At 35.2% G+C, this 144,179-nt stretch overlaps 1 protein-coding gene across 1 annotated transcript; it reads left to right on the forward strand.

Annotated features, from left to right (window-relative positions):
- Window positions 1-3,391: 3,391 nt before the first annotated feature.
- ADGRL4 (adhesion G protein-coupled receptor L4) lies at window positions 3,392-119,865 on the forward strand. The gene is made up of 15 exons (XM_003817342.5): window positions 3,392-3,697; window positions 5,111-5,260; window positions 64,060-64,212; window positions 71,252-71,322; window positions 72,230-72,409; window positions 72,519-72,702; window positions 74,098-74,214; window positions 83,098-83,303; window positions 88,731-88,904; window positions 90,130-90,333; window positions 92,460-92,680; window positions 92,810-92,876; window positions 117,287-117,378; window positions 118,774-118,942; window positions 119,250-119,865. The coding sequence occupies exons 1-15, from the start codon at window positions 3,676-3,678 to the stop codon at window positions 119,310-119,312; spliced, it is 2,073 nt and encodes a 690-aa protein (XP_003817390.4). The 5' UTR covers window positions 3,392-3,675; the 3' UTR covers window positions 119,313-119,865.
- The last annotated feature ends 24,314 nt before the right edge of the window (window positions 119,866-144,179 follow it).

Here is a 144,179-nt window from a genome sequence, read left to right on the forward strand (position 1 = left end):
CTGGGACTACAGGCACCCACCACCACGCCCGGCTAATTTTTTTGTTTTTTGTTTTTTTTTTTAGTAGAGATGGGGTTTCACCGTGTTAGCCAGGATGGCCTCGATCTCCTGACCTTGTACAAGATCCGCCCGCCTCAGCCTTCCAAAGCGCTGGGATTACAGGCGTGAGCCACTGTGCCCGACCAAAACTTCTAAATGTTTTTTTGTAAGTAATACAAGACAATGAATCCAAAATTATACATTGATCATCTGTATTTTCCTTTACAAATACGGACTTCTTCAAGCAATACATTTTTAAATGATTTTATTTTTACAAAGAGCAATATTAAAACTATAAGTGTCGGCAGGGCGCGGTGGCAGACGCCTGTAATCCCAGCACTTTGGGAGGCTGAGGTGGGTGGATCACGAGGTCAGGAGATTGAGACCATCCTAGCTAACACGGTGAAACCCCGTCTCTACTAAAAATACAAAAAAAAAAAAAATCATGGTGGCGGGCGCCTGCAGTCCCAGCTACTTGGGAGGCTTAGGCAGGAGAATGGCAAGAACCCAGGGGGTGGAGCTTGCAGTGAGCCGAGGTCGTACCACTGCCCTCCAGCCTGGGCGACAGAGCGTCTCAAAAAAAAAAAAAAACCCTATAAGCATCATTAAACACCTTATGCTCCCCTATACACTATCATTTTCTTGATGAGAACAATGAATACACTTTTGCCTTTTAATAAAAACACACATGTAAAAGAAAAAAATGGAAAACTTTTTTTTTAGATTTAAGTGTTAATTCACTTTTGCTAATTTTAAAGCAATGTCTAGGAAAAAGTGATATTTTTAAAGATTGGGCTGTATTTTATTACATTTAGGATAAAATTAAAGATGAAGCAAGTGTGGCAGATATAAGGAGTAAATTATTTTAAAAATAAGTGCTGTGTTTCAGTTTATAGCTCATCTCAGAAAATAATGTGTTTCTATATTTATGCCTTCTAAAGTTTGTTTCTATGTATGTACATTGAAGCTCAACTTCTTATAACTGGAGAAACTGGTTTCACATAAATAAATTCAGATCATTGACATACTTCCAATTTTGTATTACCAAACTGGGCTTATTCATTTTTTCTTTCAGAATTACTCCTCATCCTATCTTTTGTATCTTTGTGAATGGTTCCCACCTTCTCCCATTCATACAACTGGAAAACCTCCACATTCTCTTTGTTTCAGCCTTATATCTCAATTTTACTAAGTCAAGCAGACATCAATTTGTCTTTATCTAATGCTTTCTGCAATCTGTCCCTATCTCTCCATCACAAATATGCCTACCCTTGTTCAGGCATTCATAATCTATTTCCTAAACTCTTCATAGTTTATTTTTGCTTCCTTGCCTTTGGTATGCCCTTAAAATCCATCATTTGGGTTCTTGCCAGTGATTGACTGAATTGCTTTTCAGTTTAAAACAAAAACAAAAACAAAAATCTTTAGAAAAAAAGTTATCAATAAAGTCTAGAACTTCTTTTTTATGGCATTTAGGACTTTTAAATCACTTTTTCAAACTCCCCGAATAACAATACCTGATGACTCCTCATTCTTGCAACAGCCTCCTGAGTGCGATGTCTGTTAATGGTTCTTAATCTCCTAGAACTCGAAGGTCAGGAACAGAGTTCTGTTTTTTGGCTTTTTGTTTTGTTTTGTTTTGTTTTGCTCCATGACATTTCATTCAGTGCCTGAGTGTGATAGATATAGAATTTGAAAATGTGCTGATTGATTGGATAAATTAAGAGTTTCTAGAATAGTGCATAATGAAATTTGTCAAAAATGCCCATTTGTGGCCAGGAGCGGTGGCTCAAGCCTGTAAGCCCACCACTTTGGGGGACCAAGGTGGGCGGATCATGAGGTCAAGAGATCGAGACCATCCTGGACAACATGGTGAAACCCCGTTTCTACTAAAAATACAAAAATTAGCTGGCTATGGTACATGTGCCTGTAGTCCCAGCTACTCGGGAGGCTGACGCAGGAGAATCGCTTGAACCTGGGAGGCGGAGGTTGCGGTGAACAGAGATTGTGCCACTGCACTCCAGCCTGGCAACAGAGTGAGATTCAGTCTCAAAAAAAGCCACTCAAAAAAAGCGTCTCAAAAAAAGTCCAATATAGAGAACATGGACTGTGAGCTTATAGTCCGGGTTCCAATCAAGGCCAGTCACTTAGACCAGCTGTCTAAGAGCTGCTGTGGACTCTGAGCAAGTCACGCAACACCTTTGTTCCTCATTTGCCTCACCTATTATGGTGCCACTCTCAGGAACTTTTGCCCACATTCACCTAGAAGGAGTCTGGGAAAATGCTATGGAGAGCCAGATAAACGTGTCAATACATAAGCACTTGTGACTGCTGTTAATACATAAGTCACTTTGTGGTGTGTGATTGTGACTAGTTTTAGTTGTTTTCCCAGTAGTTCATAATCCCCCTGGAGTCCGGGGGCTGTGGCTGTTCATCTTTCTGAGGCTGCTCTTTATATAAAGTAAATTTGCACTAGTCACTTTTTAAACAGAATAGAAATGGTATGTGACAAAGGTGATCTGACTATTGAAAGGTAAAATGGCTTGTGTTGATGGCAAAAATATTAGTCATTTCCTTTCTTTAAATCAACTTTATTTAAACTTACATATAATACAATTCATCTAACTTATATACAATAAAATGCACCAGTTTTAAGAATACAGTTGGATAAGTTATGACAAATGCATGCACTCATGCAACCATCACCTCAATCAAAATATAGAATATTATCATCACCTCAATTTCTCCTTGTGCCTTTCTGCAGTCAGTCCCTCTTCTGCATCCCAACCCCGGGCAACCATTGATCTATTTTCTGTCATGATACATTAGTTTTGTCTGCCAGTTATTTTTAATTTTTTAAGCTAGAATTGTTTCCATGTTCCAATGTGAACGATCTCTTTCCACGTAATCGACTTGTATATTAACATGCAAAGGATATGATGCACCAATTTTTCTGCAGATGTAAGGAAGGGCTACAGGTGAATTTTACCTGAAATTGAGTTGATAATGGAAAACACAATCTAACCTAGACACAATAAACTATATCCTTATTTTACACGATGCAACCCTGAGTCCCAGCTAGGTGGGGCCTGAGCACTGGCATGCCCCTTTGCATGGATTCAGGTCTCCTGACTACTTCTTGACCCATTGTTCTTTAGGAAAATTTATTGGCGAGTATATTTAAAAAAAGGCTATGTCTTGAAATTTAGGTGTCAGAGAGAACCCCTGAAACCTACTGAGTTTTGGATGCTCCCTCTGGAGGGGCTCTCCGTGGATCTCAGAGACCTTTGCTTTTTAAGTACTCACTTTTAGGGTGTCACTCTGGGAGCTGCGCCTGGGGATGAACTGATTCCTCAGTGGGGCTGTAACATTGCTCAGGGTCAGTGGTCACTAGGCAGGGAATGGAGCCCAGGAGGCGTGGGGAAAGGGGATGGAGGCCGGACGTGGCCAGCGGACTCAGGGCTTGACTCACACACTCACACAAAAGAGGCCGGAAAGTGTCCGGAGGAAGCCGGCGCGTCACGGAGGACGGATCCGGGACCCTGCCGCGCCCGCCCAGCGGCGCCCTGTCCCGGGTCCACAGCCGCACTCACCCCGCCGCGCTCTCCGCCACCGCCACCACCGCGGCCACCGCCAATGAAACGCCTCCCGCTCCTAGGTGAGTGCTCAGCGCCCCTGGTCGCCGAGGTCGTCGGAGGGACCAATTCCTTGTAGGGGACTGGATTTTTTAAGAGGTGGAGCTCACATGGCAAGTGTATTTGGCAAAATCTCCGAGGAGAATTGATTTAGTACTTCTCAGGATGTTTTTCTCCTTGACCTTTCAACTCTAAAGTTGAATATTCCAAGGTCCAGGGAATGTTACCTTTTTATTCCTCTTGAGGAAGTGTCCAGCATCCCCTTTCACCTTTCTTCTGTTCTGCCCCGAAGAAATTTGGGAAATCCAGACCATTAACACCCATGAGAGGTTTCCTGGCATTTTAAGGGGATTGCCGGGCCAGATTTGAGCTTCATTTTGACCATACTGTGCAGAAAGATAGTAAATGACATCTCCGAGGGTGAACTAATTCCGGCTTAGTATACGTAGTTATTTGCCACTGGGATTTACAACAGAATACTTAAGAATCTCTTGGTACCTGATAAGGACAACTAATGTTAGATGACTGTTTTCAGAACAATGACCTCATGCTTCATAGCTGTTGGTCCTCAAGACTCTTGAGTAGGCCTGGTAAAACAATAAAAAAGGAACCGTCTGTACTTTTCCTTATTTTTTCCTATCAGTCCACAACATATAATTTCCAAATGTATTTCAATAACTCTGATGTATAGTCTTGTTCCTTGTTTTGTTTCATTTTTTTTTTGTTGTTCACATTTGTGTGCTGTTCCATTTCTGGAAGATCAATCTTTGACTATCATCTTGAGTTTGTTTTTTTGTTTTTGTTTTGTTTTTAAATTTCCCCTAATGGAAAATAAAAACAGTGAAATAAATTTTATTATGAACAATTGAATTGAAACCAATTGAAATTGAAATTGAAAACAATTGAAATTGAAAACAATCATTAGAACACAGAAAAAAAACAGCAAGTGCATCTGTTCTCCTAGATAAGATGTCATCTTAAAATAACACAGATTTGAATTTGCAAAAACCCAAATACTCAATTTACCTTCATTTCTACACAGGATTACTCCCAGAGGAGGGAAATTGCTTTACAATCAGGCAGTTCCCTTTCAAAGTATCTCACCTCAAAATGAAGGGTAACACTTAATCAACATGCTATACTGATCTGGGAACACAGTTTTTATTATAAAGCTGAGTTGTTTATTACATTTTAGTTTCATTGAGATTTACTTGATAAAGGTTGAAATTGGGAAAAAAAAGCCTTCATCTTAAAAGTAAGTTTTACTTACTTGCTTTTGTGCTGTTACTTAGCTAAGTGCTCTCTTGGGAAAAATTTATAATCCATTTATCTAAATAGAAAGAGAGGATAATTTATGTTTGTTATACTCTAATTCAACAATGGGGAGAGATGTTTGTTTTACTTTTTAAAAAGGTGTATTTCTCTATTTTATTTAGTGGTTTTTTCCACTTTGTTGAATTGTTCCTATACTCAAAATTGCACCAAGACACCTTGTCTCCCAAATGCAAAATGTGAAATACGCAATGGAATTGAAGCCTGCTATTGCAACATGGGATTTTCAGGAAATGGTGTCACAATTTGTGAAGGTAAATGAGCTTTATTACTTCTTTTGGATTATACTGTAAGATTAAATTCTGATGTGACTGCTTTTCTGTCCTCCAGAAACTAACTTGTTTTGTGTTATACTGTTTAATTTCATACTATTTAAAAAACGCGTAAGTAGCTAAACAGTAAGTTTGACTTACCATGTCAAAATTTATACTTGTTACTGATTTTAAAAGACTTCATGCATATCTTATTTTTTGGTGCAAATATTAAAGATTTCCTTTTAGCTCATGCTGGAGATCCAGGTGTAGAGGGCATAGTCAACAGCTTTGGGAACAAAAGAGTTCACGAAATGTATACTGCTATGTATCGCCTTCATATACCCTCTTTACATGATACCAAGTATATAAGTATTTGTATACCTATATGGTATATGATACTACATATACAGGTACTTGACCGCCTATATTTGGAGATGATATTAAGAGATTCATGGTTTTCTCATGCATACCCTGAGCATAGGAAATGACAAGAGAAAGAGAGAATTTTGAAAAGACATCATCTTTTGAAAAAGTAGATTATAATCATAGAACTTTATGCTACTGTCCAGAGACAGAATGCCAGAAAGCATCCTTGTAGGGTGCAGTTTAGCCCATTGATTTGATCAGCAGAACACCATCTGATAATCAAATTTACGTAATTTTGTGTCTGTAGTTGTCACCTCTACCCCAATCTTCCACTCCCCCTAACACACTCAATCTTTTTAAATTCATTTTCAGTAAAATGTAGTTTTAACTGGATCCATAGACCAACGTCCTGTGTAGAAGAGAGAGAGAGAGAGAGAAAAAAGTACTAGGTCATACAAATTAGTTTTAAAATATAATTAAATAGCAAGTTAAAATTATAGCTGTGGGGTGTTATGCACCTAAATGTATTTAGGATAACTTGAACTTTTTCTAATTAAGCCAGGATATTGTATATTGTTAATATTGCATGTGTTTGCTTACAACAAAAACAAGTTGTATCTTGTGATTGAATTATATGGGCTCTTTAAAAAGATTAAATATGCCGTGTTTAGTAAGACCAAACTTCATCATAATTAGGTTGAATATTTAAAAAATGTACAGCAAAGCTGCAGTTCACTTAATGGTGCATTAAATTGGGCGCTTCTGCTTGTATAAACAGCCAGAATTTGTAATATACTATTTTACAAGAATTACAAAATTCTTTTCATAAATAATCTTAGAAATGTATTGTGTATTTAACTGAATGGCATTATAGCAAGTGTAAAGTTGAGTGACCTTCAAAATACTGCATCTCACAAATTAGTGTGCTTTTCCACTAATCATTACAAATTGTACCATAGTACTTCATAACCAGCATTGCCTTTTTGTTATTTAGATACTTTTCAATTGTCATGCTTAGCATAAGTAACATAAAAATTTTTTCACATTTTGGACCTTAGCAGCCAACCAGCTTATAATCACGTTTCTAATGATTTCTTTTAAAAACGCATCTTCCATTATCTAATGCAGTTGTTTTCCCCTGCTGCCTAAGTCAATAACTAGCTAATAAACAGAAAATATTTTCCATTGGAAAAAAAAATTCTTTAAGACCTTTTGGCCTGCAATTTCTTTTCACACAGAACATAATTTGTAATGGGAATTTGTTTCTTTCTTAGGTTCATGTTAAACTTAAATTCCCTTTCTGTTTTAAAAAAACTCCATATACACTTGTTTTGATATTTATTATCTGAGATTCGTAGTGTCTTCTTAAAACTGTTCAAACAGTGGTTTTCATCTTTTTCACCTTTTATTAATTCACTGACAGGTTTTTAACCTTTTTTTAGTCAGGATAGTTAATATGCTCTTTAGAATTAAAACACTGTATTCCCAACTGCTGAATAGTCTAGGTTATATTTTGAGTTTTAAGATTCTTGTTGACATTTTCATCTCTAAAGAGATTCCTCACCTTTCCTATCTTTCTGTAAGATTGGTAGTATGTCAAGATGAAATGACTGGATAGGAGATTAGCTACAGAGGATGCCTATTTCTTGAGGAATAGAATTTGTTTTCTTTTTTCTGTCCTCAATATCGCCATTATCATAAAATTTGTCTCTCTCAGAGGTACCAAAGAAATGTTATAGTAATAACCCAACCTCACTAAACATATTAAAAGGGCAAGTTTTGAACAAGTAATTTATAATTTGTTTTGCATGGTCCTACAAAATAAGCTTTAATCATAGTGAATTTATTTAATTTAATCATTTTTTAATTTCAACAGATGTTTATTAAGCACTTTGATCATCATTATCATAATCACATCAACATTAGAATAGCTAATATCTACTCTCTTCTGAGTCCAGAAAATTAATTAACAGAGGCCTTATAGTCAAACATATTGATTAAGAGTACAGGCTGTGGAATCAAACAGACTTGGATTCAAGTATTAGCTCTACCACTTGTTTGGTTGTTTGACCCTTCCTAATTCATGTTTATTCTACCTAACAGAGTCATTTCCTAATAGACATAATTTATCATGTAACTCAGCTACTTAATACCTGCCAATGGCTCTTCTTTGTCAACAGAATAAAGTCTAGGCCCTTAACATCCTGACTTAATTCCCATTGCCTTCTCAACAACTATGCCCTCTGATATATATCTGGCATGAATTTCTTGGAACTCCTTTAAAAATATCATACATGTTCAACTTCTAGGTTTCAGCCTATGAGTAAAGGGAATAATTAATGGCCAAAATGATTTTTCAAAACGTTGTATGGTTATAAACTAATATATGGGGGACATTTTTTCATGAGTAGCATGGAGTAAAGACAATTTGAAAACTTTTGAGATGTTTTGAGCAATAGCAAGCTGACTGTAATAAATTCATTGACTTTCAAGTTGTTACTTCTCATTTGGATGTATATGTTCCATTATTTGTTGAAATATAAATGAATAATTTTCATGCATTTATCTTATAAACATTATAAGTGGAATTAACGTTAAGAGGAATTCTTCAGAATTCCACTTCCAAAGGAAATTGCTAAAGTCTCTAACCCTAAAGTAACAAAGATAAACCTAATATGTTACTGAAACAAATCCTAGAGGTAAACCAGCTTATTTAGAAAATACATTCATAATGCAATTATTAATGCAAACATTTTTTTTAAATAACCATTACAAAGCAGAAAAACAATAATTAAAAGATATCAGTGCATTTTGAAGAAGAGACCAAGCATTTTCCTCTATGATAAAATACCATAACTACCTTGAAAAAATGAGAAAAAGGCAAAATCATTTACTTATTTTAGCAATTACAATATTTATTGTATCCCCTTCATACTAGACATTTTCACAAAATGGTACCCCTAAGCAATTAGCATAACAACAGTATAATTTGCTTACCTAAAAAGATGGTCTGTCAGCTTATTTTTATCATATCCTAGTGGATTAAATAGTCTGCTCACCAAAGTTAGTCTATTTATTCACTGAGATAGTGTGTTATACAAATAAGCAAAGTTGAAGTTCACAAATTGCCTTAAAATTGTATAAATATGTATCTTATGTGAGGGCACATACCCAGAATATAGAGTTTATCAAAACTATCTGCTTCAGGTCCCTCTGGAGAAGCTATTTTTCATAGTAGCTTCTAAATATTTTGTTTTTCTTTCTTTCTTTTTTTTTGTCTTAAGCATTTTAAAAATATTTGTTTTCAGTTTTCATCAGACATTATCAGCCTCTGGTAGTTCATCTGAAACTTTTCTTGTCCTTTTATTTTTAAGTATTGAAATTTAGGAGTAGTCAATTGAGTTGAGTAGTACCCGGACCAGCATTCATAATTAATTCATACCTTCCTTCCTTCCTCCCTCCCTCCCTCCCTCTCTCCCTTCCTTCCTTCCTTCTGTCTTCCTTCCTCCTTCCCTTCCTTGCTTCTTTTCCTTCGTTCTCTCTTTCTTGTTTTTTAAATTACAATCCTCAAAAGGAGGTGGCTCCTGATTTTCAGATAATATTTAAGGATTATTTCAAAAATTACAAGTATATATCTCACAAATATTATATGTATGTTTTGCTTCATGTACAAGATATGTTACTAAAAATCTTAGGGAATTTTTATGTATCTCAGAGGAACTTCTTAAATGAATACTACAGCAAACTTGAAAAAGTATAAACTCAGATGTGCTACTGGAGAGTCATGTATCAAATTTGTTTAAAGAGAGGTTTATATTTCCTTGGGGTTTCTGTATTAAATGGGAAATGTAACCTCTTTAAGAGATTATAGTCTAAATTAACCCAGGGTTTACCTTCCAGGATCATGATTTCTGTAAACTTCATTCAAATAAATATGATATCTTGCCAATTTCAGAAATTCTTTTCTTTGTACTAGAAACATGACCTCTTTTCTCTCTTCACAAGAAAGGTTCTACAGTAGAGATAGCTACCACAATAATTAGGTGGAACTTCCTCAAAAGTATCCATTCAACAATATTACACATTCCATCAGTATATAGAAAGAGGAAAATAAACCAATAAACCATTGTAAAAACTTTCTTTAGGTTAATATTTACTTTGAAAAGAGAAGGAAAGGGGCCTGTGTGATTTGAGTTTTGCTGACTAGTTCCACAGTTTTAAAACCAAAGACTTCGCTGACCTGGTTTATTAAGGTCAGCTTTACAGACTAAGTTTTAGGAATCATTTTTCCAAATCATCTTGTTTCATGTTTATCTAACAGGATAATTACCAAGAATTAATCATATACAACTAAGAAATTTCTTGAAATCTTAAAGTAGGGTTTAATATGAACATATGATTTTGGATTTTCCCAAGTAACCGATAATGAAACCTAATTAAAATTTTTGTTCAAGTAGAAGCCTCATTTATTTTTAATCAGTATTATCTACATGGATTCATTGAATATTTAGAACCAGAAAAGTAATATCCAGTAACTAATAGGATGAAGAATGAAACTGAAATAATAAAAATGAACACACAGCTTCTGGGTTCTAATTTTAAGAATAAAAATGTTATGCAAAATTTTATACTAAATCAATCTTAAAGAAGACTTTGCACAATGTATTTTCTACTTATGCACAAAAAAATGCCTTCTGGGTTGACATTATTTCAATGCTGATTTTTTTCCCAAATTAAGAATACCATTTTCTGTTTATACTTCAGGCTCTACCATCAGTTTATAAAGTTGATAGGTAGGTAAGTAGATAGATAGATAGATAGATAGATAGATAGATAGATAGATAGATAGATAGATATAACTGTAGGTGTGTATCATATAATATGCATTAGTGATAAGGGATCAATGACAATAAAAATTGAATATGGTTTTCCTAGAGCTTGTGTTCATTTTGTATGCAAAGTGAACACGGTGACTGTACCATCTTACATTTCCTGTTCTGCCATATATTTTGAAGCTGCTAGGAATGTAAAACTAAATAAAAATTGTATTCTATTTATTTATTTAAGACGGAGTCTCGCTCTGTCGCCCAAGCTAGAGTGCAGTGGTGCGATCTCAGCTCACTGCCAGCTCCGCCTCCTGGGTTCACGCCATTCTGCCGCCTCAGCCTCCCTAGTAGCTAGGACTACAGGCGCCTGCCACCACGCCGGGCTAATTGTTTGTAAAAAATTGTATTCTAAATGTGGATTATCATACATTTTAATTCCTGCTGCTTTTCCATGAAAATTCTGGTAGAAAGGTGACTAAAGAAATAGCAGAGATAGCACTTCCAATATTTCCCCCAAAATCACTGAGTCCAAATTTTGCGCTTTGTTTATTATAGTTCTACTCTTTTGTCAATATTTTAAGGTTGCAAACCTTATTTTGCAAAATTGATGACATTTCTGTTATTCTGGAAATGTCAGTTGTCTATAGTCCCAATTTTTAGGGCATCAGCACACTTCTTAGTAAACTCCTGGTTATTTTAAAAGTAAATTATCCAGTCTTGTACTTATCTGTGTTCCCATTATTTCTCTTCTTCCTTATTTACTCTCTTTAATTATTAAGTAAGTTTCAGGTTTGCAGCTTAATAAAAAAATTATATATTGATGTTGATTTTAGTGACTTCTGTGAGCTAGACACTATTCTAAGCACTTCACATGAATTTTTAAATTTAATTCTCACAATACTTCTCTGAAGTAAGGGCTGGTATTATCCCCAATTTATAGATTAAGTAATTTGCCAGAGAAAGTATATACCAACAATTGCCTCATATAACCCTCAAACTACTCTGTGGTGTAGGTTTGCAAATAAAGAAAGTGAATCTCATTGAGATAAAATGAATTATTTTGGTTCTACCCTACACCCAGCTGCCTTTTCCCTGCTACATTATCAAAACAATCATATATATATATATGAAGATATTTTAAGAATCTGGCTGGGTGCGGTGGCTGACGCCTGTAATCCCAGCACTTTGCGAAGCCGAGGCAGGTGGATCAAGAGATCCACATGTCAAGAGATAGCGACCATCCTGGCAAACATGGTTAAACCCCGTCTCTACTAAAAATACAAAAATTAGCTGGACATGGTGGCACATGCCTGTAGTCCCAGCTACTCGGGAGACTGAGGCAGGAGAATCGCTTGAACCCAGGAGGCAGAGGTTGCAGTGAGCCGAGATCGTGCCACTGCACTCCAGCCTGGCAACAGAGCAAGACTCTGTCTCAAAAAAAAAAAAAAAAAAAAAAAGAATCAGTGGAAGTTTTAATATCTTGATAAAATGTGTAGGTCAAGTACAAGAGTTTAACTCCTGTTCATCAATCTCCATCAAGATAAGTGAATTGAAAAAAAAAAAAAAAAAAGCAATGAAATCAGAGGGAGGCCATGAGAAGTCCACAGATTAGAGTGAAATTCTCAAAGCAGCGTCAAATGCCACAAAAGGGGGCAGTTCAATGCACATAAAGAACCCTGCAGCAAAGAGTCTGGCTTTCCCCTGTGGTGGCGGGATCCTGTCCTCTTCCCAGAAGTGGAGAGAAATCTAGGTGATTGTTTGAGGCATTGTTTTCCAAAGGCTACACAGATTGGACGTTCTATTCCTCATTGTTTGTCTCCAGATAAAGTCAAGAAAATACTCTCAAAGAAAACTTGGTCATCTGCCTGGAAGCAACTCTTGAGACTGAAAATTGATGCCACCTTTCTGTCTTCTCCTTACTGATGTTACCTAGAATAATGCCTCAAAATTACTGTACCCACCTGCGTTTACAGAAAACTCTGAAATCTCTTTTACTTCAGAGATGGTAATGGCTAGCTGGCAAAATCTGGAACAAGTTACCTGTGATAATCACATTTTTTTTTAATTATAAATATGAGAGTCATTTAAAGATAGTCCAGTCATTGAGGAAAAGTGAACAATATAAACACCTAGATGAATAAATAGAAAAATTTGCCAGAAAAGCCATACTTTTAGGTTGAAGAAAACACTCTGATTTATATGCTCAAAGACATTCTGGAAAATTTTGCATCCAAACAATTACAAAAATTTAGAAGAGGCTTCTATGTACAAAAGAACTATCACACAACAACAACAACAAAAGACTTATTACTTTGATATAACCTCAAAATTTTGCATGGCTCAACCTCTTCCACACTCTTTCTCTAATTCTTCTCCTTTCGTAGGAAGAGGTATCAAGATACAAAGCTGCTAAAATTGTCAGTAACAAGCCAGTGCCTAAAAACCACCATAAGATTGAGGTTAAAGTTTCCCATTCCTGGGTTTTCTGTCTTGCAAGGGTGGTTGCGGGATAGAACAGGGAAGCTGCAAATATTCAATTTATTTATGTATCTGTGGAAGATACACCAGGACAGCATTGGTCAAGATATTCTTGAGTGTATCACCTCAGTACCATTCCCCTTTTTATATCCCGATTTCACTTCTTTTAATCTTTTTTTAAAATCTAGGTCCAGAACTTTTTTTATATTCCTCCTGTGCTTTATCTCAAAGGTTAAACAAGGTGATCATCAATGTGTTTTCTCACCCTAACTGCATGGTTTGTCTGTGGTTTTTACATTGAAATGTCATTAATGCAGTAATGGAGTCCATACCTGCTAATCATTGTTGCAGAACCTCTGCTTCATTTGATTGAACTCAAACTCATTTTGTGACTCACTTGTAACTTTTGTTGTTGCAATAGTGTAATCATCTCTTCCCTGTGTTGTGTGTTTACCCCAAATGATTTCCTGAATTCATTGGCTAATTTGATTTTTCCTGTGAAACAAACCTAAAGTATTTTTTCACCTGCTATAAAATATATTTATCTTCTGATAATTGATGAGATAATGTACAACAATGGGCTGAAAAATAATCATCCCAAATTGTAGAGCTAAAAAGCGAAGATGGAATATAAGAGAGCAAAATGGAAAATAAGAGAACAAAACTGAGAAACAGAGGACCAACCATGGAAGGCCTAATATTCATCTAATAGAAGTCTTACTGAAGAAGGATTCAGGCAAAATTTAGCAGAGGATAAAATAAAAGACATAAATTAATTTCCCAAAGCTTAAGAAAGTCATGAGCCTTCAATTAAAAGAAACCACAGAAGACCACTTATCTTCTATGGAATGTGCCTGTGCCTTCACTTCTCAGTTTACGTTTAAGGAATACCCATTGATATCCTGCTATGAAAGAAGAGTATAGTTTACTTCACAACCTGTCAATTTTATTTATACATTTAAGTTTTTTATAATCTTTATGTCCTTAAGTAGTAATGGAATATATTAGCTGACTTAACATCAGGCAGCTCCATATCTAGAGCCTAGGCTAAAAACCTACTCAAATCGTGAGAAGACAGAAAGTACTTTTCAAAAGGACATTTGGGTGACTGTTATCAGGAGGATGAATAGATGCCATGCAGCCAGAAAGGCAAGTGACCACTGCAAGAAAGTTTCTGTCAATCCCTTCAGTTCCCATTTCTACATCCATCTACTTTCATTTAACCACTACTTTATCTTTTTCCTGAGACAAATTCTAGTCTAAAGTAAAGGGAAATTTATTAGAAATCTTGTGGTATATCATATTAATAATAAAATAATTTCTAGATTAATCTATTATCCTCCACGTTTTAATTATCGGACTCCTATTTTATATCTTATGCTCCAACAACCAAAACCCATCCTTACAAATTGAAATCCCCCTGGTATCCTATGCTCCAGTGACTAGATTCTCTAATAATAAATTTTAATGTTTCTTGGCTAAAGTCTCCAAATTTGCTATGTATATTTTATCCCTGTCCTACTAAGATTCCCATCGTAAGTCACAAAGAGCATCCAAGCCTTAGTTTCCCTAAAATGAGCAGATTGGACTAATATATTTATTGATGTCCCTACAAGATTTAAAGTTATTTGATTCTACTATTGTAATACATGTATTTGAACGGTAGTCATTTTCCAGTTCAACCAATTCTTGGACAAATAGCCTTGATTTTGGACTCAATTTGAAAGATGAAAATGAAACAGATGGATTTTGATCTCTTGCCTGTAAGCTCAGTGCCCTTTCCACTTTATTACACAGTTATGTTAAACTCTGATCTCTGGAGCTGGCATGACCAATGCAGGAGATGCTTTATCTACTCTTTGTACTCATCTCGTCTCCACTTATGACCTGGCACACCATGATACTCTTTCCTGATGAGCCAGGATGTGACTTGAAAGTTCTTCTGCCAATATTACCAGGCCGGTGCTACAAATCAGTAGAAGTTGGCACATAAATGAAGAGTTTTTTCCATATTTTCTGTGGTGGTTTCCTCCCTCAGAAGGAATTTCTGGATCAATTTTCTGAGACCTCTCCTGCATTACAGTGCTGAAAAGTAAGACATTAAATGTCATATGATCAGTGAGAGAAGTGCTATACCGGGGTCACTTGAACCATTAAACGTAAGTAGAAGGCTGTTACATCCATGATTTTTATATTTGCTCTCCTATTGGGAAGGTTTAGTCACTGTGATGTGTGATTGAGAGTACTCCTTTGAATAAGACGGTGCACAAATCCATTTAAGGGACAGGAGGGTTGTAATTCATGTGATTTTATAATTACCATGTAACTAACAACTAAAACAAAATGGTATATAGTGAAACTGATCTTTGTGTTGCAATTCCAAAAGATCTTTGCTTAACGAGTGTTTATGTTCAGGAATGGTAAAAGTAGAATTGATCAGAGAGGCAGTAGTCTCAGCTAGGAAGTAAATCCAAAAGCTACATTTATTCATTCTGAGGGTAATATATATTGCCAGGTATCAAAATAATTTTGCACCAGGCTCAACTAATGAGGCAGGATGATCAAATATATGTGTGCTCAGAGGACAAATTAGACACTTTCAATATAATAATAGTTATATTATAAACTGGTTACTGTCCAAGACCAGATTCACATGCCACTTTCTTTGCAAGGCTTTAAAAAAATTTTATCTGTCAGTAATAATTGTTTGTTTTTAATCATGCTCTCTAAAGTAATTAATCCTAGTAACGAAAAAATAATTTCATTTTATTTTTAAACTGACGATGGACTCTGCCTGCTTTTCATTAGTGACTGGGAAATCCCAGCAATGACTACCCTTTTGAGGAGAATGGCTAGTTCTTATTTTTTATTGTAACCTTGGAAACTACAAAAATTCAGTCTACAAAATGCGACAATTCTGGTTTGTTGATGCCCCATTTTTATTGTTCTTTACCTATGCTGAATTTATTGAAAGACCGTGAATGGTATTTCTGTTTGCAAGAATCAAGCACTTAGATCTGATTGAATGTCATATGTTGTATAAGGCTGAAATGGGATTACTTTAGATGTAATCCCATCTCAAATATTTTGCTGTAAATACAGAGCATCCATCATAGCCAAATGAAAAATTTGCATAAATGATCAAACTCAGTATCATAAACTTTACATTGGTTTGCTCTGTAATATCTTTGTTTTCCTACTTCATTTTAAGGGATGAACTATGCAAGTCTGAATTTTCATTGACTTATTTATTGCTTTTGTGAACATTTTCAGGAATAAGGAAGTAACATTTCCTAAGACAGAGTTAGCTGAAATATTGGCACTAATGCCTTGTAATGGTCTGCTTTTGAGGCAGCCTTCAGAGTCCCAAGAATCGCTTTGCTACTTTCTTTTGGATCTTATGTATTAAATATGATTTTGATTTTTTCACAAAAATTCTGGGAAGTGTAAAATCACTGGCACTTAAAAAAATGAAAGTTTTGGCCGGGTGCGGTGTCTCATGCCTGTAATCCCAGCACTTTGGGAGGCCAAGGCGGACGGATCACGAGGTCAGGAAATCGAGACCATCCTAGCTAACACAGTGAAACGCCGTCTCTACTAAAAAAATACAAAAAAAATTAGCCGAGCATGGTGGTGGGCACCTGTAGTCCCAGCTACTTGGGAGGCTGAGACAGAAGAATGGCATGAACCCAGGAGGTGGAGCTTTCAGTGAGCGGAGATCCTGCCACTGCACTCCAGCCTGGGTGAGAGAGCGAGACTCCATCTCAAAAAAAAAAAAAAAAAAAAGGAATTTTTGCTTAGAATCATATTAGTACTTTAAGTTCTTTTTAATTACAAAAATGATTTTACTCCTTTTACTCCATGTGTTATTCATAATGCTTGTCTCACATTTATCATTCACTTCCAATGAACCAAACTTCATAAACACAACTTTATGTAGAGCGAAATTTATTCTTCAGTAAACTATTTAAGATGGGGTTTTATAGGTTTAATCATTTTTTATTTTAGGTGTAAAGGTGAAAGACTTTATGCTGTTACAATTTCACATTTTACAAAATTTATTTTGTTTATTATCATGCCCTAAATTTGATTAAAATGGAATGCATGATCACATAAACCAACTGGGAAGAAATAAAGTATTCCTTCTCTCTACAACTTTAAGTCATTTTATGAGAACTTTTGTATTCCCAATATATAAAGATTATAAATAAAATATTGTGTACATCCTCGAAAAATGCTTGGTTTAAATTAAAAAAACGTATTTTAACCCTCCTTAAGTGTTACTTTCTTCTTCTAGAAAAGATTATTTTTCTACTTTTTAGCAGTGTTACTATCAACTAAAATTTACATGTTTAGGAGAATGTAGAAAAAAATAACTTAAGAAATTCTAAATGTATTATCCAGGATAATTTTCTACTTCCTTTCTGCCCAAGATATAATTTAATATCATCTGTTGTATCAACCATCAAACATCAATTGGTCTGAAGTTACATAGATTTGTATAGTTTGTTAGTCAACTGTATGACAGAACACCACTGTACAGTATATATTATATAGCTTTTGTATAAAAGTATCAATCATTTGGATTGATAAAAAAATGGAACAAATCAAATTTGTCTGGCATAAAAATTGTGATTTTTCTGCATATTAAAATATTGAGGCAAGATTATTGAAATATTCTTTTATCCTTAACTATTTGGTCCATTGCCATTGAGCATAGATGAAAAGCACCAACCTTAAATTATTATCCTTTTATGTGTAGTTGTGAGTAGGATAAGAATGAGAGTATTAGGAGGAAAAAAAAGTTTTCACGGCTGTTGGACTATAGGGAACAAACTCTAACACTTGAATCTAATAGACAATATTTTATGTTCAAGTCAAAGAGTTTTCATTAAAAATGTGATTATGTTGAGTGTTATTTGTCAGACAAGCTCAATTCCTGAAAAGTCCTTTTGCATGGGATTTATTGCAAGGTAATGCTGTTTTCCATATTAACACGATTTTTCTGCAATCTTACATTCAGATACATAATTTATATTACCAAGAAATCCGGATTAGTGTACAGTTTCACAAATTCTCTTTATAATTGTTTAAAAGTTCCCAAATAAATTGCCAAAAGACAGAATGTTAAAACTGTTCAAACTTTGTACTTATTTTAAGGAGGAAATTAACACTTCGGTCCTTTATTTGCCATGAAAAGAGATAATGACTTTCTCTAGGAAGATTAGAATCTAACCAAACATTGTAGTCTAAATATAGCGTACAAAGTCTTGTGCCATTTGTGAAAATGCTATCAGGGAGAAAACCCAGTGACTGACTGACTGCACTGTATTTTTTAGGTACACAGATTTAATTTAGAGATTATGGTTTGAGAATAAAATTTACTGTATGGGTGTTTTTGGCTGATAAGAAATGGATTTTGTGACCTTGGTACACATTAATTGAAATATCTGGCAATGTGTATTGACTAGGTTAAAGGAACCATACATACTTGGAACCATATTATTCCTTCACACCGTACTAGCAAGTTAATCCCTTTTTGCCATTAGAAGGATGTAAACTACTTTTTGCTACTATGGGAGCAGAAATAATCTCCTTCTATTGAATAGCAAGTAGGTTTTGTGTAATTAACATTATACTTAGTTGGTTGACTATATTGAAGGTGAAGTCTTTCAATTTATTTAGGAGTTATATTACTCACATATTAAATATAGTATATTATATTTTCACATATTTCAAAGGTTATATTTATTAAATCTTAAATATGAAAATATGTGCTGATGAGTATATCGAGACTTAAAGGTTGTTATTTCAGTTATTCACTAAATTTTGGAATGTAATTTTAAAGAAGTTAGAATACAGTGAAAGTACTAAATTGTCAGCATTCTCCATACCTTAAGTGTTAGTTTATTTAACCGATATTGATTCTAATTGTATTTACACAGGAGAAATGAATTGCAGAAGATACTTAAAGCAAATTGTGAAATTTGTAAATTCTGCACAAAGAACGCCAAAATATATACTTCCCATGAGGTTTTTGGGGCTTGATTAACCAGATTAGTTATCTATACAATAATTACCCAGACACATGGACTGCACATCTTCACTTATTCCTCTTTTGTGTATATAACATCAGAACAAAATGTAGGTCATGCTTATCTAGCACTTCCTGCTTTTGGCTCTCTGAAGGACAAGAACACATCGTAAGTCTTAAAGAATTTACTATTAAAAATATAATTGAAGTTGTATGTAACATGTACAACTAGCATGGGGAAGGAATGTGCTGCTGTCTTTTATGCATTTTTGATAATTAAAGTTGACATGTACCGGCAACTAAATCAGTTTTCATGAGATTGAACAGAAGCTGAGGTGTTTCTAACACTTGCTTGATAGTTTTGCCTTTGTGGCAAATTATTGATATTTTGAAATAAGAGAGTTGTATATCCTTTGTGTCAGAAAGGTTCTTATGCCAGATTTCCTGGTGCCATATGGAGGATAACTTCTGAAGATTATTTCTGGACCTTTATAAACACAGAAACCTATTGAGAATATTTTTTTAAAGTACAACAAATCTCTGTTGTATACACAATGCAGAAAGGCAAGCAGATGCTTGATTATATTGTTATGCTTCTTCAACTAATGTTATGTTCGCTGCAGCAGTTTCCAATGGAATATCATGTGGAGAAGAATGGTCTTTTAAATGTGTTTTGGTCTTTGAATTTCAGTTTATTTGTAGACAAATATATAAAAAAATTTTCAGTAAAAGCATTAATTGTTGTTTTATAGTCAACAATCCCTTTATACTTCTCCTTTGAAAAAAATCAAATGGTTTCTTTAAGAATAAATAAGTATAGCATTAATCTGAATTTAAGCAAGTATTCAGATTGTAATCCATAGGAAAAATTGCATTATTGTGTTAAGAAAGTAAAACCTAAGTCTTATCAATTATTGGTGATTGCTTTTTAATAGAAGATTCCAGTGATTCCTAAATTGTGAACAGGGGACTTATTACTAGTAATGCCTTAATAATTCCATATCAATTTCTTAACTAATGAAAAAAATTTTTCTTCCAACAGTGTTTAAAATTGATAGAAATATGACACACTTAGAGAGTACAATTAAAAATAAAATTCTGAAGTATGACAAGTGTTCAAAATTAGATATCGAGTACAGATAATAAACATAGAAGGGAAAAATGGCTTGCTTATTTCAAAATAGTTTTGAGGATGAAGCACTATGATGGAGATCCACTGAGGTAAAAAGGATCCTCAGCTTTTTTGAGTCAGAAATGAAATATTGATGATTTCAATCAAGATTGATCACAACCTGATGAAAATATCCTGATAATCAATGGGAAGTAGAATTACAGCTTATTGTGAGAGTCAGGGCCTTGGAGGAAGCAGACTTTCTAAAGAAGGCATCCCTGGAATCGAACCCTGGTCCTGGCATCTGCCAGTTTCTACATCTGTGGATTGTAAATAGTTTTATCAGCAACAAAATCATGTTTGAAGACTAAAGACGAAAATACAATTAAAGCACTTAGTTATAACCCCAGCCATATAGAAAGGCTTTAATAAGTGATAACTGTTACATTGTAAATCTGTCAATCACTTTTTGACAAAATTGTTTTTGATGGGTTCAGTCTCTTTCTACTTTCCCAAACCATTCAGGACACCTGATCAAGATCATCTAGGCTGCAAGATTCTGATGCTAGTGTTACATAGATAACAAGATGCTCTTTTGCTTTTCCCAAACTCCACGAACTACAACACATAACGGGCACTTCGGGACATACCTAGAAGAAGAACATATTACTCCCCATTCTTTACCAGTTTACTAATCTTTAACTTATATTTTTAGCTCACTGTGTCCAAAGGAAAAAAAAAACAAAATAAAAATTTATTTAATTATTAAAGTAAGAAAGTAAGCTTTCTTTAAAGAATAAGTTTCTTTAATTTCCTTTGTACCAATCACCTGGTCAGTATGGTGGATGACTGTATTTAAAGTAGAAGCATGTTTACAAAGACAATCTGTGAACTAACTTTTCCTAAATCGTATGTATATCAATACATTCAATTATCTAAAAAAGATGGTTAGCATTGAAAGCATGCTATGATATAAAGTACAGTAAGAAACAGATTTTAAAAGTATAAATTCTTGAAATAGTTTAATGTGAATATTTATCAAAATTTGGAAACAAGTATATTAATATCTGTCACAGTTTTCATTTCTTGGAAATAATGAAATTTACACAGAAATTGAACAAGCGTCTATATTATAAAATTTTAAATATTTTTGTTTGGCTTAACAAATCTTTTACTGAAATTAGTTACTTAAAATATACGAAATAAGTGATAGATGACAGATTTTACTATATATGAAGTTTCTTTTAATTATTATTATGAAATTTATAAAAAGACTTGCAGAATACTCGGCATAAAGCTTATTAGAATAGAGAAGTACATATATATTTTTAATTCTGGGAAAAATGGAAGAAAAATCATTTTGCAGGGTGGAAGCATTGAATAATTAGCACAACTTTGTTTGTTTTAAAGATGAATTTGGTGTCCTGCCTCTCAAGTGATTCATGTAATCTCCAGGTAGATTCTTAAACTTTGAGAAAAATCATGGATCTGTAGACTCACCTTGTGAGACATCACTTAGGATTTTCAATGCCTAGGAGAAGTGATGTGTGTTCATTGACAGAAACTGGTTGAGAGGGATGATTGGAATTACTCTGTCAGGGTTCTGCTCTTCCATGGCTGTTGAGGCATTCATCAGTGTAATATTTTATCTTGAACAAAGATAGATTTGTATGGAAATGTATCAAGACACCTTCATTCAGTTCAGCAACGTTTCTGAGTTACAGTTTAATTTATGTTAACTGTAGATGATCTAATATTTGCTCATTGTATTTGAACCCTCTGTAGTTTTTGGAAACTTTTCCAATAAATGAAAAGTAGAGAGCTAAATATGAATTCTATAAAGGAATCCTTTTGCAACTAAATTTCAACAGTATGTTTTCATAAAGTCAGAATAGATGTCTTAACTCTTGGCCAGAGGGAGAAACTCCTGCCTGGCTCTCCTAATTCTAAACTTATTCCTAATTTTTTTCAAACTCTCATTTCAAATTAATTGTCAAAAAGCTGATCATCAACTTAAGTTTTCTAAAATGCCCTGAAATAAACTGTTTAAATTCTTGATATAATAACATTTGTTTTTCATTACTTTCATCTTGTAATTTGCCAAGAAAACAGTAGGTTATACCTTAAATTGCTTTTCTTTTAAGTATGTTATTTTAAATTCTAATACATTTTGCAACTTTCCTACTAGTTGGTCAATATTCCTAAATTACAGAAACAAAAAAAATGCAGTGACTATTTTAAAAATTTAAATAATGATGTAATAAATATTACCTTACTATAAATCTAAAAATTATGGTATGATTAGTATGTATTAAAAAAAGACAATAGAGCAGTAAGATTGAATGTTCCTTTGGATAATTTCCCTTTCACTAATTTATGTCTCATACTATTTCTAAAGCTTCAGGGGTAAGGACAAAAGGGCAAATAAATGTGGCCTGTCTTGGAAAATGATAAGAGTCATGCAATATTGAAAAGGAAAAGATAGCAGCAAAGAAACTCTCCATATAAATTAATCAAGAATATTTGCCAGTGCCTAGAGTAGAATGCTGTATAGCAAGGTTCGAACCTAACTATTAGTGTTCCAATAACATACTTTGTTCTTCTACCAGCTAGATAACCATCATGGTATCCCTTATCAGCACTGACTAGACATTGCCTTAAAATTTTTCTCAGTACAGTGGATTGAGTAATAACTTCCAAATTTTTAGTTGTATTGGGAATCAATCTTATTTTAATTAATGGTGATAATTTTTTTATCCTGATTCATGAAAATTGTTTACACTGTACATCCAATGTATATACATTTATTTATTTTATATTTACCCCACTCTACATTACGAAACACCCCAAACCAGAAATGTATAAGATATAAATAAATGAAGAAATGTTACCATTTTTACCTATATGTCAATAGATGGCTTTGCACACACTTTGGGGTGCATTTCCCCATTGGAATTGGACAAAACTGCTATTGCTGAGTCATTCAATAAATAGTATATCACGATGACCTGTCATTTATATACTATGTAGCTATCTTAAATCATGTGTGGAAATTATAATTATTATGCTTTCAATTAGATAGTGGTTTAGATATTCAGATTTGCAGGTACTTTTAACTAATATTCTTGGTTAAAAAAAATTATCTGAGACTGAAAATTTACTACTTAAAATAGCACTGACATCTCCTTCCAAACTATCCTGTTTAAATGATACCATCATGTCATGATTTATCTACTTTGTTTCATGACATACCTCGTTAGTTTCATGACGTATATGCTTTCAAAGCATCTTATTGCTACAGAACACCTCCCTTGTGGTCAAATTAGTTTTTAGACTCTATCTAATCTTTTACCCAAGATACATTTTTACTATTTTTGATCGTTTTGAGGTTTTAACTTAGATTATTTATAGTTATTTCAAATAGGACCCCAGCTACTCTTAGTTATGATGAGTGAATAACTGGGAAAATATTTTAATTTTAGTGAAAGCACAGTTTGCATTCCAATTTGAATGTTATTTTATAAGTTGAAAATTTTTACTTTTACCCCAACTATTCAAAAAGTAATGTATATTGCTTTTTAATTTTTAAAATATTTATTTATTTATTGAGATAGAGTCTCATTCTGTCGTCCAGGCTGAAGTGCAGTGGCTCAACCATAGCTTACTTCAGCCTTGAACTCCTGAGTTCAGGTGATTCTTTCTTCTCAGCCTCCAGAGTAGCTGTGTCTATGTACCAACACACCCAGTTAATTTTCTTTTTTCTTTTTTCTTATTGTATTTCATAGAGACAGGGTCTGACTCTGTTGCCTAAACTGGTTTTGAGCTCTTGGCCTCAAACAGTCCTCCTGCCTTGACCTCCCAAATGCTAGGATTACAAAAACATCAACAACTTGGTTGTAGATTTCACTGCCAAAAGACAAAGTCAATTAGTCATAGTTCTGCTGTATAAGAACTTAAATATGAATCACATTTTTTTTCGAAAGGCAAAAATGTTATTTTATTTTGTTTTTTATGTGATTGTTATTATTATTGTTTTTAACCTTTAGTTTAGGTCCAAGGATTCATGTGCAGGTTTGTTATATATGTAAATTGTGTGTCACAGAGGTTTGATGTACAGATTATTTTGCCAACAGTAAATAAGCATAGTACCTGATAAGCAGTTTTTCGATCCTAACCCTCCTCCCTTCTTCCACCCCCTAGTAGACCCCAGTGTGTATTGTTCCCTTCTTTATATCCACATATACTCAATGTTTAGCTCCCACTTATAAGGGAGAACATGGCATTATTTGGTTTTCTGTTCCTGTGTTAGTTCACTTAGCATAATGGCCTTTAACTCTATGTTGGTGCAAAGAACATTATCTCATCCTTTTTAATGGCTGCATAGTATTCCATAGTGTATATATACCACATTTTCTTTATCCAGTCTACCACTGATGAGCATTTAGGTTAATTCCATGTCTTCGCTATTGTTGTGAATAGTGCTATGATAAACATACGCATGCATGTATGTCTTTCACGTCTTATATATTGCTTAAGCTTTCCTACCCCTATCTTTTGACATTTAAGAGGAAGTTGTTATATATAATTTTTGTCCCTGGTTTTCTGTCTTCATTTAGATGATAAATGAGAGATTATGCAATAGTTATTAACAAATCTCAAATTACCATTGGAGGAAATATATTATACCAATTGTGTAACAACAGTTAAAGGTCGAAATTAACATACTATTCTTAAATTGATCAAATAAGTAGTAAACTCTATGCTTTTGTTTCTAAATACCATTTCAGCATATTTTGTTTTGATAAAAGTAATATATACTTATTGCAAAAATTTTAAGCCACTGAAAAAGTCAAGGGAAAAAGCAAATCATCACTCAAATCCTTACCTTGTAAGCCTGCTTTTATGTATTTAGTTAATATAATTCAGAGTATCTTTCTATTCATGGACACCTATCAAAATAGATTACAGATCAATCAGAGAATAGATGAGAGAAAGGTTAGATAGATAGAATGATAAACTATTATAAATATTGGATTGTTGTTTACATGCTATTTCACTGAAAGTCCACTCCCATTTAATTATAATTTAACAGAAGAAAAAAGAGACTAAAATGAAATGGAAATAATTGTTGATTGCAGATTTATATTTATAACCACAAAACAAATAAATTTTAAATTAACTATATAAATATAAGCAAATATATATACATATAGGTGCTGAGATAATTTTTAACAACTCATTTAGATTTCAGACAGTACTAGTTGACCATTTGCCATACTAACACGTCTTCCTCCCTCTCTTTCCTTTTTATCTGCGTGTTATTGCTTTGTAAAGCGTTATAGCGTTGACATTCTGTTCTACCATGAGTCCCACGGTAATTTACTCTCCGTTTATGTTGAAAAGGTTTTAGCCCTATCCGGGGTTATTTTCACTATAGATTCTCCATTTCTAGGAGAAATTTCTAGGAATTTTTTTAAATGCAATTATTAATTAGCTAAATTTCTTTATTGAATATGTGTGTGTGTGTTTTTAAAGAAAGGTTTCTGACTACTCTGTTGTCTGCTTTCTTCTGTATTTGAAAATGTCTTACTGTTCCTCTTACACTTGGGAAACTTGTTTCGACACACTATTTTTAAGTCAAACTGTCATCATTAGAACTTGCATACACTACATTTTGTGCCTTTTGTCGCTGACTGCTGTCATGTCAAGATTGAGGCTAGTCTCACGTTTACCTCTCAGAGATGTCATGCCTTTTCTGCCTAGATGAATACATTCAAAATTAATCCAGACTGTTTCCTGGTGGACATTTACTTTTTCCATCTCTTTCCTTTTAGTTCTAATTTTGGTTTGTATAATTAATAAATCCAAAATAATCCATATTTTTACATACCTAAAAATATAATAACTTTAATATTTTAGCACCAATCTCCTACCTCAATATTAACTAGTTTTATAGTTCAGTATTTTAATTTGGTGTTTTTGCCCCTCAAATTAATCATTAATATTTTTAAATAGTAGTAATAGTAACAATAGCAATAAGAACCATCTTACTTTGTACCAGAAACTGTTCTAGTGTCTTCGCTTGTATTAAAACATGTTTGAATCAGTATACTCTACTGTCTCTTAATGTACTGCTTATGTAGTAATGTTGTTTTCGACTTACCTGGATATTTGTTTCTTCTCGTCATTCCTTCATGTTTACCTTTCTTTCCTTTTGAGTTCACTATTCTTTGTCCTGAAGTTCACCTGATAAATTTTGTGTTTGTTTATCTGAAGATGGCTATCTGAGTTTACAGATACTTTTTCCTAAGAATTTTGAAGGTATATGGTACATTATTTTCTAGTTGTTACTGTTTAAAGTGTCCTCATGTATCTTTTTCTTCATAGGCAATCTACCTTTTCTCCATAGCTGTTTATAAAATCATCTCTGCAATTTCACTGTAATGTTTCCATTTTTAGAGTTATTTTCATTAATCTTGCCTAAAGTTGTATTCCCCAAATTTGAACATTCTTATCTTCAATTCTGTAAAAGTTTTAATCTGTTAGCTCTTAAAATAATAACTTTCTCATTTACTGTCCTTGGAATTTCAATTGAATGTTCCTCTTTCTGTTATATGTTTCTTAAACATCAACATCTTCTATCTCTTTTTGCTTATGTGTCTTACGTGTTAGTATTTCAGATCTTTCACTTCATTTTTTCTATAGCTATATTTAATCTGTTGTTCAACCAGTTCACTACATTAATTGCTTTTTTTTTCTAATTCTAGAGCTTCTTCTACTTGGTTCTCTTAAACTCTCGAGTCTTTTTTAATAGAACCTTGTAGCTTTCACATATATTAAACTCCATTGCTTATCTCTTTAATGTTTTCAACATAGCTACCTTGTATTCTATATCCAATAAGTCTGTTTGTAAAGTACCCTAAATCTGCTATTTGTTCTTTCTGCTGATTCTCACTGATGATGTTTTGGGCATGTGTGTCTGTGTGTGTAGCTTAATTGCAAAATTTATTTTGGCACTCCTTATGTGTGGGAATCCTGTGGTGCCAGTGCACAGGATCTTTCTATACAGGAAGAATATTCGTTTGTTCTCTCAGCCACCCTACCTTCCTCACCACCACCTCAGGGTCACTTTCTGCTGTTTGTCAGCTTGGAGTTTCTATGATCATAGGCATGTCGTTAGACATTCTTAAATGACTCCCACTCTCCCTCTGCCCCCGTAGCCTAGGCCAAGACCGATAATTTTATTTTATTTTTCCTGATGAGGACCCTTTTAAGGGCCATCCTATCACTGAATATGTAGCACTTTGAAGTCCTGACTTTAGACAATTTTTTCAGTCTCAGCTCGACCTTGCACAGGTGCAGTCCTTACCTCTTTTTTCAGAGAAACCCTTAAAAACCAAAGCCCCCAGAAAGTATTTCTGAGGTTTTGTTTTACACCCCTAGTTTTTATCTTTCTATTTTTGTTTGTCCTCAAGGATTTCTCTTATTTTCCAGTATGCTGTTTTATCTTCTAAGAGTACATTTATTTTCTTTGTCATATTTTATCTAGCATTTCTAGATGTTTTGTTGGAGAAGGGTATTGAGATTATCTAGTCCTCATATTGTAAGAATAGATATTTAAAACTTATAAATAATCTTATGAGCATAAAGGAAGCTAGCCCAAGGAAAAAAGTTTCAGTTCTTTGGATTACAGAGCAGAAAGAGGAAATAACCTTGATGACATGGTTGTGCTACCAAATTAATCAACTCTGAAGCTAATCTACTGCTGTACTTTTTCTCTTTTGTGAGATAATTAATTGCCTTATGTCTTAAGCCACTTTGAAATGGGTTTCTTGTACTTACAGTAAAAAACATCTTACCTGATCTATTATCAGCTCATTTCCTTTGGTTTCCAACTCTCCCCATCTGTGCCTTGAATATACTACCATATTGGTGTAAGTGTTGTCCCACCTTTCATAGGAAAATGTTAAAGCATGAAATTGTGAACAAAATGGCTTATATTTTAGAATAGAGTGTTTGCAAATACAAGAAATATAGGTGAGATTTTCAAGTTAGAAAGTGTTTTAGTGAGTAAGATTAAACTTAAATTTGGAATTCTATAACAAATCAGCAAAATTCAAAAATAATATTAATATTTAAAGCATATGAATGCAAAATTTGTGTAAGGTTCAAAGAAGCGAACTACCAACATGTATTTTAGAAGATCTTAAAGGTTGAGCTCTAGTTGAAATTGAAAATATGAGGCAGATTACAAAGAAGACTAAAAGTAGAGGTAAAAAGTGAAGTTGAAAATGAATTACTATATATTGAACATAAAGTGAAAATAGTAAATTGTGCTGTAATTATATCAAGGACATTAAGAAACATAAAATATCTTAAATAATTAAATTTGTATTTAATCTTTGTTTTATTAATTAATATTTATACTTAATTCATAACACAAGACAGATATATTTTAATTATTCATAGCAGACAACTTTTATAAAACTGGGGTAAACCAAGACATAAAAATAGAACTTTATTTATTTCTGTAAGACCATATTTTTAGTCATTTCAGGACTTTTTTGAAATTAAAATCATACAATATGGTTAATATGTTTAAATAAGGTAAAATGATCATCAATGCTACTATAAACACTATGAATTATACCAACCAATATTTACTGAGTATCCACTGACTGCAATGGCTTTTTAAATTCCTATAATCTTCATCAACCCTATGAGGTAGACGCTCTTATTGTAAGCATTTTATGAGTGAAATAAAGAGTTGCAATGTAACTTTATATCTGAATCAGTCCTGGAATAAAATGGCACAAAATAATTTGAAATATTATGAAATGGGCATGATAAAGTCATGGTTTCCTAACAAACAATATTTTTCTATGTTGTTCCTCCTCTGCCTGAGTGAAACACTTCGCATTCATTCATCTATTTTACTTTAAAATATTAAATTTTTTATCATTTTGTGATCTATTGATTTCATCTCATTGATCAGTTGATATTTTTCTTCTGTCTCCTTTGGAGTTTGCATAACAATATGACTGCTTTGGGGGAAAGGGATTGTTGAGGGGCCAGAGTGGTAATTAGAAGGCTGTTCTATAGAGAGGCTGATGTCTTTCGCAAAAATTCTGAGAGGTGTCACAAAGATTAATACTATTTTGGAAATGCCTGTTTAACCTTTGACAAAAGAAGTACTCAGGGGTCCAGTATTAGGCTACACTGCACAAATGTCTGGTAGTTTCTAACATAAGGGAGACTAACCTGTTAGTTTCAGGCTTCATCAGTGATCGTGCAACAGCAGACAGGTTTACACTCTAGCATTAGAAATTTCGGTTACATTTAGGGAAAGATTTTCAGGGTGAAAGGTGTGAAGTGCTGGAATCAGTTACAAAGAGAAGTTGTCATATCTACTTTCTGCAGGTTTTTATAAATAGTGTAGTTTCTCATCTCTGTGGGATGATTTAAACATGAGAGATGAACCTCGTGACCTCTCTGGTTCATTTCCAGCCTTGCTATTCTGTGAGGAAATAAAGTATTTCTTCAGAACTGCTCATAAATTCCATTAGACTACAGTTAGTACTCTCAGTGGTAAACTAGTGGCTGAAGATTTCTTCTAAATTTTCTGGCTTTACTATATAAATAAAGCTTTAACTCCTCAGTGGCTGTAAAATTGTGTTTTAACAATATTAAGTAAAAGTCTTTTAATTGTAGAAGTCAGCACTGTTTTACCATGAAATACTCAAGTGGATTCTATTTATAGGCCTCTGTTGGAGACAATGATATATTGTAAGAGGCAGTATTTTTTATTTTGTTTTTACTAAATATTTATATTATATGCTTATTCTTAGCTGACAATGTATTAGGCACTAGAAAGAAATAAAGTCGCCACTCTTCAGAATAAAGGCCTAGTGAAAATGTCGAAATGTAAATAAAAAGAATTAGAACTCAGTAAGAATAAGGGCATTGAGAAGACGTAGCACATGGAATAGGGAATACCACCCAAACTGGTGTGGGGGTGTGTGTGTGTGTATGTGTCTATGTGTGTTTGTGCACACGCATGAGTCTTATCTGCGTGTGAGTGCAGCACACAGATAAGAAATTAGAAATGCTGCTAGAAAAAAAATGAAACCTGAGCTACATACTAAAACATTAGTATTCTTCTTTTGTTTAAATTTTATTTCAATAGTTTTGGGGGGCACTGATGTTTTCTGATTCCGTGGATAAGTTCTTTAGCAGTGATTTCTGAGATTTTGGTGCACCTGTGATTCAAGCAGTGTACCCTGTACCCAATATGTAATATTTTATCATCTCTCCCTCCTACCCTTCCCCTCAAGTTCCCAAAGTCCATTCTTATGCCTTTGCATCCTCATAGCTTATCTCTCATTTATAAGTGAGAGCATGATATTTGCTTTTCTATTCCTAAGTTACTTCACTTAGAATAACGGCCTCCTGCTCCATTCAAGTCACTGCAAAAGACATTATTTCATTTCTTTTTTATGGCTAAGTAGTATTCCATGGTGTATACATTCTACATTTTCTTTATCCACTCATTGGCTGATGGGCACTTAGATTGGTTCTATATCTTTGCAATTTCAAATTGTGTTGTGATGAACATGTGTGTGCGTGTGTCTTTTTCATATTATGACATCTTTTCCTTTGGGCAGATACCCAGTCGTAGGATTCCTGGATGAAATGGTAGTTCTGTTTTTAGCTTAAATATTAGTATTCTTTATTAAAGCAAGGTTAAGGGAGAATATGTCAGAAGCAATACGTTTAATGGCTTGGCAAATTAGAGCCATAAGATGTTTGAAAATCTTCAAGTACTTCATAGGTTTGAAATATTGACTACAGGGTGCGAATAGAAGAAGAACGTGGTCATGTGCTGAATCAGGAAGGGATTTCAATACCAAGCTAAAGTGAACGGACTTATAAATCAAGCTATGGGATTTGAAATTAGTTTTGAAAACAAAGGTTTTTTAAGTAGTGAAAGGACACAATGACATTTTCATTTTAGGAATATAGATCTGATGACTGCGTAAACAATGTTTATTTTTGAAGGTTAGGTTCACCATTTCCAAATTATGGTAAAATCTTAGATTCACTTTGTTAGGAAGGCCAGCCGCATTAGGGAGAGAATCATGCAGGATCTAGAAAACGCTGTGATATTTTCCTGGTTTAATGTAGACACATTGAGAAACGTGTTCTCAAATGTAACTCATAATTCATTCAAAAAATTGTTGCTGCTAGTGTTAAATACTAAATATTCACAGTCCAAAAATATTAAAATGTGAAATACCAACATTAGATTATCAGTGTATTTATAGGATGTTAGGACAAAGAAGAAAAAAAAGATAAGATCTTTGGCATTAGATTAACTTGTATTTTACTTCTGCCTCCAAACTTTGCACCTCTGTAAACTTTGAAAAGTTAACCTCCTTGACTTCAATCTTCTAACTGGTGAAAGAGAACTAATAAAATCTAACCCACAGGAATTTTTGTGAGGATCAATTGAAACAGCACACTTAAAACACTTACAGATTTCAACAACGGGAAAGTACTCAATAAGTGTTAGTCTGCTCTTGTGCATATTTGTAAAATATAGTAAGGTTTCTTGGGAAATCCTGCTCAAAGGAAAACATATCATTTTGTTGAAGAATATGGATATGAGAAAAAATGATGATATAAACAGGAAACCTAGCAAAAATAGCCTGAGGAATTGGACAAGAAGAACTGAAACATTGACTATTGCAAACTATTTTTTACCTGGAAATTGTGGCTTTTCATCTTTCATGTTCTTGTGGACAGAGGTGATGCCTTTCACTTCTACAGTGTCAGCTATATGGTAGACAATACATTTACAAAACAAAAATAGTGTGAGTGAAAGTTCAGTAATGACAATAAATGATCTATGTTGAATCTTCACAGAGGGCAAGAAAATTTCCCGAGGGTCTCTCAAGCTGCAGAAATCTGGGACATGACAATAGGCACATAGATTACCCAGACAGGAATATAGGCTACTTTTAATTGAAAGGTAACTGGAATGCTGATGCTTTGATACATGATTTAGGGTGAAAGAGCCAAGTGGAAATCCTATTGTATTAGATGCCAGGGAATCTGACCCCCAACATCTTTTCCACATGACCAAGGTAAAGGAGGTGATAGAGCAGAGTGGGGAATGCCTGTGGATATTTATATAATTGCAAAACTTGTTTGAAGGATACTATTAATTTTAATATTAATTTAGAAACACATGTTTATTTGTTAATTTCTTGTTTACTTACTGGATGTCTTTTCTGGTCTACTGGCCTATACTTTTTTGCTAGTATTTCTACCACACATACATGATGTGGGTGACTATCAGCTGTTTTGATTATGTTAGCCCTTTCCAATTAATTCCAGGTAATGCTTATCCCTGTATTTTAAAATGTATTTGCTATAAGTAGTTTATAGCCAGGTTCTGGTAGTGCCAGATGAAAAAAAAGGCACTTATTCTCCAAACTACTCACCAGAACACACACATACTACTACTATAACTACTACTGCTACTACGCATACACAATTTGCATGTGGATCTCTGTTCTATTTCATTGGTCTCTTTTTCTCTCCTTGCAACAGCTTCGCATGGTCTTACCTAATGTAACTTTATATTAAGTCTCTACTGATAAAGTCATTCTACTTTGTTTTTCTTTCTTCAAGAGTATCTTGGATATATTTAGTCCTTTGCATTTAAAAAAATCAACTTCATTGTGGACAAATTTGCATTTGATAATATTGACCCATTTTAGATGTACACTCTGAGTTTCATAAATTTGTAAAGCCATTTAACCAACACCACAATTAATACACAGAACATTTCAATTACCCTAGTTCCCATACAATTCACCAGATTCAATTTTCACTATTACCTATGATTTTAGATAATATTTTTGATGGATGTCCTTTGGTAAAGTTTCCTTCTATTCCCAGTTTGCTGAGAGTTATTTAATCATGAGTGGTTGTTGGGTTTTTGTCAAATGCTTTTTCTGCATTGATAGAGATAATATCTTTTCTTTTTCATTTTGTCAATATAGTGAATTATATTGTGTTTATCTCAAGAGTGTAAGCATAATTTAACTTTTATGCTAACACTCTTGAGATAAACCCAACTTAGTCATGATGCTTTGTATGTATAGTTGGATTAAGTGTTACAATTATATTTAGGATTCTTCCCTCTGTGTTCATGAGGCATATTGGTCTGTAGATTTGTACTAGCTTCATCTGATTTTGGTACCAGCGTTAATGATGGCTTCATAGGATAAAATGGAAAGGATTTCCTTCTCTTCAATATTTTGGGAGAGTTTATGTAGAGTTAGTATTTTTTTCTTAAATGTTTGGAAAATTCACCATTGAAGCCATTTGGGTCTGGAGGTTTTTTTTTCTTGGAAGGCTTTAAATTATAAGTTCAATTTCTTAAAAAATATAGTGCTGTTCACATTATTTCTTCTTGAACAAGCTTTGATAGTTTGTGTTTTTTATGGAATTTGTCCATTTTGTCTAAGTCAAGGGTCAGCAAACTTTTCTATAAAGATTCAGAAAGTAAATATTTTAAGTTTTTCCATACAAAATCAAAGGTCTTATGTATATATAATTATTTAACATGTAATCATTTAAAAATATAAAACCATCTGTAGCTCATGAGCATAAAAACTAAATTAATGAAAAACTAAAACAGACATATAGGTTATTTTTCACCTAAGATGTTGAAGGCTTTATAGAGGATTTTTTTTTCATTTTGTTTTGTTTTCTTAATATTTCGTATCTATATTTAATTTTTAACAAGTGAAAAAAATACTGAAGCCCAATTCTATTAAACATTCTACCCAATGTCCTATTTTCCATCTGGTTTGTGAGAACAGAAGCTGTTGCTACATGAGCAAGGGATATTGCTCACTATTGTGCTTTCAGATGGTTCTTTCCTCACTTGTAGTATGCAGCACTTATTTATTGTACTTTGCTGAATCTACAAGGGGACCTCTGCAGTTACCTAGATTCTTTCTCTCATGTTTTTGCTTGTTTCTGTCCTGTAAACTCTAGTCACCTTGTTCTTCTGGGACTGTTAACTCCATTTACTTAGCACAGGGAATCCATCAGGCTCTATCTAAGTCATAGCCTCTTGAACTCTCTCAAAGCAGTAAGCTGGGGCAGTCATGTATTAATAGTTTATCTCATTTTTTAAACTTATCTTTCAGGGATTACTGTTTTTTGATGACTGTTGTCCAGTATCTTGAAAGTCACCCTTTCATGTATTTTTTTCTGGCAGTGATTGTTTTTGTTGCTGCTACTAATGATGTTTGTTTCTGTTCGGAGGGTAAATCTGATCCCTGTACCAAAAAGAAAGTGTTTCAAAACTTTGTGTCTCTTGTTACTATAAGCATAGTCCTTTTATTCTAAATACTAGGTTGCTCTTAGTTCCATTATCTATGAAATATATATAATAATAATTATAACACATTGCCCAGCGCAAAATAGTGACTCTATAGTGTTTTTGACAAATGCATACTATTGAGGCATAAGTTTAAAAGCTTATATATAATAATTCATGTAAATATCAAGATAACCCCTGAGTTGGGTTTTAGTCTGTATTTTAGAGTTTAAGAAATTGCAGTAGTGACAAAGTCAGATGTCATCCTGGGCCTACATAATTATAAAGGGTCAACTGAAGAGTTCATGTAAGACCATTTAAGAGGGTCTTTAAGTGGATGATAGGAGTTGGGATAGACAGATAATTGTTTAAGGGACAAAGAGGTCTTAATATCAAGGCATCCCTCACTGTCCATCTGGGTGGCATATGGCATCATAATTCTCATTTGTTTTTTAAATATAGGATTTACCATCATTGTTCCTATATTCTAATTATAATATTATTAGCATCATGAAGTACTTATTCTAAGCAGTAATTAATACTTTCTTCATCAGAGTTTCAACTCATACATCATTTTGGTCCCACTCACTACAGTTATATCCAGAAACAAATGGTGGTCAAGAGTGAGGATTACCTGATAATTACTAAAGAAACTGCCAATTCTAATTTACGACTAGAAAGGAAAGTGAATTTCTCCACATTTTTCTCTCTATGATTGTAATAGGAGTCAAAAGACAAAATTTTACCTGCCCACTACAGTCTGTTTGTTGGTTTTGTTCATATTTATTCACCATATGAAACAGGTAACTATGATAGGCAGAATAATGGCCCCCTAAAGATGCCCATTCCTTAATTCTCAAAAACTACAAATATGTTACATGGCAAGAGGGAAATAATATTCTCTATGGAATTAAGATTGCTAACTATGTGACCTCAAAATAGTCGATTATCCTGAATTATCTAAATGGGCCCAGTGTAAAACCAGTGTCCTAAAATGTGGAAGAGGAGGCAGAAGAGTTAGTGTCAGATTGAGGTGATATGAGAAAGATTCAATCAGCCATTTCTGGCTTTGAAGGTGGAAGGCCATGAGCCATGGAATACTTGCAGCCTCTAGAAGCCAGAAAAGTCAATAAAATAGATTATCCTCTAGAATTTCCTGAAAAGAGCTCAACCCAGCTGACACATTTTAGCCCAGTGAAACACATTTTGGTCTCCAACGTCTAAATCTGTATGATAATACACTTGTGTTTTTATAGACATAAAATTTGTGGTATTTCATTATAGCAGCAATAGGAAAATGATATGGTAACTGAGGATGTTTCCTTGAGTATAATGTATAAAAGTAAAAAATGTCACTTGTATACATTTCCATTCTTTTCTTTTTCAATCTCTTAGGGTTTTGGAGCCACATTTTTAAAAGAGATATTATAAAATCATGCTTAAATCAAAATGAGACAATTCGTTTGTCAATAAATAACTGAAAATGTAGAAGAAGATAGACCATAGTACTATTGTCCTAAAATTCACCAGGATCCACAGGCTGATATACATAGAAGGTTATGACTTCTCCTCCCATCTTTGTAGGCAATTATTAAATAATTTAAAATCAGAACAGTCACTCCAAGCACAGAAATTAAGTAAAATATTTTGCACTGAAGATAAACTGGAAAATAACATTTATATGCGTGTTTGAGGGAGGAACAGGAAGACAACACGACAGAGTGGATTGCTGTGGCTGTACAGGCTTGCGTGGGGTGCTGGAGGGAGGGGTGTGTGTGTGCTCTTGCACACATGCAGTGTATTGAATCAAACAAAGAAAGAAGCTATATTTTCATCTAAAGATTGCTATAAATATATTCTCAATAATGAAATCCAAGTAAAGCCCATAACTACCAAAGGATTTAGTCAGTTGTTCTAGCCTTAGTTTATTTACTAGAACAGTAAAATATCTTCCTGGCATTATTGAAAAGGGGAATTACAGAATACAAGAGTATATAAGAAAAGAAACATAAAACAAAACCACTTTAGCACCAGTGGATATTTTAGCACTTTTTATAAGTTAAGAAGGATAATAAACAAGCAATTCAATTTATTATAAATGGCAAAATTTGCTGAAAAATTGTATCTTGTGTGCTCAGGCTAACATATATATATATATATGATTATCTTATTTAAGATAATATGTATAGTAATTATATTATTTAAGATAATATATATTACCAATTTACTTATTTATATTGACATTTAATTATTTTCCTATGATACATCGTATATCACTTAGGAGAGATTTGCGTGTGTTACATTTTATTTAATTTGTATTTTTAATGTATCATACTTGCTTATAAAGTATTCCTTATTTGAAACTTTAAGTGCAGTCTTAAGAATATCGTTTAAAACTACATATGCTTATGTGAAAAGTTTTAAAATAATATTTTAAATTATAAGTAGAACATTCACAAATAATCATTCAATTATTTAGAACTGAAGGCAGTCTCTCTTTATATACAGTAGTATAGCTTATATATAATGCTTATACATATATATGAAGGGAATCACCAGACATTTGCTCTGTTATATGGAGTAAAAATAAACTCATTTTAAAAAAACACACAAATTTGAAAGTAAGAGTAGTTCTTGGTTTAATTCTGAAATATGAACCAAATTAAGAATCTATTTTTAAAAATGCCTTGAAACTAGTTCCTAAGGAAAAAAGACTAAATCTGGAAGGAAAACAAAGGAGTTAAAGGAGGAAATGATATTTGAGAGAAAATGCTAATGCTAACAGCCTAAGGGTACCACCTGTCTGGCTTCCTTTAAAACTACAGAAATATGTGCTTTGCAACCAAAATCAGTCCTATGTTCATAGCTGAGAGGCCTGCACCTGGTAAGAGCAGGGTCCATTGGCAGCCTTATTCCTCAACCAAACTTCCCACACTTTTGGTGCAGACTGGGATATGCAGCAACAACAGATGGAACACCACTGTGATACAAAAGACATTTGGTGGGAACCGTATGCAAATGTATGTTGGCCATGAAATTATGTGAAAGGTCTTACAATTTGAGAAACTAATTGGAAAACAGAACTGTTGCAGAACCAGAAAACAGAAAATTGAATAGAATTTGAGAATGCTTCGGCAATAAGCAGATTCATTTATGAAACCAAATAGCCAACACTGTCCTCTACAACTTAAAAATAATAATATTACATTTTATTTCCCAATATGTTCCCTTTCTAATTCAACAAATGCATATCAGTGTTCTAGAGATAAATGTGTACAGTACTGAAATTATAAAGAGTTGTTACAGGACTGAAACCATTGCCTCTTATATTTTATGGAAGATCCTCATGTTTCAGATTTTATTATTTTAAAAATTTTTGCAATTTACATTTCTTCTAAATATATTAGAAACCTTTAAAATCTGTATTATTTATGAGGTCTATTAATTACAATGTTAGAATTACACAATTCTAAGTGTCTAATGTTGCTTTACTGGAGATTCCTCCATAAATATTAGAGCTAAGCATTCATACTGACATAAAATCCAGTCAGGCTTTTTCATCATGGTGATATGCCATGGAGATAAATACAGGTTTTACATGAATAGAGATAGGATTCCATAACATAAGTAGCAAATGAAAGATAATTATTTCCCACATAGTTATTCAAAAGTTAGCATGCTTTATAATCCATACTATTTGTATGGCATCTACATGTGCTACTTTAGGATATTTAAGGTTTTTTAATCCTTAAAATAATCCTGGCTGGGCACGGTGGTGCACACCTGTAATCCCAGTACTTTGGGAGGCTGAGGCAGGTGCATCACCTAAGGTCAGGAGTTGGAGATCAGCCTGACTGACATGGTGAAACCCCGTCTCTACTAAATACAAAAAATTAGCTGGGCATGGTGGCACATGCCTGTAATCCCAGCTACTCGCAAGGCTGAGGCAGGAGAACCACTTGAACCTGGAGGTGGAGGTTGCAGTGGGCTGAGATCATACCACTGCACTCCAGCCTGGACAACAAGAGCAAAACTCCATCTCAAAAACAACAACAAAAACAACAAATCCTGCAGTGAACATCATTAATTCCATTTGAAAATGAGGAAACTAAATCTGAACAAGTCACATAATGTTGTAGGACTTTCTCCTTAGTTCAGCTGGGAGCCGGATCTTTGCCACACAGCCATGACATTAGGCTCACAGATACTTTGAAGGATGAGAATAATGGAATAAAGGGAAACAGGGACTTTCTACAAAACCAGAGTCCTGCTAGTGTGCTTCCTGCCTTGCAGATGGAATCCCAGGTACCATACCCCAAAACAGGGGAGAGAGGCCAGGCTTTTCCCCCCTGCAAAGGGTGTGAACTTCCCATGGCTCCACCCTAGTGTGCAGGTCATCTGAGGTTCTTCCAGGGAGCCATTCCCACCTGGCTCTCTCATTCCCCTCTCTACCAACATGACACATGTATACATATGTAACAAACCTGCACGTTGTGCACATGTATCCTAAAACTTAAAATATAATAACAATAAAAAAAAGAAGTATATCTAACTGCTGTCAGAATAAGGATAAGGATAAGGTCAAAGACCTATCTTAACTGCTTCCTGCTGTCAGGGGGTGCTGTTTGGGGAAAATAGCAGTCAAGAGTTTTCTTAGAGGCCTATCTAAGGGTTCCCAGCAGAAGGGGCCATTGTCCAAGGCTCCAGTCACATGACTGCATGACCATTTGGAGTTTCATGCCCTGAAGGCAAGAAGAGACAAACGGGATTATTAGAAAACATTTATCAAAACAGAACAAGGGGAGGGTAAGGATGGCTCAAAAATCCCAAGGCCTTTTACCAGTTTGCACAGGGAGAGGGAGACCAAAAGCCCGACTGGTAAAAACACTTTACCCTTTTGTCATCATGTTGGCCTTCTGCATTACCTTCCCCTGAGCCCAATCCTAAGCCAACCAGTTTACAGCTTGGGAAATTAACTTTTCCCAGTTTGGAGGATGCATCTAAGGGGAGTGTCCCATAGTACTGAGACACAATTGCCTATCTGTGAAGAGAGGACAGAGGAGGAGAAAGGGAAAAACAAAGGGATTTTTTCAAAGGAGTCCCAGGGGTTCAGGGTGCATTCAAAAGTGGTACAGACTGAAGATTAATGCCTATGCATCTAGAAAAAGGGGAGCAGGCATCCCTTGTTTCCTTCTCTTCCTAGCCGATACCTGGGGTACATGAGGGAGAGAGGGAAGAGCATCCTTTTTCCCTCTTCTGTCCTTGCATTCCTGAGTCTTGGTGACCTTGGCACATGCTGGCATTGGTGCCAAAGTGGCTTGCACCCATGACACAGGGAGGGGCTAGAGAATAGGAATTATCCACTCTCACCTATGTCTCTATCCCACCTACTATCAGTAGCTTTGGAGTTCCCTAGACCTCATTTATGCTACAGATACTAGCATGACCTTTATCCATGAAATGGGAGACTTGGCTTAATTGGCAGGGATTAGCCATGCTTACCTGCACTCTGCCTTTTAACATCTGTTGTCATCTTCATCTGGATCCTTTAGATCCAATTTTCCTTCCTAGGGCTTTGACCCAAAACTTAGAATTGAGTTTTGGACAAAAATGTGTCTTGGGGGAGGAGTTGCATGGACTCCTTAACATAAGCCAGCTGCTAAGGTGAAAATGTGGAACTGAGTCTTCCTCCAACAAGGAAGAGAAAAGGATGTCTTGTGACACACCCAGATAACTGGTAGCTGCAGTTATGCTTGCTAGGATTTGGGTGCATGGTGCTTGGCTATGGTTAGCTCCCTTGGTTTTACTTTCCCAAAAAAGGAAACCTCCAAGTGGTGAGCATTCTATTTATTCCCATCACCTGGCAGGATTTGCAGGATAATTGCTCAGAACTAGAGTATTGATCCAGATTTTTACATTGCCCATCCCTCTTGTTCTTTCTGAACTGCAGCTGGAAGTTGATGGTTGGTTCACAGGAACAAGAAGGGTTACTCTAAAATGTAGGTGAAAACTTAAGAACAATTAATGACAAACATATGATAAGTTTTGAAACATAATTTCTCTCTCTCCAGTCCTCATTTTTATTAAAAAAAAAAAAAACCCACAAATCATCATCAAAGGACTGAGTCATTTGCAAAACAGACTTTAGTCTTATACTTGTCCTGATTATTTGAATGAAGTGCATCAAGAGTAACTATTTCCTCACACCTTTGGATTGGCTTTGATGAAACTCTATTCCACAAGCAATCTCAAATAAGACCTTTTAAAGCCAAGCCCAGCCATAGGTTTGTATCCTCAAATATCTGTGAGTTGGGTGATCCTGTCCTCTTAAGGTCCCAAGATAAACTTGGAGCTCCTGGACTTGTTAGAAAGTGATATTCTTTACTGACCACCAGTCAGGAACCCTGTACAGGGACTGTCTAGGCAAGTTTCTCCCCAAGAGGCTTTTATCAGCTCTGCAAGTTGAACTTGGCCTCTTAAAAGGAAACATACCCTTCCAGTCAAAGCTTTGATAAAACAACCAGTTTCTACAGTTGTGTCCTGTTGCAAAAGAAAAATGGATTCTTATTGCACTGTTGCAAATGATGATATTGCCATAAGTTAAGAATACTCACAGATAGTTTCCAAATTCTGGAGAAGCCAGGGAGAGAGAGAGACAAATATGCTCCAAATTTTGTTCACAGGAATATACCTTACTCAATTATTAAAGGCTGTAAATAGTTCAAAATAAATCCCCTTAACTCTGAAAAACAAAACAAAGATCAGCAATATTCCAATCAAAAGTCAAAAAGATTGCTTCAGCTTTCTAAGTTCAGTCAATTTAGTTCTTGATTTGCTTGATATTCTTGAACATTTCAGCTCCTCATAAGTCCTGTACACTTTTCCTTTATTCCAATATTAAAATCAACAAAGTTATCAGAAACTTGTATTTGAGAGCATCTGTCAAAATTCTATAGCTTATTATAAGCCATCTTTTGAAAAGGATTAAAACCAGATAACAATCGTCTGTGAATAACAAATTTTCATGGGAGTTACAGTTGGATGCAGGATCCGTCCTGCAGACCCTGACCCAATGACAGATGAATAAAGTACACTGACACAGATATTTTCCCTATCAGTCCAGCTAACGACCTGGGCCCCTCACAGACACCAAAGAAGGTGCTATAAAGAGTAGCAGCTGCAGCCCCGTTCAGCCAGTGAAGTTTGCATTTATTCAGTATAGATTAAATGACAAAGGTCTTGAGTAAACACCACTAGAGGGTAATTGAACTGATTGCCGACCCCCCCCCCCTCCCCACCCCAGTAGAGAGCAATTATGCATCCCTGGTTGATCAAAGGTTGGTTTTAGGACCGCATGAGTAAACAAGCTATTTAGATAAACTACTGTACATTCCTTTGTATCTACTTTAAACTATTTACTTAAGGTAAGGATTAGGCTGCCTCCAGCCTGATCTATTACTGCAGCTTATGCAAACCCTCTGGCCTTCCAAGAAGGTTTGTTTCTATTTCTATAACTATTTTTAAAATATTTCCCACCAGCCTGACTGAACTCCCACAGTTGGAAACACAATTGACAAAAAAGTTTGGTTATCTCTGTGGCTTACAATGACATCATAACAACCTTAATTATAATTGATGCATGTAATCAGACATTAGAATTTTAGAAATCCCATATAATTTTGGAATATATGTTAGCTTTATTCACAAATATAATCTAAAGAAGATTAAACATCATTTTGGCAACCTCATGTACCTAAACATGTCAAATAATCTTGTTTACCTTTCTCTTCTGGACACTCCAAGCACCCTCTGGAGCCTCAGAAAAGCCATGTGTCAAGAAAGACAATTTTGGAGCTGAAGTTTGATTTGGGGAAGGCTGTTAAATATGGTAGCAGTTTAAAACACTTGATGTTATGAAATAGAATTCCAGATCACCATAAGTTACTATTTTTTTTTGGCAAAATGATCACTCAAAAATTTTAAAGTAGCAAAAACCTTTCATAACCTTTTACAAATTTTGCCAAAGAGCAGATTAATGACTTAAGAAATCCTTGTTGTGCTTTTATTTCAATGTTTGATTTACAGAAAAACCATAATACCCTTTTGAATTTAGTCAGTATGTTCACACAGAGAACCTCTTCCACAAGATTAATTTCCACAATCTTTCCACTGCTTGTTTGAGCCTTCAGCTTTATCTTATGTGACTGAATACAATCCTTTAACCCTGAACAAAAATTTACATTTCTATGCCTTTATTATAACCATTTACTAAAAACACATTTTACTGTTCTTGCACACTTTGCATGTAAATCTATTCTCAGTAGTTTCAATTACACATTATAAAGGTAACTCCTAGCAATTTAAAATTTAATGTAAAACCTGGTAAGTTGTTTTAATTGTGTGCTAGGTGCAGCCAAGGTTTGACTCCTTCTGGCATAATTAAGGGTGTGGTTAGTTCCATTTTACCCCATGTCTTACTAATTGTGAAACTGGCAAGTCAGATAGTTCTCAAAACCCCAAAGCAGTTTATAGCCTCAAAACATTTAGTAAGCCTAGTACCTAACCTGCATAATTTATTCCACCTATTTACATTTTGATGACATCTGCTTTTTACCAATAATTTTTAAGGCTGTTTTTATTTCTCAAAGATTAAAGTCATGTGAACTGAAAGGTACCACACCTTTTAACTTTCCTTTAATAAATATTTGATCCAAGCACTTGTCTTCCTTTAGGCCAATTAATTAGACCTCTTATTACAGATGTCACATACACAACGCATGCTACACAGAGGCAGGAGAAAACCCAGTCCCCATAAGATCCTTTTTCACAACTAAAAATTTAAAGAATATAAACAGGGATTTTTTTTTTAATCATTCCTAGCCTAGTAAAATGTCTTCTAAATGAAAAAAAAAAAAAGAAAGAAAAAGAAAAAAAAACTAGCTTAAAAGTTAACTGCTGACTGATAGGGTGGAAAAGAAAAAAGAATGCCTGGGAGAAGAACCTCTTATTCTTATTCAAATGGTGCCTCCACCACGAGGGAGAGAAGCTTAATTACTGTCTGATGGAGTTGAAGCCCTTGGCCAGGGAAGGGGAAGATGTGAATGCATGGCATTCCCCAGGCCCACCTGGAAGAGGAGGGGGAGTGAGGAGCCCCTGCTCATCTGTCCATTCCAAGAAAAGGAAGGAAAAGACCATGGAATAGCCCCTGACCCCTGGGAACAATAAGGGTGGGGGCACAGTTTCTCCTACCCTCAGAAGACCAAGGATGAAAAGGCTTAGAAGCAACAGTGAGAGGATTTGAGTCCCCATTTTACTCACCGCTTCTCAAGACCCACGTTGGGCACCAAAGCTGTTGTAGGACTTTCTCCCTAGTTCAGCTAAGAGCCAGGTCCTGGTCACATGATCATGAGATATTAAGTTTGCAGACACTTTGAAGGTTGAGAATAATGGAATTTATTAGGCAAAAAAAGGAAAAAGGAAAACAGGGACTTTCCGCAAACTCAGAGTCCTGCTAGCGTGCTTCCCCCCTCACAGATTGAATCCTGGGTACCACACCCCAGAACAGTAGAGAGAGGCCAGGCTCTTCCCCACTGCAAAGGGCATGAACTTCCCATGGCTCCACCACAGTGTACAGGCTGTCAGAGCTTCTTCCCACCTGGCTATCTCAATAAAATTCAAACTTTATATTTATGACTCTGTAGCTTATTTGTTTTCCCAATCTCATGATGGCTTTTCCCAACCAAACTTTCAAACAGCTTTGGTTTTTTTGTTTTTGTTTTTGTTTTTTTTGTTTTGTTTTGTTTTTGGTTCTGTCCTATCATCACTGTTAAAATGAAATAAACCTTACTTTTTCATTGAAGAATAGTTCTTTTGGCAAAACATTCATTTGAGATAGTATAAACCTTGCTTAATATTTTAGAGTGTCAGCTCAGCTGTCAGATTTAAAAGCCAGCTATGTCATTCTCTAATGCTGTGTTCTTCAGTGAGTGACTTAAGATGTCTGTACTTTTAGTATTTTCATCTATAAAATGGGGGCAATGTCATTTTAAAGGTTTCTTTTAATATTTAAATGACAGAGTTAATTTACTGGCCTAGAACATAATAGTTGCTGAATCAATGTTAGCAATTGAATTCTTTTTATAAAAGATTGGTAGAAATGGATACAGGAGAGTTTAACACTTACAATCTCTTGGTATATCCAGATATTGGTCTTTGGAGTAGGTTATTTAAAAGAAGTTTCTAGTTATACTTTTTGTTGGTAAATTATTTTACTGCTTGCTACAAAATTTGTGGGTTGTAAAATAGGAAAATTTTTTTCTTTTTTTAAAATTAACACTTGATTGTTAGGGTAACTCCCAGGAAATAACTGTAATGTTAGCATGTTGTTCTATGTGCTTTATCTTCTATTAGTCTGCAAAGTTTGTATACTATAAACAAGCAAGTACAAGGAGTTAATGCTCCAAATATTTCTTTTTCTAGCATAGTTAATATTGAATGATCAGTCAGTTTTTTGCCTGAATTTTATTCTTATAACAAAGTATCATACAAATTAGTTTTATTGGGTCACATTTATATGATTGCTTTCAAGATTTAAGAGTTAAATGACTTTAGCTTGTAAATTTTAAAAAACTCCCAAAATATATATTTGCATTTTACTAGAACTCTGGACTAGGTAATTATAAGCATCAAAAGGATTTCTGTATTTTGAATTTGGTACATTTCTGTTTGTAATTATTAAAATCCAAGGATATTTTAGCTTCACAGTTTTTTTTAAGACTATTTACAGCAACTGTCTATTTTTTGCTAAAAACAATTCTACAGAACATTAGAAAGTTGGATAATTAATATAATCACTTTATAGGTGAGAAAACAAGAGACACAAAATACAATTGAGTGACTTATTCTCTCCAAAAATAAAATAATATTATTATAAATAAATCCAGGACTAGGGTTTATCTTCCCAATTTAAGGTCTTCATACATTTTAGTTGTTCCAATAAGCAGAGTTGCATTCTGGTTACATATCTTTTCTCTTCCAAAATCTCTAGTATGAGTCATTTAGCCAGAATTTGAAGAAGTCCTCATTTTCAGTAAGTGTGCACAGAAAAGTCATCAGGCATAACTAACTGCTATCACAGTCTTTTTTAAATGGATGTTTGAAAGAAACAACTTTGATACCATAACAGAAAACATTACAGAAGCAGAAAACAGTATTTTATTTGATGAGTTTAACAGTATCTCAACTAATAAATTGGCTGTCATCCTTGCCCAGTGTGAAGATAAGGAGTATAAGGACATGTAGATGCCCACCTTGGTATGCCAATTTGCAATTACCCCATGACAGAGCACACAGTTTTACTATGATTGATGAAACATTTTAGAAGGAAAGAACTTAAATGGAAGAATTTTATTAGGTTTTGAAATGACATTGTTAACAGTAGTGCTAGGGGAAAAATAAACATAAAAACATTTTAAGTAGATAGTAGGAACGCAAACTAATCTAAGCTGCCTACAGTGCCCTTGCTATTTTCACTTACTTTTGCCTCATATATGGGGATGTAAACAACTTAATTCTAAGGTTATTGTGCGACCTTTTCTGCTTTGTACTTTGATCACAAATAGTGTCTGAAATAAAAATGAGATAACTCTAAGACTTCAGTGCTTGTCATAAAAGGCTGTTATTAAACATAAACACAGTAACTGCATACTCTGAGCTAGAAAAGCACTAGAGTGATAAATAAATGTACATTTTACAATAATAGCAGGATCACTCTGATCTTGAACATTCATTGAGCATTCATTTTCAAGTTGGGCAAAAGTTTTTGAATCAGTCTCCTTTGCTCTTAAGTATTCATATCTTAAATTATATATCAATTTTACCATCCCAGATTGGGTCAGATCACTGTTCCAGAAAATAAGGCATCATGTATTTTTCCAGGTTCTGAACTGTTAGTTAAATCGTCTTCACACAGTTCAGCGTACCTAACCAGTGGTATAAGACTGCAAAACTGATAGAGGAAAGCAACTTCTAACTGACCCTTTAGGCAATTATTGTAGAATTGGAAGCCTGATATTTGATTACACTCAGTGTCATTTTCAATTTAAATAGCTATAAATTATTCACATTTTTTGAACAGCAACAATCTTTAAATCAATGAACTCATCTAAGAATTGAAGAAATTTCCATAGGTTTATTGTATGCCTAATAAACACTGTTTCTTCACATGCTTTAGTTATTTCTTGGGGCCTTGATTTTTACCATGTATACATTTATTTTCATCTCATTTTATGAAGAAATCATGTAAAATTGTCACAAGACTAATGATGTGAGATCTAGTAGACATAAATGATAATATTTCTGTAGCATGCTTTAAGATAAAAGCATATTTGTCTTAAAATATAAACAAATGTCATATTTGATCTGGAGAGTATAAAACTTAAGAATTCAAGATTTATTTTCCATGGTCCCAAATTAGACTTCAAATATACACATCCAGTTAGATGTTTCCATCTTCCTAAGGAGACTTCAAGAGACAGATAAAGACAATGTTGACAGCATGCTGGGCGTGAGAATACTCCAATCTAGGCAGGGTCTCTTCAGCTCCTTTCTGGGCTCAGAGAAGTTTGAGATCAGGTAGGCAAAGCAGACAGGTATCAAAGAAGCAAAGAGGTGTTGGGGCAAAGGGAATGTGGATTTTGGATTACCTATTATGCATGCATAGCCTCTGTGTTGCAATGTGAACACCATGAAGATTTGTATCTGTGAAAGAATCCTATGCTAGCCCTTAAACAACTTGTCAATAATAGATGTTTGACATATTTATACCTGGGTGAAATCAAGAAAGCTTACTCCTGTGGTCACCTCATTGAACAAGAATTTATTGTTCATCTTCTATGTGCCAGGTAATTTCCAGCAATTTCTGAAAATACAAATATCAGTAAATTATGATCTTTTTTCCTTGAGAATCTCACAGTTTAAAACAGAGGGCAGATTTGTGGAGAGTTCCTTAGCTTATAATAAAATATGAAAAGATTTCATACACACAATAGCTTTGCACAGTAAGTTTTCATAAGAAAAGATGAACTTCCATGAACATTTTTCTCAAGTAGATTGGCACCCATTTTATCCTAATCCGTTTGTTGCTCGCTTAGTTTTGTGTAGCCATAGAATTTAACTATATCCTCACTATTAGTGCATTTTATTTTGCACATTGTGAGATATCTGTCAGATTTGAAAGAATGTTACCTGAAGATGAAAAAAAAAATCACTGAAGTTAAATTCTGTATTCTTTACTCTAAGCAAATAAAAACTATTTTCATCTCTATATATGAAACAAAATACATGAATGATATTTCACTATATTTTTGAAGAATAGTTGATGACTTATGGAAAATATCAAAAGAAAAAGATGTTATCCTAACATCATCAATATAAAGTTTCAGCTTGGATGGGGGAGACAGGGGAGAGAGGCAAGGAAAGGTGTCTTCAACCTGGGTCGGCAGGAGGAAGGCGGAAATCGTGGTGTGGACAGAAAGAACACGAGAGCCAAAATGGCTGCCATCTTCGCAGATAAAGGCATATATGAGTAGGCTAAAACTTACCATATTTATTGTAGGAGAATATTTGGAGAGGTAAATGGAAATGTCTAGTAGCTATTGAGTTAGATTGCACAGAGAAATCATATGTGGAGGAAAAAATATGTAGGAGTGTCCGCAGTGGCAGTAGTTGAACACAGAATAATGAATGTGATCACTAAGGAGAAGGACAAAAGACTGCAAACTGAGGCATATTCGGAGCACATTAAATGTTGATTTAATTATAGCCTGGAAGTCCGGGCCCAGTGGCTCATGCCTGTAATCCCATTACTTTGGGAGACTGAGGTGAGTGGATCACCTGAGGTCAGGAGTTCGAGACCAGCCTGACCAACATGGTGAAACTCTGTCTCTACTAAAAAATACAAAATTAGCCAGGCGTGATGGCGCATGCCTGCAATCCCAGCTACTTGGGAGGCTGAAGCAGGAGAATCGTTTGAACCTGGGAGGCTGGGGGGTGCAGTGAGCTGAGATCTTGCCATTGCACTCCAGCCTGGGCAACAGGAGCAAAACTCCATCCAAAAAAAAAATAAAAGAATTATAGCCTGGAATCCTGCCCATATTATGATTCTCAAGCCATGTACCATGATGCAGGACTGCTCTTTAACAGAAAAGGTAACAAAGGTTCTATATGCTTACCTAGTCACATGCCTGCAAAGCTGCATCCACCCAGAAAGGGCATCTTTTTCTAAGTCATACAATGGTGCCATTTAAGAACGTCAGGGCTACATGTGACCCTGATGTCCTGCTGCAAGACTGTTGTGAAGGCCATTAAAAATATTGTCTGACACCTGGCATACAGTAGGTCATTATCAAATGGCATCTTAGAAAGTGAAACTTTACTAAACAGAGCTAAACAGACTCAAACAGAACTAAACAGAACTAAACAGAATCAAGTGACTTGAGCGGATGGCTTCTTGTTCAAACTGTCTTTCATGACCCATTAGGAGGCCATACAGTCAAAGTAGCAGATCATTACCGCACTTTAAAACATACTGAAGTACTCACGCCTGTAATCCCAGCACTTTGGGAGGTCGAGGTGGGTGGATCACGAGGTCAAGAGACCAAGACCATCCTGGCCAACATGGTGAAACCCCATCTCTACTAAAGATACAAAAATTAGCTGGGTGAGGTGGCGTGCACCTGTAGTCCCAGCTACTCAGGAGGCTGAGGCAGGAGAATCGCTTGAACCCATGAGTCAGAGGTTGGCACCCAGCTACTCGGGAGCCTGAGGCAGGAGAATCACTTGAACCCAGGAGGCGGAGGTTGCAATGAGCCAAGATCGCACAACTGCACTTCAGCCTGGTGACAGCAAGACTCCGTATAAAAAAAAAAAATACTGAAGTACATAGAGTCATAAAAAATAGAGCACACACAATAGCTGATGGAAAGATAAATATTTTGATGAAAAAACTTACTCAATTTATTTATGAATAAATATGGGTGCATAAAATGCATTTCTTACTATAGATTTGTCTTTTTCATTTTGACTGCTCTAACAAAAATGCCATACACTGGATATCTTGTAAACAACAAAAATTCATTGCTCACAGTTGCAGAAGCTGTAAAGTCTACGATCAAAGCACTGCAGATTCATTGTCTGGTGAGGATCTGCTTTTTGGTGCCTTCTTGCTGTACCCTTGCAGGGTGGAAGGGGTAAATGAGTTCTCTGGAGCCTCTTTTGTAAGGGCACTAATTCCATTCACCTGGAAAAGTTCCTAATTCCTAATACCATCACCTTGGGGGTTAGGATTTCAACATACAAATTTGGGGGTGGGAAAACACAAGCAGCAGTCCATTGCAAGGTTACTTTTAAAAAATTGCAAAACATTAAGAAGCACACAGTAAAGTGGAAAAGTTAAAACAATATATCCAATTTCCTCGTAACTCCATGCCTTACTCACAGTTAGCTTTGTCATGTGTATGATCTGAGATACAGGATAATTATGTTAAGTCACTCAATAAGAGTGTCGGGGCTATAATTATTGTTTCAAGATCCACGAATCAGATTCATTGTCAAATTTATGGTATGTTCTAAAGGCCTATGGTTATCAGAAATCTAATTTAAATGTTTATTGTTTGTGTGATAATTTTAGATACTAGATATTTACAAACATATATAAAATCATAAAGTGCCATGTATACAGGTATGGTTTTAAAATCGGATTAGTTTTTGCAAAATTTAATAGTTTTAGAAAAACCATTATATAAACAGATTTTTTAAAGCCACATTTTTATTTCTGTAAAATACTTAATACAATGATATGCTTTTATGTAAGCATTTTTCTTAAAAGATGCAAGAGATACTTTAACTCATCAATAAGCAATGAGGGATGAGATTCATCTTTGTGTTTTTTGGGCTGTTTCACTTCTTAAACTGCAGATATTATCTATTGTTAATGAGTATTCTTCAAAATGTTATTTTGAATGGCGTACACTTTTAGATTATTCAAAATATTTGTGTTGGGCATTTAAGCTTTGGCTTATTCTTTATATTATATTACTTCTGTGAATATTCTTGTATATAACTTTTGATAGATCTCTGAACCTTAGACTTAATATCTATCAAGAAGGTTCATGGGAAAATATATGGCCACCTTTGGTGATCTTGATGTAAAAGTGTCTATCCTTGAGAGAGCAAGGTATGTGAATGCTCTGATTATACTGACTCTGGTTCAGTATACTTTTATCAACAGTTTTAAGAAAGTAAAATGTTAGAATAAATGAGTCCAGACCAATAAAATACAAGGAAATACAAATTGAATTTCATTACTTCTATAAGGTGCTTGCTATTAAAAAAGAAAACAAGATTATGAGATCAGGCAGTCCACCAGTCCATGCAATGTTCTGACATTTTGCCTAGGAGGTAAACACACACACAGGTCAGACTGGAGACATGACTAACTGAAGATGTTAAGGATGCTATGAATGTGTTTTTGTTATTTCAGCCCAATGACTGAGTCCGGTTTAAAAACTATTGGCCTGGCAAATGGTGGTATTGAGTGTGTGATGGTGTCATAACCAATTTGCCTACTTATTAATCACTGCCTAAAAAACTGATTGCAATTTCTAAATATACTTTGCCAATTTTGTAGCTGATAATTGGGCTTTCATTTTCTATTTTAATTTTAGTTTCTTTGATTATTAGTAAAGATAAATATTTATGTAGAGCAATGAGCTATTTCTGTTTTCTTCAATGAATTACATAAAGGCATACCTCAGAGATATTGTAAATTTGGTTCTGACTAGTGCCATAAAGCGAGTATCACAATAAAGTAAGTCACACAATATTTTTAGTTTCCCAGTGCACATAAGTTATGTTTACATTACATTATACAGTAGTAAGTGTGTAGTAGCATTATGTCTAAAGAAAACGATGTATGTACTTTAATTTAAAATACTTTGTTGCTGAAAAATGCCACCAATTATCTGAACCTTCAGCAAGTCATAAACATGTTGCTGGTGGAAGGTCTTGCTTTGATGTTGGCTGCTGACGGATCAGGGTGGTGGTTGCCAAAGACTGTGGTAACTGCAACAATTTCTTAAAACAAGACAATGAAATTTTCCACTTGGATTGTCTCTTCCTGTCACAAAAGATTTCCCTGTAGCATGCAATGCTATTTGATAGCATTTTACCCATGGAATATCTTTTAAAATTGGAGTCAGTCCTCTCAAACCCTGCTGTTGCTTTATCAACTAAGTTTATGAAATATTCAAAATCCTTTTTTGTCATTTCAACAGTGTTCACAGCATTTTCACCAGAAATAGATTTCACCTCAGGAAAAAAAACTTTCTTTGCTTATTCATAAGAAGCAACTTCTCATCCATTAAAGTTATATCATGAGATTGCAGCAATTCAGTCACATCTCAGGCTGCATTTCTAGTTCTCTTGATATTTCCACCACATCCGCAGTTACTTCCTCCACTGAAGTCTTGAACCCCTCCAAGTCATCTATGAGGGTTGGAATCAGCTTCTTCCAAACTACTGTTAATGTTGATATCTTCACCCCCTCCCATGATTCACAAATGTTCTTAATGACATCTAGAATGGTGAATCATTTCCAGAGTTTCAATTTACTTGTCCAGATCCATCAGAGGAATCACTATCTATGGCATCTACAACCTTATAAAAGTGTATTTCTTAAATAATAGAACTTAAAAGTAAAAATTATTCCTTGATCCCTGAGCTGCAGAATGGATGTTATTTGCAGGCGTGAAAACAACCTTCATTTTCTGGGACATCTCCATCAGAGCTCTTGGATGATCAGATGGATTGACAATGAGCAGTAATATTTTGAAAGGAACCTTGTTTTCTGAGAAGTAGGCCCACTGTTTTATTTTTTTAACAATGGGCTTAACGTATTCGGTAAACCATGCTGTAAACAGATGTGCTGTCATAAAAGGATTGTTTCTTTATAGAGCACAAGCAGAGTAGATTTAGCATAATTCTAAAGGCTCCAGGATATTTGGAATGGTAAATGAGCACTGGCATCAACTTAAAATCAACAGCTGCATCAGTCCCTAACAAGAGCATCAGCCTGTGCTTTGAAGCTTTGGAGCCAGGCATTGACTTCTCCTCTCTAGCTATGAAAGTCTCACAGGGCATCTTCTTCCAATAGAAGGCTGTTTCATCTACACTGAAAATCTATTGTTTCCTGTAGCCACTTTTAACAATTATCTTAGCCAGATTTCTGGATAACTTGCTGCAGCTTCTACATCAGCACCTCCTGCCTCCTCTTGCACTTTTATATTATGGAAACAGCTTATTTCCTTAAACCTCATGAACCGACCTCTGCTAGCTTTCAAATATTCTTCTGCAACTTCCTCACCTCCTTCAGCCTTTATGGAATTGATGGGAGTTACAGTCTTATTCTGGATTAGACTTTGTCTTAAGGAAATGTTGTGGCTGGTTTGTTCTTCTATGTAGACAATTAAAACTTTCACCGTATCAACAATAAGCCTTTTTCACTTTCTTAGCATTTGTATGTTCACTGGAGTGGCACTTTTAATTTCCTTCAAGAGCTTTTCCTCTGCATTCACAACTTGGCTGTTTGGTGCAAGAGGCCTAGGCTTTGGGCTGTCTCAGCTTTTGACATGCCTTCCTCACTATGCTTAATTATCTCTAGCTTTTGATTTAAAGTGACATAAATGCAACTCTTCCTTTCACTTGAGCACTTACTTAGAGAACATTGTAGGGTTATTAACTGGCCTAATTTTAGTATTATTGTGTCTCAGGAAATAGGGAGGGCTGAGCAATGGAGAGACTGAGAAACAGCCAGTAGGTTCAGCAGTCAGAACACGCAACATTTATCAATTAAGTTTGCCATCTTATATGGGCATTGTTCATGGCATCCCAAAACAATTACAATCATAATATCAAAGAACACTAATCACATATTGCAATAACTAGTATAGTGATCATGAAAAAGTCTGAAGTGTTGTGAGAATTGCCAAAATATGACACAGACTTGAAGTGAGCGCGTGCTTTTGGAAAAATGATGCCAATGGACTTGATTGACACAGAGCTGAAACAAACCATGAAATTGCAATATCTGCAAAGTGCAATAAAGTGAGGCTTAGTAAGACAAGGTATGCCTGTACTCATTTCTGTTTTCTGAAGGACACAATGCTTCCATTTTGACTTCTTTTTCTTCTTTGTCTCATTATTTACAAGGGTTTTTATTTCTTTATTGTTGTTTCCTCAAACATTAGGTAATTTTAATTTTATGATATTGATAGGTAATTCAATTCTCTGTTGTCAACAATATTACATTTTATTATTCATTGTGACAAATAATATTTGAGCAACCTGGTTTTGCATAATAGATTTTAAAAATGGGGAAGAAAGTGAACAGATTGAGAGATTTGCAAAATGAGTGTTAGGCTCTTGCCTTACCAAAAATTAAAAGCTAACATAGACTTGAACACTAGACAAATACTGTTTTTCACGTACTAATCAGTATGATAGCAAGATGAACTTGTTGACTCATAAATAAACTATGAGTTTGTTGCCATTTCTTGCTTAGAGGTAATCAGAGTCAAATCTCTATGAACGACTAATAAAATGTGCAAGGCTAGGTGCAGTTGACATAACCAATGTAGGCTTCCAGAAGGGATATTATCTAGGTATGGGACATGTATCCGACAGCTTAAACTGAATGGTGGGAAAGTTATGTAAGTTTACAGCGCTATACCAAGAAGCAAAGGGGAAACAAGTGATATCCTAGTTTATATTTAAAAAATGAAGACAAAGTCCTGCTAATTTTTGTGTTTCGGCAATATCTAAATGCAATAACTAATAACTAATGTCATTCCTAAATGCAATACATATAGAGGTCAAGGTTATAATCACAAATTATGGAAGGAGCGTATCATCCTGATGCTATATGCTGTTGGATACCAAAGGTAATTCAAAGTCATATTAGAATATAATCTAGAAAAAGACTAGAGTCAATCGTTATTATATAGTAAAGAAATTACAATGTATTTGTGTAAATAAATGCATACACTTTTAGTAAGTATAGATTAGATAGGTTTTTTCCAAAATATTTTATTGCACTGATGATGTGTCTTAAAATTTACGGCATCTTAAAATCAAGGAAACAAGGTCTCATTCATAAGTAAACCTGGCTGGCAATTATGAAGGTGTAGAAAAACTCATCAACATAAGAGAGACTTCAGAAACTGTTCTAAGTAAATTAGTGTATTTTGAGTATGAAAAAATAACATTTTACATCAGGAAAAAAATGAATGATTACACAAAAATAATGATGAAAAAACTTACTCATTTTAGGAAAATAATTAGATTTCAACTTCACATTTTACACTGAAGTAAACTGCATATTATTTTAGAGATTTTATTGTAGGAAAAAAAACAAAGTCAATACAAAAGTACTATTAAACATTTTTATAATGTTAGGAGTATGAATGGTTTATAAATGCGATACAAGATCATAAACAGGAAAGGAAAAGAATGCAAGACATGATTACAAAAAATCTCTGCAGCTTGGGAAGCAAACAAGTAAATAAAACAAACTATGCCACAAATAAAGTTAAAAACAATTTTAAGTTTAACATTTATGTCATATCAGTGAGAGGCAATAGTTGATAATTGTTAAAAGCCTCTTGCAAATCTACAAGAAAATTAATAATGCCCAAGCAAAAGCTATGAAGAGCCAGATAACAAAAGCAAGAACACAAAATAAATGTCATGTAAATATACAAGAGGGTTCTGTACTCAGTAATATTTAAATACATAATCTCAACATGATTATAGAAATGAGATCTTATATTTTGTCTATCAAATTGAAATTGAATGCAAAGGAATTGAGAAATATGCACATCTCTTACATTACTAAATATCTACACATTTCCTGAAGATTAGTTTGGCCATGCTGATCAAAGTTTCACGATTTAGAATAATATTTATGTTGTTTTTGTTAAGTAGCCATTACTACATTGAAAAAACTTTTCCCCTATCTGATGAATTTTATTAATTACATTTTTGGTCTCTATTGATATAAGCACAAATTTTTTAGTAAGTTAGGTGTATCAGATTCATAAAAAGGAAAATTAAAATACTTAGCTATTATTGCACGTTTGTCTAGTTCCCTTTGAATGTCATGTAATTTGTTTCTCTATAGCTTTTAAGCTAAAGTGTTGTGTTTAAGTTCTATATTTCTAACTATAATTTTTTAATAAACTGAACTTTTAGTGATATAATGTGCTTCTGTGTCTTTTAATAACTTTAATCTTAAATTCTACTTTAATATTGTGTGCCATCCCTATTTTCTTTGTTGAAATTTTCAAGGTTGTTTCCATTTAAAATTTAACTATGTTTATTGTTAACAAAATATAATTGGATTTTGTTTGCAACGTAATCTGACGTGCTGTGTCTTATGGGGAAATGCATGTCTTCCTCATTTAGTGTAACAGTTGATATACTTGATTGCTATTCTTATTCCATCAAAATTATTTAATGATAGCTCATTTGTTTTTACTCAGAGTTTTGTTTTTTCTCTTATGTTAGATTTTGAAGGCTTACTTTATCTTTTTTCCCTGTTTTTTAAATTCAATTGTGAATTTTCAGTACATTTCTCATTCCAGATACTTATAATAAATTCGATGTTTTTGTCCTTTACTAAAATTAGATAACGAGTCTTCTCTTTTCCAGTGTGTTTTACTTGCCCACTGTGCTCCACCCTCACCCTAACTAAAGTAATATGAACCCTACTAGGTGCAGACTATTTATTATTTATTTATTTATTTATTTATTTATTTATTTTCTGAAATGGAGTTTTGCTCTTGTTGCCCAGGCTGGAGTGCAATGGCGTGACCTTGGCTCACTGCAACCTCCACCTCCCAGGTTCAAGCGATTCTCCTGCCTCAGCCTCCCAAGTAGCTGAGATTACAGGCATGTGCCACCATGCCCAGTAATTTTGTATTTTCAGTAGAGACGAGGTTTCACCATGTTGGCCAGGCTAGTTTCAAACTCCTGACCTCAGATGATTGCCTGTCTTGGCCTCCCAACGTGCTGGGATTACAGGCCTGAGCAACCTCGCCTGGCCGGTGCAGACCATTTATTAGTTTCTCCTTTCAACATGTATCCTATGAGAGTCATAATTAGCACTTGTATTATGTGTTCATGATCACACAGTCATCATCTATTTGAATTTATGTATTGCAGAGCTTATTGTCCACCATTTTTACCTCTCCATCTAATCTTCCCCCATATAAAGTTCTGTCTCCTGAATTCATTGGTATTTGGTTAGAATGCTGTCTTGAATATTTTCTTCACACACAGTGCATGATTGATCTACTCTCTGAATCCATGTATTTCTACAAATGTATTTCATTCTGTTCAGAGAACGGTTTCTCTAGCAGGTTAGAGAATTATAAAGACACACTCATTTTATCTCAGTGACATAACGTGTTACTCTATTGTGTTTCAGTGATGTTAGCAAGAATCTGATACTATTCTAATAGTTTTTCCTTTGTGAACTAGCAGCTTTTTTTTTGCAACTGAGAGCTTGTAAGATTTTTCTACCAATGATTTAATTTTCCCCACTGAATATGCATTACTTCAATGATTAGAAACAAAATTCAATAAAACTAGCTCCTCAAAAACAACTTCATAGCCATCATGTAAGTCCCAGAGATACTGTAAGAGCATTACTCATCTTTACTGTACCATTGATTGATAGATACAATGGAATGACAAAGTTTTAGAGTCTTTGACAGTTTGAAAAAAATGTGTCAGAATTTTCCATATCTCCAATGGTAAGATAAGTGGTTTCCAATATGTACAAACATAAGATTGTTTCATTTCATTTACCTTCTCTACTTATACTTCATTTTGTTTGTTTTTCTAATATATGTATATTAATAGTTCTGACAAAGAGGACCAAAAAATGATAATAATATAAAACGGGAACATTTTCTTAAGTGCTGCATTTCCCTCAGAAAATAAGTAAGTGTAAACAGAAACAGAGACCATTCTATACAAGTATTGTTTGTTTTTTTCCTGGCTTATACATGCTTTTCAAAGTCTGATTCATAGTCAAAGTGACATTTTTCCTTCAAAAAAATTTTGAAATGAACCTGTAGTTTCAAACACTTTAAAAATTCATTCCCAATGCAGATATTGAAAATAATAATAAATACCCAACACAAACATTTTATTCTTGTATAACTCTGCTTTATTTATAATTGTAACACTTTCATTTGATGAATTTTACATTTCCTTTAATAAATTGAACTTGAGTTCATCGTCAAGGAAATGTGAGTTTACACTATGGGCTTTATAAGTCTATTATTTGTCTTGACTGAATCCATTCTGGATTCATTGTAGTTCTTTTTTTTCTTTCCTTTCTGGTGATCTTTTCTTCCTCCTTATCTCTTTACCTGTATTTTTACCTTGGTATTCACAAAATAAATACAAACCACAGAAAGTCCATAATTGAGAAGGATAGTGATGATCTTTTAAAGTTCCTTATAGTACTGATATGGAAAGAGAATTCCCAGTGCTGTTGAAAACAAATGAGCCCAGCAGCTGCACTGGGGAAAAAGAGAAAAAAAAAAAAAAAAGCTTTCTATGTTACTCCACCTTTGACACAGAGGGCCTGTTTCACAAGGAATCACATAATGGTTATAGGCATTTTAGTGTTCAAGTTTACGGAGCAACACTGGCAATCACGTCCAGAGGGAAAATGTGTACAGGAGTGATGCTGCTGTTAAAGTTCCATAGATTTCAAGTTATTATAATCAATTTGAGCCCGGCCGATAATATCTCAAGTGATAAAAAAAGAAAGAGACGATTCTTTTTTCTTTTTTCTTTTTATTTTTCTTCATCTTTGGTCAATAGATTAAAAAATGAAATATAAACTAAAATCTTGTTGAGATTCTTGAATACCAGTGTCTTATAAAGCAAATAAGCTTCTGTCCTATTATACAAAGAAGATAACATAATCATATGGTTTATGGTCAAAAATGTTTCATTACTAGGGGACTCAATATCACTCTTGAATTTGGAGAATTATATGCTCGCTCTTTATGTCTTATTAAGAAGTACACTTTATGATAAAGTACACTTCACTCTTCAACGCTGAAAAATAACTTGGTCTTTGGAGTCAGACAGTCTTAAGCATAAAAACTGTGTCTACCAGATTCTCTTTCTACGCTAGCATGATTTAACCCATCTGAGCTTTAGTTTCCTCTTAAGTAAAATGAAGACAATATCAATCATTGCATTTTTGCAACAATTAAGTAATATAAAATGTACCATTTAACAGAATGCTTGAAATATGTGTTTTCCCTGAAATAATTCTTTCATACTATCGGGTATAAATCTTGCTAATCTACTTGTTGATATAACTCCAAAATAACTAAACGAGTAGATAACCATCAACAACAGAAACAAAATGCCAACAGATATTTTGAAAATATATTGTAGACATATGCATCTGTTTATTATTTTAACCCCCTGTGTAGTTTACTGGCAAGTTGGGCTGAACCATGTGAAACCCCAAAGGCTTTTTCTGGTAATGCTGAAAGAAAAATACGTGGAGAGGCTTCCTTTGTCATTTTTCTCTACCTTCACATCCTACCCTCAATCCTCTGGACTTTATCACTTGATTGGTAAGAAGGAGTAAACTCAAGGAAGAAGATACAAAGGACAACAAAAAACGGAGGATGGGGAGGCAAAACAAGAGTGCAATAATGCCCATACCCATGCTCTGTAAGCTGAGATGGAACCTGGGGAGTTAGAAGGAGAGCAAAGGAGTCCATTTAGAGATGAAGCACAAAGAAAAACAGCAGGCTTGCCCCTTTTCTCAGGAGCTGAGAAATGCCATGCTCTTGAATCTGACTCATGCTCTGGAAGAGAAGAAGGGAGTTGTGAGCTTTCTCTCATGAATAGACAATTCATGACTGTATGGTTGACTATGGAACTGTTGATACATCTTCTGAAATGTTCTCAGTTAATTAAGGCACATCAACATTTTATGTCCAAAAGTGACTCAACATCTTACCCTGCAAGAATGTTCCTCCTCTGCTTCTCCCTGTCCTGGTAAGTGGATCAATTTATCCACCAGATCGCTCCAAGTCAGAACCTGGATTTCATTTTTGCTGCTCCCCTCTCTTCAGCCAACTCAAATATCCATTCAATCTCCAAGCCCCACTGATATTTTAAGTATTATTTTATTATGAAAAATTTAAAATACAGAAAAGCAAAATATGATATAAAAATTTGCATGTAGCCATCACCTGTTTAATCCTACCCTCTTTTCTTTATCTTCTCCAAATCACTGACTCGTAACACCTAAATATTTCTGAAATATTCCCTACTTCTTTCTCCTTGATTCTGTTTTGGTTAGTTCAAGTCTTGTAACCAGAGTTACTTGGGCCTTAGTTTTCTTTATCCTTGAAAACATGTTTTGAAACTCAAATCCAATCATATTTATCCACTACATAAAACCTGTTGATGGACATCCTTTACCCACTGGATATAATTCCAAATTCTTGGCAAGCGTTTTCTCGGTTTCAGCCATGCCTACCTGCACAGATTCTTGCCCTGAAGCCGCTACCCTCCTGCCCAGTGTCTGACAGTACAATCCTCCTCTAAATTATGCTGTTCCTGCAGGACTCCAGGTGTTTAGGTAAACTTCTTCCTTTGCCTGATTGGATTGTGGGGACCCCTTTTGTTTGTCTAAACTCTTGCTTATACTTCATTACCTGACTCCAAACATCACTTCCTTTCCTAATACTTCTCTGTCAATAATCTTCACCTTTTTATCTTGCAAATGACCTAAGGAAGCCATTTTCTTCCAGTTGCCACTGTACTAATAAATACCTCTTTTATTTTTGACACACTCTACAATCTGATAATTTGGGTGTTGGTACATCTTCTCCAGTAGCTATGGATACCTTAAAGTTAGGAGCTGTGTGTATGCCTGTGTTCTTGCCGTGCTTAACTCGGCGTATCAGAGGTGAACCGGGAAGAATTTTTTATCAGAGAATACCAAATATTTTTCCTTATTAAAACATTTTAATAACATTTTAAAAGATATCTACAATATAATTGTATTTTAAAGAATTTTTCAAGGGACATCTTAATCTAAATAGTTATTTTACAATCTACCAAAATTATAGAGTTAGTTACAGGGATTAGGTAGTATAACTGGTGAATTGATTTGAACATTAGAAATAAGAGTGCCCAAGAAGCAGACTTTTATTGTTCTATACTATACTCATCCAGAGAAACTTTCTCCTTGAAGATTAATTATTATGAAGTTGGACACTGGAAAGTTTAAGGCAATTTAAATAATTCATATTTATATATTACTTCACAAAGATAATTTCTTGCCTATCTCCACAATCTTGAGGGAAGAGGGAGGTTACTTTCAGATAAGTGGTATTTTACCGAACAAGATTTGAGTTGGAACATTAGGGAATTTGTCCATATCATATATCCAGCCCAGAAGATAGGGAGATAGATAAGGAAATATTTTTCTTTCCAAATTCTTGATAAGAAAGCAAAGAGGTCAAGCGCTCAAAACCATACAGCAGGAAGAGACACAAAAATTAATATCAACTTTTGTTTTTTTCTACCTATTAATGTATTACCCAAGACTAGTAACAATATTTTAGGCTTAAGCAACATATTGGCAAGTTAATCTATTTTTACAAACAATCAGTTAGGTGATATAAAGTGGTTCATTTTCCTGGACTCCAACCAATACCTCAGACCTCATGAGTTCTTTTTCTCTATATTTTTGCATATCATTTTTACAGCTATAGCCCACAAGGGATACAATCCTCATCGTCCTCTATATTACCAATAACTGATCTGAGAGCCAATTTCTTTTAAAGTTTAATATAAACTTCTCCCAGTATGCCATGAAGGGAGTCAAATTTAAAGATAAAAATGAAAACTTTAATTTTAATAAAAACTCAATTATATGCTTCTGTGTTAACTTGCCTTTAGAATGTGAACTCTGACAGCAGGGCACAGATCCTGACTTTTTGATTAATTTTTACTTATTTCCCAGTATAGATATATTCACTTTTGGGAACTGGGAGACTCCATAAATATTTGAGTAACTGAATGATTGAATCAAACCTAATATGGTTGAACTATTTTGCTTATGTTCAATTTGTGAGCCACTCTCAGTTAATTTTAAGAAACTAGTTTAATTTCTATTTTATGCATACATAGACATACATATCTACTTTCTGAGTATATATAGCCATATAGAGTTGCATCATATATTTATTTATATAAAATAGGTAAATTAATTAAATGCATGTTAATAAAGTATTAACTCTTCAGCATTTTATAGAAGACTATTCATAATTTATCTTACTTTATTGTCATATTTCAGCAATTTTTCTCTCTTCCTCCCACCTCCATATGCTGTGCTTTAGGGGCATTTGACAAGTGCCTGGCCAAATGCTAAATCTGAACAAAGTGTCTTAAATATGCTTTTAAAATTTTTTAAATTTTAAATTTTTTAAGTGAGTGTGTACTTACTGGTACCATAAGCTACACGACACCACCTTCTATTGTCTGACTCCTGATGGAATCAAGCTGTTACATTACCTGCCTGGCTTATACAAACTTTTGATAACTCAACCTTCTTTGTTCTTTCATCTCTCAAAGTTGTTGGTCTCCAGGAGAAGCTCAAAGTTCTTCCCTTGCTGCTCTGCTCTTCTGTCTTCCCAGTAATAAATCAGGTCAAATGCTAGGGATTAAAATTTTCAACAGAACTTGAGATTCGCTCTCAACCTGCCAGGAAGGTAACTATGGTAAAGTAAAAAGCTATCTGATGCCACAAAGAAAAAACTCTTAGGTATGATGCCTGGGCTCTGTCTGCTCTATTTTTCTCATCAGTTAAAGATAATAATACCTACCTCCTAGAGCTTCTATAAAGCATTAAGCTAATTAATATTTATAAAACATTTGGAATAATCTTCAACTTTTAGTAATTACTATATGTGAGCAATAGCCAGTATATGAATTAAATGCTACACAACTCACCCTTTAAAAAGAAATTAAGCTTGGTTTGAATAAAATGAAGAATAAAGATTCAAGACATTTTTCAAACCTGACTTGTTTTTATGATTCTCCTATGATTTCTCTCTGTGCTCCCCAATTAGGCTTCTTACAATCTTCAGAATATCCCAGTCACCTTTCTGCCTGCACTTTTGTCCAAAATTTTTTATTCCTTTAGTTTCCTTTCTTCTTCTCTTTCTCTCTAACTGATACTTACCTATCCTATATTCTCCAGTTTGAGTCTATCAGTTTTCTAGGGCTGCCATAAAAAAAATATGACCAAATTAGTGGCTTAAAATATCAGAAATTTATTCTCTCACAGCTCTGGAGGCTAAAAGTCTAAAATCAAGGTGTCAGCAGAACCATGCTGCTTCAAAAACGTGAAAATGTCTAGGGAAGAATCCTTCCTTGCCTCCTCTAGCTTTTGTGGTTGTCAGCTATCTTTGTCATTCTTTGGTTTGCAGTTACATCTTTCAGTCTCTGCCTCTGTCTTCACGAAGCCTTCTCTTCTGTGTCTCTATATCCAAATTTCCGTCCTTTTATAAGGATGTCAATCATTGAATTAGCACCCACCATAATCGAGTATGACCTTGTTTTTCTTTAATAACATATCCAAAGGGCCTATTTCAAACAATGTCACATTCATAGACACCTTGGGTTTAGGACTTGAACTATGTTTTTTAACCCACAACAGGGTTTCATGTCACTGGAAAATATTCTCCTCCTCCAGACCATTATGTTCATCTCTGAGAAGCACGTATTTTCCAATCAATTTATTTAACAGATAATATAAATCTGCTCTCTGATGTTTAAAAAGGTTTTATGAACCTTTATCTTCCCTGATAAATTATATTGTAAGAGTATAAAGGTAAAGACTGTATTATTTACTTTTAATTTTTTGTATTGCGTACTATTCTGTGGAACAATATAATGCATATAGTTGTAAATAAATGCATTAATGAATACATGAAAAGATTGTGTGCCAAGTAATGCAAATTTTTTCTGTGGAACAGTGGATGAAATAAATAGTACATGATAAGAACATGTCAATTTGTAATTTCTGATTTTTCATTTTTAATTTATGTTGTTCTTTTGATGGATTATGAAGAGTACCATAAATTCAAAGTGAGCTTATATTTGTTGACATGGTTATAATTAAATTATATGTAAAAATTTGAAAGATATTGCCATATAGATTTAATAGTTATATCTAGTGCTTTTAAAGTAAGAGATCCTATTTTGCTTTGCAACTACAAAGAAGATCTCATATTATAAACAAGAATAAGAAAGTGTGGAATATGGATTCTTTAGCACTAAGGTTTGTAGATATAAACATCATATACCTTAAACTAACAGTCAATATTCCAAAATACTGATGGAAAATAGTCAAAATTTATGTCAATTATATAAAAATAATCTTTTAAATTCATATGCCAACAGATGATAATGAATGTGGAAATTTAACTCAGTCCTGTGGCGAAAATGCTAATTGCACTAACACAGAAGGAAGTTATTATTGTATGTGTGTACCTGGCTTCAGATCCAGCAGTAACCAAGACAGGTTTATCACTAATGATGGAACCGTCTGTATAGGTAAGTTCGGTTATCTAAGTTAGAATTTGTATATATCTCTTATTGTTTGTTACTTCCAGAGGTTAAACATATTCAAACCAAATTCTGCCAGACCTTGATTGTACCCTACATGTTAAGTACTTTCAGAAATTTAATTAATGTCCTTATTTCTCCAGTGTTTTAAAGTCTGTGGGATATTTATCCAAGGATACAGGAAGAAGGTTTAATTTTTGAGAGAATAAGTTTGCAAAAATAAATAAATAAAAGAAAGTGAGAGAAATGTTCATGGAGTCATGAGATCTAGTATAGTGGCAAACAACAGAATAAATGTTTACACTTTAGAATAATAAAATACTCCAAGAAAATTGTCATTTGCATTAAAAGATACTGATGCCTTTGTAAATATGCACTCTGTGATGGGTTCTACATATTTTTCAGACAATCATCATTTATAAAATAATTGTTCTAGTGGTTTTACCCCTGCTTTAATAAAAGTCACACTTCAGATATGCATTAAGTTTTTCTGAACACTAGAGTCAGAAAATTCTTTATAAAATCATGCAGGGTCACTAAAACGTCCTTTGTAGGGAAAATAATTTCAATGTAATTTTTAAGTGATTGTTCACTTATTGTGGGTCTGAAGGGAGTACCTAGACAATTTTTTAAAATATCCTTCTATTGTAATTTGGTCATGCATGTGATTTATCAGATCCTAGAGAACTGGATTACAGCCTGAGAAAAAATAATTATTTATAAACTTCAACAGATGAATAATTTTCAGAAGCAAATTCTCTGGAGCCAAAGACTTTAATTTTGAAAATAAATTTTAAATAATCTTAAGCATGGTTTCTAAAAAAATATTCAACTTATCAATAACTATTATAATTATGATTGGTAATCTACAAAATTAATAGGTACGCTGAGGCCCTGAGAATGTAATCATGTAGCCAAGGTTAGACATGGGACTAGAATTCAGGAACCTACATGCAACATAGAGAAAGGTAATGTGCTGCTTCTAAATGATATAGTTAGATAAAAGAGATAGATATTCAAGTTAATCTAAATCACAATAAAGCCTTTGATTAGTGCCCTAGTGAGATTTTTTGTTTTTTTTTTTTTTGAGACAGAATCTCGCTCTGTCGCCCAGGCTGGAGTGCAGTGGTGCGATCTCAGCTCACTGCAACCTCTGCCTCCCAGGTTCAAGCAGTTCTCCTGCCTCAGCCTACCGAGTAGCTGGGACTACAGGTCCACGCTGCCACACCCAGCTAAGTTTTTGTATTTTAGTAGAGACAGGGTTTTACCGTGTTGCCCAGGCTGGTCTTGAACTCCTGAGCTCAGGCAATCTGCCCACCTCAGCCTCTCAAAGTGCTGGGATGGTAAGCTATGACACAATGTTCAAAAATTTTATCTGTGAAATGTCTGTGTTAAAGAAATCATCCAGTCTCATGTAACTACGCTTCACAACATTTACTCTGTTAGGTAAAAAAGGAATATTTTATTCTCCTCATTTTATTGCCAAGGAAGTAAAGGACTACTCTAGATTCATACATTTTGGATAAAGGTAAGGCTACACTCACAGTCTTGTATCTAAAAACCCTTTGTTATTTCCACGGAATACTTAAATGTGTAGTAGACCATTTAAATATCACTTTGATCTGAATCATCCAAATACAGCCGATCAAGCTTTGCAAGGGTATAAAATATTTAAAATATGAGAAAACAATGCTATTACTGTTGAATGGTAATTTTACCTTTAGTGTTTCTAGAAAAAAGTTTTATTGCAATATAGCATAACAACATTCTCAGGAAATAGGAATCAATGATATTCTGCCCAGAAAACTTACAGTACTTCACTGTTTGTTCTTCTCAAGCCTATATTCTTGTTACTAGTCTTAGAATGTCATATAATGTGCTTTTTACCTTTGGTAGTTCAGTTCTAATATGTAGCCCTGCAAGCTTTAGTGGAAATGTTCCAGTTAGTGAAGAAGTCTAACTTGTAACATCTTAATCACTGTAATTTAATACAGTTTTAACTGTGCTCTCCATTCCCTAATGTCTCTTGTCTGTAGAAGACATCTGTCTTTTTATCTGATCATGTTTACTTTTAATAACCCTCAACTCACAAAGGGCTACGTTTCTCTGTTCATGTTCCTTGAAGTAGAGAATTTCTGCATTAGAAAACACTGAATCATAAATACAGAGAAAACAAAAACACACAAAGATGACTGAATGGCAACATTTTATGGAGGTAGTATATTTGTAATTGAAGACTCTTTCTCTTGATACTCAATTTCTATTGCAGTAAGGTGGAATGGGCCTGAGTTTGTGCTAATTCCCTTTTTAGCTATTTTAAGTAGTCAGTAAATGCACTAACCTTATTAAAGCCCGATACCCAATATTGAGCCCTTCTGTTTCTACCTGTTTTGTTTGATGGATTATTCAGTGAAAAATTCATTCTCTAGAAAAAGTTATTTCTCATCAATTTTTGTTGTCTTTAAGGATTAAGCTTTTTTGAAAAGCAGTGCAGCTATTTCTTTTTATTTCAGTCCTGCAGTAATTTTCATTGCACAATATCATAATCCTCAGGGAATTTGAACAGAGAAATATAAATCTACTCCCTTTTGTGTTAGTATATCACCTTACAGTGTATTGCTTCTGATTTGAAATTTTAGCTTATCCTTAAATTTGACATTTCTGGTAATTATAGTCATTAAAATCTCTATGAATAAAAAATGGAAGACTTTGATACGGGGCAAGAAATAATCCAAGCAAAATTCTTTACCTTTAGTCCCTATTCAAATACTATTTTCGACACATAAGTTCATTTTGCTGCAGAAAGCGCTGGGTGAGATTTAGCACTGCACATATTTCTCCTCCTCTTTGAATCACAGTAAAACAGAACTTCAGAAGTCCAGCTCCTGAGAAACCTAGTTACACACAAGAATTTCACAAGGGGAAGCTGAGGCATCCAATAGTAAAGTCAATCTCCTAAAACCAAATTAATAGAAGCCATGAATTCCTTCAATTTCACCATGTGTTTTAGAGCGTTGTTTACTGCTTGTAATGTCCTACTGCCTGGAGCACTCGATGATAATTGTAGATTTTTTTTTCTAGCTTTGAATAATATTAAATTTTGTCTTTGGAAATAATTTACTATAATTGAACATTTTATCTTTCTTTGGCAGTCTGTGAGTTATGCATTAGAAAACTGTATTATTGATCATAATTATAAGAATCTTAACCATCGTATGATCATGTTTTGAAAGAAGATTATGATAAAATATTGCTGGATTGGCTAATTATACACATGAAAACAAACATAACATTATTATTAACATTATTATTATTATCATTATTTTTGAGCTGAGGTCTCACTCTGTTACCCAGGCTGGAGTGCAGTGGTGCAGTTATGGCTCACTGCAGCCTGGAACTCCTGGGCTCAAGTGATCTTTCTGTATCAGCTTCCCAAATAGCTGGGACTACACTACACACCACCTTGTCTGACTAATTTTAAAATTTTTTTAGTAGAGACAGGGTCTTGCTATGTTGCTCAGCCTGGTCTCAAACTCCTGGAATCAAGTGATTCTGCTGTCTCAGCCTCCTAAAGTGCTGGGATTACAGGTGTGAGCCAGCCAAGCATCACCTATTAATAAAAATGTTGCAAATGAGTTAAGATTGTTTTTTAATGATATGCTTGCATTTAGTGATATCAAATTATTAGTTTAAAATCAAATAAGTTGGTAGTGAGGAAAGTGGGTCAATCAGTAAATCAGGTTTGTCAAATCTAGCCTGACTTAAATAATTACCTAACAGAGATTTAGCTTTCATTAAGATAGGAAAGAGGTTTCTTTTTTAATAGATTTGGAGATTACCAAGACATGGTAACCTAGAAGAAAACACTCTTTATTTATCTGTATCTTCAAACATACTTAGTCACAAGGCTCCTGCTATTAGGAAAATATGCAATATGAGTAGAAACACCGGTCCTGATTTTCCAGTTACAGTATCAGGTGGCAACTATGTCCTAGGCACTATTCCACCTTCCCATACATTTTCTTATTTGTTGACGAGGTAGAACTCTTTTGGATTAGAAGGTGTCTTTTTTTTTTTTTTTTTTTTTTGAGACGGAGTCTCGCTCTGTCACCCAGGCTGGAGTGCAGTGGCGCAATTTCGGCTCACTGCAAGCTCTGCCTCCCAGGTTCATGCCATTCTCCTGCCTCAGCCTCCCGAGTAGCAGGGACTACAGGCACCTGCCACCCATGCCTGGCTAATTTTTTGTATTTTTAGTAGAGATGGGGTGTCACCATGTTAGCCAGGATGGTCTCGATCTCCTGACCTCGTGATCCGCCCACCTCGGCCTCCCAAATTGCTGGGATTACAGGCGAAAGCCACTGCGCCAGGCCTAGATGGTGTCTTTTTAAGATATTACCCAAGGTTATCACACAGCTCATAAGTGTTATAGTCAGGATTTGAATTTAGATCTTCTAATTAGCAATCCCAGAGACTTTTCCTGCAGGAAAGAGGAAACCGTAGGTTTTAGCCATTTGAACCTGCAAGAGATTGCAAGAGAAATTAGTGTGGATCTTGCTGCAAAATGACAGGCACATTCACTGTAGCCAAGCCAGTTTCACTGGACATTTAAGTTCAAAGTGCAAGAAGGAGGATGGAAATTGAGTCCATGGAGCCAAGATTTTTGTGTTTCTCAGAGATTGGGTTTGGAATGAAGTTTCTAAGACTGTTGCACATTTTTAAAAAAAGGGGGGTTTGAAATTGAGAGAAATCACCACCTTGTTTACTGTTACCGATAGAAGGCATCTCAACTACAAAACAAGGGTATTCAAAGAACATAGTAGTTTTCTTGCTCATGAAATAAATTTTTTTTGGTGTTGTTTATGATACTTCATGGGTCTATTCACACTGTCACTGGGGTGTTTTCCCAGTTGGAGTATAACATTTCATACTTCAGCAGTTCTGCTCCAAAAAAGACTCATCTTTGCTTTAGTCCTATATAGCTTTCTCACTTCATTGATTTCATGACAAGTGATAACCCTAGTCTGCACTACCATCTGAGTGCTTCTGTCTTTAGCCCAGCCTAGAATGCTTTCCTTGATGGTTCTCCATATCCCAAGGTCACTTGTCATTACTTGCCCCTACTTTATTTTCTGTTCATTCATTTCTGTGGAGTGGTAGTTCCTGAATACACTTAGAAATAGAGGATGAGGGGTGAGGGTGCTACAGGAGCATTTGTGTTTCTTTGGAAGTGGTGTGCTCATATTTCTGGGTAGTACAGATTTTGAATATATATACTTGTCAGAAGAACAAGAACTGTTCTAACCTTTTAGACCTGGGCTATTAGCTGACCTCTTAAATCTAGTACCATCACCTTTCTAGTGAATGGAGCTTTCTTTAAGAATCTAGCAAGAGGCTCACTTTCCATTTTCAGTTTTGGTGGTATGAATTTGGATGTGTTTTCTAGGTCTTTTTGTTGGATTTTTGAGTGAGAAATTACGAACACCTGCATTTAAGATAACTAGCTAGATGACATTTTAAATTAGACTTTGGTTACACACCCTTTTTCTACAGCAAACAGTATTATGCCACCCTATTAGTTTTAAATAAATTACATTATAAATTTAAGGTTAGATGTTCATTTATTAATTTAATATAAAGTATCTTTAAGACGTCAAACCTGGGGTAGAAACATAAAAATTTTTGCATTAATTCAAGGTAATGATCTAGACTCCTCAGTTCCTTAGAATCTTTTCTCTAGTGGCAGATTATTTATACTGTACTTATAATGTGAAGCATATTTCACTGTAGTAAGTAAAGTTTTAAATTAAGAATATATACTATGTAAGCTTAAAACCCAGCACCTTTATTACAGCCTCAATACATGGCTTTTGAGAATGTAAGACTTAATTCTATATAATGTATTACTTTATTTATGATGATTGTGTATGAAGAACCATAGTAAAATATAACCTTGAACAAAAGTAATAAGTTGTGGTAAAATTTTAAGGGAATTCAATCACACGTTCTGCTATATCTTAGTTTTTTAGGTTAACTTAAATGCAAAAATGAAGCTTTGGAAAGAAATCAGGTCGCTCTTTTATCCTCCAGATTACACTGAGTTGTTGAAATCAGTTTAGTTTAATACTAGAAAACAAATAAGTTTAAATGTGTTTCTTAAATTGGGTCTTTGTTAAATTAGAACTAAATGTTACATCATCAATGATGGAAATTTCTGTAATGACTTTGTTGATTAATCACGCAATTCAGAAAGCAATTTGAGAATTTGGCCCATGAATAATATTTTCAATACTCTGTCAAAATTGATTGGAGGAATTAAAGTTAAAAAGTATATGCATCTAAGTTTGTTCTGCCATTGTCTAAATGATAGTATTTCTCTTGCTTTCTTGTAAAATTTGACATGAAACCGCTAATCATAAGTAACACTATTTTCAACAAGGTAGCAGGCATATGAGCACTAAAACATTTTTTCAAATATTAGTATTTCCAGATATAGATGAGTGCAGTGAGTCAGTTGTCTGTGATGATCATTCCATATGTGAAAATGTGAATGGTGGGTATAACTGCTCCTGTAAAGAAGGTTATCAGACATCCACAGGAAAATCACAGTTCACACCTAATGATGGCGCTTACTGCCAATGTAAATTACATTATTAAATTTTATGTATGATCAAAGAACTATATAAAATATGTAGTACACAGTTGTGAAGTATCACAGAGCTACATCTTCCAAGAAATGTGCCTGCATTCCTTTATCTTCTATGGAACAAAGAAATGAAAGCCTATTTTTTTTAATTTAATCAAAATTGTAGATAATATTTTATGGAACTAACATTCTTTGGCCCTTAAAACCCTTTTATTTCATTTTCTGTAAAATATTGCACATTCTAAAACTGAAGAGGAAATTCAAGTGTTAGAGAATGTCTTTTTAATATTTAAATAAGTGAGCAAGATCATTGGGATTGATATGATCAGCTTAGGAAAAATACTTTTTAAAACTGACTGTATAATCTATTTTCTTTTTTTACAGAAAATGTGAATGCAAACTGCCATTTAGATAATGTCTGTATAGCTGCAAATATTAATAAAACTTTAACAAAAGTAAGTAGAACAGTTAACAATTTATTTTATTTTGACATTTTGGTTTCAATTAAAATGCTTTCAATGTCACACATTTCAAGAAGAGTAAACAGTAGTCAAACTTTAGGGAAAGTCGAAAACGTTTACATATAGAGATCTAAGCATCATGTTTGCATCAAAGCTAGGATTAATTTGAAAATCCTCAAATTATTCAAGAGGCCTTTTACATATTTCATATGCTACATTTTCATTACTCCATATGTTGGAAAATTCTTTTTATGTAAAAAATGTTGATTAAAAAATAGTAAAGAGATACTTTGACTCTAGACCCATTCCCACTTTCTAAGTAGACATAATTGAATGCACCTAGATTTGGTACTTCAAAGTAAACATTCAAAGAGCAAATAAAGTAGGTAATTTATAAAATAATTGTCATATGATTGAAAATGTGAATCTCAACATGAGTAATAAACTGTCAGTTTAAAGAAAATTTTCATTTAATCACATTGTAAAGAATTTTCTTTGGTTGATTAAAATCTAATTTAAAGTATTATCATTTATTGCTTAGGATATCAATATTTATAAGTACTAAGAAGTTTAAGTATTAAGGTAGATTCATTGGCTAGGATATAATTCTATACTGAAGAATAGGAAGTTATTTTGAAAGCTCATTTAAAATATTATTAATTCAAACATGCTCTGTTTCTTTTCTAAAGTCAAGTCTAGGCTTTTAAGTTATTTGCTAATCTCTTGTAAATAAATTCAGGTTTCAATGATGCATGTTATGGTTTAGGTTTATTAGTTTGATATTATTTATGTGTAGACCAAGGAAACCAACCTCAGAGTAAATTTAACACGTTAGTTTTATTCTTGTAAAACTCCAGTAGAACTAATTTAGTTTCCTTTTTCTGGGCTCATTTTTTCTCAGATCAGATCCATAAAAGAACCTGTGGCTTTGCTACAAGAAGTCTATAGAAATTCTGTGACAGATCTTTCACCAACAGATATAATTACATATATAGAAATATTAGCTGAATCATCTTCATTACTAGGTTACAAGAACAACACTGTCTCAGCCAAGGACACCCTTTCTAATTCAACTCTTACTGTAAGTATGTTCAGCTTTAACTCAGTATAATTGAGCTTTGAATTTTCCCTTTCATTTGTGAATAGTGTAGGATTCCAACATTTCTAAAAGACATACTTTTTTTCAATAGGAATTTGTAAAAACCGTGAATAATTTTGTTCAAAGGGATACACTTGTAGTTTGGGACAAGTTATCTGTGAATCATAGGAGAACACATCTTACAAAACTCATGCACACTGTTGAACAAGCCACTTTAAGGATATCCCAGAGCTTCCAAAAGACCACAGAGTTTGATACAAATTCAACGGATATAGGTAAGAAACAAGGGTCCATTTAAAAGTAATCGTGTTTTCCAAATAAGCCATTTTCAAAGTTTTGGGTGGGGTTAGGAGGCATGGTGTTGAAACTAGTATTGATTACATTAAAAGTAGTTTTATCAGTGTACAAATGAATGGTGATGCATATTGCAAGAGCATTGTGAATAAAGTACCAGTAAAAAGGATAAATCCACAAGTGTTGTCTCCTTCCTATCATATCCACCTTTTCTGTTTCCTGAACTGTACAGCCATTAAATTGTCAGAGTACATTACTCCCTTGGCATTTTGAGTCCGTCATCTCATGACTTGTTAGGATCTACCTTGACCAATGATCTTTTGGATTTTGTTTGTTTTTGTTTGTTTAAAGTCTGGCTCTGTCACCCAGGCTGGAGTGCAGTGGCGCAATCTCAGCTCACTGCAACCTCCACCTTCTGGTTTCAAGCAATTCTCCTGTCTCAGCCTCCCGACTTGCTGGGATTACAGGTGTGTGCCAGCACACCTGGCTAATTTTTGTTCTTTTGGTAGAGATGGGGTTTCACCATGCTGGCCAGGCTGGTCTCGAACCCCTAGCCTCAAGCCGTCCACTTGCCTCGGTCTCCTAAAGTGCTGGGATTACAGGCATGAGCCACCATGCCCAGCCGGATATAACACATTTAAACTTCTATTTAGGAATCCTTTGCATGTTCATAATATAAAGCAATCAACATAGCAAATTAGAATGTTTCCTGCTTCATGCAAATTCATACTTAAAATATTCAGAATCTTGTATCAAATTGAGGATCCCTATAAAGTTTTTCTGAGGAAGCAAGGTAAGTTAGCTGAAATAATCACTGCATACATCTTTATTGCATTTTCTGGTTGGCATTCTGCTGTGCAACAGCAGATTTACAAAAATCTCATCAGGATTCATCGTTTACTCTAAATCAAAGTTTCAAGCATTATGACTGATATATAGGTGCTCTATATTTTTATAATGTTTCTGCATGAAAATGGTGATAATACAGCAGGTCAAAGGAATTATCACTCAAACGTTTAAATAAATCACTCATTAGTAAGTTGTAGACACTATTCTGTAAGACATTGTAGTTGCTTATCTTTGCTTTAGTAATTATAATTTTATAGCTTGCTTGGTTACATACACATATTATATTTTATTTAATGCAAAAAAAAATTAAACCATGAGTGCCATAGTGAAATTAAAAAATTAAAACTTGAATCAGATTTTTAACATATATATTACATTGTCCAAACACATTAAGAATGTTCACTCTACTTGTTATAAATAATTTAAAACACAATAATGATGGATGATATTGTCTCTAAGCTAATATATTTATGATGTATATTGATTAAAGTAATTTCACTTTTTTTATTTTCATGGTTTTGTTTCAGCTCTCAAAGTTTTCTTTTTTGATTCATATAACATGAAACGTATTCATCCTCATATGAATATGGACGGAGATTACATAAATATATTTCCAAAGAGAAAAGCTGCATATAATTCAAATGGTAGGACTTTAACAATCTAACAGACAATATATCAATGAATTTGCAATAAATACTTATCATGCATTTGATTATGTCATATGTACATGTAACATGTGTGGTTTCCTATAAAAACATTTGATGTATGTACAGTATACAGAATATCCATATTCTTACTTGAGATTTCCATTCTATTATAAATACCTGGGGAGGATTTTGGCTGACAATATCTGGGTCCTTGTCTTACCTCCAACTTTTGTTACTGTCTGAAATTGTTGAGATTCTAATGAAAATATACAAAAGAGCTCTGATTTTACTACTCCTTATACAGCAAAGTCACTATATTTGCAGTTCCTTTAATATTTCTTCCTCAATAATCCATCATATTCTTCATCATGAGACAAAATTTGTGATTGTGTGAGGAAGAAAAATAGAGATTTTTTAAAAGTAGGTTGTTGTTTTTTTTTTAATTTTGCTTAACTCTGGGAAACGTGCACAACATGCAGGTTTGTTACACAGTTATACGTGAGCCATGGTGGTTTGTCTCAGCTATTGACCCGTCCTCTAAGTTCCCTCCCCTCTTTCCCCACTCCCCAGCAGGCCCTGGTGTGTGATGTTCCCCTCCCTGTGGCCATGTGTTTTCATTGTTCAACTCCCACTTATGAGTGAGAACATGTGCTGTTAATTTTCTGTTCCTGTGTTAGTTTGCTGAGGATGATGGCTTCCAGCTCTCATCAAAGTCCCTGCAAAGACATGATCTCTTTCCTTTTTATGGCTGCATAGTTTTTCATGGTGTATATGTGCCACATTTTCTTTATCCAGTCTATCATTGATGGGCATTTGGGTTGGTTTCATAAATTTGCTATTGTAAATAGTGCTGCAATAAACATACGTGTGCATGTGTCTTTATAGTAGAATGATTTATAATCCTTTGGGTATATACCCAGTAATGGGATTGTGGGTTCAAATAGGGTGTCTCTGGTTCTAGATCCTTGAGGAATCACCACTGTCTTCCACAATGGTTGAACTAATTTACATTCCCACTAACAGTGTAAAAGCGTTCCTATTTCTCCACAGCCTCACCAGCATCTATTGTTTCTTGACTTTTTGATAATCACCCTTCTGACTGGCATGAGATGGTATCTCCTTGTGGTTTTGATTTGCATTTCTCTAGTGATCAGTAATGTCGAGCTTTTTTTTTCATGTTTGTTGCCTGCATAAATGTCTTCTTTTGAGAAGTGTCTGTTCATATCCTTTGCCCACTTTTTGATGGAGTTGCTTGATTTTTTTCTTGTAAATTTGTTGAAGTTCCTAGTAGATGCTGGGTTTTAGACCTTTGTCAGATGGATAGATTGTGAAAATTTTCTCCCATTCTGTAGGTTTCCTGTTCACTTTGATGATAACTTCTTCGGCTGTGCAGAAACTCTTTAGTTTAATTAGATCTCATTTTTCAATTTTGGCTTTTGTAGCAACTGTTTTTGGTGTTTTTGTCATGAAGTTTTTGTCCATGCCTATGTCCTAAATGGTATTACCTACATTTTCTTCTAGGATTTTTATGGTTTTGGGTTTTACATTTAAGTCTTTAATCCATCTTGAGTTAATTTTTGTCTGTGGTGTAAGGAAGGGGTCCCATTTCAGTTTTCTGCATATGGCTAGCCAGTTTTACCAGCACCATTTATTGAATAAGAGATCCTTTCCCCTTTGCTTGTTTTTGTCAGGTTTGTTGAAGATCAGATGGTTGTAGATGTGTGGTGTTATTTCTGAGGTCTCTGTTCTTTTTGGTACTAGTACCATGCTGTTTTGGTTACTGCAGCCTTGTAGTATAGTTTGAAGTCAGGTAGTGTGATGCCTCCAAATTTGTTCTTTTTGCTTAGGATTGTCTGGGCTATATGGGGTCTTCTTTGATTCCATATGAAATTGAAAGTATTTTTTTTCTAATTCTGTGAAATAGTCAATGGTAGTTTGAATAGCATGAATCTATAAATTACTTTGGGCAGTATGGCCATTTTCACGATATTGATTCTTCCTATCCATGAACATGGACAATTTTTCCATTTGTTTGTGTCCTCTCTTACTTCCTTGAGCAGTGATTTGTACTTCTCCTTGAAGAGGTCCTTCACATCCCTTGTTAGCTGTATTCCTAGGTATTTTGTTCTCTTTGTAGCAATTGTGAATGGGAATTCATTCATGATTTGGCTCTCTGCTTGTCTATTGTTGGTGTGAAAGAATGCTTGTGATTTTTGCACATTGATTTTGTATTGTGAGACTTTGCTGAAGTTGCTTATCAGCTCAAGGAGTTTTGAGCCTGAGATGATGGGGTTTTCTAAATAAACAATCATGTCATCTGCAAACAGAGACAATTTGACTTCCTCTCTTCCTATTTGAATACCCTCTATTTCTTTCTCTTGCCTGATTGCCCTGGCCAGAACTCCCAATACTACATTGAATAAGAGTGGTGAAAGAGGGCATCCTTATCTTGTACTAGTTTTCAAAGGGAATGCTTCCAGCTTTTGCCCATTCAATGTGATATTGGCTGTGGGTTTGTCATAAATAGCTCTTATGATTTTAAGATATGTTTCATCAGTATCAAGTTTGTTGATAATTTTTTACATGAAGGGATGCTGAATTTTATCAAACACCTTTTCTGCATCTATTGAGATGATCATGTGGTTTTTGTCTGGGTTCTGTTTATGTAATGGATTACATTTATTGATTTGTGTATGTTGAACCAACCTTGCATCCGAGGGATGAAGCTGACCTGATTGTGGTGGATAAGTTTTTTGATGTGCTGCTGGATTCATTTTGCCAGTATTTTATTGAGGATTTCTGCATCAATGTTCCTCAGGGATATTGGCCTGAAGTTTTCTTTTATTGTTGTGTCTCTGCCAGGTTTTGGTATCAGGATGATGGCTGGCTTCATAAAATGAGCTAGGGAGGATTCCCTCCTCCTCAATTTTTTGGAATAGTTTCAAAAGGAATAACACCAGCTCTTCTTTGCACCTCTGGTAGAATTCCAGAGGCTGTGAATCAGTCTGGCTCTGGGCTTTTTTTGTTTGGGAGGTTACTAATTACTGCTTCAATTTCAGAACTTGTTATTGGTCTATTCAGGGATTCGACTCTTTCTTGGTTTAGTCTTGGGAAATTGTATGTGCCCAGGAATTTATCCATTTTTTCTAGATATTCTAGTTTTTTTGCATGAAGATGTTTATAGTATTCTCTGATGGTAGTTTGTATTTCTGTAGGGTCAGTGGTGATATCCCCCTTATCATTTTTATTGTGCCTATTTGATTCTTCTCTCTTTTCTTCTTTATTAGCCTAGCTTGTGGTCTATTTTGTTAATTTTTTTAACCAGCTTCTGGATTCATTGTTTTTTTTTTTTTGGAGGGGTTTTCATGTCTCTATCTCCCTCAACTCTGCTCTGATCTTAGTTATTTCTTGCCTTCTGCTAGCTTTTGGATTAATTTGCTCTTGCTTCTCTAACTCTTTTAATTGTGATGTTAGGGTGTTGATTTGAGATTTTTCTAGCTTTCTGTTGTGGGCATTTAGTGCTATAAATTTCCCTCTTAATACTGCTTTAACTGTGTCCCAGAGATCTGGTACCTTGTCTCTTTGTTCTCATTGGTTTCAAAGAACTTCTTGATTTCTGCCTTAATTTCATTATTTACCCAGGATTCATTCAGGAGCAGGTTGTTCAACTTCCATGTAAGTGTATGGTTTTGAGTGAGTTTCTTATTCCTGCATTCTAACTTGAATGCACTGTAATCTGAGAGACTGTTATGATTTCAGTTCTTTTGCATTTGCTGAGGAGTGTTTTACTTCCAGTTATGTAGTCGATTTTAGAATAAGTGCCATGTGGCACTGAGAAGAATGCATATTCTGTTGATTTGGGGGTAAGAGTTCTGTAAATGTTTATTAGGTCCACTTCATCCGGAACTGAGTTCTAGTCCTGATTATCCTTGTTTATTTTCTGTCTCGTTGATCTGTCTAATATGGACAGTGGGGCGTCAAAGTCTCCCACTATTATTGGATGGGAGTCTAAGTCTCTTTGTAGGTCTCTAACAACTTGTTTTATGAATCTGGCTCCTGTATTGGGTGCATATATATTTAGGATAATTAGCTCTTCTGGTTGACTTGATCCCTTTACCATTATGTAATGCCCTTCTTTGTCTGTTTTGATATTTGTTGGCTTAAAGTGTGTTTTGTTGAAGAGTAAGATTGCCAACTCCTGCTTTTTTTTTTCTTTCCATTTGCTTGGTTAATTTTCCTCCATCCCTTTATTTTGAGCCTATGTATGTCTTTGCACATGATATGGGTCTCCTGAATATAGCACACCGATGGGTCTCAACTCTTTATCCAATTCGCCAGTCTGTGCCTTTAAATTAGGGCATTTAGCCTACTTACACTTAAGGTTAGTTTTGTTATGTGTGAATTTGATCCTGTCATCATGATGCTATCTGGTTATTTTACACACTAGTTGATGTGGTTTCTTCATAGTGTCATTGGTCTTTATATTTTGGTTGTTTTTGCAGTGTCTGGAACCAGTTTTTCCTTTCCATATTCAGTGCTTCTTTCAGGAGCTTTTGCAAGGCAGGACTGGTGGTGACAAAATCCCTCAGCATTTGCTTGTCTAGAAAGGATTTTATTTCTCCTTCGCTTGTGAAGCTTAGTTTGGCTGGATATGAAACTCTGGGTTGAAAATTCTTTTCTTAAAGAATGTTGAATATTGGCCCCCAATCTCTTCTGACTTGCAGAGTTTCTGCTGAGAGGTCCATTCTTAGTCTGATGAGCTTCCCTTTATAGGTGGCCTGCCCTCTCTGTCTGGCTGCCCATGACATTTTTTCCTTAATTTTGGCCTTGGAGAATCTGTTTATGTGTCTTGGGGTTGATCTTCTCGTGGAGTATCTTAGTGGTGCTCTCTGTATTTGCTGAATTTGCATGTTGGCCTGTCTTGCTAGGTAGGGGATAAAGTAAGTTTCTTAGGCTTAGATTTCTCTTATAATTTGTATTTTTCTTACTCTTTGTATAGTAAACTCTTCAACTAAACAACCCTTTTTAAAAATTGTATCAAAATTCAATGTTGATTCAATTCTGCTACTAGCAAGCAAATTAATGATTAAATAACTGAATATCCTTCTTATATGGATGATGTAACTAATGTGCAAACTTAATAGATTTGTTCCATGTCCATCAGCAGACAGTACAGAACAGCTAAAAGCTGATTCTTCTAAAAAGAAATCAGCTTTTCCAGACCAAGCACGGTGGCTCGCGCCTATAATCCCAACACTCTGTGAGTCCAAAGTGGGTGGATCATGAGGTCAGGAGTTCAAGAACAGCCTGGCCAGGATGGTGAAACCCCATCTCCACTAAAAATACAAAAATTAGCCAGGCGTGATGGTGGGTGCCTGTAATCCCAGCTACTCAGGTGGCTGAGGCAGAGAATTGCTTGAACTGGGGAGGTGGAGGTTGCAGTGAGCTGAGATCCCACCACTGCACTCCAGCCTGAGTGACAGAGCAAGAATCCATCACAAAAAAAAAAAAAAAAAAAAAAAATCAGCTTTTCCTTGGTACCTAACTAGCAAGTAAGTAGTTACTCTTTCAATTTAATCATTTATCTGTTATCTTAGTGCAATGCATTTAGAAAAAACCCTGCTGATAGTAGAATTTTGTTGTTGTTCTCATATAGGTAAAATTATATTACCTTGAGAAAATAGGAATTGTAAAATTTTTGCAAAGAAAATAATAATAATATTTCCTATTTTCTCTAGGTAATATATTTTTACCTATATGAGAACAACAACAAAATAGTAAAATACAAATGGAAACTATATACCTCAACACACATATGGTCTCATGGAGAGACACTATTTCATAAAAAGAAGTGTTTTCGTATCCTCTATTCTTTCTTGTCATGTTCTAGTGGGAAATAGCCATAAATGAAGCAAAAATAACTAAGTCATGCTCCCATTGAAACCTTGGCTTTTACTCTATTATACCATATTCTAATTAACCAAGCATACATTTCGTATTTAGGAACAAATCCAAAGAATGTGTTAAACTGTTGAAATTTCAAAGACAATTTGGGTACTGTTTGGAAGTTGGAAAAAAGACATTGAAAATACCGATTATAGTGACAGATGATGAAATTGTCATGGAATTAATATCCTGAAGAAATTTTGTCTGATTGTACGGTAGCTTTGTTATATTTGATGATCCTACGTACAAAGTGACATTTGAAAGGGACAGTAATATTAGTTGTCAATAAAGGAGAGTAAGAAAATGTGTTTTTCTCAAGGTTGTATCTTAAAAATAAGGACAAATCTAACACATTGATCAAACCCTCTCAATGATGTCTGCAAGTATTTATTAATTTATTGAAAAAATTAGTTAATAAAACACATGCATTATTTAAAACATAAACAGTACCATTGGTAGGAAAATATAGGAGGTCTATGCAGCACAAGTGGATTTTATTTTTCTTTTTTGAGACAAGGCCTCACCCTGTTGCCCAGGCTAAAGTACAGTGACATGATCATGGCTCACTGCAGTCTTGACCTCCCAGGGCTCCAGTGATCCTTCCACCTGAATCTCCCAAGTAGCTGGGACCAAAGAAACATACCACCATGCCTGGCTAATTATTCTATTTTTTGTAGAGACGTGGTTTTGCCATATTGCCCAGGCTGGTCTCGAACTCCTGCCTCAAGTGATCCTCCCACCTCAGCCTCCCAAAGTCTTGGGTTTACAGACCTGAACCACTGTGCCTGGCCCCTGGATTTTTAAATGTATATTTTTTTTATAGACTGAATTTTAGAAGAGTAAGGAGGAAGGGTTGAGAATTAATAGAACAAGATTCAATGCTCTGATCTATGGTTTTATGATAAAAAGATAATAGACTTTTGTTAAGAGATTTCACATACTTATTTTCAAATTACTTATGAAATCAACATTTAGGTGAAAAAATAAAGCAGCATATGAAGCTCTGTTGAGAAGTGGTTTTAGTCATTCTCAAGTTAAAGTAGCAATAAAGCAGTTTGAGAGCAATGATTCTCTAAGGAGTTCATTGCATAGTGTATGTGGGTAAAATTGATTCGGGAATTTAACATAAGGAAAAATCATAACTCCTGTCACCCCAGTAGTTTTCTAATAGTTTGGAAGGCTTATGCTTGGACCACATTAATAAAAAACTATTAATTTCATTCAAAAGAATTGGAAGCAACAAAATAAAATAGGAATAAGGAAGAAGACCTACTGAATGGGAATCTTTAAACAAATATATATAGGTATTAATTCTAAAGTAAAGTCTCCAGAACTTAGCATAGTTATTTGCACTGTGTAAATGCTCAGATGTATGTTCTATCAATTAAATTGAAGGCTATGTCTGGTTCCTGGCAAACATATGGTAATGTTAACAAATATAGGAAAGATCTTAGGGCAAAAAGACTAAAGTAAGCATTGTAAAGAAGAAAAATTAGGAAGAATGGATGATGATTTATTAGGAAATGATCTACTCTTTTCAAATTATTCAAAGTTTTTATACCCTTTATTAGTGAATGAACCCCTAATTTTTAATAAAAGTACAGGTTTGTTAAGAAAATTCAAAGCTAGATCAAGCCTCAAATTAGTGAGAAATCATAGGAATTGAAGAAGTTCAAAACCCTGGGAATGGACAAATAAATACTGAGATAATATATTTGTAAATGAGGTGAGAAGATATCTTGGAGGATTCTCTGTGGTACCCCTTATCAAAAGTCAAAAATTGATGTTAAATAAATATTTTTCTTCACAAAGGAAAGCAGTAACTAGTAGACTTTAAAAATCCTTCTTATATTTTTGATTCATCATTTGATTTTGAACCATCTTCTACTACAACTCCTGAGATGCCACTGTCCCACGACATGGTTCATCAACTGGACCTGGTCATGTTGACCTAACAGGTATCCAAGTCCTGCCTCAGGCCCTCATCTGTTTATAGCAAAGGCTGGGATAGTTATCATCTTTTGGAGTCATAATTTCACTAGCCCAACAATGTCATACTTTCTTTAATATAAGTTTTGTAAGACGGCACTTGAGGAAAATCTTTTATGTAATGTATCTGAGTTTAGCAAGGCTCTTAACAATGTCTTTTGAGGTGCCTTTTTAGATTAAGAGAGAAAACATAAATAGCAATACACTTTGGCAACTTCTAGCTCACACAGTCATATCCAAATAATCCTGTTTATTCATGTGATGTGGAGGTTTCCAGTTTTGTTATTACAGTCCTTTTATTTGATGATATTAATATTTGTATTTATGATTTTGCGCTATTTGGTTATATGCTGGTGCACTGCATTTGGGGAGTTTTAGGGAACATGGATAAATGGCCATCTCTCAAGCAAATAAGTTTTCTACCCCGACACTGCATAATTACATGTTATCAATATTAAATAGAAACCATTTTAGTGGGCATAAATTTGAACTCAGTGGCATGTTACAGCTCCTTCATCTCTAAATTTTCTTGATTCTATCAGCCTGTGATAATTTCCTCCCAATACCTCTTAAGTTCATATATTTATACAAGGACATAATAACTTGAAACTTTGTTATTCAAGTGAATACACTTCACACTCTGGTTCTTGGTCAGGATTTTGGTGTAAATTTATCTAGGACTATTTTTCTTCTAAAGATAGTTTGTGCAAAGGGGATACTACACAGTTCATGATTATCTTTGAATTCTTTGAGGTCAGAGAATATGTCTTACTATGGTTTAACAATGCAGGCATAGGCTTATTGTGGTCTATATTTCAGTATCTGGGGATTTGTATAAATTTCTAAAGTAAAATGTTTGTCTATTCAATTTTTATGTTTATCTTAAGAGTCTAAATACACTTTGTTTTATAAGAATTTCACTAAATATACTTATTTGATTGATAGGCAATGTTGCAGTTGCATTTTTATATTATAAGAGTATTGGTCCTTTGCTTTCATCATCTGACAACTTCTTATTGAAACCTCAAAATTATGATAATTCTGAAGAGGAGGAAAGAATCATATCTTCAGTAATTTCAGTCTCAATGAGCTCAAACCCACCCACATTATATGAACTTGAAAAAATAACATTTACATTAAGTCATCGAAAGGTAAGCTGTTTTTCTGGTAGTTATTGGCTATGATTGTGATATAGTCAGAGAACTGGACTCTTTGTTGTGTCACTTAAATTATCTGAGTTCTGGAGTTTAAAAATACAGATTTGAAATTAAAAGAGTGAAGTAGTTTTAACTAATTTTTGTATAAAATATTTTTGTAGTTTCACAGCTCTTTAAACATTCTAATTAATACCAAGGAATTTATTAATTTGATTCTCTGGAATTAAGCAATATTTTAGTTTTATTTATAAGTACACTGTTTATTTTGGAAATATCCATGGTTTCAAAGAATGAGTTATTAAAAAGTATCACAATCAGAGAAATAAATGTCACTTGTGTAATAAGTGAGGTGTTTCATTAATACTTGTCACTTTAAATAATATTTGAAGGGATTCTGGTGTTGATTAAAAGAAAATTATAGCAACATTTGCAATGTTTCATAAAGAAATTGGTGGAGACCATTTTACTCTTTTATTTTTTATTCTAAATCATTTTTCAGACTCATATATAATTAAAGCTATACAATAAAAAAGCATGATTAGAACTAACCAACTATTTAGCTATTTTAGTTAAAAATGAATGGGGGCAACTCAAAATCACAGGTTATTTGCTACCATTTCACAGTTGATGTTATCTTAAACTTTCAACAGAATTTCAGTTCTAGTACATGATTCGAGTACTTTCGAAGTTCCATTTGAAGTACCTTGAAGTTGAGCAATTATATTTGCATTATTATGGGAGGAAAAGGGGCTTTCTAAACAAAAAGAGTATATTTGCTCACACACAATACAAACATGCCACTGTTAAGTAAAAACATTGAAGGTAGAGAGAAACTAAATGTATAAAAAGTGCAGGTAAATAATAGCTCAAACTTAAATAATGGTAAGCACTATGTTGAGGGAAAAAGAAGGTGTGAAATTGCTTAAGACTGGAAACCAAACTTAGACTTCTTTTTTAGAGGCTAAATGCAAAAGACGTTTTTAATACTAGAAACCAAACACTGTTCTTTTACATGGTCTGATGTTTTTTCCGTTTTTTATCAGTGGAATGTTTTGGCAGCTAAAGAGTTGCCAAGAACAACCCACTTCACCAATCCTTGTTTGATAAAGACACAAAACAAAACGCGTATTTAAACAAAAACTCTTCACGGTAATTCCTGGGAAAACTTAGTTGCTTTTATCTGCCTTTCTGCTCAAATATATTCTCCATTCAATAAGTAATGACTGTTATGAAATTTCACCACTCTCCTCTGACAATATACCTGCTTAGTCTCTGGTTCCCTTGCTCTGAGAATGAAATTTCGCTCCCATTTTTTCCCCTGAGAAAATAAAAACTATCTCATAAGTAATATCTTCAGTGTCCTGATTCCCTGATAATTTATCTGCGATTTGACTAATACATAATTCTACAGTACCTCAGAAGAATAGTAACAGTAATTATAGTAGTATTAACAATTCTCATAGCAATCAATAATTACATAGTGCTTATGTTAGAAACCAGGCAGTATTCTAAGTTTTTTTACTTAAAAAAATGAGCGCATTTAATGCTTAGAAAAGCCATATGAGGTACATACTATTATTACCATTTTATAGTTGAGGAAACTGAGCCTGTGAGATTAAATAATTTGCTCATGGTGACTCAACAATTAACTGGTAGGAAAAGGTTTCAAGCCCCTGCAGCCTTCCTCCAGAGTCCATGCTCTCAGAAGCTATGATACTCCTGGCCAGTTTGGCCAACTACATCCATCCCAATCTACTTCCCAAGAAACTATGCTCCATCCACCATCTCATCTTTCCTGGATCTCTCCACATTGGTGTCAGTGTCTCAGCTAATAAAAAGACTCAAGTCTCCACCTTATAAAAAAATAAAACCATTCCCCTTTGGTACTGTATCATCTTCAACCAAAAAAACAAAAATTAATAACTCCTTTTTTTTTTTTTGAGATGGAGTCTCGCTCTGTCGCCCAGGCTGGAGTGCAGTGGCGCGATCTCGGCTCACTGCAAGCTCCGCCTCCCGGGTTCACGCCATTCTCCTGCCTCAGCCTCCCGAGTAGCTGGGACTACAGGCGCCCGCTACCACGCCCGGCTAATTTTTTGTATTTTTAGTAGAGACGGGGTTTCACCGTGTTAGCCAGGATGGTCTCGATCTCCTGACCTCGTGATCCGCCCGCCTCGGCCTCCCAAAGTGCTGGGATTACAGGCGTGAGCCACCGCGCCCGGCCAATAACTCCTTTTATCTTAAGCTTCTAAAAAGTAGATGTAATCTGCTGACTTCCATCTATGGAAGACTCAGATTTAGTTTTCTTACACACATCTTCTGCTGTGATACACACACTCCCTCAACTATCCATCCGCTCATGCTTACCTCCGATTTTTGGTTAAATCAGTTTTCAGTGTTTATAATACTATAAATTGGTGTGTTATTCACAACTGAATCATGGAGCTCAATCATTTCCCTGGTGTTAATAAATTCCTTTATTTTCACTTGCTTAAATTTCTATTTATCCATTGTTAATTTGTCTCCAAAATCTTTGACAGAATTATAAATCTCTTTTCAAAACATTCAGACATGTAAACTTATCTATCAGCCAGTTTGTTGTCTTGGAGACATCCTTTCCAAGGCTCTGTAGCCTTGATGCTGTCTAGATGATCTACCCCTGGGTCATTTATCAGCCCGGGCATGCCTTCCCTTCCCCCATCATTTTCACATAACATTCAGCATTCACCTCTCTCCTCTCCTGTGTCAGATGCCATGTTTCCTCCAGCAATGTCTTCCTCTTTCTTAGTTTATATATGTATTTTGGTGGCATATTCTCCAGTGGCCATTTGAAAGAGGAAGCAGAGAAGGTCAATTTTTTAAGCTCTTGCATTATCAGATTTTATATAAATATACATATACACACAGACACACAAAAATATATTTTCTACCTTACCCTTATATTAGTTAGATAAATACCATGGTACAGAGTTATATTTTTTTTCTCAGATCTTTCTAGATCTCGTTCATATGTCTTTCAGCTTTCAAGGGTAACCTGGAGAAGTTGAATGCAATTAATATTTTAATTAAAATTTATTGTCTTTTGAATGCAATCAGTCTCTTTCTCTTTATCTCTCTTGTAAAGTTTTGGGATCTTTATTCTCAGTATTCCAAAATCTTTAAGATGTACTTTGGTGTGAATCTTCCTTCATTAATTGCAGTAAACATTTTGTGAGTCTTTTCAGTCTGAAAATGTATGGTCTTCAGTTTTAGGGAATTTTCTACAATGATTTCTTGGTAATCTCTCCCTGTACAGTATCTCTGCTCTCTTTTTATGTTCCTCTTAGTATTTATTAGACTTCCCAGCAGAGCTTCTAATATTTGGAGTTTTTAAACTTTTTCATTCCTATTTTTAATTTTTCTCCTAATATTTTTTATTTTTACTTTATACTTTATTTTCACTTTATACTTTATTTTCACTTTATACTTTATTTTCACTGAGAAACTTTATTTTTTCAATCCTGATTTTGTTTAATGGGTACAGTATCTCATCTCTCTGAGATATTATTTATATATTTTTTTTAAAAAAGCTATTTTCTGCTTCCTGCATCATCTTGCTCTTGACTTTCTTTGTTTGGATTGTTCATCTTGGTTCTCTGTCTTTCCTGTTGGAGCTTGTCCTCAGATGTCTGGGGGTTCATGACCACCCATTCACATTTAATAATGAGACACGGTGTGCTCTCCTGACCTTGTGGCAGTGGTGTGCTTCACTAGAGTTTTCATCGGGCAGGCTCCTGGCCATGGCATTGGAAGATCCCGAATGTCAGTACCCAAAACAGTTTATTTTGAGCCAATCCGTTTCTTAGGAAGAAATGTTTTTCCTTTCCTATCTACCCCAGACAGAAGTCTGGTTGAAAGGATTAGGAAAATTAAGAAAATATGGTAGGGCATGATGGGAGACCAGTGTGTAAACAGACCCTCACTTAACTCTGTTTTTTAATGGTACGCACAATCACAGCTCAGTCTGGCTCCTCAATTCTTGAGTCCCTCTACTTTCTCTAGAATTAGGCACTTCCCAGGCTCTTTTAGGAACTAAAAGAATTTCAATTTTCTTCATATAGCTTGACCTCCTTGACAAACTTCTAGCAATCTCTCCAATTTTAACTCAATTATCTTTCCAGACTCATTCCAGACAAACTCACAGTTTTTTTCAGTGCTCCAACTGTTGACCTAAGGGTTGTATTTAGCATCTATCCCATTAAAACAATTATCTTATTATATTTAAATCATCTGAGTTTCTATCATCCTTGAAGAGCTGATACTTTATCTTTTTGACTGATAATCCTTACTCCTTGAACAGTATATATCATACATTTGACACTCAAGACATGTTTTCTTTAATAAATATTTGTCTGAAAATTTGAGTTTGATTCTATATTACTCCATCTATCAGTGTTTAGTCTTAAGTACACCTTAAAATCACATATCTCGGCCTCTTAACATAATATAGCATTTATCTCAGAGAAGGTTTATGAGGGTCAAACCAAACAAAATAAGGAAGCAAGCACCTAGTTAAGTGTAAATTGTTATACAACTAAACAGTTTTTATTTCTACAAGTTCAACATTTTATTGATAAATTATTATTAAACCATACATTAGGTATAGTGTTATGATTAGTTAATATAAAAGTATGATAAGGAGAATTCCACGGTTTATTGAATAACTATCACACAGTCTGTGTGTCATCTGTCCCATGTTTGTATCTGATCTTGTCTTCACTATTCTTTACCTCACTCACTGTGCTCTAACTTAACTGGCTTCTACAAGTTTCTGGAATGCCTCTGGTCAGCCTCACTTCAAAGCTTGTCCATTTGCATTTCCAACTGTTTGGAACCCTCTGTTCCCAAGTCTGTTGGACTCCCCCCTTCACTTCATCGAAGTACCTGCTTAGACATAATCTAGGAGACGTCCCCTTGGACAACCCTCCATATCACTTTCTTTCTTCTTACCCAGGGTTACTTTTCTCATTGAATAATTTTTCATCTCTAACTAGAATTTAATGTCAACAATGCAAACAACTTTTTCTGTTTTGTTCACTGTTGTATTTTTAGTACCTGGATTAATGATAAACATCTAGAAAATACTCAACAAACATGTATTGAATAAAGATACATATGATAATTATGCACTGTGGTAAATGACATGAGTAATTTACTGTAATGAAAATTACCACACGTTTGTGAGACAAAATTGATAAAATATAGCATTGTTGCAATATAAATTTCCATTCTGCCACATAGCAGCCTATATTTGTTATAATTTGTTTTGTGTTTCACTGTTAAGGCATTGTTTCAATCACATTAGTGGTATTTTAAATATGACAAAAGCAATACTATGTATGTAACTTTTTCTCTTTTTTCATCAGTAAAGTATCTTTTTTTCAGGTCACAGATAGGTATAAGAGTCTATGTGCATTTTGGAATTACTCACCTGATACCATGAATGGCAGCTGGTCTTCAGAGGGCTGTGAGCTGACATACTCAAATGAGACCCACACCTCATGCTGCTGTAATCACCTGACACATTTTGCAATTTTGATGTCCTCTGGTCCTTCCATTGTAAGATAATTTTCCCCTTCATATTTATAAATGTTGCTTTTTCTTTTTTTTTCCGTGTCATTCAAGACAATATTTAATTTTTTATATATTTTTCTTGGGTTTAGATAGCACATTTAGTATAAGAGATAAAACCCCAACGGGATCTTTCTTTCTGTCTGTTTTCCTACCTACCTTCTGAAACATATCTAGTATGCATTTAAGATTATTTCTAGTCTAAGACTTATCTAGTCTGTAATATCTGGTAGATTACATATTAAATTAGCTTGTAATGCTGCTTTCAAGAGCCATTTGCCCATTTTAATGTATCACGGAATTTAAAGGCACTTTTTTGTGATGACAGTTTATTTTTACTCATGACAAAGCTCCTGAAAATATTTGACAGTTGGGCAATAAGTATTAGCACACTTATAACTAACATCATGTTTTTAGCAATGTAGAACCCCACAAGATTTTTAAACATGAAGAATCTCTCTAAGGTGAATAGTTTCATGACATTTATCTTACTTTTGTAATATCTTACTTACATTGTATACTTATCACATAATTTCTTATTTTATAGCTCTGTGCTATCATCTCCATTTTAATATATTTATTTATAATCTATCATTAAATATATAAAGTAACCAAATAAATCTACCTAAACATAATGTCAGTCCTAACAATGATTTTTTCCTGAACTTAAGCAAATGAACATCTATTCCGTATATAAACATAAGTATTCATCTAGTTAGGATAAAACCAGCATTTTCTATTTCAAAGTTTCTGAACAATATTACTTGATAATTCTTATATTCTGCATTGCTAACACCTTTGTTTCACATGTTTTAGATGAATCACTGCATAGACATAAGACTTAGTCTTACCATTGATAAATCTGTTTTAATTAACCATGTTCACATTATAATAATCGATTGCCTTTCTAATGTAGTGAAATTAATGACGATAACATTGTTAAACCATGTACTAATACTAATACTATGCCTAGAAAAAAAATCACCAATTACAGAACTGTTAAAGTGCTACATGATTTACATCAGATTTATGTGGATATTGAGGATTTTCAAAAGTACAAAATTTTTCTCATCTAAATGCACATTTATATTTTTACATTTTATGAACATTTTGATTAATGTTTCACCAAAAAAGGAAGTTCATTATATGTTGTAGTTCCTTTGACAACTTACTGAGTTATTTTTTTAACAGCTTTATTATTATTTTCCCTTAGGGTATTAAAGATTATAATATTCTTACAAGGATCACTCAACTAGGAATAATTATTTCACTGATTTGTCTTGCCATATGCATTTTTACCTTCTGGTTCTTCAGTGAAATTCAAAGCACCAGGACAACAATTCACAAAAATCTTTGCTGTAGTCTATTTCTTGCTGAACTTGTTTTTCTTGTTGGGATCAATACAAATACTAATAAGGTATGTAGGCATCCTAATCTCTATTTTTGTCCTATGATATGTGTACTTTCTTAAATGTATATGTCCTAGAAACATTAATTGTAATTTAGGGTTTAATGGGACAGACATACTCTATAATTTGTTCTTCAGCTATCCTTTCTAAGTCTGATAATGCTAACACAGCTAAGCAAACTACTTATCAAGTCCATTCAGCAAAAATGGCCCTCATTATGATGAATTATTGGGACAAGTTAAAACTTTGCAACAAACTGAATAAATACTTTTTTGTTGTTCTGTTTTGTTTTTAAATGGACATTAAACAAAGGCCAAGGAGAGAGAGAATTAGAAATAAACTTTATCTTAGAATAGGGACTGAACATAAATGCAGTTACAGTTTGTAGGTTGGAATGTGATAAATTGGTTTTACCTAGTATCTTTTCTAACTTCCCATTTCCCAAGATTATTGATTTTGAACCATTTGAACCTTCCCAAAAAGTTTCATATTGTATTGGTCTGGGTCCTCCTAGAAGCAGCTGTTAAGATGGGGTTAAGTATGCAATAGATTTATTAAGGGAATTGCTGGGGAGAGCAAATGGGAAGAGAGAGGCTTGGAGAGCTATCAGACCAAGATTCAGGTATGATCCTGAGGGAAGAAAAGAAGAGTGGGCAAAAGCATTCCACACAGTAACGCAGTTCTAAGGAAAAGTCAGCACAGGTGTCAAGGAGTCCTCTCGGAAGTCCTTGAGCCAACGTTACCTGTCAGGGGAATCATTTTGTCTCTCAGAAGCAGGAATCCTTTGTAAGAGGAATCCTTTTTCTCTCACAGCAGTAATCCTACTGTGCTCAGTCATGGGCTGGCAGCAGCCTATGGGAAGTGGGAACAGCAATGGATTTCCTACAGCTGCAGCTGAAGCCTTAGGTCAGTTGCACTCCTTGCAGTTGGAGATTGGAGAAGTGTATTCTCATGACCACAAAAAGTGAAATTGCCTCCATATTTCCATTCTTAGAAATCTTTCAAAGACTGAAACTAACAATCAGTTAGCAAGGTTTTCTTCTGAAGTAGATGGCAAGAAGTGTTTATTTTAAATAGTATACACTAGACTGTAAACTCCTTATCTATTTTTATGTTTTGCAGTGGTATTCGTAACACTTTTCAATTTTATGTATCTCCCACTATCCTCCAATGCCTAGTTCCTCTTTCAGTTACCTTCCACCATTATCTTCACCCCAAAATTACTCATTGTAGTGTTTACTTTCAACTACTTTTCACCTATTAAATTTGTCCCATTTTCCCAGTCATATCTCAAATCTCACTTCCTTGCTAAAGTGATTTCCAAATTTTAATTGCCAATGATCTTTCTGTTCCCCAGCCTTATAGAGTACTCTCTAACATATTTTACTATGTCATCTCATTCATCTTGAATTATATTCTGTTTTTTTAATGGGATAGGTACATAAGTATGTATTATGTTATCTCTCCCATGATATATACCTTTAGCTTTACTAGTATGGAAAGTGTAACTACTTCTTTTTCTGTTATTTCTTATAGGTCTAACTTTAGCTCAAGATGAGAAATAAACACTGAAAAGTATGTTTAAGTGAAAGCCATCTCAAATTTACAAGATAATCTTAACAGTTGAAAGTAATTCTATAATGGATATTTTGATGAAATATATTATTAATCTACTTTGTAAATTTTATTTTTGTCATCTAAGATATTTATTTTCTTTTGTCTAGCAGAGTATTGTGAGTCATTTTCATTCTTTGAGCATGAATAAAATAAAGGAAAAGAGAGGCATCTCCAAAACAGAAATCAACTTAAATCCTAACATATTCACCAAGATACCATGGTTTACATGAGAATAATCCACAATTTATCACATAAGATAAATATATAAAAGTTACAAACCTCTGGACAAAAACAGTAACAGTTCTATCACAAGATTGGTTAATATTTCACGTTGATGAAGCGCAGTTGTTTTTCTAAATCTTTAAGAACTGACATGGTATTTTAATATGACTAATCATTATATAAAGTGGCATACTTTATAGTATAAAGAAAGTTGTGATTTACAGCAAAAGTAGAGATTGTATGTTATGATAATTTTAAAACAAACACTGACAATTTTTTTTTCTTTGATTTCTAGCTCTTCTGTTCAATCATTGCCGGACTGCTGCACTATTTCTTTTTAGCTGCTTTTGCATGGATGTGCATTGAAGGCATACATCTCTATCTCATTGTTGTGGGTGTCATCTACAACAAGGGATTTTTGCACAAGAATTTTTATATCTTTGGCTATCTAAGCCCAGCCGTGGTAGTTGGATTTTCGGCAGCACTAGGATACAGATATTATGGCACCACCAAAGTGTAAGTTAAAATGATTTCATGAGCATTTGAAATACAATTTTGAATGTGCTTTGCATATCTTTGATAATTTTGCTATGTTAACGTACATGCAAACATATTTATAGATTCTATCTTTTATTTACTTTTCAGATGTTGGCTTAGCACCGAAAACAACTTTATTTGGAGTTTTATAGGACCAGCATGCCTAATCATTCTTGTATGTATATATAAAATTGTTATTACAATTCAAAAAAGTGATGATCATAGGGTGCTTAAAATTTCCAGCAATAAGGTGTTATTCTAAAAAAGAAGAATTTGAATATTTTACAATATATCACTTATCAGCATTTTACATATACTGTAATTAAAAAATACATGTATATCTTTTAAATCATGTATAGCTTTTATACATTTTTTAATATATACTTTTTAAATATAAAATATAATAATACTTTTTAAATACAAAGAAATCATGTATAGCTTTTAAATTCAAAGCTATTACAATTCATTTGCCCCTCTTGATGGAGTATAGATGTCTGCATAACATAGAGGAAAAAGCATTTTTTGCTTATCAGTAATACCTCGGCATGCTTCAACACAGAGAGTGTGCCAACCAGCTGATAATTTGGCATTTTAGATGTTTACGTTATTTAATCTTTTATCGATGATCGGTCATCTTTGAAGATTAGACTGTCATCTTTATAGTTTTATCATCTTTATGTACCCTGTCATCATAAAGTGATTTTAAACTAAATTGCAACATCAGAGACAAGAACCCACTATTTCTCATGAACAGACAAGTCATATATTGAGATAGTCCTATTTCAGCAAGGAAGAGGGCCTTTTAATTCTTATTGGAAGTGGTTTCAAACCTACAAATTTGGCAGGCATTATATGTTCCATTCTAAATAAAGACATTTTTGTATGTCTGAAGAGCATTTCTAAGTCCTGAAAGTTTTCAACAGTCTTTCTAAATATAATAGTCTGTCAGTGAATCTGGGAGGTCTGACAAAACTCTAGAGTGGAATGAATTGTCAGTAGAGAAGTTATGGCAATATTTTGGACAACTTTATTCCATATGTGTTGACCATAAACTAGCCATCTCTTTGAATTTCTTTTTCTGTCTTCCTCTTTCCTTTGAGTTTTTTATGGTTGTGAGGGTACTGCTAAATGAAGAAGGACCTGAAATGCAAAGCAGAGAATTTTCATCAAGCTTTATTTTGCAATGGTGTGGGTGAAATCAAGGGCATTCATAAAGTATACTTTCTACTCATCACAAAAACTCATTTATAATTCTCACAATAAATCAAACAATGTTTTATAAAAGAAAAACCAAGAGCAAGATTTAAGCTAAAACAAGTTGAGTTAATTTATTATGACTCCAAAATTTCCAACCCACATAAGAATATAAAATGGTGTCCCACTCACATATTTTTATGGATTGCCCTGATATGAGTATTTCATGTGATGGCGTATCCTAATTTTACTGATTTTCTCACCATAGGAAAATCCATCTTTGCCATTGTTTTGTACATGTGAAAGGTCCGTGGAGCAATGCCTCTTATTGTTTAGATAAAAAGTAGCATGATAGAAATTATATTAAAACAACAAAAACAGGAGCATACTTCTCTAAAATAAGAAAGGGGAAGTATTCTTTGAAATAGTTTTTAACAGTTGCTTGTGTAAGGCTAATTTGGATTATTTTATGGTAAGATACAGAGAATTTAGATGAAATTATTTAAAAATGAGTCCTGAAAACTTTTCTAGAAGTCTAAATGAACACTGTCACATTGTTCTAGTCTGGAGCTAATGAGCCAATTTATCTCCCATACAGTCTCTGTATGATAATCATTTCCAGGTTAACCAGAGGGTCAGTCTATTTAAAAAATGAGCTAGGCCCCTCAGTTTTACTCTACAATTTCTACAATTAAATATTTCTCATCTTTTATAATATCTTTTTTAAATACTAAGAAATTCTTGGATAATTATTGAATCAAAGTGAATTATTTATCTCCAGTTATCTTTGTTCTTCTGTGCTAATGCTTGCATATTACTATTATTATTCAGCTGTATAACACAATGTTAGATGACATTTTTCCTGTTGCCCAAGAATAGTGTCTAGTTCAAAGATAAAGTCAAAGAAATATTGAACACCAAACATTTAAAAAAGAACCACCAACAGTTTAGGCCTGCTCTTTCCATGGGTCATACAATTAAAGAGAAACACCAGCTATAGCCCCGTGAGAGGACTGGAGAAGGGAGCTCAGTGGATGATGGCTCAGAGTTAGGCATGCTTGGCCTTTAGGGGAGGACAATGTTCTCTATTAGAAGTTTTTCTTTTCTCTACCAATAAGAAAAAATGATGGTGTTTCCCTATCCCCTGAAGACAAGATGTGGAGGAACACTCAAAAAAGTTTGCAGAGCATGGAATCAAAATAGTAAGAGTAAAATTATCATCCTGATCTCACATTGCTAGAATGACTGTATAATTTTCATGTGTCCCTGGGATATAAGAATACCAGATTATAATGAGCATTTTTCATGAGAGTTTGCCATATATCCCCTGATTTCGAGCCAAATGTGAACCTAGAGACTAGCACCTGCTTTTGTACGGAGTTTCCTGCAGGCAATGTGCTTACTGGAGTATTCTTCAACAGCAGGGACAGAAAAGATTATTATGCAGTGTCCCTAGTAATAAAATGATAGGGTGAAACTCAAAGACTTGAGCTATTCTATACACAAAGATAAGTCGGAGAAAGGAAAAGAAGTTGCAGGTCTGCCTGGGTCATGTGAAGATATGTACAATGAAGAGAATGGGTTGAATGGAGTATGGATATTCATCTTTGAAGAATAGAAGAGACCAAGATGGAAATGAAATACTGTGATCACCAAGTAAATTATGCATACCATCAAAGTGAAGACTGTCTCTTAAGCCACGACTAGCAATGGTAATAAGAACCAGACTAAACCAAAATTATATCATGCAGCTCCCCCATAACAACTGGTGGTCAGATCCTTCTACCCTCCAAGTGCAGAGTTGTGGATCCCTAGCAGTAGAAGACCAGTATCTCAGAACCAACTACTCTGCCCCTACTCAAACACATACGCTTCAAATATCTGGAAAGGAAAAAGAAGTAAACACCAGATTTTAAAAAGTCTAAAATTACTAAAAGCTATGGCATGTAAATTTATGGCAGTCCCTGAAGAAAAAAAAAGTAACTTTTATGTCACCTAAAAAAATCTCTACTTCACCAAGTAGAGATTCCTTGGTGAAGTAGGAATGTTCAAATGTTCAAATGATCAGATGAACATCAAATGATCAGATGTTCAAAATTGATCACCACTTGCCATTTTGGGGATAGCAATGACCTACTGATTAAGAATTTGCATCCTATGCTTTAGAATATCCTGCTAGGTAAAGACCCAAACCATATGATTAAGTTCACCGTGTTAATTGGGTGCTCTGGACATGATAGAAAGACAAAGAAAATATAAGAAATATCTTCTGCCCACTACAGTATGAATGAGAGGAAAAAAGACAACACACATGATAAAGGAAAGTATATAATTACAATATAAGTCATACTGGTAAGATGTGGCGAGATCAGTATATATATCATAGACATTCAAAAGTCTTCATTGAGGTGGAGGACCTTGTTTGTGGATGTGACAAGAAGCAGGTTCTACTTTATATGATTGCGAAAGGGCAGAGGATTGCAAGTGTGTACTAAAGCAAGCAGCCCTTATAAGCATGCCAGATTCCTTTTGAGGGAGAACAAACGGCAAAACAAGAAGTAGTTAGCATTGTAAACCAGGCAATACCAGACATCAACTGAAGAATCAGCATTATTCACAGTATTCAAGAATCATCTTTTTAAAATACATTAGTCCAGATTGTCATTAACTACTAAACAATTTTTTACCTCCACAAATAAACTCATCCATTTATTCTCCTCCATGTTTGTAGTCAGGCCCTTGCTATCTCTCACTAGGATGCTTAGTATTCAGAACAAAAATAAGAGGTTTTATTTTAATTTATGCTTTGTTTTGTTTTATTTTATTTAACTTTTATTTTAAGTTCAAGGGTACATGTGCAGGTTTTTTACATAAGTAAACTTGTGTCATGCGGATTTGTTGTATGGATTATTTCATCATGCAGGTATTAAGCCTAGTACCCATTAGTGATTTTACCTGATCTTCTCCCTCCTTTCATCTTCTACACTCAAGTAGGCGCCAATGTCTGCTGTTCCCATCTTTGTGTCCATGTGTTCTCATCATTTGGCTCCCACTTATAAGTGAGAGCATGTGGTATTTGGTTTTCTGTTCCTGCATTAGTTTGCAAAGGATAATGACCTCCAGTTCCATCCACTACCCTGCAAAGGACATGAACTCATTCTTTTTCTGACTGCATAGTATTCCATGGTGTATATGTATGTTTTCTTTATTCAGTCTACCACTGATGGGCATTTAGTTTATACTGTGTCTTTGCTATTGTGAATAGTGCTGCAGTGAACATGTGTCTTTATGATAGAACAATTTATATTCTTTTGGGTATATACCCAGTAATGGGATTGCTGGGTCAAATGGTTGTTCTGTTTTTAGGTCTTTGAGGAATCACCACCCTGTCTTCCACAATAGTTGAACTAATTTATACTCCCACCAACAGTGTATAACCATTCCTTTTTCTCCCCAACTTCACCAGCGTCTGTAATTTTTTGACCTTTTAATAATAGCCATTCTGACTGGTGTGAGATGATATCTCACTGTGGTTTTGATTTGCATTGCTCTGATGATTAGTGACAGTGAACATTTTTTCATATGCTTGTTGGCCATGTGTATGTTTCCTTTTGAACAGTGTCTCTTCATGTCCCTTGTCCCCATTGTAATGGGGTTGTTTGTTTTTCCTTCTTCTAAATTTGTTTAAGTTCCTTATAGTTCTGGAATTAGACTTTTGTCAGATGCATAATTTGCAAATATTTTCTTCCATTCCATAGGTTGTCTGTTTATTCTGTTGATTGTTTTGCTGTGCAGAAGCTTTTTAGTTTAATTAGTTCACATTTGCCAATTTTTTTTAAAGTGTAGGGGTGCATGACTTACCCTGGCCTGGCATAGCCTTAGGTCCTGTTTATAATTTGGTATCATATTGCCACAAAGAGTCTGTTCTGGCAGTTTTATGACCTCCTATTTTAACATTAATGCAGCCAGCTATTGTTTTTAAATCAGCAATCCCCAACTTTTTGGCAACAGGGACCAGTTTTGTGGAAGACGATTTTTCCACAGATTGTTGAGGAGGGGTAATTGGCATTAGATTCTCATAAGGAGCATGTAGCTTAGATCCCTAGCATGCACATTGCACAATAGGGTTTGCCCTCCTATGAGAAGCTAATGCTGCTGATGATTTGACAGGATGGGAGCTCAGGCGGTACTGGTTCATGGCCTGGGGTTTGGGAATCCCTTGTCTAAACCATAAAAGAGAGAGGGTATAACAAGGTGTTTTTGACCTTCCAACTCATCATGGCCAGGAACTCAGTTTTCAAGTTTTTCTGGGGTCTCCTTGGCACAACAGAGTCTATTCAGTTGATGAAGGGATTCAAATTTTATTTTTAGTTTACATCTCAATCATAGAGCTATGCCTTTCTTGATTTATTTACCGCATCTTACTCAATAATCATCTTGCTCAATAATCAGTGCCACTGTGTTGCACAACTTTAGGAGTCACAGTTGCAATGTGGTCTTTGGGAGCTGCATTCACATTGGAACCTCTGTGAGTGATGGACTCTAGAACTGTAAAACTTTGTGGCCCTCTTTTTGGTCACCCTGCAGTATAGAAGTGCCTAGTAAGTCTTCAGTAATTATGTGTATATTTTAATTGAGCCACTAAAAATATCGATGGTAATAAATGAGGAAGCAAGATTAAGTGATCTCTCTGAAGCTATTTTTCTACCCCTAGCCTTGGGTTCCTAATATGCAGATGAAGTTAATGATGCCAGCCCTACATAACACAGCTATGGTAAAAACAACAATAACAATTTTAACTTATTTTTTAACAATTAAAAAAGGAAAATGCACAACATTCTGGAGGATAATCTTATGGCATTCCTATACCTACATTTTTGTATTAAAATTAAATAAAAAGACATTTTAAAACCATGATTTTTACAGCAAAACATTATATGCAAGGGAATGTATGTGTAGCCAACTATAGTGTGTGTGTGTGTGTGTGTGTGTGTGTTTAGATCTTGATTTTTAAAATATTAGTGAATAAGTAGCAGTATTTAATTATAGCAAGATATGATTATTATACATGTGTCTGTTGCTATATAGAATTTGTTAGAAGTCTCTAGTACACCATACCAGAAAAAGTTTAGCTAAAACAAAGTAAATATGAAATATTGCAAAGAAAACCAATAGAAACTTAACAGAATACATAATATTTATTTTCCAGAATAAAGACACAATATAAGTGAAGCTTCAGATTTAAATAGGTAATTAGGGGCAAATTTTTTATGGCCTTATATGAAGGTTAAGATTGCTTTCACCGTTTCTCTGAACACATCTAGAAAGACTTGTGCTCCAGAAAAGAAATCTCTATAGAGCAATCTTTAATCCCAATCATTCCTACATGGAATCCTTACAGTTTATCCATAGAGTAAGGACTTCTAGAGTAAGAATTACAGACTAATGCCTTAAATGGTATTTGCTTATTTTTATGAATGGAGCCCTGAGGCTTGCCTGGTTTGGGAATATGATGTAAAATGCCTTTGAGGTAATATATAAATCAGTAAGAACAGAATTAGTTCAACACTAATGTATTATTATGTCTGTTGTTTCAAACAAATATTTAAGCTTTTAATCTGTTCAGATAAGTGTTAACTACTTAGGTATTTGAACAGTAACATGTTCTGCATTGATCTTACTAAAGTAATTCTTCAGGTGTTTGGTTCATTAATATTAAAAATCTCTTAGAATTCTGAAATATGAACCAGTTACCTCATTGATTCTATCTATGAATCACTACATTTAAAATGTTAAGATTGTGACTGTACTTGAAAAGGCCTAGTCTTGCTTTTTGAAAGCTTGAGCTGTACAAAAAAGAGATGTATAAATCTTTGTAAAGCAAGCTGCAAACTGAAGATAATTTCCATAATTTATTTCTTTATTCAATATTTTTAATCTTCAGTGCTCAATTCTTTAAACTAAAACTATGTAAGTGATTAGATTCAAGTACACAACTATAAAGAAGACTTCATAAAAATAATTTCACTTTTAAATAGAAACTGAAGTTTCCCCTAGACACATTCAGCATTGAAGAATAGCATTTGCTTGATTGAGGCAAATACTAATTAAGCTATGTCCAAGTAAGGCATTTTATTTAAAAACTGTGAGGTTTCATTTGAATTTAAATCAAAACTCTCATAATTGTGTGTTGCTGTATCACTACTCTTACCAACTTCTTTTCAAATCTGACCAGAACTCCACTCACTTTTTGTTGTAACCTCTAATTGTCCTTTATATGTCTACAATCTAATTCCCTTTCACCAGGAAATACTTATTAAAACCTACTCAAAATGAATTTTTTATGACTCTTACAAGATGGGCCACATTTAGACATATCTGTTATTATGTAAGACATTCTTATTACATTTTTTAGTAGCACAAATTGCCAAAGATTGGAAAAATGCAAATATTACAAGACTGTGCAAGGTAAAAATGTGAATATTCCATCCTACACTCATTCTCCCCATAAATACATTTTTCTTAATATTTACTCTGTATCCTTTTAGACCTCTGCTGTGTGTATATTTGATTATAAATTCAAAAAACCTGAATTGTCTATTATCTGTAATATATCATATTCATTGTTCCTTGTTAGAATATACAGTTCTACCCTCTTTTTATCATGTATATTATGACTATGTGCTAATTTATTTAACACTTTCCTATTGAAGAATATTTAATGTATTTCCAAAGTTTACTTATTACAAATAATACTGCACAGAGAATCTTTATTCCAATATAATTTCATGTATCTATTACATAAAATTATTAGGAACTACTTCTTAGAAGTAGAAATGCAAGTATATACAGATTTTAAAATTTACAAATTGTCCTTCAAAACAGTTACTTCAATTGATAGGTTCACCAACAATATATGAGAGTGTTCTCTTTCTGACACTTCTGCCAATGCTAGATATTATTATCTACTGAGGTAGATAATAAAAATAAATGGTTCGATTGGAATATATAAACCAAAAATCATTGTGATAAACTAGGATTCCACAATAATGGCAGAGTTGACACGTTGGATCAAATCTTTGTTGTGGAGGCTGTCCTGTCTGTGCTATTATAAGCTTAGGAACATCTCTGGTCTCTACTCACTAGATGCCAGTAGCACCACTGCCACTTAAATATGACAACCAAAAATGCCTCTCCACGTGTCCTCTGGGGGATGATATTCCCAGTCCTCTTCACTGGGAACCACTAGCCTAGACATGGATGTTAAGTATCTTGAATACGATTGTATTTTGCAGTCCTCTATAAATAGCATACAATGAGAAAAATCATGAGAATCATGGTTTGGGCACTGTACTTTAGATGTCCACATTAAAGTTATATTAGAAACACTACTCATTGTAATTTTAAATGTTATGGATAATGGCATCAACATTTTAATTATGTGTTTTAATTTAACATCACCATATTTGTTGGGTGCATCTTTCAGTCACCTCTGTGGTTCAAGGCACTTTAATACTCTAACCTTTATCCATATTATGTATGAATAAGCATTTCAGTGCCTGTAACATTTTTCCACTTTTTTTCATATAATTTTGACCTTCTTGAAACAATAGATAGCTGGAATTCAAAATAAGGAAAAGTGGAATTATATAAAAACATAAATAATACATTGGTAGTTTCAATATGTTCCTATATATGAGAGATATATTCTTACTGGAAATACCTTCAAAGATAATGTCCTTAAGACACATACTAGAAAATGTCTTAAAAGTTGAATAAACTTATAGAAATTAGAAATCCAAAAAATATTTTTAAACACTCTTGGATCTCTGAAGCCCAGTTGGAAATAACTGGTTAAGATGAGATTCATCACTAGCATTTCCTTATAAATGTAGCTTTACATTGAAGGATGTTATATAATGATATGATGAAAGGGAAGAACTATGGATGTTGGTAAAGCAAGATAGTCATTAGAATTATTATTCACTTTACATTCCTATAGTCTTTTAACCTTTACAAAACACTTATAATATATCTCAGTTAATCCTAATGGAAGCTTCTGTAATACATGCAAATAAAAATAGTAACAGCATTTCATAAAAAATGATGTTTTACTAGATGTTTACACTGTAATAGTGTAATATTGATTTATCTACTTAAAAATACCTACAGGGGTTCTGCTATTTATAACTTTTTAAAGCTTTAGACCAATTGTTTGAAAAGGGCTGATTACACTAAGGCAAATTATGTGCATTCTTTTGTAGCTAACAGACAAAACCTTCAAGCTCCTATTTACTAAGAATCCATAAAATCCTTAAACTTAGCCAAGAGCACAGTATAGGTTCTAATCACCTTTGGACTTCTGATCATCCTCTGAAAGTAACACGATTTCCTTCCCTAAGCTGATCTACTGCAAGAGGGAGCCTTTCTTTGAATCAGTCTTTCTTAGTCGTTGCAGAGCTCATGTTCTACACAACTGAAGATATTTAAACTTCTCTATAAGTGTTTGTCATATCCCTCTGTCCCCTTTAATATTCCCTGCAAAATATGAGTTACAAATTTTGAGAGAATGGACAGTCTGCATGGCTTGGTCTTGATTTCTTTCTCTCATATGGAAACATTGTGCAGTCTAGTTTCAGGGCTTCCCAAGGAATAAGTATTTAAGATTCTTTTTGATGCAAAAATCATTCCTCCTGATTGTATCTGATCAAAATGACAACCAGCCCAGGCAAACAGGGACGTGTGGATACTTTACCTAGAAGTGCATGTTCTAGACCCTGTCTGCTGCTCACCTTCTTTTTTTCAAGAGCTCTCCATATTCAGTCACACTGGCTGCTTGACACTTCCTGAGAGGTTCTATGTACCTTCCCATCTCAGCACCTCTGCCCTAAAACATTCCCTATCACTTCCTTCTGTTTATACCTCCATCTAGTTACCACTCATTTGTCTTTCAGATATCAACTCAAACAACACTTTCCAAGGAAAGTCCCGCTTGATTCATTAGTCCATAATAAGTCTCATTGTTAAATGCTTTCACAGAAACCCATTTTTTTCTTTTGGAAAACTTTTATCATTCTACAATTACACATGTGTTAGTGTGAATAACCTATTAATATCTGTCTTCTCGAAGGAGTACTGTAAGCTCTGTGAAAACAAAAACCTTATGGATTTTCTCCCAGTATATTATCTTTAGGGGTTAGCATGTAGAATTCACTCAAGTAATACTGTTGAATGAATAAATGAATGATGCACCATGAAAAGTTACTCAGAAATGATATTTCCTTCCCTAAAAAGGAAATTTAAAGAAATAAATCATCACGGACATAAGATTATTTTGAGAAAAAATTTCAGAAAAGTATGTGCAGCATTCATTATAAACTATCACTTTTACTTTATTTACTTTTTTCTTAGAAAATCATTACTATATCTACCTATGTATATCAGTCTATCTACCTATGACATGCTTTCAGTAGGAATTTTAACACTGAGGTTTTACACTTAACTGAATGAAATGAAATGCTGGCTAGACAATGTCAGAAGTTTTCAAAAGCAATATGGATAGTGAAGAGTACAAACAATGGGTTCTTTCCATGCCCTGAATTTCTAATATGTAGATGGGGATAATGGTATCTACTCCAGATACAGAGATACTGTTAAAAAATAAAAGCAAATTATTAGAGCATTTTTTAAAAGTCAGAAAAGGACAATTCTTAATAATTTGGGGAAAAATCTTATATCTCTTCTATTTTTACCTTTTAAATGAAAAATTAAATTGGCAATAATTTTAGATATACCTTTGAATTTAATTGCGCAAGTTCTATTTTAGCTTCTCAGCAAGCAACTTATATAAATTTATATTAAAGTTTTTATACCTTAAAGGTTACAGTTTTATAAACTTCCTTTGAAATGTTTGATTCTTACTAACCTCTGTTCTTGTTTTCTATTGCAAGTATATACAACAAATATTTTTCATTGCTTATATCTTAAGAAGAGTTCATTATGTAGTATTCATTGTCACATTACATCAATTTACGTTGTTGTAAATGCTCTTCACATACAGTTGTTCTCCTTCACCTTTATTCCTTTCCATGGTTTAAAATCATCTACAGTTAAAAACCAGTGATAAAGACAAACCCATGTAGCTCACTTACTCCCGTGCGGGTCACTTTATCCTTCATGGATACAGATGTCCAGTTCTCTCTGCCTTTTGATTCTGTTTTTGAGACTAGTAAATTATTCCTTCAAACACTAAAAAAAAACTATTAAAATATTCCTAATGGAAACATGTTAAAAATATGAAGTTCTAATATTATTTTAATGCCTAAAATGATTATGTATTAGGATGGGATTTTAGCCATAATTAAATAGAGCAATTATTTAGCTATAAGCTATAGCATGAGGATTAATTTCCTAATAGACAAGTATCCTGCCAACTTGTTGACTAAGAATTTAGCTGTGGCCTACCAGTGTGCCCAAGTCTTAGATTAATGAATTTATATCATAAAATCCATGAATCTTTAGTTTCTGTTAGATGCAAAATATTGAAAGTTGTCCATTGTGTCTATCCACATCAACAGATGTAACTTTATTATTTTTCCCTACTCAGAATAATTATATGTGGAGAATAATTATATGTGGATAATTTGAGCTATATTTCTTAGTTTCTGTTGCCATATATTATGTAATATTCTGTTTCTAATTCTATACTATTATGTCACAATCTGCAAAATGTGAGACAAAATAAAAATGTAATTTTTCAAAATGTTTAGTCAAATTAATGGCTAAATGTTCCTTTATGAAGGTTATTAAGGATACCTGGGATTTAAATATAGAGTCTATCCTTCACCCTTTTATTTATTCAACAAATGATTGTTGAGCATCTTGTATATTCCAAACACTGTTCTAGGCCTTGAGAATACACCACCAAATAAAATAGAAAATAGTCTTTGTCCTTGTGGACCTCGGATTCTAGATCAGGAGTCATCAATGAGCACGGCTTGTTTTTGTAAATAGTTTTATTGGGATACAGCCACACTCATTTGTTTGTTTTTGTATTTTCTGCTTTAATGGTATGGCATAGTTGTGATCAAGGCCATATGTCTCTCAAAACCTCAAATTGTTATTTTCTGGACCTCTACACAAAATGTTTACTAACCCCAGCTGTATACTAGAGAAATGTAAGAAAAGGTAGCTATCTGCTCTCATAAAATTCCCAGAATTTCATAATGGATTAATTATGAATATTTCTTCTTATATTCAGGGTACTCTATGGGTCACCCTTTGCAATATAGTTATTTCTTTCTTTCTATAAACTTCTTGAAGGTAGCCAGGTTTATGACCTACAAATTACAATTCTACCCCAGAGAAGTTTCAACAGAAATGAGGAATTGTTTACACAAATGATAAATGCTCAACTTACTCTTGAATTATATCCATTTCAGTACTTATTTTGCTGATATCACTTTAGAAGAAAGTCCTGAAAGTGGAAAATATTTCCCTCCTCTATATTAAGAACATATTGGCCAAAAATAAAGACAGACAAATATAAGTTCTGGTATTTTAAGGTGCTATTGACAGGTCCAATGAAACCATATCACAAAACAATAATTATCCAATTGTTGAATAAATATACATTATATGTAGTTTTGGTCACTTCAAATTTTGAAAACAATATAGAAGAACCATAGTTCCGTATGAGTGTTATAACCACTACTGATAATAATTGATGTTTGTTGAGAACTTAAATATTAGGTACTCTTTGGAGTACTTTACATTAATTATGTAATTTAATACACACAAACAACCTGTGAGATAAGTACTAATACTATCCACATTTTGCACGCAAGGAAAGTAAGACACATATAATTAAATATATTAATCTTCTTGTAAGTATGAAAACTGGAATTTGAACCTATGAATGTGGCTCTATGGTCCATTTAGTCCATTTATTTTGAAGGTGCATTTGTTGCTTTCTTAAAACTGTCATATTATATAAGAAAGTGGTTTTCAAACTTTTTGACTAAAGACCCATCAGTAAAATGTATGCACCTCACTAAATGTATGTTTATATCTTGAAAATGTCTTTCATTTATTAGTTTACTAATATTTTATGTAAACTATCTTATACAGCATATAAAGTATATTATAAAACATACTTTAAAATATATATTTAAAGAATGAAAGATGAAATAACAATATTTAAAATAGATCAATATGATTCTCACTAAAATATTAGCATTTCATTTTTTTAAATGAAATATTGATTATACTTTAAATGCAGCAATTCAAAGGTATAGATCTAAGTTCAATACTTGGTTTAAATGACTATCATGGAGCTGCAACCTCAAAAATACATTAAATCTGTACTTTCACATTAGATGTAGCAGATCTACCACTCTGGGTACTCTGTTCTAATACTTATTTCTTCAAATCTTCAGCAATGTTTTATTATTGCACTTTCTAGAAGTTTTTAGTGAAGGAGTATATAAAGGAATACATTGAAATTTGGTGCCATTATTTTATTTGTTTTCCATGTCTTACTTCATGGGTTATTATATTATGTTCCATGTATTATTTTAGTTAATTTTATCATGAAGAACAGATATTTTCTTCAATAGTACATTATTATTATTATTATTATTTATTTATTTTTATATGGAGTCTCACTGTGTCACCAGGCTGGAGTGCAGTGGCGTGATCTCAGCTCACTGCAACCTCCACCTCTCAGGTTCAAGGGATTCTCCTGCCTCAGCCTCCTGAGTAGCTGGGACTACAGGCACGTGCCTCCACGCCCAGCAAATTTTTTTGTATTTTTAGTAGAGAGGGAGTTTCACCATGTTGGCCAAGATGGTCTCAATCTCTTGACCTCGTGATCCACCCTCCTCGGCCTCCCAAAGTGTTGAGATTACAGGCGTGAGCCACCGTGCCCGGCCAATAGTACATGATTTTTTTTTTTAAACTTCCACTGTTAAGTAGAAAACATTACTAGAAACTTCTAAATATTTCATGAATATGCATAACTTTAAATATGACTGAAAACTGTGGACCTAAATCCATGCTTCAAATTGTCTTCTTAAAACTTTGAGTTTTGTAATACCATTTAATCAAATCTGATTAGATCTTCATGGATTTTAATCGTGACTGGCTTATATGGACTTTTTACATGAACTTGCAGCCTGGCTGTCACATAGCACACTGTAGAAGTAAGAAAAATGTCAGTTTGTCATTTTCTTGTTTGTATTTTCATTAATTGTATGAATTTTAACCCACAGTGCACTTGGAGACATCTTAAGTCTTATTTGTCCATTTCATTAGGATTACTTTATTAAAACTAAATAGTGTGAGATGACAGGCATGCATACAATATGATGCAGTAGGCTGAAAGATAAAGAGGGTGGACTCCTCCACCTTGAGGAACAAATATAGCCTTCAGAATGTCTCAGATCTGACATGGGATTCCACTCCATAGAGCATGGAAAAAGTGAGGACACCAGTGTCATTCATATTTTAAGTATTAAAGTTTAATTTTTCCATGGGAAAATATCAGCTGGAATTCGAATGTATTCTTCATGTACCCCAATTTATATTTTTTTGACAATCCACTTTGGAAACCACTATCATGAAATGATTATACAGTTATATTTGGACTCTAAAGGATGGAAAGCTTTGTTGTTCACCAGTACAGGAAAAATTACCACATTCTTTAATCCCTTGACCACAGAGAACAATGAGGACAGATGTCTCCAGTAAAGGATAGTTAGCACAGTACACTAAATCCTGTTAGCTATTAACAAGGCCTTCATCACTGGTATCATGACTAATTTGGATGAACACTAATGCCAAATAGTTAACCATATTAATATTATTAATATGTTGTTCTCCTTTAATTATTTCTCAAAGGCAATAACTGTTAGCTACGCATGTAAATAAATGTCTGCACAATTAAATTCCTAAAATTGTAGATGTCAGTTTAGCTTCTCTTTATTGTTCCTTCATCTTACTTTGGTAGCTTTGTAAAGTGCTCAGGAGCATAAACTCTATAACCTGTCTACTAGGTATGAATATTGGCTCTGTTACCCCCTAATTGTATTACCTTGGGCAAGTTATTTGACCTCTTTCTGCCTCTGTTGCCATAAATGTGAAACAAATGTAATAATAAGAGCAACAACAGAAATAATAATGGTAATGGTGATGATAGTAAGGCAAAGAAAGCTTATCCCATTAACTTGGTGAGAGGGTTAAATAAATTAATAAATAAAACAGACTTGGAACAATGTCTGGCACATAGAAAGCACTCAAAAATTTAATTTTGGGGGATATGGAGGTGGTCATTCACTTGAGTTTCAATATAACAGTAGTTTTGAAGTACATGCAGAATGCCACATTATCTTAGAGCGATTATTCATCTAATTGGGTTCCTCTGCAGCCAATGCCTGGTAGGAGAACATTGCTGTTTTCTAAAGTATAAATCTCAAGAATTTACTGCATTTTTTGATACTGTTACTATCCCAGAGTGATCTATTAAAATTTTTCTCCTTTTGTGATATAAAGAGCCTACTTTAATATATTTATTATGGTTTCAGATGTTTCAGTGTATTTCAGATCACTTAATTTTTTTTCACATAATTGTAGACTGCACTCCCATTTCTCTGAGGTCTGCTTTCTGCTGAGCTGAGTGTTGGTAACCTCAGCAGAGAAATATCTTTTAGCTCTGTAGATACTCCCAAGTGTGCTAAATCCTGACCCTAGTGAGTGCTGAACATGATGAGGCTCATGGTGTTAGCAGAGAGACACTTCCTAGCAGTGTCATGTAGCTATATGTGGGGGTGAAAGTTATTCTGTCTTTTCTACAAATCTGACAATAGCTGACCAAACACTGTGGCATCATACTTGCTGTGAATTTTGACAAATGTACTAGTACCATTTTATACCTGTGCTTTATACATTTTATTTCTAACCATTACTTTACTAACAAAAAGTGTTTAACAGGTGCTGGCTCAATCCACTGCTTCTGGACACAACTGTACCATGTGTACCAAGGAGCTTCCAAAGAGAAAGAGTTCTGCCAAGCCCAAATGTGTCATTTTCTGGGTTCAATCCTTTATGTGCCCTTTCATAGACTGCATACTTTTAGGACATTTTATCAGTTTTAGCACATACACATATATTCAGTTTCCACAATAGTTGGAACATCTAAAAATGTAGCCCCTCTTCCTTTGAGGTCTCTTTCAAACAATTATAGATCAGCCTGTGTGAAGAGGGTGACATCCTTGGGGTTTTCCACTAAGAAGCCAATGTCCTCAGATTATAAAAAGATCAGATGTGAACAAAATTTGAAAGCTATGAAGTTAGGGTTGACATGAAGGATGCCAAGTGTAGTTAAATTTTAGATAAACAATGAATTAATTTTTAAGTGTAAATATGCCCCCAAATATTGCATGGAATTAATATTAATATTTGGAACCAAGATACTGGTATCCTATATTTTTATTTACAACATCTGGCAATCCTATGTGAAGGACCTATAAAGGTAAGAATTTTACAGAAGAAATATGGTAGGTTCTATAAATTAGTATTTATTTTAAACTGGATTTTAAATCTCATACAATTTAATATTACATTAAACCTTTTAAGATTTAAAATCCAGTTTAAAATAAATACTAATTTAAAGATAATAAAAACTATAATTATAGGGTATTTCATTATATACATATACACATTGTATTTAGTCCATTCTCACACCGCTACACAGAACTGCCTGAGACTGGGTAATTTATGAAGAAAAGAGGTTTAATTGACTCACAGTTCCTCAGGCTGTACAGGAAGCATGGCTGGGAAACTTGCAATCATGAAGTGAAGGAGAAGCAAGTACGTCTTCACATAGTGATCAGAGAGAGAAGAATAGTGAAGGGAGAGGTGCGACACCCTTTCAAACAGCCAGATCTCATGAGAACTCTATCACAAGCACAGCAAAGGGGAAAGTCTGCCCCCATGATTCAATCACCTGCACCAGGCCCCTCCTCCAACACTAAAGATGACAATTCAACATGAGATTTGGGTGGGGGCACAGAGCCAAACCATATCACACCTACACACACATATATGTACATGTGCGTGTATTTCTCTCTATATTAGATTTCTATTGCTGCTTTAACAAATTACCACAATTCAGAGGCCTAAGACAACACAAACGTATTATCTCACAGTTCTGTAGGTTAGAAGTTTGGGTATAGCATGACACATCTGGTTTTTCTGCTTAGAGTCTCACTGGGCTAAAATCAAGATATCAATGCCTCTGGAGGGACTGCGGAAGAATGCATTTCCATTTTTATTCAGGTTGTTGGCCAAATTGAGCTCCATGCAGTTGTGGGACTAAGGCCCCATTTCCTTGCTGGCTGTGAGACGGGGCTCCTACTCAACCTCAGAGGCCTCCCACCTTCCCTGACTCATGATCTCATTCATCTTCAAAGCCAGCAACAGCTGTTGGTGTCTTTTCCTGCTTAAATTTCTCTGCCTCCACTTCATTTTTGCCTTATCTCTCCCAACAAATCTCCTCTGCCTCAAAGGCTCATGTGATTATATTGGGCTCAACCAGGTAATTCAGGATCACCTCCCTATCTTAAAGTTTATAACATTAATTCTATCTGTAATATCCCTTTTGCCATATTCACAGGTTCCAGGAATCAAGGTGTGGACATTTTTTTGGAGGGGGAGCCATTATTCTGCTTTACACACACCCAATTTTCTGATACTCTGTGATAAGCATTGTAACTAAGGCACTTAATATGGTAATCTCAATTGGGAAATGGTTAAAAAAAAAAAAGAAAATCAGACAGAAGACAAAACCTGTTCTACTTTGATTCCAATTTAACTCATGGACAATTAGTAGAGCATAATTTAAAATTCTGATGCTTAAATTAATAACTACATAGGGCCAAGCATGGTGGCTCATGCCTGTATTCCCAGCACTTTGGGAGACCTAGTGGACAGATCGCTTGAGCCCAGAAGTTTGAGAACAGCTTGGGCAATATGGCGAAACCCCATCTCTACTTAAAATACAAAAAATTAGCCAGGTATGGTGGTGTGCACCTGTGGTCCCAGCTACTCAGGAGGCTGAGGTGGGAGGATTGCTTGAGCCCAGGAGGTTGAGGTTGCAGTGGACTATGATTGCACTGCTGTGCTCCAGCCTGGGCAACAGAGCAAGACCCTGTCTCAAAATAAGTACTTACATACATACATACATAGCCATTTCTGCAGTGGTATAAGGATTGAGAATGAAAAGCTGCTGTATATGGCTATTCAGTAGGCCAGTCAGTAGAAACCCATCTGTTGTTCATAGCAAAAGCAGGTCTGTCCTAGGCCAGTTGACTTAAAGGTAATAAAACTATTTGAAAGAACAAAGACATTGTGATTATGACACATCCTTAAATGAACCAGATTCTGTTTGATATATATGAAAATTTTAAGCATGGGTCTAAAAGTGCTGTAAGAGAAATCTTTTCATTTTTTTCAATGAGATCTAACATCATATAGATGGCTTCATCAATTATTGAGAAAAAGACTAAGAAAAGAAAAATGACTGATTGGGATGCTTCATTTTGAAGTCTGATTTTGAAGCCTTTGGGTTGAATGTACCTGTAGCTCTAAATCCTTCAGAATTAGTTGTCGTTCTTTCACCAACTCATCTACTTAAATTTCTTTTTTTTTTAAAGACACTTAAAAATTTTAACACACTGTCAAACAACAAAATGTATGTGCTAAGCTTTGAAATACATGAAATATACGAACTGCATGTATCTGAATTTAAGAAACAGGTCTCTTTATAGATAAATATCACTTAAGATGAAACAAAAAATGACTTTAAATTTAAAATATTGCTTTATCTCAAGAGTTAAGTGTTCATGACTTTGAGTGACTTTTTTTCTTCACAGCTATTTTTATTCACTTCTGTATTCTGAAGTGCAGCATTGAATTTCAAAGTTCTTATACTTGCCATCTAAGGTCCTTGCCCTGTTTATTTCTATCAAAGTATCATGGAACCCAAGCTGACAATCTAAAAACGTTTAAAAAAAAAATGAGACAAAAGTGATAATGAAGGAATGTTCATTTACAAATCATTAGTTATCCCTGGTGCTTTTTTGGCACTAACATTTAGAGATTAATAAATGGACCACAGTGGATTAAATAAGCACACACAGATATGCACTAAGGAGTAAAAGTGCATCTCATTTAAAAAGCACTATTTTCTTAATTCAGATGAATACCAATGATTTTTCTTACATTTTAAAGATTTACCCAAGTCTGCTATCATGATGTTAGACACTGCCATATAAATATAGTGCTGATAGTATCTTTCTAGCTGCTCAACCCAAAATGGAGACTTTTATCATCTTTCCTCCAAGTCATTACCTCTGGGTTAACTGAAAACTGTTTTTTATTATTAAAAATGCTTTCTAATTCTTTATCCTCCTTTTTTGAGGTATCCTTTTTTTTAACCTCATTTCAAACCCTTCACACCTATTTCATAAAATTCCCCAAAGATATTTTTCCATACCGTGTAAACTTTATTTCCACCTCTAGGTACATAAACTCATGTGCCTTTAGATGTCTTTAGGTGATACTGATTCTTTATTTAAAGCTTTGACACTGTTAGAAAAAGGATTTGAAGTAGCTTATATATTTATGGATAAAAAGAGGACACAGAAAATATAAAGGAGTAAATGTGAGTTTTGCCAGTTACCTCAAACTTGCTGAATATTTTAATATGACATTAGGGGTAACTGGGAAAACTTACGTTTTTCTTTATTTACCCCAACTTTGCTGAATATTGTAATATGACTTTGGATCATATCATTCAGGAAATTTTGAGTAATGAAAGAAAAACATATTCTAAATAATTTTAGATAAGTATTTTTTCTGGCAAAAGTTATTATTCTGATACAAAGTTAAAGAAAAACCTTGTTATGACTGTTGTTAATGGCATGGGAGACTTTATTCAGGACTACTGTGATAGGTGTCAAAACTATGGCAGGGGAGAGGCAGATTGGCCCAACTCTGAAATCAGGGGATTTATAGCCAAGGTGCAAGTTAAGGGTAATGGAATAATTACTGAGAAGAGACAACATGGGTAAGAGAAATTCTTGCCAAACTGACTTAACAGGATTCCTACTGAATGGCAAGCCAGGGTGAGCAAATATCAAGGATGTGAGTTGAAGAATTTGATTAGGTATTAAGAACGATCAGGTATCAGAAGTGAGGAGATTCTCTCTAAACTGACTTATCAGAAATTTTACTAAAACTGGACTCCACAAGATCAGACACTGAAGCCCAAGGTCAAGGCTTAACTAGTAGTGAAGGGGACTCACAGGAACCTGGCTAAAGCTTGGTCAAGGAGAATGTCAGTTTTTTAATGACAAAGGCAAGGGAAGAATATGTTGGCCTACAAAGTTTGCATTGTGCAAAACAGTAAAGAATACTCATCATTCTCTACATTTCCATAAAATTGAACTTAGGTCTGATTTTATCATTTGAGTTTCAGTTTTTTTAACATAAGCACATGGCAGGGAGTATGTAGGCAAGATGGCATTTAAACAGAGTGATGAGGGTATGAGCCATGGGAATATCTTAGTGCCCAAATTCAACTGCCCTGTGGCATGGTGCATGGGGTACTGGAGAAACTATGATGAACTCACTGTGAGTGGAGTGAAGTGGTCAAAAGATAGAGAAGTAACGCTTGGGGGAAGAGGTATAGCAGAGATCAAATCATTCAGACCTTAAAAGCCACTGTGCAATCTTTTATTTTAACTCTGAATGACATAGGAAGCCATTGGAGGATTCTGAACAGTGAAAAGATCTGACTTACATTTTAAAGAGATCAGTCTGACTGTTATTATGAGATAGATTATAGGAAGATAAGGATGGCAGAAGAGAGATCAATTAGGAGGTTTCTGAAGTAGCACAGAGGAGGCATGATGGTGGCCCATTTCAGGATAGTGTCTGTGGAAATGGTAAGTAGTTAGTGATCATATTCTGAACATGTTTTGAAGGTAGAAATAAAGAGTTCACTGACTGATAACTTAGAAGAATAAGAAACTTTTTTTGAGATGGGGAAGATTGCAGAAAAAAATAGGTTATTTGCAGGAAGAACAGCAGTTTGGTATTTGACTTTTCTTTAACTCACAATGCCTATTAGACTTCCAAATGGAGGAGTTAGATTGGGCCAAAGGACAGACAAAACAGACATGTAAGATTAGAATGAAGGTTTAGGAAGTACCTGTCTTGGGACTTAGCATTTAAACTAGAATTTAATCAGTTATAATGAATTAGTAGATCAAATAATAAAGGGACAAAAAGTATTCTATAGAGAAAAACAGCATAGGAAAATCCTCAAGGCTCGAGGAGCTAAGAAAGTGATATTCCTATAAACAATTGATAAAGGCGGCAGGAGTATAGTAAACAAAGGGAAGAGTGGCATGAACCATTGGGTCTGATCACCTAGGAAGTGAGAGTACATAGATAGGTCCAATGATTGCTGTTCACAGTAATCATTTATTTCTCTGTGTTGTCCTCCTTCGCCTCTACTGGTCATTCAAGACTGCTTAGAAATCCCTATTTAAGGTGCAGTCTCTTGTGTTCTTTCATGAAACTATGTAAACAACTACCTGGTGCTTTCTGAGTCGTGTTGCACTTGCCTGTTTTCTGGTCATCTCCTCCAGCATACTATAGGTTCTTTAAGGAGAAAGCCTACAGTACATAAATAATTATTGAACAAAACAGCAAATAAACCTTTGCACTTCAAATAAAATCTAAGTGATAATTGTCCCTGTCCTCCTCACCCAACTCATGTCATGCCACTCTTCGCTTTGCTTACTATACTCCAGCCATCTTTATCAATTGTTTGTAGGAATATCACTTTCTTAGCTCCTCAAGCCTTGAAGATTTTCCTATGCTGTTTTTCTCTGTAGAATACTTTTTTTCCTTTCATTATTTGATCTACTAATGCATTATAACTGATTAAATCCAGGTTTAAATGCTAAGTCCCAAGACAGGTACTTCCTAAACCTTCATTCTAATCTTACATGTCCATTTTGTCTCTCCTAACAGTTCTAATTTGTGAATTAATAGCATTTATCACAGTTTGTAGATTTATAAGGATTGTATGATTATTTGTTTACTATCTGTTTCTCAATGGAATCTATGAGAACAAAAGACCATGTCTGTTTTAATCATTAATAGGTACCTAGCCCTTGCCACTGCACCAGATACTTAATAGGCCCTTTAAAAAAATTCTTAGCATAAGTGAAAATAAAAAGTTCCGCATATTTGTATTATTATCAATGAATGTGGATAATATAATCAGTATATTTGTGATTTTTGGCTAACATGAAACTATAATGTCTTTTGATAAACATGTTTTAATCTGTTTTCTCTTAAATTTGGAAAAATATGAGCTAATGGAATAAGAATTAGTCTCCCACTTGCCCAGCAGCACCTAGGTTTTATAAGTATGTAAACATTTTCCATTTTTTACAGAAAAAATGTACTTTCAAGATTTGGATCACCTCAGGGAATGTTCCATTTCCTCTCTTCACTAGTTCAGCATGTGATGTAGAAGAGCATATCCAAAATGAATGTGAACTTCTGAGAAACCATTAGCAGTACGAGCAACTATTTTTCAAACTCAGTTTTATTGAAAACAGAAGTTTAAGAAACTTAAATAAATTACTATTTATGTGGAAAACTTGTGGATCTAGAGAACAGCTTTTCTCGTCATTTACTTTATCTTCTAAGTCTTTCTTTGTTGAGATAACAAGATCAGTATAAATACCTCATAAAAATTATTTAAAGTTTTTCGAACCAATAATGGGTAGGCATATATTATTTAGACTAACCAAATTTTACAACTCTTATTTGTAAATATATGTGCATATATTTATAAAATTAAATACAGTTGTTTCCAAATTTATACAAAGAAGCTATAGCTATTGAAATCTAGAAAATACTAAATATTCCAGTTTCATAAGTATGAAAGACTACTTATAAAATTAAATATTATTTGTCATTTCAGTTAATTATTTGAGCATACAAAGAGGATGGAACTATCACCTAAATCAATTTAAATATTCTTTATCTCACCTCTACAATTGCTAAAGTATGGAAGCATTACTATAATTAGGATTAATTACTCATATAATTAGAAGTAATGGACATTTGGAAACAGGAAGTAGAGACTAGACCCCTTATTCTTCCGAGATTTCCTCTCAAGGACCCCTCCATACAAAAGTGGCAACATGAAATTCTCAGGCCCATTATTTTATACTGCTGTTTGTAATACTACAATATGCTAAATTTCATTTTGAGAGGCTACATAAAACTCATTAGAAGATAGAAAAAAGAAATGTTTGAAAACTGTAAGCTTCTGAATTACTAGTAGAAGAATTAGCTGAAAATTATAATGTTGCACTTTGCTGTTGTCATTTCAAAGTGTCTTTGGAAAAATCTGCTTGAATTAATAAAATAAATTTCATAAGGGATTAGCCTTCCAACTATTCCTATAATATTTAATATTTTAAATTATTGGCATGCTCATATTAGACTATCTATACATTTAACATATACCCCTCATTTAGCCTTCTAACACTGCAAATATGACTTGGAGGTCTTCAAAACTATAGAAAAAGGAAAATAAGAGGCAACTTTTCATAATGCAGTCACAATAAAAAGGGTGACAACTCTCCAATTCTATTTAGCCCATATTACAAAATACAAATAATAGAATGTGTTAAGATTTATTTGCCTAACAACAAACATTTAATTCATTGATTAACATTTTGAAAGCATCCATGGTTAAATCAAGGAAAAAGAAATATTAACATTTGTATTAGGAGAGAATCTAGATAAATCATACGAGAGAAAGTACATTCAAACATTTCCTCACAATAGAAACTGAGAGTGTTTTGTTGAGTTTTCTTATTTCTTTTCAATCTTTCAGTTTTTCTTTTCCAGTCTAAATTTTTAAAGGGTTCACAGAATTATCACTAACACATTTCTTCAAAGAAACAGTATAGAATGTACTGAACAAAAATTTGCTTTCTTTAGTGTTTATAAAGCTTTCCAAACCAAAATTTAACTTAATGTATATATTAATCATATTAGTGGCAGCAGATGATACTCATCAATCTTTAGGTATGATGATAACATCTGAAGAAGTTTCATAAACAGGTTGCTTTCAGTACCACTTGTACTGATAATTTTCAGTGATATTGTAAAGAACTGTATAAATGCCATGATTTTTAGTTTCTATCTTATTGAAATCTTTACCATTTATTTTCTTTATATGTATCCAATTTAAGATGAAAACTATCTCTTCTTTGAAATTAATTCTTTTTCCAGGTTAATCTCTTGGCTTTTGGAGTCATCATATACAAAGTTTTTCGTCACACTGCAGGGTTGAAACCAGAAGTTAGTTGCTTTGAGAACATAAGGTAAATGCGTCTTTAAGTTCACTTTTTTTTTTTTTTTTTGGTAATTAAAAGCTTTAGTAACTCAAAGTACAAATAATTTGGGGAATTATTTTTAAATGATTGTTTCATACTTTACCATATTTAAAAGACACATTGGAAAATAGCATTTAGTATGTATATTAAGACTACAATTACTGCAGATTCAGTGGTAAGAAGCAATTTTTTCAAACATACACCCCTTTGAAAGGGAAAAGACGATGACTGTGTTTTAAGGCAAGGAAGGCCTTAGTGATTTTCTTTTACAAAATGCTTTTCAGAACTTAGTAACTGTTTCTTTCTTGTTATCCCTAGTTTGCATGTTGTCATGATTTTTCCTTTACACCCACCCTCCCGCTTTGAAACTGATTTATTGAAACCTTGAAAATGATTTGATCAGGAAGAGCTGAATTATGCTATAGGGAACACTGGAAACCACGGACTATTTGTGTTGCTTGGGAACACTCCTGTAGTTTCAATACCTTGCACAAGATTTATTGTTGGGATTTAATAAATGTTTGATCGATTACTTTCTTTTAGTCCTCACCAGTTATGGTTTCATGTAGTGTACTGGTTTTAATAAAGTTGAAAATGACTCATTTTCTGAGGTACACTGCTAAAACATCTACTGCAATAAAGAATGACTGGACTAAAAATGAATGAGAGAATAATCATTAGTTGCTTCATTTCCAAGGCAATGTCCTTAGTGAGCAGGGTAGAATATTGTTTTACCAAAAGTCACAGGCATTCTGCTGAAAAGATGTAAGAGTGCGCATGTGTGTGTATTTTTTCTTTAATTTTTAAGAAAACAGTATTCTGTAATGAATTTATTTTGACGTATTTTTGTATTGCAAAAGCAAAACAAAATCAAACAAAACCCTATTTTTATATCCTACATGTTCGTTTCTTCTAAACCTGAAAGAAAAGCAGAGCCTCCTTTGATGTAGTAGATATGTGCTGACCCCAGTCCACATGGTATACTTTTCAGAGTTTCTTAGGGAAAATACTTCCTAACAGATATATGTCTTACCTTTGGGAATTCCTGCAACATTACATTTGAAATCAAAGCATGCACACTGCAGTACGCCAGACAAAAATATTTTAAGATGAAGACAATTACTTAATCTTAAACATAATTCCATGTTTTGGTAATAGCAATTTGACTTTGGAAGCACACCCCTGCTACGGTTCAGTAGCATACCCTAAAGGCTGTCCCACCTAACTGCAGCACAACTTAGCAGTTTGGAAATTCTATTGGGTCTATTTGTAAAAGGTTTCTTGGTTATACTGAAAACTCACCTCCCACATAATTTGAGTAATTTGGGAGATATGTTGACTATACGTACCTTTCTTCACTGACGCATTTCTCATATGTGATAGGTCTTGTGCAAGAGGAGCCCTCGCTCTTCTGTTCCTTCTCGGCACCACCTGGATCTTTGGGGTTCTCCATGTTGTGCACGCATCAGTGGTTACAGCTTACCTCTTCACAGTCAGCAATGCTTTCCAGGGGATGTTCATTTTTTTATTCCTGTGTGTTTTATCTAGAAAGGTAAACAATTTCTTATTTTGGTGGTTCCTAGTATATTCATGTAGCATCAGTTGCCAAATTGATAGAAAATTCTTACTCTCATAGATTGATGACTTCTGCCTTTATTGCCTAAATCGCCTAGCTGTTCATAGGAAAATATGCTTTTAAAAGAACCTTGGTATTAGGGATATAAATATAACTTAAATGGACATATTCTGAGCTATAATACTTTAGAAAACCATACATAACAATTTATTGTGATTTGAAAAAGAAATTAAATGTGATTGTTATGATTAACATTTCTTCCTTTCCTTTTTTTAATTTTTAGATTCAAGAAGAATATTACAGATTATTCAAAAATGTCCCCTGTTGTTTTGGATGTTTAAGGTAAACATAGAGAATGATGGATAATTACAACTGCGCAAAAATAAAAATTCCAAGCTGTGGATGACCAATGTATGAAAATGACTCATCAAATTATCCAATTATTAACTACTAGACAAAAAGTATTTTAAATCAGTTTTTCTGTTTATGCTATAGGAACTGTAGATAATAAGGTAAAATTATGTATCATATAGATATACTATGCTTTTCTATGTGAAATAGTTCTGTCAAAAATAGTATTGCAGATATTTGGAAAGTAATTGGTTTCTCAGGAGTGATATCACTGCACCCAAGGAAAGATTTTCTTTCTAACACAAGAAGTATATGAATGTCCTGAAGGAAACCACTGGCTTGATATTTTTGTGACTCATGTTGCCTTTGAAACTAGTCCCCTACCACCTCGGTAATGAGCTCCGTTACAGAAAGTGGAACATAAGAGAATGAAGGGGCAGAATATCAAACAGTGAAAAGGGAATGATAAGATGTATTTGGAATGAACTGTTTTTTCTGTAGACTAGCTGAGAAATTGTTGACATAAAATAAAGAATTGAAGAAACACATTTTACCATTTTGTGAATTGTTCTGAACTTAAATGTCCACTAAAACAACTTAGACTTCTGTTTGCTAAATCTATTTCTTTTTCTAATATTCTAAAAAAAAAAAAGGTTTACCTCCACAAATTGAAAAAAAAAAGTGAAAAAAAATCTGTTTCTAAGGTTAGACTGAGATATATACTATTTCCTTACCTATTTCACAGATTGTGACTTTGGATATTTAATCAGTAAAATATAAATGTGTCAAGATATAATATTGTTTATACCTATCAATGTAAAAACAGTATAATAAAGCTGAAGTATTATATTCTATTACCTTTCAGTGAAGTGAAAGTTATACTATCTCATTAGTGTATTTGAATCCTTTATTATTTTTAATTTTAGAAATATCACAGTTCACATTGCAATATTCCCTTTAATTTACTATTTTTAAAGGGGTATTATAAATATGAAAGTATTTATAAAGTGAATTGCTATTTTTTCTGTTCAGAAAAGTACAAACTTAAAATTGTTATTGTTAACAATGTGTAAACACATTTAAAATTGTTATTGTTAACAAAGAAATCATGGAGAACTGTAGAGGTTTTCACAGTGGATCCATTTTCTGACAGTTTTCTACTATCTATTAAATCATATCTGCTTAAATATATAGCTTCTGTCTTTAAATCTTCTCATTAAAATGTATAAGCAGTGACTTTGATCTCAAAAATAGGTAATTTTTCTTTGCCGACCTGTAAAAGTGTGCCAATACACTAAATTTGTGATTTTAAATTAATTCCTCCAGCTGTTGAAATGAAGCCTGCCAAATCTTGCTCTAACAAATAAAATGTTATCTAAATGAAGTAATTCTGCTACAGCTTTGCTGAATTCCTGTTCTCAAGAAAGATGAGCTACCTGCCAAGGGTCTTACATTTTTAGGGAATCCATGATAATAACTTCTCATTATCTTCTAATTTCTTACATGGTAAGCCTGTGACCTATTATTATCAGTGCCATTGCAGGATAATGTTATAGAAATGTGATATTGAAAATACTCATCTGTTTAATAGATATATTCAAAACTTCCCGTGGTAGACAGAATAATGCCCCCTCCCAAAAAAATGTCCATGCCCTAATCTTCAGAACCTCTTAATATGGTAGATTACATGGTGAGGAGAATTAAAGTTGCAGATGAAATTAAGGCTATTAATCAGCTGACCTTGAGATGAGGAGATGATTCTAGATTATCCAGGTGGGCCCAGTGTCATCACAATGTCCCTATAAGTGAAGGAGAGATTCAGAAGAAGGGCAGGAGTTCCAGTGATGCAGTGTGGCACAGACTCTACCAGCCATTGCTGGCATTGAAATGGAACTCCACAAACCAAGGAATGAGGACAGCCTCTAGAAGCAGAAAAAGACTAGAAATGTGTTCTTCCCTGGCATCTCCAGAAGGGAGTCAGCCCTGCTGATACCTTAGTTTTAGCTCAGGGAAACCCATTTCAGACTTCTAAACTCCAGACCTATAAGATAATAAGTTTATGGTGTCTTAAGCCGGGTTTGTGAATAATTTGTTACAGCAGCCATTAGGAATGAATATGATGGAAATATTTATGTAATAAGATCTTTGGAGATGAACTACTGTTCAGATCATTAGGGCAAGCACTCACCCAACTGTCTTCTTTTCATCTACCTTTCCGTAGATATCACTGGACAAAGCTTATGTTTGTTAGTATGGCAGTTAAGAGCTTCTCATATCTACTTTCCTCCCCAGTTTTCATTTTTGCCTGACAAGTTTATTCAGTTATACCAAACACTTTACCTTTCCCCAAATTTGCCATGGTTTACCAAATTCCCCTTTTCTGGAATTTCGTCCTTGTGACAATCATTACTCTGCAAATATTACTTGCCCTTAATGCATCTTTCTTTAGGAAGCCTTCTCTGACTCACACAAGGAATTAATCGTTTCTACCTTTGTCTCACCACTCTATCTAGTACTTATCTATTTAACATTTATTACACTGTATTGTAATTATTCAGCCCAGCTCAGGACATTCACTGGATGGTGTTCTGTTATTCCTTAAACACAGGTACCCTTTTTATTTTGGGTTTCCTGAATCGATGTTACTTATTTTCTGTTGCTTCCTGACCACATGTTTGATGTCATAAGAGGTCTGCACCCTCTGAACAATCTGGCCTTTGCTCTTTTGCTTTACCTATTCCGTTCTGGAAGCCTGCTTAGCCAAGCCTTTCATGCTTGTCTCACACATACCATGCAATTAGGTGGAAAGGGATGACCCAGCAACTTCAAATTAGTAAAGTAGAGAAGGCAGAGTAATTAGGCGAGCAATATAGCTTTGAGCATATATTATTCAATTCAGTTTTTTCAGAAAAGACATTTTTGGAGGATTTGTAAGGAGCTTACCAAAATAATAAAGTCATGCTTCATTTTCCATTTGGTTGTCTTTCCTCATGTTATTCCTTATTCCACTTCCTCATTTGATAGTGAGTTAGGTAAATATTAATATTTGAGACTCAACCACCTTAACCTGTAAAATATGTCACAAGATCATCAGTAAATACTAAATTACAAACTCTTCTTCACAAACAAACAAAGGGGGAGTTATAAAATCTCAGAAGATTCAATCAAATAACTCAATACTTTAAGCTTGGCCTAAAGCAATGAGATGGACAGACACCAGGGAAGTATAAGATAAATTCTCCGACTGTGTGAAAACTTGCTATTAACTAGAGATGTAATAATCCCCTAATAAAAAATATCTGTTCGTCAACCGATTACACTGTAGTTGGGAAAATTTTATTTACATGCAATATAATAATTAGAAATAACATGAGGGTCTATAAACAAATAATCCGCAATCTTCATACTAGGCATAACTAATAAGCCTTTCATAATTTGATGATGACATCATTTATTCAGTCCTTTTCAATTTAATGCTAGCCCCATAAAATTAAATTCTGACTCTGCATCATTAATTTTCTATGTATTCTATCTAACTTTCTACACACATCTTCACTGCCCTACAAAATAGGACCCATTTGTATTTATCACATTATTGTCTAATTTCTCCAACATGAAATTTTTGAGGGAAGCATGAATTATGAATTCAGTATGAATCCAGAAATAGTACCCCATTGTTCAAGTTTTCCCCCTACCTGGAATGTCTTCTCAATGCAAATTTTACCCATCATTCAAGACTTCACATTATGAAGCTCTCTGGTCAATTTGGTCCTTATTAATTTCCACAATCGCTACCACTATAGCACTTACAGGGTGTACATGATAACATAACACTTAATAAGAATCACTGTAAAGTCATCATTCAGTGCTCAAGCTTCAAGTTCCTAGGTTTTAGATTACAGATAGGAGTTAAATAACTTGGTAAAGGCATTTAAAGAAAATATTTCTTTCTTGAACGTTGATACAGTTTTGAATAGTTAAACTGTGCTATCCCATTTAATTCTCACACTAACATATGCAATTCTATCCTTATCTTTTCAACGTGAAAAGTGTCTAATGTCACACAGGTAGGAAATAGCAAAGTTAGTTTTCAAACTCAAAGCTACAGCTCCTGCTGCTCCCCTATAGGAGCTCTCACAAACTTGCTCAGACTCAGATAAGGATTGAAAATGGCTGGATTCATACCCAAGCTTTCTGCCTCTGTAGGGTATATTCCACAGCTATACATTTGTATAGTGTAAGGATAATATTACAGTTTACAGTTATGTTCTCTTGAGGCTAGAGGAAGCATGACATACTTTTTTATTTTTTCTTTGACACCGAGTCTTGCCCTTGTTGCCCAGGCTGGAGTGCAATGGCACTATCTCGGCTCACTGCAACCTCCACCTCCTGAGTTCAAGTGATTGATTCTCTTACCTCCACCTTCTGAGTAGCTAGGATTACAGGCACGCGCCACCACGCCCAGCTAATTTTTTTGTAATTTTAGTAGAGACGGGGTTTCTCCATCATGGCCAGGATGGTCTCAATCTCTTGACCTCGTGATCAGCCCGCCTTGTCCTCCCAAAGTGCTGGGATTACAGGCTTGAGCCACCGCACCCAGCCGACATACTTTTTTAACATGGGATTTTAATGTCTTTTCTACATGCATCTGTGATTTGAAATAAGTGCATAGCATAAGTTTTAAGTTAATGTGTTTTTATTCTTTTTCTCTCGCTTCGCTGCCCTTTCCTTGCACATTTATTCCCATCCCCCATTCCTACTCACACCCTCAACCAGGCAATTCATGTTAACCAACTGGCATATATTCTTGCATATTGTTCTTCCTGTTCATATCATCTTATTGAGAACATTAATATGACATCACATTATAATAATGCCTACGTTACCTGCTTTTCTCACTTGCTAAATTAACAAGTATAGCCCATTAATTCATTTAATGGCTGAATAATATTTTGTATTGAGGATGTACCATAATTGCACAGCTGATATACAATCTGAACTAATGCAATAATATATTGGAAGAGCTCACTGCCTTTCAAAAATAATGTTCCCTATGCCATACGGCTTGGTTTTGTTGTTGAAAATACCAAATGCTAATGTTGTTTTTTTTCTTAAGATGAATGTGGACCCATATTGATGAGCCAAAACATCATAACCCTTTCATTGATATAAAGGTTGTTTGTTGTTTCTAGTAAGTATTCAGTGAAAATCATACTATGGATTTGAGATCCACAAAGCTCCTTGAGCATTTTCATTTAAGTGAAAAGGATTTGAATTATTTACCCTACATTGATGGCTTGAGCAAGCATTAAGATTGGTAAGCAATCTGAAAGTGCAGAACATTTTACCTGGTATTTCATTCAGACATTGCACATCACAGGTTTGTGTGATAGTTATGATTAATATAAAATGAGAGGGTTAGTTTAGCTGCAACGGATCTCTTCTGGTGCCAATGTACTATGTTTCTAATTCCAACCCCCCATTTGAGGCAATGTAAATAATAAGGTCTAGAAAGTATATTACAATTTTATGCCCTTAAAAATAAGGGAAAAAATAATAGGTTTCTTTCAAAATTGTCCTTAAGAAATGTGGTTTTATTTCCTATCAGGCTGCAATTTGCCATATATCAACATCTAAGGGCCAGGCAGCTCAACCTGAAAATGATTATTTTCTTTCTTTTTCTTAATGTATCAGAAAGTGGATCTAAAAGAACCTTCAGTATGCAGGGGGGTTAATTATCTTGGCAGTCAGTTAAGCTTTGGAAGTTTTAGGTGATAAGAACAGAGCCCTAAAAAAGACTCCCTGCTACTGCTGCCTGCTGTGAAGAAACAGCCATGTGTTGCCACCACTGCAAATATCGCTCAAATTACCCTAAAATTCCCCTGCTTTTCTGTGCATCCTGGCTCCTGGAGAGCGGCACTGTGCCAGTGAGGTCATTTATTCTGTCACTTCAGCCCACACGGCAATCATGACAACTACATCTTTCACTCAATCTAATGCAGGAGGCTTTTCTGCAAGACCTTAGATGACCCAAGTGAGGAATGTAATTATTCAAAACAACAGTGCTTCTTGTTCCTCAAGTGCTGCCAACGTCTCTGCAGAGCCACCTAAATGCTCCCCAATTTTATCTTCCCACTCAGATCAATTTCTCAGATTCTCCTAAAGGAGTGTGTAAATAAACAATCACCTCTCACATTTTAGAACTTTACTTTCAGAGAGGCAGTAACAGCGGTGTGGATGCAAGCTCAGATTCTGCAGTCAGACCACCTTGGCTAGAATTCCCTTCCTAACAGAGTTGGTTGTATAACCTTGGGCAAGTTACAACCCTAGACCTCAGTTTATCACCTAGGAAATAGAGATAACAATGATATAATGTTGTTTTCAGAATTAAATCACTTAATATATGGAAGATAATTAATACAATGATTAGCACATGGCAAGTGGCATCTAAGTATTAGCTATTGTTATTATAACCCGCATGAACAATTACTGACCATGCACTTACCAGGTACTAGTGACTGTTCTCAGTATGTGGTAGAGTTAACCAGTAAAAATCATGAAAACTGAGAAAAAATAAACATAAATATCTTGTTCAAAGTGAAGACCTCCACATTATTGATTTATCAGCAAGTTATTTCTGAAACAAGCAAGGAAACAGTAAAAACAAAAGTGAATAATAATAAAGTCAAACTGTAGATTTACTTTCTTTATTTTCTATCATCCCCCAATCTAGTTTCTCCCACCCCCACCATTTCACCCCACCCAAAAACTCCAACTTCAAGTTTCATTGCCATCTAATATGGAGCTGGAAGTATGCCAGAGACAAGTTTAGATGTTCGACTTTGTTGATGTGTTCTCTGGAGTGCAGTTGCAGCCCAGGTCCCACATTCTCTGTACACACAGAAATCCTGCCCCTGCAGGTGCTAATGTCCTTCAGTTACAATTAAAGTGGTTTTACTGTAAAAAATTGTCATCAATATATTTTTATTTAAATATAAATATTATTAGCATTTACATGAGGCTAAAAAATATTTTCTCTTCTTTAAACACAGTGCACATAAACAAAGACATTTTGTTATTCTCAGCTTTCCACGTACTACCATAAATAAGGAAAATATTTACAGTGGCATTTGGGTACTTTTTTCAGCATATTATATATATATATAAAGAATATATATATAAAGAATAAATATATATATTCTCACTTCAGGACACTTTCCAGTCATTTCATTTGCTCTTGCCTAATTTAAGACGACAGAAAGTATGCTCCTTTAAAACACAATCCTGATATCTTTAAAGGAAAAAGCAAATGAGCTATCTTAATACTTGAGAAAAGCTGATAAAGGAATTGCCAATGGAAAAGAAGAAATATTCTTTAATAAATACCAATTACTTGTTTGTAAAATGCATTTGGCTTTACCTATTTATGCTATTTAAATGTTCCACATTGTTTCCTGAACAATAGATTTCTTTGTTACATAAAGGTAATTTCTAGCTTCCATATTTAGTAAACTAGATATTACAAATTTTTGAGATAAAAATTAACTAGAAATTTTATTATTTGCTAATTTGAGAATTCAGATTTCCATTATCTGCCATCCTCACCTGCCAATCTTGTTATTTTGATGAAGAATGCTTCAGAGATTAGAAACATAGTTCTTTATTCTTCTGTGCACTAAAGTGTAAGACATCCTTAGCATTGTGTGATTTTTTTCCAAACAAATTTGCATTCATGGATAGAATAAGCTGAATAAGTCTACATAGCCAAACATTTTTTTCTACTTGCTCCAATAGCACTGACAAATAGGAAGCTCTTGCTTGCTCCCCAAAACACCATTTCCTTGAAAGCAGAAGTGTAACATTACTTCTTAGTATCCTCCCATTTTCTTTGTGAGACTCAGAAAAGGTAAATGGATTAATATATATATTTTTGACTTTGACATGATGTGAATTTCTTTCATAAAGAATTATGTACATATGGTCATTTTACAAAATGAATTTAAGGTGTTTTACAAAGATGGATAAAATATAAACTGGATAATACAAATATAAAACAAGAGAGTAGAGTCAAAGGAAAAACAAGGGTACTGTCATAAAATGGAGGTAAAAATTTTAATAAAATATGAGTGCTTTATTCACTTAGGTTCTGTCCTGTTATCTGTTGCTGTGTAACAAAACCACTCCTGAATCAAGTGCCTTAAAACAGTGATTCATTTTTGTTTCTCACATTTCTGTTGGTTGATTGGCCTCAGCAGCGTAGCTATCACCCAGAGTTTCTCATGCAGCTGTGGTCAGATATTAACTGAGGCTACAGTGATCTGACATGGCTGTCGACTGTAATCTTGACAGCGGCTGCCCACCAAACACCCATTTATGGTCTCTCGATGTTATTTGGGTTTCACACAGCATAGATTCTGGGATTCTTGAGGGAGCATCCTGAAAGCAAGCATTACAAAAGGTTCTAGTAGAGACTGAAAACCTTCTTATTACCTAACCTCAGAAGTCATATCACTTACTTTTGTGAAAGCAGTCAGTCACAAAGCCCACCAAGACTTAGGAGGAAGGAGAAATAGATCCACCTCTTAATGGAATACTAACAAGGTCACATTGCATAAGAGCATGTGGGAATGGGAATATTATTGAGGTCCTTTTTAGAAAATACAATCTGCCATAAATTTTTTTTCTTTGTTTTTGTTTTTGTTTTTGTTTTTTTGAGATAGAGTCTCCCAGGCTGGAGTGCAGTGGTGCCATCTTGGCTCACTGCAAGCTCTGCCTACCGGGTTCACGCCATTCTCCTGCCTCAGCCTCCCGAGTAACTGGGACTACAGGTGCCCGCCGCCACGCCCAGCTAATATTTTTGTATTTTTAGTAGAGACAGGGTTTCACCGTGTTCTCCAGGATGGTCTCGATCTCCTGACCTTGTGATCCGCCCACCTCGGCCTCCCAAAGTGCTCGGATTACAGGCTTGAGCCACTGCGCCCGGTTCTGGGATACATGTGCAGAATGTGCAGATTTGTTACATAGGTATACATGTGCCGTGGTGGTTTGCTGCACCCATCAACTCGTCATCTACATTAGGTATTTCTCCAAATGCTATCCCTCCTCTAGCCCCCAGCCCTGCCATAAGTTTTACACTCTTGCTATTATCTATATATCACAATAATATCCTTATGTTAGACAAAGCAAAGCATTTTATAGGACTGTTGCCTGTAGTGTCCTTGAGTGTAGACCAATGAAATTGCACCAAAGAACAATTTAGTTAAAGTAATAAAAGCCATAAAAATCCCAAATTATATGAGCTAGGTAACTATTTTATGCTCTTATAGCTTTACTTAGGGGTATATTTTTAAAATCAGTGTCAGTATTCTCCATATTGTATTCTAGTATTTTGAACACAAGTATTCTGATTGCTAGTAATAGGGCCCTATTTGAAAAAAAATAAATTAATAAAGGCATTCTATAAGTAGAGTTCTTTTTAGAAATCCTAAATAGTTCACTCATTCTCACTCTCCAACTACACCATAGACTTGAGTCAGCCAGTCAATTATTTTAATATATAAAAGTTTGGAGAATTATTGCCATTTTAAAAAACACAAATCCAAATATTGAATTAGTTTAACATAGTTTTGCTGCACCTTTTAAGACTCAGAACACTTTTTTTCCCTTAGGATACCAATTAAGATATGAGAGACCTCACAGAACACAGATCAGGAAAGATTAACATGATATAATACAGAATTTTCACATTCTTCAACCATCATCCATCCATAATTATTCACTTTATGATATGGTTTAGAAGTGTATCCCCTCCAAATCTCATGTTGCAGCGTAATCTCCAATGTTAGAGGTGGAGCCTGGTGTAAGGTAATTAGGTCATGGGGGTGGATTCCCCATGAATGGTTTAGTGACATCCTCTTGATGATAGGTGAGCTCTTGCTCAGATAGTTCATGTGAGATCTGGTTGTTTAAAGGAACATGAAACCCACCCTGCTGCCCCCAGCCCTTTGTTCTGCTCTTACTACATGATGCGCCTGTTCCTCCTTCACCTTCCACCATGATTAGAAGCTTCCCAAAGCCCTCACCAGCAGCAGATGCCAGCACCATGCATCTTGTATAGCCTGCAGAACCATGAACCAAAATAAACCACTTTTTGTCTCACACGTTCGTGTGAAGAGACCACCAAACAGGCTTTGTGTGAGCAATAAAGCTGTTTATTTTACCTAGGTGCAGGCAGGCTGAGTCCAAAAAGAGAGTCAGCAAAGGGTGATGGGATTATCATTAGTTCTTACAGGTTTTGGGATAGACAGTGGAGTTAGGAGCAATGTTTTGTGGGCAGGGGGTGGATCTCACAGAGTACATTCTCAAGGGTGGGGAGAATTACAAAGAACCTTCTTAAGGGTTGGGGAGATTACAAAGTACATTGATCAGTTAGGGTGGGGCAGAAACAAATCGCAGTGGTGGAATGTCATCAGTTAAGGCTATTTTCTTCTGTGGATCTTCAGTTGCTTCAGGCCATCTGGACGTATACATGCAAGTCACAGGGGATATGACGGCTTAGCTTGGGCTCAGAGGCCTGACATTCCTGTCTTCTTATATGACTAAGAAAAGCAAAACAAAATAGTGGTGAAGTGTTGGGTCAGCGAAAATTTTGGGGGGTGGGAGGGAGAGATAATTGGCGATGTCTCTCAGGGCTGCTTCAAGCGGGATTAGGGGCGATGTGGGAACCTAGAGTGGGAGATATTAAGCTGAAGGAAGATTTTGGGGTAAGGTGATATTGTGGGGTTGTTAGAAGGAACATTTGTCATACAGAATTATTGGTGATGGCCTGGATGGAGTTTTGTATGAATTGAGAAACTAAATGAAAGACACAAGGTCCAAATAAGAGAAGGAGAAAAATAGGTGTTAAAGGACTAAGAATTGGGAGCACCCAGGACGTCCAATTAGAGAGTGTCCAAGGGGGTTCAATGTTATTGTTTGCTTAGTTGGCGAGTTTTTGGGCTCTATCCTTGAGTTTTTTATGTTGTCATATACCAGGCCAGATTGATTTAGGTAAAAACAACACTCTTCATTTAAAAATATATACAGTCCTCCTTTTTCAGCAGTGAGTAAATCGAGTTCTCGGCGGTTCTGGAGGACAACTGCAGCTAAAGAGTCAACCTGGGCTTGGAGAACAGATAAAGTTTGTGATATATTTGTAATGATAGCAGAGAAGTCATTAGAGAGGCTGCAGAATGTTGTGGCAGTGGTTGAGATGCCTGCTATTCCAGTTCCAAGTGCAATAGTACAGGCAGAAAGTCCTAGACCCACAAGTAAAGGGACTAGTGGGATGACTCTTTTTTGTCATGTTGATGTCATGAGGGGGACAGGCAGTTGTTCATTCCCATCTGCAAACTGGATTTTGGGGGTAAGGAAAACTAGAGTACATGTGCCCATCCAGTTGGCAGGTAGGCACACATAGGTGGAAGAGCCACATAAAAAGAAGAGACCTTGTGTCAGGCAGAACTGGAAATGTAAAGTGAAAAGGTGAGAGGGTGTACTGAAAGAGGAATCCTACACCCAAAATCCTAGAGATCCAACAAGGGCAGCAGCCATTAGAGGTTGTAATGGGGATTGATGGTGCAACTGCGTAGAGGGAGGGGTTCAGTTTTCATGCTGTATGAGAAAGCACATAGTGTCTACAAGTAACCTTTCACTGCTATTTATGGGGCTGGGTATAAGAAAGCAAGAGGAAGGGCTAGGAGGAGATTCAGACGAGCAGCGGGAGGGTAGCCAAGGATGTAGTGAGATGCAGGGTAGGTGTCTTCCTGAACAATAGTGACTGCCAATGTTTTTTAGTTTGTCAGTAATGATAGAGGGCTTATCAGTAATGTGAAGTTGGAATGCTCCCATCTGTTTGGTAATGTGTGTGGCTGGGTTCTGGAGATAAAGAGTAAAGGAACATTTGGACAGTGGAAGGTTGCCTAAAGGGATTCCAGTAGGCTGTTGTTGGGAGATGCATAAAGGAATGGCAACAAGGATAGTTGTTTGTGTGGTTAGGGATCCAAATATGGGGCGGGTGAAACTGACATAAGGAGAAAGTTGCTGTAAATAGATGCGGAAAAGTGTGGCAACTTGTTGGTGTGAAATGTCTGGAGAGTTCTCACCAAATCTGTCTAGAAAGTAAAGAAGTTCCTCAGGCGGGTACAGATGAGGGCTATTAAAGGAGGTTCTGAGGTGTAGGGAGATGGGGCAGGTAGCCCAGTCAGCCTGTAGCGTGGGGATGGCTGTGTAAAAGCAGGAAGAAAGGGAAACGCATAGCCAACAACCCTTTGCTAGAGAAGGATTGGAGGCAGTGAGGAGAGAGTGGGTGAGATTGATAGCATGCTGGAGGTAACTAGGGAGAGGTAGAGAGTGGCATAAGAATGGGAATGAGAATAAGAGTGAGTAGAAAACTAAAGAATAGAACTTCATCAGGGTGGAAGTATTGGAGGATGCCCTACCACCAAAAATCATCTATCCACTCTAAGAGGGAGTCAAGAGTGGCGGTTTGGGGATAGCACCAGAAGATATCAGCTGTGATGTCTTGGAGGAACAATGTAAACCGGCAGTGTAAACAAGAGCAGGTCATTTATGAGTAGTTGAGAATGGTGAACAGGAGTATGACTAGACAGAATATAGTAGGAATGACAACTTTTTGGGGCGCAGTCTAAGTAGTGGGGGTGACTGTGTAAAGCCCTGTTGCAAAGAGTAGGGTAAGGATGGATAGACCTAATAGAATGAAGGGATGTATTAAGCTCATAAGGGTTCTTATTGTTCTTCAGAAATGCGAGTGAGTTTAAGGGAAGTAGGGGAGAGTACTTGCGACTTCCAGGAGGAAGAGGAGATATCAGGCTGGCTGGCTGACAGACACAGCTTTATCCTGGTATGGTGAACCCAGTGGGGAGGGTCCTATAGGTGGATAGTGGTTAGAGTACTATAGATGACTAAATAGGGTCCGGTTCATCGAGGTTGTAGAGTTTGAGGGGTCAGATTCTTAACAAGAACTGATCGTCCAGCTATGGTGTCTTCCTGTGGCTGGGAATCTGGAGTAGGCAAGAGAAGATTAGCAGCAGGGCGAATTTCCTGTCTAGCCTGCTGGAGGACTGGAAGATAGTCTCCTAGAGGGCTGGTGTCTGGGATGAGGTTGGGGCCGAGTAAGAATGTGCGTCCATATAAAAGTTCAAAGGGACTGTACCCTGTAGCATCTCGAGGACAGGCTCTAATTCTGAGAAGGGCAAGAGGTAAAAGTACTGTCCAGTCCTTTTTAAGTTGGAGGCTGAGCTTGGTGAAGTGTGTCTTTAAAAGACCATTAGTCCGTTCTACCTTTCCTGAAGATTGAGGACAAAAAGGAGTATGAAGTTTCCACTGAATACCAAGAGCCTGAGAAACTGCTTGGGTGATTTGACTAATAAGGGCCAGTCCATTATTAGACTGTGTAGAGGTGGGAAGGCCAAACTGAGGAATTATGTCTGACAGAAGGGAAGAAATGACCACAGTGGCCTTCTCAGACCCTGTGGGAAAGACCTCTACCCATCCAGTGAAAGTGTCTACCCAGACCAAGAGGTATTTTAGTTTCCTGACTTGGGGCATGTGAGTAAAGTCAATTTGCCAGTCCTGGGCAGGGCAAATCCCTGAGCTTGATGTGTAGGAAAGGGAGGGGGCCTGAACAATCCATGAGGGGTAGTAGAATATCAGATGGAACACTGAGAAGTGATTTCCTTGAGGATAGATTTCCACGATGGAAAGGAAATGAGAGGTTCTAAGAGGCAGGCTAGCGGCTTGTAACCTACATGGAAGAGATTGTGAAATGATGACAGAATAGAATGGGCCTGTGAGGCTGGAAGGAGATATTTTCCTTGGTCTAAGAACCATTTGCCTTGTGTGGGAAGAGATTGACAGGTAGAAGTTTCAGCAGGGGAGTAGGGGGGAGTGACCAATGAGAAAGAGAAAAACTGGCTGTGAGGGACAGAAGTTGGAATTCTAGCTGCTTCTTTAGCTACCTTATCAGCATACGTGTTGCCCTGAGCAATGGGATCTGATGCCTTTTGGTGGCCCTTGCAGTGAATGACTCCAGCTTCTTTTGGAAGTAAAGCAGCCCTGAGAAGAGTTTTTATTAAAGAGGCATTAATGATGGAGGACCCTTGCATAGTGAGGAAACCTCTTTCACCCCATACAACAGCATGGTGGTGCAGGATATGGAAGGCATATTTAGAGTCAGTATAAATATTGATATGTAGTCCCTTTGCAAGGGTGAGGGCTGGAGTTAAGGCAATGAGTTCTGCTTGCTGAGAGGTAGTGGAGGCGGGCAGAGCAGTAGCCTCAATGATAGATGTGGAAGATACTATAGCATACCCTGCCTATGCTAGTGAGTGGCGATTAGGCCTGGTGGAACTGCCATCAATAAACCAAATGTGATCAGGGTGAGGAACAGGAAAGAAGGAAATATGGGGAAATGGGGTGAATGTCAGGTGGATCGCAGAGAAACAATCTTGGGGGTCAGGTGCGGTATCTGGAATAATGTGGGAGGCCGGACTGAAGTCCAGGCCAGGAACAATGGTAATTGTGGGAGACTCAACAAAGAGTGAGTATAGTTGAAGGAGCCAGGGAGCAGAAAGTATATGTGTCAGGTGTGAGGAAGAAAATAGATTTTTGAAGTTATGAGAGCTGTAGAGAGTGAGTTGAGCATAGTTTGTGATTTTGAGGGCCTCTAAAAGTATTAGGGCAGTGGCGGCTGCTGCATGGAGACATGATGGCCAGCCTAAAACAGTAAGGTCAAGTTGTTTGGACAAAAAGGCTACAGGGCGTGGTCTTGGTCCTTGTGTAAGAATTCTGACTGCACAGCCCTGCACTTCGGCTCTGTGTAATGAAAAGGGTTGGGATGAGTCAGGGAGAGCTAGTATGGGGGCAGTCTCTAAAGCTGTCTTCAAGGAACGGAAAGAGGAGTGGGGAAAGGATTTAGGATCTATGGGGTCAGCTAGGTTTCCTTTTGTGAGTTTATATAATGGTTTTGTTAGGATGGCAAAACCAGGTATCTAAAGTCAAAAGTATCCAACCATGCCTAGGAAGGAAAGGAGTTGTTGTTTATAGACGGTGTTGGGGTTTGAGAGGTCAGTCAGACACAATCGGCAGGGAGAGCACGTGTGTTTTCATGAAGAATTATGCTGAGGTAGGTAACGGATGGGGAAGAAATTTGAGCTTTGGAGGGGGATACCCAATATCCTTTGGAGAATAAATGTTGAAGGAGCAGGAGGGTGTCTTGTTGAGAAGATTCAAAGGAGGGGCTACAAAGTAGAAGGTCCTCAGTATATTGAATAAGGTGAGAAGCGGAGGGGTGGAAAGAAAATCATGATAAACAGCTTGGCTGAAGTAATGAGGGCTGTCCCTGAAGACTTGCGGCAGCACAGCCCAGGTAAGCTGCTGGGACTGATGGGTGTCAGGTTCAGTCCAGGTAAAAGCAAAGAGAGGCTGGGATGAGGGGTGTAGGGGAATAGTGAAAAAAGCATCTTTAAGGTCAAGAACTGAATAGTGAGTTGTGGAGGAAGGTATTGAGGACAAAAGAGTGTACGGGTTGGGCACTACAAGGTGGATAGGCAAAACAATTTGGTTGATAAGGCACAGATCCTGAACTAACCTGTAAGACTCGTCTGGTTTTTCGACAGGTAAAATGGGGGAATTGTAAGGAGAATTTATAGGTTTTAGAAGCCCATGCTGTAAGAGGCGAGTGATAACAGGCTTTAATCCTTTTAAAGCATGCTGTGGGATGGGATACTGGCATTGAGCGGGGTAAGAGTGATTAGGTTTTAATGGGATGGTGATGGGCATGTGATCAGTTGCCAGGAAGGGAGTACAGATGTCCCATAGTTGTGGGTTAAGGTGGGGGGATATGACAGGAAGACACAAAGGAGGCTTTGGGTTGGGAAGAAGGGCAGCAATAAGATGTGGCTGTAGTCCAGGAATAGTCAGGGAAGAAGATAATTTGGTTAAAATGTCTCAGCCTAATAAGGGAACTGGGCAGGTAGCGATAACTAAAAAAGAGTGCATAAAACAATGTTGTCCAAGTTGACCCCAGAGTGGGGGAGTTTTAAGTGGTTTTGAAGCTTGGCCATCAATACCCACAACAGTTATGGGGGCAAGGGAAACAGGCCCTTGAAAAGAAGGTAATGTGGAGTGGGTAGCCCCCATATCGATTAAACAGGGGAGGGACTTACCCTCCACTGTAAGAGTTACCCAAAGCTTGGCGTCTGTGATGGTCCAGGGGGCTTCCGAGGCGATCGGGCAGCATCAGTCTTCAGCCTCTAAGCTGAGCAGATCTGGGAAGGAGTCAGTCAGAGAGCCTTGGACCAGAGCTTTAGGGGCTCTAGGAGTGGCTGCCGGGTGAGCTAGGCAGTCTGATTTCCAGTGGGTCCCTGCACAGGTGGGACATGGCTTGGGAAGAGTCCCGGGCTGCAGGCATTCCTTGGCCCAGTGGCCAGATTTCTGGCACTTGAAGCAAGATCCTGATGGAGGAAGTCTTGTAAGAATGCTTGACTGCTGTAGTTTAGGTGTGTGTGGCTTAGGCATTTTGAAGTTCTTGTATGCTGGAGGTGCGGCTGGGTTTTGTCTCACAGCGGAGGCAAGTAATTGTAACTCAGAAATGCATTGCTGTCTGGCTGCCTCCTCTCTATTATTGTACACTTTGAAGGCAAGGTTGATTAATTGCTGTTGTGGGGTTTGAGGGCTGGATTATAATTTTTGAAGTTTTTTCCTAATGTCAGGAGTGGATTGGGTGATAAAATGCATATTAAGAATAAGGCGGCCTTCTGGCCCCTCTGGATCTAGGGCAGTAAAGCGTCTAAGGGTTGCTGCTAAGCAGGCCATGAACTAGGCTTGGTTTTCATCTTTACCTTGGGTAGTTTCTTTAAGCTTGTCATAATTAACAGCTTTGTAAACTGCCTTTTTAAGCCCTTCAACTAGGCAGGAAATCATGTAATCTCAACTAGCTATACCTGGGGAATCTTCCTGATAGTTCCATTGGGGTTCCTCTTGGGGAACTGCTCTAATGCCTTCCTGGAGGTCTGGCTCATGGAGCTGGCAGTTGTCAGCATGAGATTGGGCTAGAGAAAAAACTCTTTCCTGTTCATCTGGGGAGAGGGTAGAAGTTAGGATGACATTTAAGTCACTCCAGGTTAAATTGTAGGATATCGGAATTCCTGTACATATTTAGTGGGGTCTGATGAGAAAGAACCTAAATGCTGGCTGATTTGGGAAAGGTCTGATAGAGAAAAAGGCACATGTACCCTGACTATGCCTTCAGCTCCAGCCACCTCTCTAAGAGAAAATTGTTGGGCAGGTTGGGGAGAGCTAGTCACAGAATGAAACTGTAAACAAGACTGGGTGTGGGGAGGGGAGGTAATAGAAGGGTTATAGGGCTGGGGAGCAGAGGCTGAAGAAGAGTTGGAGCCTGATTCAGCCTGGTGGGGAGCGACCTGAGGAGGAGCAGTCTGGGGAGGAGGTGAGAGGTCAGATGGGTCAGTATAAAAGGAAGATTCACAGGACTCAGCGACACTTGGGGTTGGGACTGAAGGGACAGGCAGGAGGGAAAGAAGGAGGATTTGGGATGAGTTGCATTGGGAACAGAGACTAGGGAGGAAACGAAGTGTGAAAAATGCCTGGATGTAAGGCATCTCAGACCAATTGCCCATTTTTCAACAAAAATTTCGTAAGATGGAGAAATCAAAAGTGCCTTTTTCTGGCCATTTAGAACCATTGTCGAGTTTGTATTGGGGCCAAGCAGCGTTGCAGAAGAAAATAAGATGCTTAGATTTTAGGTCAGGCGAGAGTTGAAGAGGTTTTAAGTTCTTGAGAACACAGGCTAAGGGAGAAGAAGGAGGAATGGAGGGTGGAAGGTTGCCCATAGTGAAGGAGGCAAGTTTAAAGAGAAGGGTAGAGACATGGGAGAAGGGGTAGGTGGTGCTTGCCCCCCAGAAAAGTGGTGCTTGCCGCTAAGGGTGAATGACCAAGGCAGGCATTCCCACATGATCAGACACCTCTGAAATGTGGGTGAATAATCAAGCAGGCATCCCCACAATGATTAAACACCAAGGGAAGGCTGCCTTCCTGAGTCTGTGACCGGCGCCAGAGTTTTGGGTTCACAGATAAAATGTGTCTCCTTTGTCTACCAGAAAATGAAAGGAATTGAAATTAAGAGAAGGGAGAGATTGAAGGGTGGTGCCAAGATTGAAAGGAGAAAGAGGTTGAGGGATAGTGAGAGAGGTTGGAGAAGAGAGTAAAAAGAGACTGCTTACCCAATTTAAAATCGGTGAGATGTTCCTTGGGCTGGTTGGTCTGAGGACCCGAGGTCATAGATAGATCTCTTCATGGAGTGAGGGTGAGGACAGGGGACTGGTCTCCCAAAGGAGTCCCGCTGACCCAGGTCTTTGGCACCAAATGTCTCACGTGTCCATGTGAAAAGACCACCAAACAGGCTTTGTGTGAGCAACAAGGCTGTTTATTTCACCTGGGTGCAGGCTAGCTGAGTCTGAAAAAGGAGTCAGCAAAGTGTGATGGGATTATCATTAGTTCTTATAGATTTTGGGGTAGATGGTGGAATTAGGAGCAATGTTTTGTGGACAAGGGGTGGATCGCACAAAGTACATTCTCAAGGGTGGGGAGAATTACAAAGAGCCTTCTTAAGGGTGGGGGAGATTACAAAGTACATTGATCAGTTAGGGTGGAGCAGAAACAAATCACAATGATGGAATGTCATCAGTTAAGGCTATTTTCACTTCTTTTGTGGATCTTCAGTTGCTTCAGGCCATCTGGATGTATACGTGCAGGTCACAAGGGATATGATGGCTTAGCTTGGGCTCAGAGGCCTGACACTTTTCTTTATAAATTACCCTGTCTCAAGTATTTCTTTATAGCAACACGTAAACAGATTAACACAGAAAATTAATACTGAGGAGTGGGGCATTGCTATAAAGATATCTGAAAATGTGGAAGCAGCTTTGGAACTGGGTAATGGGCAGAGGGTGGAAGAATTTGGAGGTCTCAAAAGAATACAGGAAGACAAGGGAAAGTTTGGAACTTCTTAGAGACTTTTTAAGGGGTTGTAACCAAAATGCTAATAGAAATATTGACAGTGAAGGCCAGGCTGACAAGGTCTCAGATGGAAGTGAGAACTTTATTGGAAACTATAGTAGAGGTCACCTGTGTTATGCTGTAGCAAAGAACTTGGCTGCATTGTGTCCATGTCCTAGGGATCTGTAGAAGTTTGAACTTAAGAGTGATAACTTAGGGAATCCGGTGGAAGAAATTTCTAAGGAGCAAAGCATTCAAGATGTGGCCTGGCTACTTCTAGCAGCCTATGATCAGATACTGAAGCAAAGAAATAACTTACAGTTGGAACTTAAATTTAAAAGGGTAGCAGAGGGTGAATGTTTGAAGGATTTGCAGCCTAGCTATGTGGTAAAGAAAGAAAAAAGCATTTTCAGGAGAGCAATACAAGCAGGCTATGGAACGATCACTAGCTGTAGAGATTAGCATGATTAAAAGGGAGCTAGAGTGCTAATATCCAAGACAACGGAAAAGGTTTCAAAGGCATTTCAGAGATATTGAAGCCAGCCCCTCCTATCACAGGCCCAGAGGCCTAAAAGGGAAGAATGGTTTCAGGAGACAGGCCCAGGGCCCTGTTGTCCTGCTCAGCCTCAGGACACTGTTTCCTGAACCCTGGCTAGTCTAACTCCAGCCACAGCTCAAAGGGCCCCAGACAGTTCAGGCCATTACTCCAGAGGGCACAAGCCCTAAGCCTTGGCAGCTTCCACATGGCATGAAATTTGTAGGTGCACAAATGCAAGCATGAAGGAGGCCTGGTAGCTTCCCTGTAGATTTCAAAGAATGTATGAAAAAGTCTGGGTGCCCAGACAGAAGCCTGCCACAGGGGCATAACCCTCACAGAGAGCCTCTACTAGAGCAGTACAGAGGAGAAATGTAACGTTGGAGCCCCCAAACAGAGTCCCCACCGGGATACTGCCTAGTGGAGCTGCAGGAAATGGGCTGCAACCCTCAGACCCAAGAAAGGTAGAAACACCAGTACCTTGCACTCTTAGCCTGGAAAAGTCACAGGCACCATACTCCAACCTATGAAAGCAGCCATGGGGGCTACACCCTGCAAAGCTAAAGGGGCAGAGCTGCGCAGGTCCTTGGGAGCCTACCCCTTGCATAAATGTTCCCTGGATGCAAGACATGAAGTGAAAGAATAGTATTTTGGAGATTTAAGATTTAATGATCACTCTGCCTGGCTTCAGACTTGTTTGGGGCCTACTGACCCTTTATTTGGCCTATTTCTCCCTTTTGGAATGGGAATGTCTAGTCAATGAGTATACCATCATTATATCTTGGAAGTAAATAACACAGTTTTCATTTTACAGGCTCATATGTGGAAGGAGTCTCATGGAGCACACAGGCTCATGTGTGCTCAGATGAAACTTTGGACTTTGGACTCTTCATTGATGCTGGAATGAGTTAAGATTTGGGGAAACTATTGAGAAGGGATGATTGTTCTTTTCACAATGTAAGAAAAGCATGAGATTTGAGGAGCAAGCCAGAGGTAGAATTATGTGGTTTAGATGTCTATTGCCTCCAAATCTCATGTTGAAATGTAACCCCCAATGTTGGAGGAGGGTCTTGTGGGAGGTGATTGGATTATGGAGGTGGATCCTTCATAAACGGCTTAACATCCCCTTGGTGATAAGTGAGTTCTTTCTCAGTTAACTCATGTGATATCTAGTTGTTGAAAAGAGTATGGAACCTCCCCACACCTCCATCTCTTGCTCCTGCTCTCATTATGTGATATGCCTGCTCCTTCTTCTTCTGTCATGACTGGAAGCTTCCTGAGGCCTCAACAAAAGCAGATACCAGCATCACAATTCCTGTACAGCCAGAAGAAACATGTGCCAAAATAAACCACTTTTCCTTATAAATTATCCAGTCTCAGGTATTCTTTTATAGCAATACAAGAACCAAGAATGGACTAAGACATGCCAAAAGATGGGTTGTTGAGAAATAGTGAGTAGTATTTGACTTGAGAATAAACTGAAAGCCAAGTATCATCTGGATGTGAAATAATATTCCTTTGCATTCAATTAATCGAGGAATATAGCTCTTTTGTAATGATGGCAAAAGATGACTTAGTAGCTTTTTGAAGAATCCTTAACCAAAGAACATAACAAATGATTGTGTGATTGAGAGCCCAGAGTTCTATTCCTTATATGTAGCATAGTGGGAAAAATTCAGTTAAAATCTTGCCCTACTCAGTATACAGACAAACATCAAGCTTGATGAACTTTTACAAATAAACTGATCTTACTATTATATTCAAGGTTGTAAATCTAGTCAGTGTTAAAACCTACAAATGTTTTTCTTTCATTCACTTAATAACTTTAAAAATAGTTTCAAGTATAGAACATGAATATTTAGTTCTCCAAAAAAACTATAAATCTAAACTTTAAAGGAACACATTTTCTTCTTATAAAATGGCAAACAAATTATTTTTATGTTATTTTAAATTATATTTACTATTTTAACTATAATAATTGTACAAGACTGGTAATAGTATAATGTTTTCTAAACTAATGTGAATTAGCTAATGTTCAGTAAAGTAAATGAATACATACTCAAATATTATTAAAGTTACGTAATTGTATACAATTTTGGCACTGCTGTAGGCAGCTGTTATTTAAAGAATAGTATTTCAACATAGTAGTCTAGCCAAAAATAAGACAATTATTTAATATCAGAAAAATTCGGAAGAAAAGTTTATAAATATAAGAAATGTATTTTTAAATTTGACATATTTAGTGAGACTAAAAGATCTGTCACATAAACTATGTCATACTTTCTCTTTCCGTGACAACTAAGTCAAAGCCTATGACCCAAAACAGGTTATACACTAAGACTAAATTTCATGTAGGTCAGATTTAGTTGTAGAATGTTTTAACACAAAATGACTGACTCAAAATCTGCATGCAGCCCCTGACATTAAAGAAGTCTTGTATTCCTGCTTCACTATGACAGTGTACAAAGAAAAAAGGGAAATGATGTTTAAGAGAAAATGGATTTATGAATTAGGAAATAAGAGAACCTTTAAATAAAGGCAGTTTGCAGGGATGCCTCCCCTGAAGCTACACAAAATTGGAAAGGCATCTACCGAGTCTTAAAACAGCATTCAGTGATATCTTTTAGTCTACTCTTTTAATGGATGATTTGTATGCAACACTTCCAAGTGAGATGAGAGTATTGCAGACTACTGAAACAGACATAATCACCCTGCTGACCCAGCAGGGGCAGCTTGAGAATAGGGGAAGAGTGAAAAATCCTGTTTTTCTCTGAAACCACCTGAGCAAAACAGCCTATGAACATTGCACACATTATCATGTAGCTTCAGCCGTAGCTTCAGCCATAGCTTATGCCTCTCATTTTTAAAGGGAAAATAACCACCATCAAAAAATTAGCCTGCCTCCTTTAGATTAATTAGGCTAACCATCTCTGATCCTAATATGCTAAATCTCAAAATAAGTGGTGATTGCCTTCTGGTGGCACTACAGGCACTAAAAGGCTTGACATGAAGACAGAATTATTTTGGTTTTAGTTTAACTAGTTTTCAAGAGGTGACATTTAAAAAGCATTGTAAGCTATTGGAAACCAATGAGGAGGCCACAGTCATTTCAAAACATGCACACACAAAAATTATCATTTTATAAGTGATGAATAATAGCTAACTTTATAGAATAGCTAACCCTTATTGGTAGAACATATCTGTGAGGTAAAGACTATGTGTGAGGGTCTTCACATTCCTACAATATGAGAGATAAACAACATCCTATTAAGATACACATATAAAAATGGAGAAAGCCTTACACAACTAAGAGGCCTAATTACAAAAATTGGCCAATTTTAATAGTTTTCTTATTAAAAACTTTGTGTTACTAAGTATTTAAATATAATTTATTTTCTGATAGAAAATAAGACAGTAAAATTTTGTAAAATCTCAAAGTATTTTTTTGTTTTTTGAGACAGAGTCTCACTCTGTCACCCAGGCTGGAGTTCAGTGGCAGCCATCTCTGCTCACTGCAACCTCTGCCTCCCAGGTTCAAGGGATTTTTGTGCTTCATCTACCAAGTAGCTGGGATTACATGTGCGCACCACCACACTGGGATAATTTTTGTGTTTTTGATAGAGGCGGGGTTTCACTATTTTGGCCAGGCTGGTCTCAAACTCATGGCTTCAAGCGATCTGCCCTTCTTGGCCTCCCAAAGTGCTGGGATTACGGGCATGAGCCACTACACCCTGCCAAAGTGTGTATTTTTGAACACGAGTATTATAATTATCCCTCATATTTAAATTCAATTTTATGATATTTAAAATTCACACAATTTTTTTTCTTACATTATGTGTTATCTAGTAAAGAGTTAACCTTGCCCAAAGAAAAGTCTGAACTTTTCCTTCAACTACTGGGATCTATACATCCCTAGAATGTCTTATCTGGCAAGAGAGACTTTGTTGACTTGGGGATTTTGGCCATGGTACAATGTAACAATGTAATTTCTGATGGAAGACTTGAGCCATGCTATATTAGTTCTAACATTCAGCAGAACTAGAGACTAAGAGTATTAGCCTGACCTCTGAGAGGAGCTGAAGACTGAAGTATGTAATCAAGCCCCAATCAAAACTGTGAACAACAAAGGCTCAGGTGAGCTTCTTTGGTTGGCAATATTCAGTGTATATTGTCACACACTGTGGCTGAGAAGTAACGCTGCTTATGACCCCACAGGAAGAGGACAACCAGGGGTCTCAAGTTGGGGCCCCTTCTGGGCTCTGCCCTGTGCATCACTTCCCTTGGCTGATTTTAATTTGTGTACTTTTGTCATAATAAAAGATATTATAGGTACAGTGTGTTCCTGAGTTCTAGCTGTTCTAGCCAATTATCAAACCTGTGACTGATAGTGGGGATCCCAGAATTTGTAGCTATATGTGTCAGAAATCTCAAGAAAAAGAGATTTTTATATGTATGATATGACATATATTATATATATAATTATAGTTTATATAGACTATAAACAGATCACATATGTTATCTAATATATATTTATATGTACACATAATCATGTCTATATGAGTGTGTGTGTATATATATATATATATATATATATATATATATATATATGACATTTACTCAAAACCAGTGCTCATGAAATGTGGTAGCTGGCAAGTCCAAAATTTATAGATCACATCAGCAGGCTAGGAACTTAGGCAGGGGTTAATACCACAGTCTTGAGTCCAAAATCTGTAGGGCAGGTCAGCTGGCTGAAAACTCAGCATGGGCAGTCTCAAAGCAAAATATTTTTCTTCTCTGAGAAACCAGTGTTTACTCTTGAGACCTTCAGGGTATTGGATGAGTCCCATCTACATCATTGAGGGTAATCTCATTTTCTTGAATTAATTTGATGTAGATGTTAATCAAATTTACTAAATATCCTCAAATCAGCATCCATGTTAGTGTTTGATTAAATATCTGGGTATTACAGCCTAGCAAACTTGAAACATAAAACAATCATGGTAGCCAACTGGTCTGAAGTGAAGGTGGTCTAGGGGACACCTGAAACTTGTGGCTGGTGACTTAAATGAGAGAAATTTTGTGAGAACTGTGTCTTCTCACTATATAGTTGGCTACACTCCACAAATAGACCCACACAAATATATTCAACTGATTTTGATAAAGGCGCAAAGGCAATTCAACGGAGAAAACACTGTATTTTCAACAAATAGTACTGGAATAACTGGATGTTTATATAAAAACATGAACCTA

Source organism: Pan paniscus, chromosome 1, assembly GCF_029289425.2.
Source record: "Pan paniscus chromosome 1, NHGRI_mPanPan1-v2.0_pri, whole genome shotgun sequence".
Taxonomy (NCBI): Eukaryota; Metazoa; Chordata; class Mammalia; order Primates; family Hominidae; genus Pan; species Pan paniscus.

What these genes read in the sequence shown, in the direction of transcription:
- ADGRL4 (XM_003817342.5), top strand. Translation starts at nt 3,676, where the DNA reads ATGAAACGCCTCCCGCTCCTAG. An exon ending in TGGTGTCACAATTTGTGAAG is followed by an intron (nt 5,261 to 64,059) that starts GTAAATGAGCTT and finishes ATATGCCAACAG; the next exon opens with ATGATAATGAATGTGGAAAT. An exon ending in TATTATGGCACCACCAAAGT is followed by an intron (nt 92,681 to 92,809) that starts GTAAGTTAAAAT and finishes TTTACTTTTCAG; the next exon opens with ATGTTGGCTTAGCACCGAAA.